The sequence below is a fragment of the Myotis nattereri genome, assembly GCF_964212035.1.
Source record: "Myotis nattereri genome assembly, chromosome: 3".
Taxonomy (NCBI): Eukaryota; Metazoa; Chordata; class Mammalia; order Chiroptera; family Vespertilionidae; genus Myotis; species Myotis nattereri.
Window position 1 is genome coordinate 2,229,268 of NC_138077.1, and position 141,146 is coordinate 2,370,413.

The 141,146-nt window shown below is 53.5% G+C and overlaps 2 protein-coding genes across 3 annotated transcripts; both read left to right on the forward strand.

Annotated features, from left to right (window-relative positions):
* Positions 1-56,923: 56,923 nt before the first annotated feature.
* MRPS6 (mitochondrial ribosomal protein S6) lies at positions 56,924-113,990 on the forward strand. Of its 2 annotated transcripts, none has more exons than XM_081088310.1 (3): positions 56,924-57,520; positions 99,314-99,453; positions 113,441-113,990. In XM_081088310.1, exons 1-3 carry the CDS (start codon positions 57,476-57,478, stop codon positions 113,628-113,630), a joined length of 375 nt encoding a protein of 124 aa, XP_080944436.1. In that variant the 5' UTR covers positions 56,924-57,475; the 3' UTR covers positions 113,631-113,990. The 2 variants fall into 2 exon arrangements, with proteins under 2 accessions (XP_080944436.1, XP_080944437.1); XM_081088311.1 differs by lacking the exon at positions 113,441-113,990 and adding an exon at positions 99,675-99,936.
* On the forward strand, positions 77,867-81,553 carry SLC5A3 (solute carrier family 5 member 3). The gene has a single exon (XM_081088309.1). The coding sequence runs from the start codon at positions 79,183-79,185 to the stop codon at positions 81,337-81,339; it is 2,157 nt and encodes a 718-aa protein (XP_080944435.1). The 5' UTR covers positions 77,867-79,182; the 3' UTR covers positions 81,340-81,553.
* Positions 113,991-141,146: the final 27,156 nt, after the last annotated feature.

Genomic DNA, 141,146 nt, shown 5'->3' on the forward strand with positions numbered 1-141,146 from the left:
CCCCCAGCCATCAGGCTCCGATCACTGGATGGTGAACAGGGAACCTGGATGGGTGGTGGTGGTGGTGGTGGGGGGGGGGGGTGGGACCAGCTGCAGGCAGCTGGGGAAGATGGTCCTGATCGCAGACCCAGCGTAGGGACCATACCGCACATGAATTTCGTGTGCCAGGCCTCTAGTTTTAAAATAAATGCTCAAGGGAGCCCTACAGGCTGAAGGTAACTGATACCAGAGGGAAACTCGGAACTTGAGGAATGAAGGAAGGGCAACAGAAATGGTAAATAACTCAGCAAACCTCACAGACTCTCTTCTTCCTCCTCTTAAGTTTTTAAAATAATGTCTAAAGCAAAGATGGTGACAGTAATAGTGCCCTCAATAGATTTAGGAATAATACAGTTATGACAAAACAGAAACAGGAGGAGAGCAGAAGGATTTATATGGTTGTAAGGCTTCTGTGTTTTACTATAAAGTGGTAAAAGAGTAACTGGACCGTGAAAGCTTAGAAATGTATATTGTAATCTTTAGAACAGCCACTCAAAATATAATACAAAGAAATATAACCAAAAAGCCAACAGATACATTAAGATGAATACTTAAAAAATTCAAGTAACTCAAAGAAGACAGAAAAGAGTGAACACAAACAGAAAACAAATACTAAAACGATAGTCCTAATTCTAACCATACCCAAAATTACATTAAATGTAAATGATCTAAACACACCAATTAAAAAACAGAGATTGTCAGACTGGATAAAAAAAGAAGAGCCAAATATTAGATTTAAAAAAAGGACCCAAGCTGTCTACACATAATAACTAGGTTAAAAAAAGGAAAACAATATAAGGCAAATACAATAAAATGATAAAACCAGGTGGTAGGTACCCATGAGTTAATTATATTTTACTTGTTATTTTACTCAATATGCTTGAAATTGTTATAATAATAGTAATAATTATTATTAATAATAAAAGGAGGTTGGAAAAAGAAATTTTCTCCAAAAACCTCCCATAATTTCCTTTTGCACCTGAGATAAAATCATATAAGATGTTAAGATGCCTGGCCCCTCAAGTCCCCTATATAACTAGACAGTGTAGGAGCCAGGGCCAAGATCAGGAGTCAGGCAGCCAGACTTCAAGTTTCACTGCTTCCCTGTTGAGCATGGTCAAAGAACTTACCCTCTTTAAACATCAGAAGGCTTCAGCTGTCAAACAGACATAACAGTACTTAACCCCAGGGGTTTATTTTGAGAATTAAAGGAGATAATGTGGAAAAAACACTCCTCGCTCGGCACATGCCTCACATTTATTTTATTTTATACTAGAGGCCCGGCGCACAAAATCCGAGCACGGGTGCGATCCTAGGCCTGGCTGGATCGAGGTGCCAGCATCTGGAGTGGAAGGCCAGGTCCCAGCTGGCCTTTGGGTCCTGGGCAGCACCTGGGCCCCCGCACGGCCCTCTCTGCCTGAGTCACAGTGCCCGAGTCCCCACGTGGAGATGCGGTGAGTGCGGCTGGACGCCACGGGCTGGGGTGCAGCGTGGGCCTCTGGGCCACCCCACAGCGCCACATGGAAGCCGGGCAGGCAGTGTGTTCTCTCCCGGCCGGCCAGCCTTGCAGACTGCTCCTGTGTGACCCCGTGGGGAGCCCGACCGGCCCCTGCAGTCCCGGCGGCTGCGGCCTGGCTCACCCGGAAGAAGAGGCCACGCGGGTGCTGGGTGGGTTCCTCATGGGCGCCTGGCACCTGAGCATGGGGGCTTCCCTGGCGCGTGAGCCCTGGCATCCTGGGGGAGGGTAGCAGGGGGAGTAAGCCCCCGTCCCCAGGTAGCCGGTCAGAGGTCACGGCGCATTGCCTACGCCTGCCATGTTCTGCACTGCACCCTGGTGGTCAGCAAGTGGTAGAACTCCCTGTCTCCCGGTCAAACGACCGCCTGAGGGGACAATTTTCATATTGGGCTTCTATTCTATAGGATACTTTTTATTGTTGATAGTATTACAGCTATCTCCCATTTCCACCCCCCTTCCCCCTCCTCCTTACCACCCCCATGCCTCACATTTAAATATATACTGGTATATATATTTGTATTGATTTTAGAGAGGAATGGAGAGGGAGAGAGAGAGAGAGAAACATCAGTGATGAGAGAGAATCATTGATCAGATGCCTCATGCACACCCCCCTACTGGGGATGGAGCCCACAACCCAGGCACGTGCCCTTGACCAGAATCTAACCCTTGACTCTTCAGTCCACAGGCCGACACTCTATCCACTGAGTCAAACCGGCTAGGGCATGCCTCACATTTTATATGCTCAGAATAAACGCTACTGATTTCGGCTGTGGGAGGGGCCTGGTGGGAACCCGGGGCTTGCCTGTAGACGGTCAGGCTTAGCGGCTGCAAGGAAGAGATTGCCAAGTACATGCCTTAGCAAGATGGAAATCGCTCTCTTCCAATCATGTAACAGCCCAGAGGTCACCCCTCCCGGCCTGGCGGGTCAGCTCTCTGTCCTTAATGTGGTTTACATCTCTGGGCTCAGGGTGACGGTCCCGTTCTCATCCTCTCCTTCCAAGTGGAAAGGGGGAAGGAGATTGGGGGTGGGGAGAGGGTTATACCCTAATTCTTTGAGGGGCAAGATCAAGATGTAAGCCCCGCCCTAGCTGGTTTGGCTCAGCAGATAGAGCGTCGGCCTGCGGACTCAAGGGTCCCAGGTTCGATTCTGGTCAAGGGCATGCACCTGGGTTGGGGGCACATCCCCAATAGGGGGCGTGCAAGAGGCAGCTGAATCGATGTTTCTCTCTCATCCATGTTTCTAACTCGCTATTCCTCTCCCTTCCTCGCTATTCCTCTCCCTTCCTCTCTGTAAAAAAAATCAATAAGATATATTTAAAAAAAAAAAAAAAGATGTAAGCCCCATCACTTCTGCTAACATTACCTAGTCACATGACCACACCCCTGCAAGGCAGGCTGGGAAATGTAGTCTTCGCCGGATGGCCATGTCGCCCGCTAAAATGTTGCGCTGTGGAAGAACCGAAGTCGGGGGGCAACCAGCAGCCTCCTGTCACTTCCAAGGACCTCAGAGAAGGGCAGGCGTGAGAGTTGCTTCTCCAAAGGGCCCTTTGCCAGGTTCCCACAGCAGCAAAGCGTTCGCAGAGCCAAGCCCCCCACCGACCGGAGGGGATTTGGGAAATGGTTCAGGCTGCCTGGCTGACGCGGGCGTGGGGCGTCCTGGAGAGAGAAGTGGCCACACAGGCCTCGGGGGCGGGGGGCTTAGTTAATAATCATGATGATGACTTTGGCCCAGAAAGCTTCCTGGGGCTGATGAATGACGGGCGTGGATTAGCAGCCCGGTCGCCGCCCGCGGTCTATCAGCGGGTCTATCAGCGCCTCCCAGCTTCACATCCACCCACAGGAAGTCCCTTCTCACAAAGTGAAAATGAATGGGCGCTTCAGCGGGACTTGGAGAAAATCGCGGTGACCATTGTGTGTGGCCACCGGGCCATCGTGGGTTTTTTCCAGGCACATTTCCTGCGTTTTCTTTGGTTCTCTTTCTGGCTTCCCGCTGCTCATGGCGGTCCGGGCAGCGCAGCTGGCCCTGAAGATTAGCTCCAATCCCCTGGCTATTTATAGCCGCTCTGTCACCATGCCTGTGATTCCCTGTTTAAATGTGTCCTCCCAGCCCGGCCAGTGTGGCCCAGAGGTTGAGCTTCAACCTATGAACCAGGAGGTCATGGTTCCATTCCCGGTCAGGGCACAGGCCTGGGTTGCAGGCTCTGTCCCCAGTGTGGGGCGTGCAGGAGGCAGCTGATTGATGACTCTCTCTCATATTTGATGTTACTCTCTCTCATTCCCTCTCCCTTTCTCTCTCTGAGTTCAATAAAAATATATATTAAAGCCCTAGCCAGTTTGGCTCAGTGGATAGAGCATTGGCCTGCAGACTAAAGGGTCCCGGGTTCGATTCCGCTCAGGGGCACATGCCCGGGTTGCAGGCTCAATCCCCAATAAGGGGCGTGCAGGAGGCAGCCAATCAATGATTCTCTCTCATCATTGATGTTTCTTTCTCTCTCTCCCTCTACCTTCTTTCTGAAGTCAATAAAAAAAAATGTATTTTTTAAAAATTTGATCAGTTTCCCAAGAGAACAGCTGGAAGCAGAAAGGCAGGTGTAGACGTGGTTGTAGAGAGGAGTCTAACAGCGTTGACCTGTGGACGGTGGAGGGGACCCCTTCCCTGCGGGGCCTCCCACTGCTCGTCTGGCCCCAGCCCTGCACCAGTAGATGTAACTGACAAAATCAGCATGTTTTCCTCAGCCACGAGCCCTGCTCCAGGGAACTGGCGTTTATCGATGGCTCCAGATTTGCTGTCCTGCTACTTACAGTCCTCCCTTCTTGTCTGGCTTGTGACTGGCATCTGGGAGGACGTGCCAAGCGAAAGGTACAAGCCCTGCGCCAGGATCTCCCCAGCGCCTCTCGTCCCTGCGGCTTAGTGAGCCGAGGGCGCCATGGCATCGGCAGGACCCTGCCTCGTGGAGGTGGCAGCTGGGCCACCAGAAACCTTCCACCTGATTCTACACGGGCCCCCCAGGTGGGCTTCAGACAGCACCCCGCCCCCGAATTAAAGCAAGTGGAGCTGGACAGCTAGAGAAATGCCCTGGCAACAGGGAGGTGTTGGCGGCTGCTCCACCAGGGGCGGAGGTGGAGATAGAGGAACGGAAGCCTGGCCGGGGAGCAGGTAGGTGGGAGCGGGATTAGGGACTTAGAAATGCTCGCTTCCTCCTGTTGTGCCTATGAGAGCTGATAAGGGCAGTCAGGGTTTTGGGGGGAAACTTGGAAAAGAATGCGGGACTTGAATCACCCAGGGACCTTTCCAGCTTCTGTTTCCCAGAGGTCCCCACACGGCATGTTTGCCTCAGAAGTTCAAGGTGCCAAAGGCAGGGAGGGAGCGCCGGGAATGGAGCCCCGGGAATGACACAGGGCCTTCTGCTTTCCCCTCTTTTCAGCCCAGGGCAGGATGGAGCTGCAATGGCTCAGGCAGACCCACGGCTTCATATCCGAGCAGCATGCTTGACCCAGACATGTATGTGCACGTACGCATAGCGATCATTAAAACTAGGCGAGGGGGTAGGGGATAGCGAAGTTTTCATGCGTGAAAACCGTCGACTGGCTGAGCACACACAGACCTTCCTGCTCAGTGGCTGTCTCGGAAGATGGTGCAGGAAGCCCTGGCCTCTTGGAGCTCTGAGAGCGCGCAGCTTCCCTCCGCCCCGGGGAGCGAGCCGCGCCCTCCCTGAACCTCCCTGGGCCTCGGAGGACCTCAAACTGAAAGAGAAAAGGCCACGTGTGCCGGCGAGCGCGGTCTCGGGTGGGCGACCAGCGTGCGCAGTGCATGGCGCGCCCACCTGGGCCCGCTGGGCTCCCGGGCCTTCGGAACCGGCGCCCTGGGCTGAGTCCGTCCTGCTCCACGGTGACCTGGCGAGATGCTTTCTCCCAAACCTCCTGAGAGTCCGCTGCTTCAGGGGGGCACGTGGGCGCAGCCGGGTGCTTCCGTGGCGACGTGAAGGCCGCGATGTGGCCAGAGAACATGGCGGCCCGGACTGAGCTTGTTGACGTCTCTGAAAATGACGGTCCTGTCACGCTCGGATGCGGCTTCCCAATTTTTCACCGGGTAGTTTGGGGAATGAGTACAATTCAATGACAGTCTCTCCCTCTCCCTCCTCCTGCTAACAACACACACACATGAATACACACACGGACACACACACGTGAACACACCACATGCACACACACACGAACATGGACACATGCATGAACACACGCAGACACACATGTGCACATGCAGAGATACGGATGCGCGTGCACGCACACACACACACACTCACACACACTCACACACACACACTTTACCTAACCTGTTTCCGGGTGACTTCGCCCCTAACTGCGCCCCAAAGAACAGCATGGTCTAAGGCAGTGGTTGGCAAACCATGGCTCGTGAGCCACATGCGGCTCTTTGGCCCCGTGACATGGGCCATGAAGTTTCAATCGCACTGTACGTGTGTGCCGCACGTGGTATTTTGTGGAAGAGCCACACTCAAGGGGCCAGTTTGCCGACCACTGGTCTAAGGGGAGGAGTGGAGGGTGGCAGCCAAGGGCCGCGTGGATTCCAGGTCCTCTGTCCCGCCGGCGGTGAGGCGAGTCGCAGGAAGCTCTGGGCCCTCGTTCGTTCCTTCCCATCGCGGCTCCACTGTCACCAACACTGGCCGGCCCTTGGGCAGCGTGGTTTGCTGGGTGTCACTGTGTTGTATGTTGATGAGGGAACAGCGGGTCCCGGTCAGGCCGTCTGCGTGCAGCTGGTGTTGCCCCTGGTCTCCGGACTCAGAGCTCCACGTGGGGGGAGCTGGTGTGTCCATTCTCCCGCCCGAGTGAGTGTGGGCGTGGGAGAGTGGCCCTGAGATGGGAGGGCAACCTGTGCAGGGGGTCCCCCCTTGCACCCCGAGTCCCTGGGATCTGCTCCTGCCACCTGAGATCCTGCAGTGGAATAAGTGGGTTGAGAATCTTTCTCTTACTTGTTCTAGTTCATCTTTCTTAAATGTCTGTGCGGCTCACGCTTACCGCCCGTGTGACGGCAGGTGGATAAGCTCACACTTACTGCCCATGTGATGGTGGGTGCGTATGTGTGGATCACGCTTACCGCCCGTGTGACTGCGGGTGGGTATGTGCGGCTCACGCTTCATGCCCGTGTGGCGGCGGGCGTGCTCTGGGCCGTTGTTTAGGAGTGTGGTGGCGCTGTGACCAGAGAGACGCCGCAGGAACTTGGCCCTTGTTGACCTCAGGGACCTCTGGTCCAGCTGCGTCTGTGACAGGTCGTTTCACTTACAGTCAGTTTCCAAGGACGATCGAGAGTCACGATGCATCTGTAGCACGAACATCGCCTCCTTGTCCTTGAGCAGAGCTGACGCACCTGGCAGTCCCGACGGCACCGGGAGAGGACAGACAGCCGCTGCCCGCTCCCCAGGAGGCTGCGCGGCCGGTGCCCAGGGCCTTACTCTGCACACACTCCCTCTCCCCAGAACATCTTCTTATCCTGGGAAGTGACCGATCCCGGCTTCCTGGGGGCTGCGGGGGGGGCATGGCCATCCCTCCCTCCAGGGATAGTGCCCATTGCCCGGTGCCCGGGGTTGGGAAGTAAACTGGACCCCACCTCAGAGAGGCGGGGAGGGAGGAGCTCCCGGCTGGTCTCTGAGGGCAGCTCTGGGCGGGAGAAGCCAGGAGACGGCCCGGCCCAGAGAGGGGCTCCCCGAGGAGCACCACCCCCACTTCCAGCCACAGGATGAGGACTTGCCGCCGGGCTTGTTCCTGCTCCGGTGGACGTACCTCGGAGGGCGGTGCAGCCTCCATTTGCTTAACTGCCTGCACCCCTGGGTGCCCTCGGTCGCTGTGAGCGAGAGGCCGGAGGTGGTGATCACACTCGCCCATGTGGCTCTCCTCGCCTTTCCAGCGGCTTCCGGAGACTTCCTCCTCCGTCCTGCTCACCACGGGTTGGGTGAGATGTAACCATGGGCGCCAGGCCCAGAGAGGCCAGTGACGTCTCAGGTCACACAGCACGGCTCTGCTCAGGGCCCGAGAGCAGGACGCGCCTGCCCGGCCCTCTCGGATGGAGGGTCTGTCCTGAAGATAGTGTTTCTCGTCCGCCAGGGCCTCCTGTTGAGGTGCAGTGTGTCAGCCTTCCCAGTGTGCTCAGGACCCCGATTTCCAATTCTAAGACTGGGTATAGCCTGGCCGCGTGGCTCAGGGGTTGAGCGTTGACCTATGAACCAAGAGGTCACAGTTTGATTTCCGGTCAGGGCACATGCCCAGGTTGTGGGCTCCATCCCCAGTGTGGGGCGTGCAGGAGGCAGCCGATCCATGATTCTGTCTCATCATTGATGTTTCTCTCTCTCTCTCTCTCTCTCTCTCTCTCTCTCTCTCTCTCTCTCTCTCCCTCCATCCTCTCTGAAATCAATAAATATATTTAAAAATAATCTATAATAGTAACAGGGTAATATGCTAATTAGACCAAACATCTTCCGGACGTCATTCTGGACGTCTTTCCTGACAAAGCAGGGGCCAGAGGGAGACCAGCCAGTCCCAGGTGCCTGTGGGCATCCAGAGGAGGGAAGCCCGGGTCCCAGGTGCCGGAGGGAAGCCGGTGCCGGGAGCCGGGGGAAGGAAGGCCTACCCTTGCATGAATTTTCGTGCATCGGGCCTCTAGTAAAGAAATAAAAATGACACTGGGCACATGCTGGCCAACTGGGGCAAGCAGGTCACCGTGGGCCCCCACCTGTGCAGAGGGGACGTGGGGAGCGGCCGCGCGGGGCCTGCGTCTCCAGCAGCCGCCGGGCCCTTGTCCACCTGGGAAAACTCAAGCCCTCCAAGCATTAAAACACAATGCAGGGAGCGGGTGGGAGGACTCAGATGCCAAACCATGACAAGCACCCCGAGACGGACAGCGGCAGACACCGTGGCCGCCCCTTGGCCGCAGAGACGAAGGGAGGGGGTAGAGCTGTGGGAGGCAGAGGCCGGGCCCCCAGGAAACTGCAGCCAGGAAAGACCCAGCTTCAGGCGGAGGGGCTGCGCTGGCTCCTCCCTGCCCCTTGCCCTCGGGCTCCCACCAGGACTTTCTCCTCTTTTGGACCCTCTGGGGGTGAGCACTGTAAGCCAGTGCTGGGCTCACCCAGCAGGAGGGCTCCCTCCCTGGTCCGTGCTGGGAGCTCTGGGCTCCCTCACACGGTGGTCTCAGTGCTGACACAGGCGTGGCCTCATCCCCTGACATCAGCTCCCTCGATCAGAGCTCAGCATCATCAGACATGGGAGCCGAATGGGAGCTCCCAGATCATCTGCTCAGAGAGGGACAGAGCCCGGCTGCTGACGGAGGGATGGGGGTGCCGGCGCCAGGACCAGGACAGGGTCTGCCTCTGAGCTCAGGGCCCCTGGGCCGGAGGCTGCGGTCCCCCTGCATTGGTGCTGAGCGGGGACCCGACCCCGCCCTCCCCTCGCGACAGGCGGACAGGAGCCCCAGACACCTGCAGGTGCTTATTGTCGAGAAAGCAACTTCCGCAGGAAAGCGAGTGTGGCTGCCGGGTCTCACCCACCTCTGTGCAGAGCTGTGCCTGGAGGGGACACCAAGAGGTCAAGGCTTCATTTCATGGAATAATGGGATTTAGATGAATTTTTAAATTTCCTATTTTGTTCCTCAGTCACATGATGTTGCTTTAAGAGACTGTATGTATCATCTTATAGAATAAAGAGCTAATATGCTAATTAGACCGACCAGCAGAACGACCTTCTCATGTCCTTCCAGACAACCTTCCGGACGAAGCCGGGGCTGTGAGGGCTGAGCCCCTTGCAGAATTTCGTGCATCGGGCCTCTAGTCTGTATAATAAGTAGGTTTATTCAACCAGTACTTAGCGTGTCCTACCGTTCAGTCCTTCCGCAAGCGTTTACTGGGTGCTTAGCATCCAGCGCGGCCGGTGGGTGGGGAGAGAAGCGGGGCTGGTGTCTCTCCCTCCGTCCTCACCGCCCCTCGCGTCTCCCGCACACGCACCCTGGGAGGCGGCCCTGCGCTGGGAATATGCTGGGTGGCAACCCTCCCACTTTTGCCAGAACCTGCTCTTGCAGAATCTCTGCAAAGCCCACCGCCAAGCACTTGTTTATTCACGTATCACACGAAGTAACTCCATTCTGAGCCGTTCTCCAGGTCATTTCCGGGTTCCCGTGTTTTCCCGGGGGCTGTGTGTACATTCCAGGGGCTTTAACCGCGATAGGATATGTGGGTGCATGGGTTCTGGCCCATGTCCTTGATCCCCAGGCGGTGGGGGTTCCCCGCCCAGAAGCCCTGTGCACAGGCCCCTGTCCCTGCTGCTGCCCCGCGGGGCGGCCAAGGCCCCTCCTCTGCTAGTTTTCCCTGGGGTCTGGGCCCCTTGTTGGGTGCGACCTGGGCAAACAGGCCCAGGACACCCCTGCCGTCAGATTCCCCGGGGGCCGGTCCGGCAGCTGCCTGAGCTGGGGGTGGGCCCTCATATGGGGACCCACCAGCGTCTGAGGCCCACACCTTCCCTTTGATCCTCTTCCTCCTCTCACTCCAGGGGCCCCCTTAGACTGGGGTGCTTGCTCCCTGGGTCTCCCACCCACGGAGGGGCCGTAGGTCCTTTCCAGGCCCTGGGAATCTCAGACGCTGGAAGGCGGTGTGCCACTTCCCCTGGCCGAGGCGGGGCATCAGCCGTCCCCCTGACGGTGGAGGAAGGAGAGAGGGCCCAGGGCACCAGGAGATCGTGGCGAGACCATTGTTCCTCCACTCAGTACCCCTGTCCCGCCACCGGATACAAACGCGTGGGAATAATTAAAACTCCAGACGGCCGCAGCAGCTCATTAGAAAGGAGGACCTCTGCGGATAGATGGTGGGTGATCCTTTCTTCATCATTATCTACGTTGAAAGACTCTGCGCATCATTTTGTTATTTGTCAGATGATCGCATCCGTGTCAGTGTCTGTAGATGCCACATGCGTGCGCCGATACCGCCGCCCGAGCAGCACGGGTGTGAACGGCGCCGGTCCATTTACATGCAGATTATTTTTTCCAATAAAGGCTGTGAGTGCACTTTCTCTCCTTACGATTTTCTTAATAACACTTCCTTTGCCCTCGCGTCCTTCGTGGCAGGGACGCAGTCTGTGGTTCACATCACATACAAAATGTGTTCATCGGCCGTTTATGCTGCTGGCAAGGCTTCTGGCATGACAGGCTGTGAGTGGTGAAGTTTGGGGGGAGTCAAATGTTATATGAGGATTTGTGACTGTGTGTGTGTGTGGGGGGGTGAGTACCCCTAAGCCGTGGGCTGTTCAAAGGTCCGCTCTAGTTTCAATCTTTATGTCTGTGGCCTAAACCCCATCTCCGGGCTCCAATCACAGACGTGGTGTCTCTACGTCTCATCGGTGTCACCAACTGAAAAATCTAAAATGGAAATCTTTAAAAAAAAATTTATTATTTTTATTTATTTTTTATTGATGTCAGAGAGGAAAGGGAGAGGGGGAGATAGATAGAAACATCAATGATGAGAGAGAATCGTTGATCGGCTGCCTCCTCTGGATCGAGCCCACAGACCAGGCATGTGCCCTGACCTGGAATCAAACCGTATCCTCCTGGTTCATAGGTCAATGCTCAGCCACGGAGCCACGCCGGCCGGGCTAAAATGGAAATCTTGAAATTGCATTCTTCCCACTCCTGTTCAAAAATGTTTAAAATGCTCTTTTCTGGCCCTGGCTGGTGCGAAGGGACGAGCCAGGTCACATCGTCCTCGCAGCGTGGGTGAGGAGGAGGCACCCGAGGACGGGTCCCCCCCGCCAAGGGGTTCCCCAGAGGACGGTCCCCTCACTGCCGCCCCCACGGCTGCCGCCGGAAGCCGCGATGCTGTTTCCAGATGAGGCCCACCCCTCACCAGGCCGGGAGCCGCGCCGTTCGTCCCGGGGGGTCAGGTTTCTGTTCAAGAAATCAATGACCGCGGAAGGTTGCCGGATGCCTTCGTCGCCCCCGGTCTGGTAAGATGAACCACAGCATGCGCTTCATCATTGTCACCACTCCACGCGCACAGTTCAGTGGCTGAAGAACCTTCTCGCCCCTGAGCCTTACACCAGCCCGGAGCCTGGACCGCGAGCGCCCCTCCCGTCTCGCCCTCGGACCTGCTGCCGTCGCTGCGGGTTTGCCGATTTGGACATTTCCCATGACGGACCCTACAGGGTGTGGCCTCGTGTCCGGCCCCTTCCCTTGGCGTGTTTCTGGGGTCACCATGTCGCTGCGGACCATTCTTCGTCCTTTTAGGGCCGAACGACACGGCGCTGCGTGGAGGCGCCACGTGCTGCTCACCTGTCGTCTGAGATGGGCCTTTGGGGAGCCCCCCTTCCGGCCGCCGGAAGCAGGGCCACTACGATCAGCCGGTGCACATGTTTAAGATGTGTTTTCATTGATTTCCTTAGAGAGAGGCAGGGAGAGGGAGAGAAGGGGAAGCATCTCAGTGGCTCCTCCTAGGGCCGTGGTCGGCAAACCGTGGCTCGCGAGCCACATGCGGCTCTTCGGCCCCTTGAGTGTGGCTCTTCCACAAAATACCGACGTCTGCGCATGGGCCACAAAGTTTCTATCGCACTGTACGTGTGCGCCCGTACGTTGTATTTTGTGGAAGAGCCACGCTCAAGGGGCCAAAGAGCCGCATGTGGCTCGCGAGCCGCAGTTTGCCAACCACTATCCTAGGGGGTCACAGTGTTGACCCCGGCAGAGAGGTCAAGGGGATGCAGGTGACCAGAACCTGGGGACAGAGGACAGCCCTGGCCAGCGGGGGACAGTCCCGTGGCCCCACGACGCCCAGTGCCTCCTCCTTGCGGCCTCTCGCCGGCACTGGCACTGCCGCTGAGGAGTGAGCCGGGAGGCGTGCTCTCTCCTAGGCCACCTCTCCTGGCAACTCCCCCCTCTCCCCCCGCCCCCCCCACGCTGCAGGGGGACTGCTGGGCTCTTGGGTTTGCTCTCAACAAAGAACAGTCCGTTGTCTCTCTTTTTTTAATCCCCACCCGAGGGTATTTTCCCATTGATCTTTAGAAAGAGTGGGAGAGAGGGAGAGACAGACAGAAACATCGATGTGGAGAGACACACCGATTGGCCGCCTCCTGCACATGCCCTGACCAGGGCCTGGGCCAGGGAGGAGCCTGCAACCAAGGTATGTGCCCTTGACCAGAATCGAACCCGGGACCCTTTGGTCCACAGGCTGATGCTCTATCCATTGAGCCACACCGTCAGGGCAGTCCATTGTCTCGGGGGAGAAGAAGAGGTGCCTCTTTACATTCAGACACAGAACCGTGAACTCATAACAACACACAAAACCCACAGTAGCTCATTCCCATGCGGCCACTGGGCTGAGTTATCTAAGTCAGCGCGCTGCTTACTCTGTTCTGGAGACGGGGCGCGTGTGGGCTCGGCGAGGCCTCAGTCAGCGGTGTGACCGAGGGGGTGACCTTGGGCCCGAGGCTCCGTGTCCTCTCCTAACCCTCTTACGTGAGGGTCATTGAAGGTCAATGGGAACGCATACCTGGGTGCCGCCTCCCGTGGCAGCATTTTACTCCACGGCCGCCTCGGGTGACCACACCGCCCACTGCCCTTCGTGGGGGGTCCGTGGAGGAGCCCCCACTCTGAGGGGGCCCGGCCCCGAGCGCCCGGGTCACGGGGATGGAGGAATGCGGCAGAGGTGCCTGGCGCCCCCACACATTCCATCCTCGCTGTGCGGTTCCTCACGAGCTGTTACAGGAAACGATGTTTCAGAAACAGCTGCCCCTGCCCGGCGGCCCAGGTCAGTCCCCGCGCGTCCCCGAGGCCGGGGAGGCCCCGCGTCTGCGGCCATGAGCGCGGCCCGTGCGGCTGCATAACTTTCCCGGCCCCGCCCGGCGTCCTGCTGGGAGCTGGTCTGTCCGGAGCCGCCTGGGCCCGGCCTCCCCTTGGGCTGCATGCTGGGCTCGGGTTCGCAGCCAGTGCCACTCCGATGCCCGGTGCGCGCCCCCGTTTCCAGGGAAATCTGTTCCCACCAGGGCGCTGTCGGCCTGGTGGGTCCCGGGGTGTTTATTTGTGGGGTGTCGATCTGGGGGGCACGCGTGGTGGAGGGTCCGACACCCCCGGGCTTTCCCTCCGATTGTGTGGGCTGGTCTTGCCAACTGTATTTTGAAGCCAACGAGAAAGACAGGAGTCTGCTTCCTGCTGCGGGGCCCGGGCTGCGCGGCTCGCTGAGCCCATGTCGGCTCCCTCAGTTCTCAAGGCTGCTGCTCCACACTGAGTCCCAGGGGCAGGGGGAGAGGAGGGACGGGAGGCAGGGGGAGAAGAGGGATGGGAGGCAGGGGGAGAGGAGGGATGGGAGGCAGGGGAGAGGAGGGATGGGAGGCAGGGGGAGAGGGGAGATGGGAGGCAGGGGGAGAGGGGAGATGGGAGGCAGGGGGAGAGGAGGGATGGGAGGCAGGGGGAGGGGAGGGATGGGAGGCAGGGGGAGAGGGGAGATGGGAGGCAGGGGGAGAGGGGAGATGGGAGGCAGGGGGAGAGGGGAGATGGGAGGCAGGGGCAGAGGGGAGATGGGAGGCAGGGGGAGAGGAGGGATGGGAGGCAGGGGGAGGGGAGGGATGGGAGGCAGGGGGAGAGGGGAGATGGGAGGCAGGGGGAGAGGGGAGATGGGAGGCAGGGGGAGAGGGGAGATGGGAGGCAGGGGCAGAGGGGAGATGGGAGGCAGGGGCAGAGGGGAGATGGGAGGCAGGGGGAGAGGAGGGATGGGAGGCAGGGGGAGGGGAGGGATGGGAGGCAGGGGCAGAGGGGAGATGGGAGGCAGGGGGAGAGGGGAGATGGGAGGCAGGGGGAGAGGAGGGATGGGAGGCAGGGGGAGAGGGGAGATGGGAGGCAGGGGCAGAGGGGAGATGGGAGGCAGGGGGAGAGGGGAGATGGGAGGCAGGGGCAGAGGGGAGATGGGAGGCAGGGGCAGAGGGGAGATGGGAGGCAGGGGGAGAGGAGGGATGGGAGGCAGGGGGAGAGGGGAGATGGGAGGCAGGGGGAGAGGGGAGATGGGAGGCAGGGGGAGAGGGGAGATGGGAGGCAGGGGCAGAGGGGAGATGGGAGGCAGGGGGAGAGGGGAGATGGGAGGCAGGGGGAGAGGGGAGATGGGAGGCAGGGGGAGAGGAGGGATGGGAGGCAGGGGGAGGGGAGGGATGGGAGGCAGGGGCAGAGGGGAGATGGGAGGCAGGGGGAGAGGGGAGATGGGAGGCAGGGGGAGAGGAGGGATGGGAGGCAGGGGGAGGGGAGGGATGGGAGGCAGGGGCAGAGGGGAGATGGGAGGCAGGGGGAGAGGGGAGATGGGAGGCAGGGGGAGAGGGGAGATGGGAGGCAGGGGGAGAGGAGGGATGGGAGGCAGGGGGAGAGGGGAGATGGGAGGCAGGGGCAGAGGGGGGATGGGAGGCAGGGGGAGAGGGGAGATGGGAGGCAGGGGGAGAGGGGAGATGGGAGGCAGGGGCAGAGGGGAGATGGGAGGCAGGGGCAGAGGGGAGATGGGAGGCAGGGGCAGAGGGGAGATGGGAGGCAGGGGGAGAGGGGAGATGGGAGGCAGGGGGAGAGGGGAGATGGGAGGCAGGGGCAGAGGGGAGATGGGAGGCAGGGGGAGAGGAGGGATGGGAGGCAGGGGGAGGGGAGGGATGGGAGGCAGGGGCAGAGGGGAGATGGGAGGTAGGGGGAGAGGGGAGATGGGAGGCAGGGGGAGAGGGGAGATGGGAGGCAGGGGGAGAGGAGGGATGGGAGGCAGGGGGAGAGGGGAGATGGGAGGCAGGGGGAGAGGGGAGATGGGAGGCAGGGGGAGAGGAGGGATGGGAGGCAGGGGAGAGGAGGGATGGGAGGCAGGGGGAGAGGGGAGATGGGAGGCAGGGGGAGAGGGGAGATGGGAGGCAGGGGGAGAGGAGGGATGGGAGGCAGGGGGAGGGGAGGGATGGGAGGCAGGGGGAGAGGGGAGATGGGAGGCAGGGGGAGAGGGGAGATGGGAGGCAGGGGGAGAGGGGAGATGGGAGGCAGGGGCAGAGGGGAGATGGGAGGCAGGGGGAGAGGAGGGATGGGAGGCAGGGGGAGGGGAGGGATGGGAGGCAGGGGGAGAGGGGAGATGGGAGGCAGGGGGAGAGGGGAGATGGGAGGCAGGGGGAGAGGGGAGATGGGAGGCAGGGGCAGAGGGGAGATGGGAGGCAGGGGCAGAGGGGAGATGGGAGGCAGGGGGAGAGGAGGGATGGGAGGCAGGGGGAGGGGAGGGATGGGAGGCAGGGGCAGAGGGGAGATGGGAGGCAGGGGGAGAGGGGAGATGGGAGGCAGGGGGAGAGGAGGGATGGGAGGCAGGGGGAGAGGGGAGATGGGAGGCAGGGGCAGAGGGGAGATGGGAGGCAGGGGGAGAGGGGAGATGGGAGGCAGGGGCAGAGGGGAGATGGGAGGCAGGGGCAGAGGGGAGATGGGAGGCAGGGGGAGAGGAGGGATGGGAGGCAGGGGGAGAGGGGAGATGGGAGGCAGGGGGAGAGGGGAGATGGGAGGCAGGGGGAGAGGGGAGATGGGAGGCAGGGGCAGAGGGGAGATGGGAGGCAGGGGGAGAGGGGAGATGGGAGGCAGGGGGAGAGGGGAGATGGGAGGCAGGGGGAGAGGAGGGATGGGAGGCAGGGGGAGGGGAGGGATGGGAGGCAGGGGCAGAGGGGAGATGGGAGGCAGGGGGAGAGGGGAGATGGGAGGCAGGGGGAGAGGAGGGATGGGAGGCAGGGGGAGGGGAGGGATGGGAGGCAGGGGCAGAGGGGAGATGGGAGGCAGGGGGAGAGGGGAGATGGGAGGCAGGGGGAGAGGGGAGATGGGAGGCAGGGGGAGAGGAGGGATGGGAGGCAGGGGGAGAGGGGAGATGGGAGGCAGGGGCAGAGGGGGGATGGGAGGCAGGGGGAGAGGGGAGATGGGAGGCAGGGGGAGAGGGGAGATGGGAGGCAGGGGCAGAGGGGAGATGGGAGGCAGGGGCAGAGGGGAGATGGGAGGCAGGGGCAGAGGGGAGATGGGAGGCAGGGGGAGAGGGGAGATGGGAGGCAGGGGGAGAGGGGAGATGGGAGGCAGGGGCAGAGGGGAGATGGGAGGCAGGGGGAGAGGAGGGATGGGAGGCAGGGGGAGGGGAGGGATGGGAGGCAGGGGCAGAGGGGAGATGGGAGGTAGGGGGAGAGGGGAGATGGGAGGCAGGGGGAGAGGGGAGATGGGAGGCAGGGGGAGAGGAGGGATGGGAGGCAGGGGGAGAGGAGGGATGGGAGGCAGGGGGAGAGGGGAGATGGGAGGCAGGGGCAGAGGGGAGATGGGAGGCAGGGGGAGAGGAGGGATGGGAGGCAGGGGGAGAGGGGAGATGGGAGGCAGGGGCAGAGGGGAGATGGGAGGCAGGGGGAGAGGAGGGATGGGAGGCAGGGGGAGAGGGGAGATGGGAGGCAGGGGCAGAGGGGAGATGGGAGGCAGGGGGAGAGGGGAGATGGGAGGCAGGGGGAGAGGGGAGATGGGAGGCAGGGGGAGAGGGGAGATGGGAGGCAGGGGCAGAGGGGAGATGGGAGGCAGGGGGAGAGGGGAGATGGGAGGCAGGGGGAGAGGGGAGATGGGAGGCAGGGGCAGAGGGGAGATGGGAGGCAGGGGGAGAGGGGAGATGGGAGGCAGGGGGAGAGGGGAGATGGGAGGCAGGGGCAGAGGGGAGATGGGAGGCAGGGGGAGAGGGGAGATGGGAGGCAGGGGGAGAGGAGGGATGGGAGGCAGGGGCAGAGGGGAGATGGGAGGCAGGGGGAGAGGGGAGATGGGAGGCAGGGGGAGAGGAGGGATGGGAGGCAGGGGCAGAGGGGAGATGGGAGGCAGGGGCAGAGGAGGGATGGGAGGCAGGGGGAGAGGAGGGATGGGAGGCAGGGGGAGAGGGGAGATGGGAGGCAGGGGCAGAGGGGAGATGGGAGGCAGGGGGAGAGGGGAGATGGGAGGCAGGGGGAGAGGGGAGATGGGAGGCAGGGGCAGAGGGGAGATGGGAGGCAGGGGGAGAGGGGACATGGGAGGCAGGGGCAGAGGAGGGATGGGAGGCAGGGGGAGAGGAGGGATGGTAGGCAGGGGCAGAGGGGGGATGAGAGAGTGCGAGTGCGAGGTGAGCCATGGGGAAGGCTGTTTTTCTGGAAAGCCCTCCGGGCGGGCTGGGCTGCTGGGAAGGGAGGGGGCGTCGGCGGTCAGCACAGGCCGCTTCCGTGTGGAGGAGGCTTCGTGGTGTTGGCGTCACCAGAAGGTCCCAGAGGCGGAGTGATCTGGGCGCGGGCCAGGCGGGCGTCTGGAGCGGGTCTCCCTTTGGATGGAGCTGAACCTCAATGTCATCAAGTCGGAGCCGTGTGCCAGCTCCGTGCCGGGCGCTGTGCTCGGTGCTGGACAGGAGGCTGAGGTCCCTGTCCTCTTGGGCTTGTGGTCAGTGGGCCATGCAAACAAGAGTCATGGCAGCTCGATGACAGGGGAGGGGGGCGGCGGGAGGGAGGCGTGTGTGGGGAGGGGCTGCCTCTTTCTAGCTGGACCTGAGGAGTTGGAGTCTCAAGATCCAGCTCAAGTTCGCAACCCCCAACCTCTAGCCATTGACTTTGGACCAGTTAATATTTTAAAAATATTTTTATTGATTTCAGAGAGGAAGGGAGAGGGGGAGAGAGACAAAAACATCAACATTGAGAGAGAATCATTGATCCGCTGCCTCCTGCATGCCCCACACTGGGGATGGAGCCCACAACCCAGGCATGCACTCTGACCAGGAATCGAACCCTGACCTCCTGGTTCATAGGTTGAAGCTCAACCACTGGGCCACGCCGGCCGGGCTAATATTTTTAAGCCCTGGTTTTCTGAGCTATAAGATGAGGAGAGGACGTCGGCCCTGCCTACGTTGTGGGTGTCGTGAGGGTCTGATGAAAGTCTCTCTGAAAGCCTGTGAGCTCAGAAGGAGGCCTGTGAGTTGCTATTGGAACATGGAGACCTTGGTTTGGAGTTTTCGATGAAAATCTCCTCTGCTTACTGGGTCCCTAGTTATCAACGAGCCGTGAAAATGCGAGAAAGGCTGTAGACACGCCCTGGCCCATAGGGAGGCCATGGCCACGGGCGGCGGGTGAGTGCCCGGAACAGGGTGAGTCTGAACGTCAATTTAGTAGAAAAAAAGCAAACGCGTGCTGCCCCTCACCTGCCATGTTTACGTTGATTAGATGGTAGTATTTCTAACGCCAGGTTCAAAGGACAGTAATCTTGGAAATTTTGGGTTAAACAAAATATGGTGTTAGAATCAGTTGAATTACTTTGTAAGTGTGGCTACTAGAAAGTTCTAGGTTACGTGTGCGGCTCGCATTACATTTGTATCGGAAGGGCCGCTGCAGAGGCTGTCTGTGGAAAGTGGGGTCTGTACACAGTAATTATCCTTGTAATTTCAGGGGTACCGCGGCCCTAAGTCCCAGGCTGAGAACCACAAGTGATGGTTTTAAAGGCTGCGTTCCATTTGCATTCAAAATATGCACGAAGCCCGTTCCCGTGAAAGAGATGACGTTAGGGCAGTGGTCAGCAAACTGGGGCTTGCGAGCCACATGCGGCTCTTTGGCCCCTTGAGTGTGGCTCTTCCACAAAATACCGACTTCTGCGCATGGGCCACGAAGTTTCAATCGCACTGTACATGCGCGCCTGCACGTGGTATTCTGTGGAAGAGCCACACGGAAGGGGTCAAAGAGCCGCATGTGGCTCGTGAGCCGCAGTTTGCCGACCACTGCGTTAGGGGAATGTGGCCGATGGAGGAAATGGCTCATCGTCATCTCGGATGAGACAGGTGGATCTTGGTGGCAGACTCCGGCCCGCCCCCCCAGCTGTGGGCTGGGGGCAGGACGCCCTGCGAAGGCTCCTGCCAGGGATGCTGCGAGGACCAGGTGAGCAATCCCCTCCGCCCTCCCACCCTCCTCCTCGCACGGAGGAAAGACAAACTGAGACGGACTGTCCTCCGGGCCCTGGACATTCCTCATCTCACTGAGTCCCCCCCCCAGCCCCCCAGTCCCTCGGGGTGTCAACGGCTTTTATCCGTTGGGGAGAGAGGAGGCTCAGAGCAGCTCGGACACCTGCCAACCTGCCATCGGCTTGGGGAGCGAGGGAACTGGATGCACAGCTTCCCCGGCGGGTCCGTCTCCCACGCGGGGCTGGGGCTGCCCGAGGCCGAGGGGAGGAGGCGGGGGAGCGAGTGCCCAGGAGGGCAGACCCGCCCGCCGCCTGCCTTCTGCTTCACGAGCAGGAAACTGGGGGTTCGCCGGCGGGAGCACCAGGCCCGGCTGCGGCGCTTCCTGTGGTTCTCAGGGAGCCCTCCCTCCTGCCCGCTGCTCCCAGCAAAGCCACCCCGAAACCAGGCCCGAAACAGACTCCGCCCCAGCCTCTGGACATCGTGCTGTTGGGGAGAAAGGTGGTTCTTGGCCACAGGAGCTGGTGACACGCCCCTTCCCACCCACAGAAGGGGGGCTGCCCACGTCCACCCTCGAGCGCGGCTCTCCGAGGGCTGGGCTCCGTGGACAGGGAGCGGGTGGGACTCGGGCGGGCCGCCGCGGGCCCAGCAGAAGCAGCGGATCTCCCCCAGGCCCGCGAGCAGGACGGCGGGCGGTGGCAGTAGGAGGGCGATCAAGCACCAAGGCCTTCTCCCGGGAGGCCCGTGGCCGCGGGCGGAAAGTGCGCCAGGAGCCATAACGGCCTTTCGCTCGGGAATGAGGTGCCTGTCGCCGGGCCCTCGCGGGCAGCAGGAGCCCTGCGTGGAGATTCGGTTTAATCCCCGCCTCCCGGCCCCTCCGGCTGGACAAGGAGACAGGGGACAGGGGACAGGGGTCCTGGGGGAGGAGCTGCTCAGTAAACATGGGGAAGGTGAAGCGTCCGGAGGCGGTGCCTGCGTTTCCGGGTTTGTCCCCGGTTTAGTGAACATAGACCGACACCCGGGCGTCAGAGCCGTGTTTTTCCATAAACACCCCTCGCCCGGGGAGGGGCTGGACCTTCCTGAGACGGGGTTTGGCAGGTCGCGATCACAGGCACCCACTCCCCGCCGGGCCCCACGGTCCCACCGCGCCTGGCCCCAGCGAGGGGCGCCTCCTCTGGGCAGAGGGCCGCGCGCTGACCCACACCTGCTCTTCTCCCCGGGATTCTGGGCCTGGAAGGCCAGCGACTTGCTCTTCCGATGACCTTCCCTTCCTTCCTCGGGAAAGAGCAGGTGGGGTGAGAGCGGTCGGGGGTGCCAGGGGCCCGAGGAGTTTGACACAAGCCAAGGAGCCTCCACGCCTGGGCCACGTGCGGCGTGCTCTGTCCCAGCCCCGTGCTACCTGCCTCAGGCAGCTCACCCAACCGGGTGCAACCGGTAAAGTAAAAAATGAGGTTGTCTTTAAGGTAAAAATCTACCGCGTTCAACGGCTGTGTCTTCTGAGCAGTGTCTCCTCCTACGCGGTCTGAGAACACCCCACCTGCGTCGGAATCAGGGCACCTGTTTCTCTGTCTTTTTTATTTTTTAAAAATAAATTTTATTGATTTTTTACAGAGAGGAAGGGAGAGAGATAGTTAGAAACATCAATGAGAGAGAAATATTGACTCAGCTGCCTCCTGCATGCCCCCCACTGGGGATGTGCCCGCAACCAAGGTACATGCCCTTGACCGGAATCGAACCTGGGACCCTTCAGTCCTCAGGCCGACGCTCCATCCACTGAGCCACACCGGTTAGGGCTTTTCTTTCTTTTTAAAAAAAATTATATTTTTTATTGATTGCAGAGAGGAAGGGAGAGGGAGAGAGAGATCAAAACATCAATGATGAGAGAGAATCATTGATCGGCTGCCTCTTGCACCCCTCCCCTCCTTCTACTGGGGATCGAGCCCGAAACCTGGGCATGTGCCCTGACTGGGAATCAAACCGTGACCTCCTGGTTCAAAGGTCGACGCTCAACCACTGAGCCACACCAGCCAGGTAAGGGCACCTGTTTCAATTGCAAATGTTTGGGCTCCTAATCACCTCCCACATATGTGGGAGCCAGAGCCAGGAATCTGCATTGCGTCCGTCTCCCGGGCAACCCTGACCCGCCCGAGTCTGTGGGCCACGTGCCGTGAGAACCCCTCCCTGTTTCCAGGCCCTCACACGCCTGTGGAGCGGAGGAGGGAGGCGCCCCTTGCTGTGGATTCCGTTTCCGTGTGAGGTTGTGTAATTGCGAGTCTGTTTCAGGGGAAGTCTGCACCACAGGACCCAGGGCCTCCTCACGCTCTGATGCTGCTGGTGGATCTGTGCGTCTTATCCTTTTGCCCTCCGGCCCCTCATCGGCCCAAGAACAACACGGAATCGGTGCTGTGCGTCTTCTGGGAAGAATTTGGCCTTCAGTCTGTGCGATTACAGCACGCTGATAAAAGCTAAAGAAGAGCAACAAAACGCCCTTGTTGAATTTCTCATTTTTCTGAAGCAAACGGCTTCTAAGTGATAAAGAAGCAGCCCAGCGGGAACTTCCTGTTCAGGTCCTGACACGCGGAATGCGCGTGGACTTGCGTGTTCGTGCGTGGACCCAGCCACCCGCGGTCGCGGAGCCCGAGGGGCCTGGTCCCCGGAGAACGCCGCTCTGGTGTGTGCGCTGTGCCGGGACCCACACTGACACGAGGCCAATGCCGCACGGGGTCCCGTGGAACACGGGTCCATTTCAGAGACGCTGGGGTGGATCTAGATGGCGTATTTTAGGACAAAGTGAGCTTTTTAAACTTTTACATTTTAACCAGCGGTTCTCAACCTGTGGGTCGTGACCCCTTTGGCGGTCGAACGACCCTTTCACAGGGGCCGCCTAAGACCATCCTGCATATCAGATATTTACATGATTCATAACAGTAGCAACATTACATTATGAAGTAGCGATGAAAATAATTTTATGGTTGGATCACCACATGAGGAACTGTATTTAAAGGGCCAGTAGGTTGGGAACCGCTGTTAAAATGATCCGGTTCACTCGGCAAAGTCTGTGCCGTCGGACAGCAGTGACACCCCCGAACACAAATGGCCCGTCAGCCGCACAGCCTCCTCGGGAGCTGGGAGACGCGGGAACTAACTCTCTCGGGTTCGGGTACCCAGGGGCCTCAAGATGGAGCCTTATGTGGAGGTGGTGGTGACGTCTCCTGCATCCCCGAGGGAGGGTGTGGCAGCCCCATTTGGTGTTTTTCCTTTACCGAGAAGCATCTGGAACAGTGATTCTCCAGGTGTGGCCCCTGAGCCGCTGCCGTAGCAGCCCGGAGGCAGGAAACTTCTTAGAAATGCAAATTCTTGGGCCCCATCCCAGACCTTCTGAATCAGACACCCCGAGGCAGGCGGCAGGCCTCCCGCCCGCTGCAGCGCTGTCTCCGGTGAGTCAGAGGCTGGTCAGGTTCCTGACCGTCGCTCACAGGGACAAGGGCGCCCCAAAACTTCCCGCCTGCAGCCTCACCTGCAGGGACTGCGACCTCTGCGCTCCTCAGAGACCGGCTGTCTTGTGTGCGTCGTTAGTTCGGAGCACGTCAGCCGTGTACCGGGTGAGCGCATTAAAGACGTGCGGAAGCATTAAGCTGACATTCAGGACGAGGACAGCACCAACGCTGGCGAGGATGGGAGGATGCGGAGCCGCAGGAGGCCTGGGCCTTCGCTGGCGGGGATGCGGGAGGGAGCCGCCTCTTGGAGTCATGTGGCCGCTCCTTGGAGCAGGAAATGTCCTCTCATCCCCGGGCGGCTGCCGCCCTCCTCGGCAGGTACCCGAAGGCGCTGAGAACGGACGTCCACACAGAAACCTGCACGCGGTCACAGCGCTGTCTTCGTCGCTGCCCAGCACGGGGCAGCGCTGTCCTCCAGCAGGCGAAGGTCCCCCCAGAGCTGGGAAGACTGCTCCGCGGGACAAAGAAATGGGTATCAAGCCCTAAAAGGCCGTGGAGCAATCTTCAGGGCACGTTTCTACGCGACAGAAACCAGCGTGGAAAGGCTGCGGACGGTGTGATGCTGACTGTGTGGCCTCCGGGAAAAGGCAGAACCTATGGAGGCACTGAAAAGACCAGTGGTTGTTAGGGTTTAGGGGCAACGGGAGGCTCTGAGGCCAAGCAGCATGTTTCTCCGGGAGGCCATGGACCCCGCTGACATCCTCTTGTTTAGCTGGAGGTGGTGCCAGGGTGTGGGGCCCGGCTTCCCCGAAAGCTCTTGGAAAGGGGACAGAGAAAGGAAGGTGGAGCGGGAGGAATAAACAGGCACCTTCGTCCCGGTCCTCGGCCTGGAATGCGGGCTCTGTGCTGCAGGCAGAGCTGCCACCTGTGACGGGGAGGGGACCAGGAGTGCGAAGGCCACAGCGTGGGCTCGGGATGCGGAGAGCCTGGGGGAACGCGGTTCTAGAGGGGGTGTGGGGCTGCCATCCGGTCCTGGGCAGCTCGCCGCTGGCCTTTTTATTATTATTATTATTATTATTGTATGTATATTTTTATTGATTTCAGAGAGGAAGGGAGAGGAAGAGGGAGCCAGAAACATCAATGATTAGAGCAGGGGTCCTCAAACTTTTTAAACAGGGGGCCAGTTCACTGTCCCTCAGACCGTTGGAGGGCTGGACTATAGTTTAAAAAAAAAACAACTATGAACAAATTCCTGTGCACACTGCACATATCTTATTTTGAAGTAAAAAACCAAAACGGGAACAAATACAGTATTTGTATTTGCATGTGGCCCGCGGGCCGTAGTTTGAGGACCCCTGGATTAGAGAATCACTGACCGGCTGCCTCCTGCACGCCCCACACTGGGGATGGAGCCTGCAGCCGGGCCTGTGCCCTGACCGGGGATCAAACCGTGACCTCCGGGTTCATAGGTTGACACTCAACCCCTGAGCCCCGCCGGCTGGGCTCCCACTGGTCTTAATGTGGGAACGAACACCCCTCACTGGCCGAAGCTGGTGTGTCGGGAGCTGCTGTTACTTGCCGTCTAACTAAGCCTGATGTGCTTTCAGGCCACCTCAGAGGAGCGAGCCCAGAGGCGCACGGAGCCCGGGATGTGTGGCCGCACGACCTCGGACAGGGCCTCGTGGTCTGGAATTGGAGTGTCCTCTGCACAATGACATCATGCAGTGTGCGTGCCGCCAGCACAGTGCCAGGCATGTGATAAGGACTGAATAGAAGGTGGCACCAACCTGGAGTCGCCCCCCACATTGCCATGCACGAGACCTTTAAAAAGAGAGCAGCGTCTGGCAGCATGGGTCTCAGACACTGACGATGATAGAGTTTCTGGTTCATTGTCATGTGAAAGGCCACGGTCACCTGATGCCAAGTGGGTTTTCCCAGGCCTGGCCTCAGACCGTTACTCACTCATTCGCTCCCTCCCCACCTTCGGGGTGTTGCTGCCTACAGATCATTTCAGGGCAGGGGTGGGGAACATCTGGCCCGCGGGCCCTGTAGACCCTGAAATCATATGGTCTGGCCCTGCCAAGGCATGAGGGGTGAGATAATTCAATGTTGACCAAAGCTAGCAGGCTGATTTTTCAGTTGATAATTTTGCATGGCCCATGAATGATGCTATAAACATCCAAATGGCCTTGGCAGAAAACAGGGTCCCCAGCCCTGATCTAGGGAAACACCGCCCCCCCCCTCCCCCCACCGCAGCATTCAGTTACACAGAGACCGGGCCCTAAGGATGCCCCCTTGGGCTCAGCTGACCGCCGAGTAGACGCCCAACCTGAAGCGACACTCGTGGCTGGTCAGAGGCCGAGCGAGGGGCTCTGTGGAAAGTTCTTCCCACAGGGCAGTGGCCCGAGAAGAGCACAGCCTGCTGGCTGGGCTCCCTCACCAGGGGCCTCAGAGCTGCCCGGCGAGCTGATCCATGTCACTGATCCAGACACCCTCCCCTGCTGACACGGCCGTTCTGAGCATCCTTCTCTCTCTTCAGAATGTCTTCCCCTCCTCCTTCGCGTCTGACGACCCTGCGGCTGCGTTTAATGATGCAGTAGGAACAGTCTGAAGAGCGTCCTGCACGGAGAAAGCCTGCGGCCCGATTCTGAGCATTGTTTCGGCTTCCACCCTGCGGGCACGGATCTGGCCACAGGGCGTCCCGGAGGGGAAGTGACGGGGCGCGATCACGTGATCTCTCTCGCCCACGGGCATGACGGGGCTGTCTGTGGTCTGGCGGGAAGAACTCTGCCTAGTGTGTGTGGGGGGTGGGGGGGAAGAAGTTGAAGAAAAAGAAACTTTCCCTAAAAAAATCAAAAACAAACAAAAAAAAACCACTTTCCCTTATTAAAGGGAAAAAGTCCCTGGGCGATCAAGTTATTTATTTATTTTTATTCTTAATATATATATTTATTGATGTCAGAGAGGAAGGGAGAGGGAGGGAGAGAGAGAAACATCAATGATGAGAGAGAATCATTGATCAGCCACACGCCCCCTACTGGGGATCAACTCCGAAACCCAGGCACGTGCCTGACGGGAATTGAACCTGGGGCTCTTCAGTCCACAGCCAACGCTCCATCCACTGAGCCACACCGGCCAGGGCCTGGGCGATCATTTTATACCACGTGCTCTGCATCTTTATTTTACACTGAAGTATCAGAAAGGGGTCGTCAGTGCCGCTGCCTGAGGTAGCCCCTGGCCCAGGTACAGGAATGATGACTGCGAACACGCCCGGGACGTGTGGTGGCTTGCGGGCCCTGTTCTCGGCCGTCCCACCCACCCGGGAAACTCGGGCTGGGAGGACCGACCCCTTGCCCAGGTCCCGTGGCCTTGGGGGAGGGGAGTCAGGACTGGACCTGGTAGTCCGTCTGGCTCTAGGCTCTGCTCCTTCCTGCCCGACCAGAACGTGTGATAGGCCCTCGGTGGGTAGCCCTGAGCTCCTGGGCTTGACCCTGAATCTCCTGAATCTCCTGACTCGCAGCCCAGCACCTCTGCCTCTGGCCCGCAGCGACCACCCTGATGGTCCAGAGGGGTGTGCGCCGCTTGGCTCGGAGCACAGCTGGCAAGGAGGGAGAGCCCTGGCGTCCGACTGGCTTCCGCAGAAATGACTAGGACGTTTCAGGACTCACTCTCCCTCTGCCTGCAAATGTCTCTCTCTCTCTCTCTCTCTCTCTCTCTCTCTCTCTCTCTCTCTCTCGACACGGACTGTTCCCCTGGGGAAACTGCAGTTCCAATAACGATGCCCCCAATTGTCTGTAGACAAACGAATCGTTTGCAGAGAAATGTCAGGAGAAAACAAAAGCTCTCCTCTCCAGCAGGATGCCCGCCAGCTCGCCGAAGCCCCCTCCTGGCACAGCCCTGCCTTCAGGCTGCACTCATGCACCAAGCACAGTCTCCGGCCGGTGCACAGACTTCGGCTTTCCCGTGTGAAAGTTGCTTTACCTAAAAAACAGGATTTCAACCCAGCCAGCATGGCTCAGTGGTTGAGTGCCCACCTGTGAACCGGGAGGTCACGGTTCAATTCCTGGTCAGGGCACAAGCCTGGGTTGTGGGCTCGGTCCCCAGTGTGGGGTGTACAAGAGGCAGCCAATCAATGATTCTCTCTCACCATTGATGTTTCTGTCTCTCTCTGCCTCCCTCTCTGAAATCAATAACAAAATATTAAAAAACCCACACCCACGGGATTTGATCTATTTGCATGTTTCAAAGCCAGATAGAACCATTATAAGTTGTGGGCACACGTGGCCATTTCCCAGGACCAGGGCAGGGCTAGTGGAGAAAGGAGGTGCTCTGTTTCGGAGGCACATCTTCAATTTTCTGGTTGAGGGAAAGGAAAAAGTGGCATCTCTCCTGCTGCTCTGGGGTCTGGGAAGTCCGAGATCCAGGTGCCGGCATTCCGTTCCTGGGGAGGGCTCTCTTCCTGGCTTGCAGACGGCCGCCTTCTGGCTGTCCTCACGTGGCCTCACACTGACCTTGAACTTGGGGAAAGAGATCTCATTCTCTCGTTCTTGCAAGTCCGCTGATCCTATCAGACTCAGACCCCATCTTTATGACCCCATTTAACCTTAACTACCTCCTGAACGCTCCATCTCCAAATACAACCACTCTGGGGGGTAGGCCTTCCACCTATGGGTTTTGGGAGGACAACATCCAGCCCCAGCACTTTCTCCCCGTCCCTGAGCACTGCGCCGTGCGACCGGACACCAGGAAAGGGTGTGAGATGATTGTGGGTGCGAGATCCTGCTCAAGGGGGTTGTGAGCACTCTAGGCACGCTGCCGGGTGGGGGCCCGCGCGCTGCGGGCGGCGAGTCTGCACACTTGTGTTGCACGGCCGTGAATCATTTTTGCTGACTCTTCCATCTGGTGATGATAATGGCCGCTCCCTTTTAACACGTGCTTAAAGCAGCGGTTCTCAACCTTGGCTGCACATTAGAGTCACCTGGGAATCTTTTTAAAATCCTGATTTCTGGGCCTCATCCTCCGGAAATTCTGTTTCTTTGTCATGGGGTGAGGCCACAACATGAGTAACAAAGAAACAGAATTTCAGAGGATGAGGCCCAGAAATCAGGATTTTAAAAAGAATCCCAGGTGGCTGTAATGTGCAGCTGAGGCTGAGAACCGCTGGCTTAAAGGGTTCCCGCTGCCAAGCGAAGCGTTTTAGTTTATCCTTTAGCCTCCACAGCCCGAGATGGATGAGGCAGGCGTGTTGCCGCGCCCCCTTCACAGAGGAGGACTCTCAGCTTCGAGCGGCTGAGGACCTGCCCAGGGCACCCACGGGGAGTGACCAGTCAGATCTGAACCCGGCGCAGCCCCGAGGCGCCGTCCCGCCACGCACCACGCCTCCCAGTCGGTGAGGCAGGCGGTCCCTCCGTGGCCTCCAGCCCATCATCACGGGGAGCCGGGCTCAGCCTTCGGAGGCAGCGGACAGGGAAGGCGATTCACGTGGGTCCAGTTCTCTCTCCTACGCCTTTGTTCTTGTGGGTCACCACGGGGCGAAGGGGCACCTTCCTGAAAAGCCCCTCCCAGTTTAAAAGCATGTGGCTCTCGTGAGACGTGGGAAAGTTTCGGGGAAGACACGCTGAGAAGCAGCAGCGGGCCCGCGGCCCTCCCCTCCGTGGCTCCTCAGCGGCCCTGTTCTCTCCTCCCCGCGCAGGACACTTCTCCGCCGTTTCTGACGAAAAGCCCCCTCGCTTTCCGAAACCCGAAGGGAAGACGCTCACAGCGAACGCTTCTCTCCGTCCGCTCGGCTGGCAGCCGTGTGTCTTTGTCCTGATGAAGGTGGTCTTTGCAGAGGCGCCCAGCTGGGGGCCCGTCTGAACCCTCGCTGCCGGGAGGACGGGGCAGTGGTGGGGGGAGGACACGCGAGCCGAGCCCTGGCCCCGGTGGCCAGAATGAGGGGGCTGGGCTCCCCCCGAAGCGTTCACACTTAGCGGTTTCCCGCTCCTGAGAAAACCATTTCCCCAGGACAGACCCGTGCCCCTCCTCGCAGCCCTCGCTGACCACGCAGCTCGCTCTGTAGCCTGGGCCTGCTCTTCCCACAGACTGTCTGCTGGAGTGACCCCCCCCCCCCGGCACCCCCGCGAGAATGGGGGGATGGAGGGCATGGCAACACCGCCTCTGGCCCGTTGGCCCGGCTCGAGGTGCCCGTGCCCAGAGGAGCCAGGAAAACAAGGGAACAGTATGTGAACTCCTCACCTCGTCGCCACGTGCCACGGGGCTGTGGGCGGCATCTGCCCGCGTGCAAGTTCCCCCCCCCGTGGGTGTCCGCATGGGGCCAAGTGACAAAGAGCCACAGAGGGCGAGAGCGCGTGAGCGGCGAGTGGAAAACCACCAGGGCGGCCCCTCCCTGACCTGCGGGGGCATCGCTGCGCTTCTCCACCCTGCCACCCGTGACCCTGCCACCCTGCGAGGCTCTCAGGGGCCAGCCCCCTGCCCCGGGTGGAGAGGGTTGCTCAGCAGTGAGTGCTCTGGCCAGCCCCCTTCTCATTCCTCTGGTCCCAGGGGCGGGGGTGGGAGATCAGGGGTGACTGGTGCCCCCCCACCCGCTTTCCCTTGCTGACGGCCCCCTCTCCTCCTGCCGATGTGACCCAGTCTGAATGGGGTGCGTGTGCCTAAGGCCCGCTGCCGCCACACCCAGCCCGCGAGTTCAGCGGCCCAGCCGCACAGATGCTTGTATTTCGCTCAGTGAGTCCGTGGCTCTCCTCACGGGCAGACTCCAGGACCCAGCCCCTTCCACCTGGTGATGCGGCCAGAGCGATTCTGGTAGAAGGTTCTGAGAGGGTGGGCCACCACGGGCTAGGCTCCTCCCTTTGGTCCACTCCCCGCGGCCGGAGCCCAGTCACATGCCCTCAACTAACAGCAAGGCGGGCTGGGACGGGAATTCTTCCTGTGTGCCCAGGTAGAAGGAAGCCTGGTCCGCACCCAGAACACCGCCGCCGTGAGTGACGGCTGGGATGATGGCAGCCGGGGTGCCAGCAGGAGGACAGCGAGTCTGCCTGGGGAGGAGGGACGCGGGGAAGGTGCCGAGCCTGGGCCCTCGCTGCCGGCAGTAAGCAGCCGGCGGAATCAGCCCCGGACTGTGCTTCTTCTAGATTTCTGTTTTTAACGAGAGATAATAAACATTTCAAAGGCTTTTGAATCGGCGAATTGGGGTTTTTTGTGTGACTTCCAGCCCCAAATATCTCCATTCAGAAACCATGAATTTAATCACATCGTGTCAACCAGTGGTTCCTGTTAGGTTATTATATTTCATTTTAGGCAAAGAGGCGACACACACAGCAGAACTCGTTGGCAGCCGCGTTGGGAAGCGGGGCTCAGAACACTTTGTCTCAGAGCTAGAATAGGACAATATTGGCAAGAAATTCACATTCCCTGAGACGCAATCAAGAATGTGGCTACTCCGGGGGCGTCTTCCACAGCCGGCCGGACCGGCCACCCCGGTGCGAGGCCTCACAGACCGCGAGGCTCCTCCCGCCCTCAGCAGACGTTGCGTAGGACCTACTGTGTGTGACTGGCTTCGATCTTCACTTGCTGGATTGTGCACTGACCAGGAATGATATTTCTCTCATTTATTTTTATACCCTTGTTCCCTTGCAAACAGGATTTGATACATAGATGGCACATAGAGATTTTTTGAGCCCTGGCAGGTTGCTCAATGGTTAGAGCGCCAACCCTCAGACCGAAGGGTTGTGGGTTTGATTCTCAGTCAAGGACACATTCCTTGGTTGCAGGTTCCCCAGCCCTGGTAGCAACCAATTGATGTGTCTCTCATGTTGATGTTTCTCTCTCTCTCTCTCTCTCTCTCTCTCTCTCTCTCCTTCCTCCCTCCCTTTCATTTTTCTCTCCTCACTCTATTCTCTCTAGAAATCAATGGGAAAAAATATCCTTGAGTGAGGATTAAAAAAATATATATATCTGTTGAATAAAATGCGATCTGATTTTCCCGTGGAGTTGGCCACATGTGGGCCCAGCCTCAGGCGGGCAGTGGAGTCCGGACTTGGATATGGCCCCTGGGTGGCCTCGGGGAAGCGGATGCAGCGCGCCCTGGTCCCTGACTGTCGGGGTGAGTCCATGGCAGGGTGTAAGTTTATTCCTGGCACAAACGGGCGCAAGCAAACGCTGCTCTCCTCCTCCTCCTTCTAGCACCTTATCAACCAAGCTCCTTTCCATTTCCCGATAGATGAATATTCCAGAAACTCAAGTGATGGTAAACATAATTAAAGGGCGAATCTGCTGCCGGAAAATCATGGAAAGCATTGCAAATTATTTTTAGTTTCTTTCTTTTCTTTCTTTCTTTTTGTTAATCCTCACCTGAGGATATTTTTATCCATTGATTTTTAGAGAGAGTGGGAGGGGAGGAGGGAGGGAGAGAGAGAGGAGCATCGATGTAAGAGAGACACATGGATTGGTGCCTCCCACATGCACCCTGTCCTGGGCCGGGATAGAACCTGCAACCCAGATGAGTAAGTACCTGGGAATGGAATTGTTGGGCCCAGAGTAGGTGTGTAACTTTATAGGACACGTCGTTTACTGGCAGTTGTACCATTTTACACATCTATTCTCTTAATCGCCCTGGCAGCATCACCAGGTGCCCTTGACCGGGAATGGAACCCGAGACCCTCCAGTGCCCAGGCGGGCGCTCTAACCACTGGGCGCACTGGCCAGGGCCGCTTGTTTCTATTTGTCTGCTCCATGTCAGGGCCTCCTGCTGTTCGGATGGGTGACTGAGGACCAACTTCCACTTTAACAGCCATGTGCTCGGAGCTTCTCCCAGATGCACAGCGTTTCCTGGTGACGTGCTGCTCCTCTCGGAGGAATGACGGGGGAGCTCACAGTCTCACGCTGTGCCCGCATCCCAGGCTCCGACCAACCTCCTCTCCTGCCTAAGTCCTCCCCAGGGGACCCAGGAGGCACAGGCCAGGCAGGCGACAGGTCTCCCTGTTGGTGCGGGCCGTGCAGGTGGGCAGAGGGCGCAGCTGGGCTCACGAGTGAGGGACACGCCGCCACTCTGGGCCGGAAGCCCTGGGTTCGAATCTCAACCCTGTGACTCGGCTGCGGTGTGTGCTGGCCTCGCTTTCCTGTCTGTAAGGCGAGGGTTCAATGTTCACCTGATAATCCTGGAGGCCCCGGAGCGCTCAGGGCTGTGCTTGGTGTTTCCCGGCTGCTTCCGGCTCCTCTTCTTGATTTCTTAGTTCAAACTTCTTCCTAAATAATTCAACACAGGAGCAAGGCAGCCGGCGCGCCACTCTCCTTCCACAGGAGAAAAGATGACGCGGCCCACGTGTCCAGTGAGAGGGACAGGCTGAGGGAGTGATGATGAACCCACGCCCGCGGTGCAATGGGACCCCGCGGTCCAGGGGGATGAGCGCGAAGCCTCCTCGCACACAGCGGGGCATGTTCCCTACGCCCTTCCCTGAGCGCGGGGACAAATGGTTCCGGGCCATGGAGACAGCGGCCTCGAAAGTGAGCCGGCCCGTGTGCAATGCTGGGGGGAAGTGAGAACAACTGACACACAAACACATGCTCCTTTCGCACTTCTTGTGAGAGAGGAGACATGTTCGATGGCATTCAGGGTTTTTAAAAGAATATGTTTATTGATTTTTATAGAGAAAGAGAGAGAGGAACATTGACGCGAGAGTGAAACATTAATCGGCTGCCTCCTGCACGCAGGGCCTTGAATGGCCTGTTGCCAAAAGGGCTTTGCAGGTGTGACTGAGCTCACGTCTGGAGGTCTGGAGATGAGATGGGGGAGGAGCCTGGGTATCCAGGTGGGCCTAGAGGCAGGCACAGGTGACGGGGGTTTGGGGGGGGGGATCGGCCCACAGAAGAGGAGGCGGCAGCGTGACCACGGATCAAAGCGGAGCCGGTTGAAAAGCCGCCAGGCGCTGGAGGAGCCGAGGCCACGTTCTCTCCGGGAGCCAGAGGAGGAGCCAGCCCACCCCACCTTGACCTCCCAGCGACACCGAGATCCGACTTCGGACCTCAGAACTGTAAGAGAAGCAATTCCTGTTGTTTCAAGCCCCTGAGTTTGTGGTAATTTGTGCCGGCGGCAGTAGGGAACGAATACAGTTCCGTTGCATGGGTATACCACGGTGTGTGTGTCCGTTTACCTCTCGATGCTTTCCGCTTGTTTGCGGTTTGGGTTATTCTGAATAAAGCTGCCAGGGCCCAGCCGGTGTGGCTCAGTGGTTGAGCGTCGGCCTGGGAACCAGGAGGTCACAGTTCCATCCCCAGTCAGGGCACATGCCCGGGTTGCGGGCTCGATCCCCAGGGGGCGGCCTGTGGGAGGCAGCCCATCGATGATTCTCTCTCATCATTGATGTTTCTCTCTCCCTCTCCCTTCCTCTCTGAAATCAGGCTTGAAATGATTTTGCATGGACATATGCTTTCATTTCTCTGGAGTAAGTGTACCTGGGAATGGAATGGCTGGGCCTAGAGCAGTGGTTGGCAAACCACGGCTCACGAGCCACATGCGGCTCTTTGGCCCCTTGAGTGTGGCTCTTCCACAAAATACCATGTGCGGGCGCGCACATACAGTGCGATTGAAACTTTGTGGCCCATGCGCAGAAGTCGGTTTTCAGCCTGGGCGGGTCTATTTTGAAGAAGTGGCGTTAGAAGAAGTTGGGGTACCTTCGCTGAGGTCGACCCCTAAGATTGAGGACGTTTTTACAAAGGCCAGCTTAGGAGTACCCTAATTAAGTTAATAACAATGTACCTACTTATATAGTTTAAGTTTAAAAAATTTGGCTCTCAAAAGAAATTTCAATTGTTGCACTGTTGATATTTGGCTCTGTTGACTAATGAGTTTGCCGACGACTGGCCTAGAGCAGGTGTGTTTAACTTTATGGGACACTTGGTTCACCTGCAGCTGTACATCGTACACATCTATCCTCTTAAAGACAAACAAGCCAGAAGCCTGGGCCGTTCACCCCGAAGGCTAAGGGGTGGGTGGGAGTCTTTCCGGGATTCTTTCCGGACGGTTCCGGACCCTGATTACTTCCAGAGTCCTCAGCGTGAGCTCGAGGACAGACTTGTGCCGGGATGTTTTTCCTTTCTCTTCTTTTCTTGGAAAAGAAGTGGTTCACCTGCCTCATCGCCCCCTCCTCCTTCTCCCAGCTCCGGCGCTGTGTTCCCCATCAGCACCCACTCTTCCTCCCTGTGGGCGTGAGTCACAGCCCAGAGGCCGGATGCGCAGCCCGGGGCGGACCTCAGGGTCCTGAGAGGGAGGCAGGAGGCAGGAGGTGAGGAGGCAGCGCCTGAATGCCTTTCCGGTGGGGGCAGTCGACCATGTTCTTCACTTAATGGAATCTTCCTGCTCCTCTAATTGGGAAAACACCGGTAGCCCGACTGCCGCCACTGCAGCTGCTGATAAAACCCAAGAAAAGGGACTGGGGGGGTGGGGTGCGGGGTGCGGGGGTGGAAGGACTGTGTGGTTAGTTTTGCTTTGGTTTTTTCACCTAAAAGAAATTTGCCAGGGCCACTCCATCCCGGACCGCTAGCATCCAGAGCCTCTGAGCCTCAGGTCAAGGATAAAGCGGTGGTTACTTTCCAGACGTGATCTTGGGGAGCAGAGTTTATTGTTTTTTAACATATTTTTTAAAATTTATTTCAGAGAGGAAGGGAGAAGGGGGCAGAGAGAGAAACATCAATGATGAGAGAGAACCATGGATCGGCTGCCTCCTGCACGCCCCACACTGGGGATCGAGCCCACAGCCAGGCACGTGCCCCACACTGGGGATCACACCGTGACCTCCTGGTTCCTAGGTTGACCCCAACCATTGAGCCACGCTGGCCAGGCTGGGGAGCGAACTTTTGACCCCGGAAAGCGGATCTGGGATCTGGGATCTGAGATCAGCTGGTTTATCCCCTGATTCTCAAACTTGTTCAGGCCATGGGAGTTTGAGAAATGGGTCACCCTCTTGCTAAAACACTTCCCCACCTCTTTCCCTTCAACTATGGATGAAGGAATGCCTCGCACAGCCGGAAACAGCCAAGCGCACGCCTTCCCTGGGAGCACCGTGGGGAGCGGCTGCGTTTGCACAAGGATGACCCCTGGTGTGTGCTGGGTCTGCGGGCTGTCCTGAGAATGATGGCAACGCAATCCCCGGCTGCCTCGCGTGACCCTGGGGGCCGAGGAGAGTCTGCAGCAACCCCAGCGAGGCTGGCCCAGGCTGGTTCAGTCCCAGAGCTCAGCGTGGTCCCTTGGCAGCGACTGAATGGGGCGCCCCTGCCAGGCCCGGCGGATGTTGGCCCGGGAGCCCCTCTGCACATGGTGTGACAAGTCCCCCCCCCCCGCTGAGCAGTGGGCCCAGGCATCTTCTTTTTTAAAAAGAAATATTTTTATTGACTTTAGAGAAGAAGGGAGAGGGAGAGAGAGAAACATAAATGTTGAGAGAGGATCATTGATCGGCTGCCTCCTGCTCTCCCTCCACTGGGGTTGGAGCCTGCAACCCGAACTCGGGACCCTGCAGTCCGCCGAGCTCTGTCCACTGAGCCACACGGGCTCCAGAGCATCTCCTGTACTGAACACACACCACCAGCCGTTTGTTGTTCCCGCTGTGACAGTGCGGGCGTGACCTGCGTCACCTCTTTGTCTTCTCACACCCCTGGAAGGTCAGGGGGAAACAGGGGTGGCTCCTCCTGGTGCCCCCCTTTCCCATCTCCCCCGGCCTGGGCGCTGGGTGTGGGAGCAGCAAGGGCACCGCCCATCCTGTCTCTCCAGGTGGGAGCCCCGCGCAGGTGCAGCCGGGGGACAGCTCAGGCCGGGGTTTCAGCCACAGTGAGGGTTCATCCATGGAGGAGGGCGTGGGGAGTGAGCAGGACAAGGATGGGGTGCGGAAGGGGATCCTTGCCTTCAATTCTGGGAAGTAAATGGGTGACGTCTCAATACTGAAGAATGAACGCGGGACCACACAAACACGTTGCTCTGAGCTGATTGAAGGGGGTGGATGCCTCAGAGGAGTGAGCACAGCTCTTCCCAACAAGCCCCAGAGCATGTGCCTCTGAGCTTCGGGGCGAGAAGGCGACAGGAGAGCAGGCGAAATTAAAAAAGTTAAACTGTAAGATTTGCATTTATTGGCCGGGAAACAGTTCTATGATTTACTCTTAAGTGAAAAAGCAAATTTCAGAGCAATGTGAGTAATATGCTGCAATATTCATTCTTTTACAATGGCAAGAAGAGAAAAAATCATGAATATGTGCCTACACCTGCGTGTTCATATTAGCTTAGAGGATGGTGTATGTGACCCTGGCCTGGTCGGTCGGTTGGTTACGGCCTCGTCCTGATGCACAAAGGTTGTGGGCTAGCTCCTGGTCAGGACACATACCAGGAGCAATGGATGCATACACAGGCGGAATAACACATCGATGCTTTTTTCTCTCTCTCTCTCAAATAAATCAATAAAGAAATTTAAAAAAAGAATGTGTTCAGATTCACACTAAACCTTAAATAGTACTTGTGTCCGGAGATGAAATAGGAGAAAGGAGAGAGAATTATCATGGCCTTTGTGTCTTTTGCATTTTTGAATTGCTATTAGGACTAGAAATAACTTTTGTAATAAAAATTACAAGTGGCCCCTTCTGCCCTGGCTGGTTTCTCAGTGGTTAGAGCGTTGGCCCTTGGACCAAAGGGTCTCAGGTTTGACTCCCGGCTAAGGGCACACACCTGGGTTGCAGGTTCGACCCCCGGGCACTGTCGGGGGCATGCAGGAGGCAACCAATCAATGTGTCTCTCTCACATTGATGTTTCTCTCCCCCCCCCCTTTCCCTTCCACTCTCTCTAAAAAAATCAGTGGTCTCTTCTTTGCAACTTGACAATGTGGTTCTAAACGCCTTTGGTTTTCTAGACCCATGGGACCATTTAAGAAAATAATTTGAAAAATCGGTGTCAAAATTAAGTACTTTTCCATCAGATATGGAAGTACTTTCTCAATTAAAACAACAACAACAAGAAAACAGGGATCCCAGTCCGAAGACGAGGCCCTGAATGGAGCCCTTGACTCCCGCTGAGCCTCACTTCCTTGTCCGTGGGACGGAGGAGGCTCTCGCTTCCTCCCAGGGCGAGTGAGCCCATGGAGGCCTCCCGCGGCCACACAGACCAGCGATGATTGCTCTTGGTGGGGAGGTGACACTCAGTCTGGCAGACTGAGCCAGCGCTTGTCTTTGGCAGGAAATGACAGCCAGTGCGGAGATGAGCACCCGAGAGGGGGTGGTTCCCGGGGGCGGGGGCGGAGAGGATGATACCCTGAGGGGCCAGAGGGGAGGCTGGACCCAGTGGGACCCTGGAGACACTTGTCACCTGATTTGACCTGGAAAAAGACATCCTGGCAGAGGCCGGTGCGCTGGAGAGAGCCAGCAGGCGCAAGCCTCCGCATTTGAATAAGAGGCAGCAGCCCAGACCGCCAGGGCCGGCCGCGGTGGGGTGCCTGAGAACACCCCCTTGTCCACGTGGTTTTAGGTTTCTGCCCAAGGAACACGAGTTAAAGTTAAAGTCAGCATCGCGGGGATCAGACCGCTCTCCTGTTTCCCTGCCTGGAAATGCCTGCAATTCCTGAAAACAATGTTCAATTCACCCGAGTCCAGCGGCGTTTTCAAGCGTAATAACCCCCTTTCCTGCCTCCCACTCCTGCGATTTGGAGATGGCAGCCACGCGGACTAGCCATCGGGAGGGGGCGGGGGCGGCTCGCCCTGTGCTGTGTGTGCCTCCGCGTTGCCAAGCAAGCGCTGCCCTCACCTGCTGGCGAGTCAGGTCGGACCCTGGGAAGGAGGTGGGCAGCTCACAATGGCTTTGTGATGTGTCTTTTTTTAAAAAAAATTATTCATTGTTGAAAGTATTACCTATGTCTCCTTTCCCCCCACTGACCTCTCCCTGGCTGCCCACCGCCCCCCCCCCCACCCAGAACATGCCCTCCTCCCTCCTGTGTCCATGGGTTACGCTCATAGGCATGCATACAAGTCCTTTGGTTGCTCTCTTACCACCCCTCTCCCCCCGCCCCCCCTTCCTTCTGAGGTTTGACAGTCTGATCGATGCTTCCATGTCTCTGGATCTATTTTTGTTCATCAGTTTACGTTGTTCATTAGATTCCACAAATGCGTGCGGTCATGTGCTGCGCATCCTTCTCGGACTGGCTCACTTTGCTCAGCATCACGCTCTCCAGGCCCCTCCATGCTGTTGTGAATGGTAAGAGTTCTTTGTCCAGCAGCGCAGTGTTCCAGCGTGTGGGTGTGCCACAGCTTTCTAATTGTGATGTGTCGTCATACCCGCCTGACATGTCCTTGAGTTCGAGGGACCATGAGGCCAGTTGGATGTGGCGCCATCCCGTTGGCCCGCATGCACCTGCGCTTGCCCCTGTGGTCAGGGCCTGGATCTGGCAGGTGCATCTGTCTGTTAAACACTGAGCCACTGTCACGCTGGTTCCCAGATCGCCATTGTCTGGCTGCTTCCGAACCTCGCCGCGGGCCCGTGTCCGTTCTTGCTGCTTGACACCCGTTACTACACTGATAGTGAAATGATTGTCAGCCTCGCTTATGGGGCAGTTGGAACGATCCCCACCCGCATGGGTGTGGAGGGTGCCATGAGTCTCCGTGGTTCTCCTCAGGGAGAGGGGACCCGAACAACATCTTGGTTTAAGTGATGGAGGACACTGAGTTTGGACCAGACACTCCACTGACAAGGGCCAGGGTGAGTGTCTGCTGGCTGGCTGGCTTGTGGTCCTGGGAAAGCCCCTGACCATTCACCGGATGAAATCAGCAGACACACGGCCTTAAGAAAGATGGCGCTTGCCCGGCAGGTGTGGTTCCGTGGCCAAGCGTCAACCCATGAACCAAGAGGTCACCAGACCAATTCCCAGTCAGGGCACAGGCCGGGGTTATGGGCTCAATCCCCAGTAGGGGCCGTGTAGGAGGCAGCCGACCCATGATGTTTCTCTCTCATCGATGTTTCTCTATTCCTCTCCCGTCCTCTCTCTCTAAAGTCAATAAAAAAAATATTTAAACAAACAAACAAAAAAAGGTGACGTTTGTGCAGCGAGGCCGACGGCGTCCGGTCGGCAGGAACCCTGTGCGGGTGGGAGGGCTCTCTCTGGCGTCACAGCCACCGGGCTGGCGTCTGTCTGTGGAGTCGGGCAATGGAGGCAACATTCCGAAAGCGGTTCCCGTTCGGAGCTTCGATCCTGAGCCGCAGTTGCTCCCCGAACAGCACGCTCATGCTGCCAATCTCGCGTCAATGTCGGTAGCGTGTTCCCCGCCCTGCCAGCATATGTGATCGCTGTAAAAAAATGACGCTGCCTGACAGTGCACGTCCCCCACCCAGCCCTGCCCTCCCTTCCCCTCGCCCTCCCTGAAGAGTTGCCATGAGCGATTTGATGTGTATCTTGACTCACCTTCCTGGTGCCTGTATATAAGCTCAGGTTTTCATGCTTGACGTGAGCCACCCTGCACAGCAAACAGCCTCTCTAGTGCACGGGCGGGTACCCCAGGCCCCACTCCCAACTCGCATTCCTCTTCCCGCTGCCAGGACGCTGGCTGGTGACTTCTCAGCTAAGCCTGTCCCCAGAACTGCTCTGGCCAAAGTGACCCCACCCCCCAGGGACAGCTGTGTCCAGGGGCCAGTCAGCGTAGGGCCTAACGGCTCAGCCTTGACCCTGAAGAGCCCTCCAGGTCCCGAGTCTCTCACTTGCTGAGGACCCTCCCGGTGAAGCCCCCTGAGGCCTCCCCTGGGACTCTGCTCCCAGGAGCCAGCCCAGGCCACGCCCACGTCCTCGGCACCTGCGGAGCAGCCTCCCGTCACCCAGAATCCGACACACACGGGCGCTGCCTTTCATCGGGCTTTACATTTTCTATTTGCTATTCGTTCTTGCTGTTTCCTTCTAATTTTTAATGGATTCTATTTGATCTTTCCAGACTAACAGTTTTCATTCTACTTTCTTCCTTCTAGACAAACACTGTCCAGTAGAAATATAAAGAGAGCCGTGTGTGTAATGTAAAATCTCCTGCCCTAGCTGGAGTGAGTAGAGTGTCGGCCTGCAGACTGAAGGGTCCCGGGTTCGAGTCCAGTCAAGGGCACATGGTTGTGGGCTCCATCCCCAGTAGGGGGCGTGCAGGAGGCAGCCGATCAATGATTCTCATCATTGATGTTTCTATTTCTCTCTCCCTCTCCCTTTCTCTCTCTCTCTCTCTAAAAAAAAAGATCCAAATCTTCTAGCAGTCACAACAGCAGGACTCATTGGGATCATCGTAGATTCTGATTAGCACACACATGAAAAAAGTTCAAAAAGGTGAAATTAATTTTAATATTCTTATTTAATCCAATATGGTCAAAATATGATCGTTACAACATGTATTTGAAGTAAAAGCTGTTACAACGTTTCGACTCTCTTTTCGTTGTATTCTTTGAACGCCAGTGCGTGTGTTACATTCACAGCTGAATCCGCAGGAGCCACGTCTCAAGGACGTGACCGCCACCCGTGGCGGGTGGACACGGCACTGACAGGGCACTCCCAGAGGTTGAGCGTCTCCATCAGAACTGTATTCTCAGACGTCAGCCCTCCCAGCCTCCAAGCCTCCAAAATGTCCTCTTTCATACCGGCCCTGGGAACCCTGGCCAAAAAAGGTCAGAATCAACGTTTTCGGAATCTGGAGATTACCGGGAGGCTGGCAGTCTGGGAACATCGCTCCCAGAAAAGCAGCTGAGGGTGGGTAAGAACAATGAGCCTTGTGTCCTGTTAACTGCCAGGTCCGCATCCCCTCCTCCAGCAGCACAGAGGCCTTGAAATTCAGCAGTCGCTCCTGGGGGAGGCGGGGGGGGGGGGGGGGGCGGGGGGCAGAGCGGGCGGGAGCTCAGAGCCTGTTCCCAGGGAACTGCCTCACTCCATCTGCCTCCAGAGCGACTCGGAGCTCACCTAGTGTGCGAGCGTTCCCCGGGTGCGCGTGGAAAGTCATCGTCATCAGAGGCAATCCAATTACGGAGCATCACGGCTGCCCGCAGTGGTGCGGACCCGCTGGGACAAACCATAGGCTAATCGACCTTTAAAAGGAAAAGCTGGGGCTAGTTGTCCATCTGTCCATCGAGGCTTTGAAAGTCTCTGACGCGTTCCTGGGAATTTGGAAGGCCACGCACACAGGCAGGGCTGTGTGCCGCCCGGGCTATGTGTGTGTTTAGGGAAGACCTGATGAGGCTCTAGCTCTCACATCCGGATGAGATGAAGTTGTCACGTGACAACTGAATGTGAGGGTGTCTGTCAAAACAGAAATTCTCGGCAAAGACTGGGAGCCTGATTGCTTCCAATGATCTAAGGAAGCGTCTGTCGCATCACTGACTTGACCACCACGCTAACGGGGCAGAGACTTTCGTGCCCTCATGCAGCCAAGAATATACGCTTTGCAGAATGAGCTCAGAAAAGCCAATATACAGACCAACAAACATAGCAACAGCGAACGACAACAGGCCGGGGCTGGGCTCGGTTTCCAGCGTTGCCGCATTCTTTTATTTTAAATGTCGGGTCTTCAACAGACAATTGTGAGACATGCAAAGAGAAACAAGAAAGCATGCCCCACAGCGGGGACAGCAGCCAGCAGGAGCGGTCTCTGAGGAAGCAGCCGCTGAGTCCACCAGACAAATCTGTCGGGAAAACAGCTACAAGGAAACCAGGGCTCAAGGACCAAAGGGGGAAGAAAGCCTCGCATATAGAAAATCCCGAGGAAGCCACACATATGCAAGGTCAACATATAAAAATTAGCAACGAGCAATCCAAAAACGAAATTAAGAATACAATTCCATTTATAATAACATACGTAAAATACCGAGGAATAGATTTAATAAGAAAGTACAAGACTTGTGCATTGAAAACTAGGAGACATTGGAGCAAGAAACCAACGAAGACCTCCTTAAGTGGAAAGACATCCGGGGTTCATGGTTTGGAAGGTGGCCACGCTTCCCAAATTGATTTTCAGGTTGTACACAATCCTTATCAAAATCCCAGCTGCTGCTCTTCCCCAGAAACTGGCAAACTGATCCTAAAATTCAAATGGAAATGCAAGAGAGCCAAAACAGCTAAAACAATTTTGAAAAGAAAGAAGTTGGAGGACTCACATTTCCCAATTTCAAAACTCGAGCTGCAGTAATCAACATTGGATGACACTGACCTAAGGTAGACTATGGACAATGGAATAGAATTGAGAATCCAGATTTGTGGCCGATTGATTTTTCAGTAAGATTCTAAAAAAAAAATTCAATGGGAAAAATAATTTCCACAGATGGTGCTGGGACAACCGGATATCCACATGTAAAAGAATGAAGTTGGATCCCTACCTCACACCATATTCAAAATGTAACTCAAAACAGATCAAAGACCTAAATGTAAGTGCTAAATCTATAAGTCTCTTAGAAGAAAACATAGGTGTAGATCTTTATAACCTTGGGTCAGGCAACAGTTTCTTAGACATGACAACAAAACCACAAGCAACTAAAGAAAAAAAAAATGATAAATTGGATTTCATTAAAATTTTAAGACTTTGTGCTACAAGTGCATTATTACAAAAGTAGGAAGACAAGCCACAGAATGGGAGAAGATATTTGGAAATCAGATATCTGATAAAAGTCTAGTATCCAGAACATATAAAGAACTATTACAATTCAACAATAAAAGACAAGTAACCCAACTTAAAAATGGACTAAGAATTGAATAGACGTTTTTTCAATGAAGATATATAATTAGCTAATAAGCACATGGAAAAATGCTTAATATTATTAGTCATTAGGGAAAGGCAAATGGAAACCACAGTGAGACACTACTTCACACCCAACAGGATGGCTAGAATCGCCGACAGCCAACATGTGCTGACAGGCATGTGGAGAAATGGAATCCCGCATACGTTCCCAGTAGAAATATAAAAGTGTGCAGTTGCTTTGAAAAAGTTCAACAGTTCCTCATAAAGTAAATATGGAGTTTCCATATGATCCAGAAACCCTACTCCCAGGTACACACTCAAGAGAAATGGTCCCAGAGGACTTGTACAGAAAGCCCACGGCAGCAGTATTCATAGTATCCAGAAACTGAAAACACCCACAGGCCCGTAAACTGATAAAGGGATAGACAAAATGTGGTCTGTCCATACAGATTATTATTCAGCTGTTAGAAGGAATGGAGTACTTATTCATGCTGTGTGATGACCCACGTCCTGCGTGGTTCAGGGTTCAGGTTCTGGAGAAGGGCCGTGCGCAAATGACAGAAACGAGACAAGAAATGATAATTTGGAAGTTGGGGGGCCAGGCGGGAGCCCAACACAACAAGAAGGACTCTACTTGTGCTCAGGCCTTGCCATCCTTTTTATTCAGTTTGAGATCCACCTACAGCCCTTAGGCGGGCAAGTTCCAGTAACAGGCAGACTATCTTATCAGCGAGGATTTACATGACGATCTGGTGCGGAAGTTACTTCAGCTACCATTGTCTTGACTAAACAGTGGGTGCCTAGCCCCGACCTTTGCCAGGGCTCAAGGGTCACCAGCCTTCCGGGTTCCTTGTCCACACCTCTCTGCTAGTGAAGACAATGGGCGGCTTCCCACAATGCTACAATATGGATGAGCCTTAAAAACAGGCTAAGAGAAAGAAGTCAGGTATTGAAGACCACAAATCGTATGATCCCAATACTATGAAACATCTGGAATAGGCACATCCATAGAGACAAAAAGCAGATCAGTGGTTGCCAGGGCCTGCGGAGGAGGAAAAGGTGGGGCGTGGTTATTAATGGGTATGGGATTTCCTTGTGTGGTGATTAAAGAAGATAGTGGTAATGGTTGCGCAACTGTGACTATGCTAAAACACACTACACTGTACACTCTGCTTAATCCTCACCCGAGGATATTTCCCATTGATTTTAGAGAGAGTGGAAGAGAGAGAGAGAGAGAGAGAGAGAGAGAGAGAGAGAGAGAGAAACATCCATGTGAGAGAAACACATCGATTGGTTGCCTCCTGCACAAGCCCTGACCAGGGCCTGGGCCAGGGAGGAGCCTGCAACCCAGGTACGTGCCCTGGACCAGAATCAAACCCGGGAACCTTTGGTCCACAGGTGATGCTCTATCCACTGAGCCAAACCGGCTAGGGCTAAACTGTACAGTTTTAAAAGATGAATTCAATGGTATGTGAATTATACCTCAATTTAAAAAATAAAAATAATTTTTAAAAACATGGGAAATAAGTTTTATTCTATGCTCTTCAGTTTTCCTCTATTTTTGCTCAATTCCCCCCACAACCCAGCCCCTACCCTCCCCCCCACACACACACAGCTGTCAGCCTGCTCTCTATGAGTCTGTCTCTATTTTGATTTTTAGTTTATTTTGTTCATTAGATTCCACACATGAATGAAATCATATGGCTTATTTTACTTAGCATAATGCTCTCCAGGTCCCTCCAGGCTATTGCAAAAGGTAAGATTTTCTTCCTTTTTATGGCCGAGTAATATTCCATGGTGTAAAATGTACCACAGCTTTTTTATCCACTCATCTGCTGATGGGCACTTGGGCTGCTTCCAAATCTTGGCTATTGTAAATGATGCTGCAATGAACATAGGAGTGCATATGTTCTTTCAAATTTCTTCAGATAAATTCTCAGGAGTAGAATCGCTGGGTCATAAGGCAGTTCCATTTCTAATTTTTGAGTTAACTCCCTACTGCTTTCCACAGCGGCTGCACCACTCTGCATTCCCACCAACAGTGCACGGGGTTTCTTTTTTTCCAAATGCTCGCATATATTCTTAACATTTTATCAAACCTTCTTTAGCCCACACTTACCTCTCAACATCAAGAATGAAATAGCAACCTGAAAGCCTCCTCCTTCCGGGATCATGTTTGACCCCTAGTAATCGCTCGATGGATGTTACCTATTATATTAGGATACACAAAACCTTTCCCTTCCTTCTTATCCTTGTTCTGATCCATTTTGATTGGATTACAGAACGTCACGTGACTTCTTCAGAAAGAATATGGGGTGGTATGTAATCTGCATCTTTGCGTGTCCAAACCTGTCTTCCTCTTATGATCACCCATGATTCATCCTTTGGCTGAGAGCAGAGTTCTAGGTTCCCTCAGAATCCGGTCAGTCGAGCGTTTGGGAACTGCAAAGGAGAGCCTTTATGTTAGTCCTCGAGGCACAGTCTTTTGATTTTGTTTGAAAGTGTGTGGGATTTTCCTTCATCTTTGTGACAAATTGGAGGGAAGGGACCGGAAGGACATCGTGCTAAGTGCAATAAGCCAGACACAGAAAGACACCCACTGTGTGGCCTCACTTACATGTGGAAGTTTAAAAAGTTGAACTCACAGAATGAGAGAGCAGAATGGTGGTTGGCAGGGGCTGGCAGGTGAGGGGAAGGGGAGGTACTGGCCACAGGGAACTAGCTCTCAGGTAGAAGGTGAATGAGCTCGGGGCATCTGGTGTAGTTAGTAACGCGGCATTGTTCTCACCAAAAACAAGTAAGAGAAGGTGAGGCGATGGCTATGTCAATCAGTAGATTGCGGCGCTATTTCGCCATACACACAGCTATCACACCATCACACTAAATACCTTGGATATATACACTTTTCATTTGTTAATTATACCTCAATAAAGCTGGGGAAAAGAAAACAAATTTCACCAGGGCCGGTTTAGTTGACTATCTTCTTTATAAGTATCCCTGCCCAATATTTGGAGGGTCATTTTGATGTAAAGATTCGAGTCTTTCTTTAGCAAAGGAACATTTTCTTTTATTATTTATTGGATTATGGGTTCTCGCCCAAGTGAATTATTGTCTCCTGGGACTCATTTAAGTGTCTGACTCTCGTAGGTCTCTCCTCATGTTGTATATCTTATGAAAGTTGGAGACACGCATGCATTGTGACCCTACCATCCCACTCCCATTTCTATGCCCAATAGAAATGCATGCGCAAGAATGCCCAAGGAAAGTTCCCAACAATCTCAAACCTTAAACAGCCCAGATGCCCATCCAACACTAGCGTGGATAAATACATGGTGGCATATTCATGACATAAAATAAGGCAACAGTGAAAATGAATGAACTTCAGCGGCATGGACCAAGATGGGTTAATGCCGGAAGTGTAACGGTGAAGAAATGAACCGAATGCAGAAGAATGCAGATGGCAAGACTCCATCAAGAGTCCATGGAATTCAGAAAGCACGGAAAACCAAACTGTAGTCTTTAGGGATACAAGCTTTGGTGGTAAAACTAAAAAAAAAAAAAATAATAAGGGAAGTGACTTGCATAAAAATCAGGAAGTGGCTGCTTTTATCAAAGAGGGATGGTGACTGAGATATACAGGAGGCCTCTGGGGCACTGGTAACATTCCATGTCTTGAACTGGGTATATGGGTGTGCACGTTGGCATAAACCGTTGAGCTGCACATTTTTTGTTTTTTCCCTGTCTGTAGTGGGCTCTCTCCTCTCTCTCCTCTCTTCCTCTCTCTCTGCCCCTCTCCCCACCCGCTCTCTCTCCTCTCTCTCCTCTCTCTTCTCTCTCTGTCTCTCACACACACACAGTTATGAAATAAAAAGGGGGGGATGATTAAATGCACTGCCATGCATTTAACTGTGGCATGTGAGATGCAAGGAGCCGTGTTTAAGAAAGAAGTGGGTTTACGGGTAGTGACAGGAGAGTTTGTGAAGACATTGTTACCACTGAGTGGCCAGCATTTGAAGGCAGTACGGAAATCCCACCCTAAGAACATTCAGAAACCTCACCAATAACAGGTAGAGCATGATTATAAGAATGTGTCCATCCCTAGCCAGTTTGGCTCGGTGGATAGAGCATCAGCCTGGGGACTGAAGGGTCCCGGGTTCAATTCCGGTCAAGGGCATGTACCTCGGTTGCGGGCTTGTGCAGGAGGCAACCAATCGATGTGTTTCTCTCACATCGTTATTTCTCTCTGTCCCTCCCTATCTCTTCCACTCTCTCTAAAAACCAATGGAGAAATATCCTCGGGTGAGGAGTAAAGGAAAAAAAGGACTGTGTCCATTCCTGAGTGTTTCGTTACCTGATCTAAGAATTGTATGGGTTCTTATTTATTTGGTGCATCAAATCTTTAAGACTTAAAAGCACGGCAGTGGCCGAGCAGCTGCTAGGAGCGCTGGGAAGCGGCAGGAGACATGCTGATGAGACCGTGAGGAGTGAAATAGATGGAGCGAAGGGAAGGAAACCCCGAAAGACAGCGAGGACCCACAATAAGGGAGAGGCACAGTCACCCGGAGCCAGATGTGAGCGACGGCCAGGCGTGCCGGTCCCGGGAGCACTGGACGCGCGAGGCACAGGCATGTCCTCACGCATCCCAGCGGCTCCACGTGCGTCCTGCCCAGGAAGCTTGCCTTCCACGTGGGTGTCGCTAAGTCACGGGACACGGGCCGGAGCTACAGGAAGTCAGCTCCATCGTTCCATCGCGACGCGTCCTGACCATCCACCCCACCCGCAGGAATGAGGTCCCCCTTGCCCTGGCTTCAAACCCGCAATAGGACAATTTTGATGAAACGTCCCCGCTCCGTCCACATCTTCTCATGTAACCCTCCAAGGGTCCCGATGCTGGGGCTGCTCTCGGGGCTCCCAGCTCACAGGTGAGGAAGGCGAGATGCGGACAGGCCTTCCCCTGCCACCCCGCCCCCCACCCCCCCACCTCCTAACGTGGAGGGCCCTTCCCTTCTCGGCCTCCCCACGGCTCTCTCCCAGGTGTCTGTCTGTGTGTTTATCCGATTTGCCTTTGTGTTTATGGTCACCTTCCCCCTAGAACAGTGATGGCGAACCTATGACACGCAACTCATTTTTTTGGTTGATTTTTCTTTGTTAAATGGCATTTAAATATATAAAATAAATATCAAAAATATAAGTCTTTGTTTTACTATGGTTGCAAATATCAAAAAATTTCTGTAGGTGACACGGCACCAGAGTTAGGTTAGGGTTTTTCAAAATGCTGACACGCGAGCTCAAAAGGTTTGCCATCACTGGCCTAGACACAAGCTCCGTGAGCAGAGGGACTTGAACTGCTCACTGTCACAGCCCCAGTGCCAAACCCATGCCTGGCACACAGTAGGACTCAACAAAAATGTGTGCAGTAGCACCGAAAAGACGAACTTAATGCTACTTTCTCGCAAGTTTATTTAATGTTAATAATACCCAAAGTGGCCAACGTACTTACTTGCATTTATAATGAATTATATAAATAAAGAAATTAAATATGATATTAACACCAAGAATGATGTATGCTATCTTTATATAGTTTATATGTACCATGCATTGCTGGGCACAAGTGATAAAAATTACTCTTATCTTTGTGTGTGTGTGTGTGTGTGTGTGTGTGTGTGTGTGTGTGTAAGAGAATACAGGCAAGTGCACAGTGTCACCAACTGTGTAATAAATAGAGTGGTAGAGGTCACACAGGTGCTGGTGGCCTGGAGGAGGGCAGGTAATCTGAGGGGGGTGGGGTGGGGGGCTGGGGAAAGCTTTCAAGAGGAACGGAGAGCATGGCTGAGTTAGGAAGAACATAACTACAAAGAGAAGGGGAAGAACGCATCAAAGGCAGGGAAGGGGGGTGATGTGGGGACGGCTGTATGGTGCAGGCAGGGGGCACTGAGAGATTAAGCGGGATGTGTATGGGAAAGAGCCATTCTCGGATGGCCTTGAATTTCACTGAGTGTCCTATCCCTGTGCCTGCTCCGGCCCCCGTGTGTACTCCGGCACAGTGCCGCCGACGGCAGGGCCTCCTTAAGCATTGGCTGAGTGAGTGAGTGAGTGGACGGACGGACGGACGGGTGGATGGATGGATGGATGGATGGATGGGTGTCAGTCACCCTGCAACAGTCCTTGCTCCGGGAGCCAGTGAGAGTTTTCCGTAGGGAAAGAGCTGGTGGGGTTGACGTGGGAGGAGGCCCACGCTGGGAGCCACGTCAGTGAGGGGAGTTGTGGGAGTCACGGAAGGACCCTGTAGTGAGGTGGCTCAGAAGGAGGGGTGGGCTTGAGATCTGCCTGGTGCCTGACTGCATGGGAGCTGAGAAGTGAGATCGGGCCCAGGAGGGCTGCCAATTCCTGGCGTAAAGCCTGGGCGTCTGCTGGGTGGCTCACAGGCCCGGGGCTGGGCGAGGCGTGACCCACACGGAGAGCCTGGGCTCGGCTGTGTGCCGGGCCCTGAGCTGCGTTTGGGACATCCTGGGAGAGAGGCCTGACGGTTGGCTGAGATGTGGGCCTGGAGCCGGGAGAGGCCTGGCTGCAGATACGGATGCAGCAGGGCCTGGGGCGTGCACGGACCCCCCGGGGACCTGGCAGCTCAAGGCGGGAGCCTCCAGGCTGGACCTGGAGGCGGTGAGAGGAAGCAGCAGAGGCGACCCACCGGCGGGCGATGGCGGTGGGGCCAGAGTGAATGGTACGAGGCCCGAGAAATCGTGCAGCCTGGCCCTGCCAGGGCATCAGAGATGAGTTAAATGTTGGACCAAACACATCAGGCTCATTTTTAAATTGATAATTTTGCATGGCCCGCGAATGATGTTATAAATATCCAAATGGCCCCGGCCGGAAACACGTCCCCACCCCTGGTTCCGGGAACCCATGCCACACGCAAGAGGACCTGGCCATTGAGCGTGACGGCAGCGTGAAGGGCTGCCCACGGGACTGAGATGGGGAGGGTGAACCGGGACGGGTGGAGGCCGGTCTGTGCTGAGGCAGCGGCGGGAGCGGCAGGGGTGGTGCTGGGCTCCCTTTCCATGGGCGCCCTCGCGGGGTGAGACGCGGGAGGGGCAGTTCCCGTCTTTCAGTAACTTCCCGCACCGCCTGCCATGAACCGGAGGCCCGGAGGCCAGCTTCACCTGCACCTCTGCTGTCACACTCCCCTCCCGCCCTGCCTGCCAACGGGCACTTCGCCATCAGCTGTGCGGGGCGGCGGCAGGAGGGGGCGGCACCGCCACCTGGCCGTGGGCGGTCACCTGTCTAGACACAGCGCACACTGTTTGGCACAGGTTCCCACAGATCGGCCTTCCCGTCACTCCCGTCCCTCTTCCTAGAGCCTCTGACCTCTCGCCCCGGCCCTGGAAGATCCACTCACATCTGGGCCCTGAGAACACAGGGTCCCTGCTGCCAGGGTCTCAGTTTCCCTGGTTCTGATTCTACTCCGAGGCCTGCTCGGCACGGAGGGTGCCCCCTGGGAAAAACTGTGCCGAGACCTAAGAGCCAGAAATGATTCGGACGTTTGTTAGGCATCGGGCGAGCGGAGGGTGAGTTCCTAAGTGCAGGGCAAGGCAATGTGCACACGCTCCTCTGGGCTTTGACCCTTTGAGTGCCAACCAATATCCTAGGAACTATGCTAAACTTGCCAAGGCATTTTTGCTGATTTTACAGCAGTTTAGGAAAAAAAAATTATGAATCGCAAGTAAATGAAGTTACATATTCAATATCTTGCACAAAATCGTCATCTTCACAGCAAGAATTGACATATTTAGCAATGTCATCATCACTAATAAAAGCAGACGTAGAACTGGACGCTGCAGGAGGAGCGCCATCGCGCTCCCAGCACTTCTGGCGAAAGACAGGAGGAGCGCGATCGTGTCCCCGGCATCCTAGGGGTTAAGGAAGAAGAGTGAGAAGTTGTGAACCGAACCGTCCAGGATGAGAAGCCAGCAGCCCTTCCTGGGGTGGACAGAGCACAGACAGTTCTGAGACTCGGGAAGCACAGGAAGTGCTGCTGGTTCGATTTTAAGGGAGAAGGTAGGACATGGAATGCCACGCAGTGATCACAACCGTGCCAGTGAGCACACGAGGAGGTCTAGAGCGAGGCCCGAGGTGTCGCCATGGGCCCAGCGGCCGCCCAGGCCCACAGCTCTGCTCTCCACGCAGGAGCTGGTCTTCTCAGCCGCAGGCAAACCGGCTGCCGCGGCACCGGCTCATTCCCAACCGCGGAATCATCGGTACCAAGAGGAATTCTCCCGGCGGGTTGTCTCCAACGTCACCGGGCACACTGCTGACGACCGAGGAGAGGGGGTCCTGCTGGGCCCAAGGCCCGTCTCTCAGAGCCTCTGAACAGTTTGGAGCGGAGGGGAGAAACAACAAAAAGCTTCGTAATGACCGATCACTGCCAACGCCAGCCCTCTGCAGGCGGCCGGTAACGGCACACGGTGCGCAGTGACGCGCTGTCCCAGCCAGAGGGGCCTCGGTCCGCTGCCCAGTAACGTTTCCTTAGGTTTAACATTAAGGTCGGGGGCTAAACTCCCAAGTATTCCCGCAGTCTCCTCAGGTCTCGGGAAACCCAGGCTGGAAAAGTGCAAGGTTTATTGTGGGAGGTCTCACCTAATAGTCCCAATTATCTTGTAATTTTAATTGCATGTAAGAAATCTTTTTATTTTTTTAAAAAAAGACATTTTTATTGATTTCAGAGAGGAAGAGAGAGGGAGAGAGAGGTAGAAATATCAATGATGAGAGAGAATCATTGATCAGCTGCCTCCTGCAGGACCCTCACTGGGGATGGAGCCAGCAACCTGGGCATGGGCCCTGACCCCGTATGAACTGGGGACCCTTCAGTCGGCAGGCTGACACTCTACCCACTGAGCTAACCCAGCTAGGGCAGGAATCTTTTTTTATTTTTTGCAGCATAAGCATAGATAGATGCTGCTATTGTTGCCATTATGTTTATTTTAAAAAACGATGGGCCATTTGAAAAAAAAATAGACACCCAATGACATAATATGACATCCTGATTGAATACGCCCTCACCGCCTCCACTGCTGAAGGTCACACACTTCCTGAGTGTTCTTGGCTGGAATCCCCTCGGCCTCCTGCAGGCAATACCTTCCTGCCACCTTCTTCCTCAGCGAAGGGACAGCCCGGCCAAGTTCAGGTCCATAGAGGCCACAGCTCCGTCTGCGGGAGGCGGACTTGCCCAGAGCTGATGGAGGCTGCATGGCTCTTGGGCGTAATCCACGCCTATGGGCTTCGTTCCTTTCTCTAAATGTCTATTCAGCCCGTCTGGTTGTCAGGAGGGCATGTCCCCTGTGAGAATCGACAGCCCGGCCACGTGGGTGGGACAGCCGCACAGAGGCGGGGCTTTGACATGATGCTTGTATGTTGACCTTCCCGGGAAGTGCTGACTGGGGGTGTCGTGACACTCACCCCTCGACATTCCTTCCTTAGGTGGCAGGTCACCTGGGTGGTGGATGCCACACAGGACTTCCGCCTTTCACCTGTTGGTTCAAGTCCCGAATAGGGAGGCTATTTAGAGCAACCTTCCTCAGAAGATGATCATCTTGCGATGAAAACGTATGAAGAAAAAACATCTGGAGAAAAAAACAACGAATGCATTGGACGGTCCTGCAGCTTGATGAATCAGCAGCTGAGGAAAGGCCAGCGAGGGTGTGACCAGAACAAAAGAAATGTTGTTTCTGGAGAAGACACCAGGAGCCACCTCTGACATTTGCCCCCAGCTCCCTCCACCATCCAGTCACCAGATCCTGCAGACTGGTCTCCTGACCCTGGTCCGTCAGTCTCACGAGCCCCGCCCTCTGTGGCCTTTGCGATGGCCCGGGGCTGGTCCCCGCCTGCAAGGGGCCCCTTGGAATCTGCTGGGGCTGGCGGTGCACCCTGTAGGCGCCCCCCCCCCCCCCCCGCAGGGAAGGCTTCCTGGTTTGTTTGGCCGCCTGCTCCCACCGCCTGGTTTAGCCCTGGGGAGCCTGGCCCCCAGCAGCCCCCTGCAGATGCCGTTTCCTCCTCCTGACGCCCCGCCAGCCCCTGGCCTGTGGTCCCTTGTGGAGAAAACACATGAAGCTGTTAAATGCCTCCAACATAATTGACATTGAACATTAAGAACTCCTGTGAGGCCACAACAGGCTGCTGGGGACACTTCATAATAACGCTAAAAGGAAAACAAACCAACCCCTCCAACAGAGGAGGCGCAGGAAGTATTTTGTCTTTTTAAAGTTCCAAAATATATTAGGCATTCCTTTCCTTAAAGCGGTACAGTGGTAAGGAGAACATCTCCTACAGACATCCCATAATTTTTTTTGCAAGGGAGGGTAGACAAGGGTGAAGGCCCGGAATATCCTATTTAGGCAAGGTCTGCGCTACCTTTGTTTTTCTTCTGAGCCCAGGTTGGAGCCCCTCACCTCCCCCCCCCCCCCAAAAAAAAACATTTAATTGATCAAAATTAGATTTCTGGGTAATCAAATCTTAAACATAACCATGTTAAGTGTTTTGGAGACCCTAAGTTACACAGTAATTTTTTTCATGTATAACTGAAACTTTATACTCTTTGATGAATACCTCCCACTTCTTTCCCCCAGCTCCTGCCAACCACCATTCTACCTTTTGCTTCTATGAGTTGCACTATTCTAGGTGCCTCCTGTAAGTGGGCAGATATACACACACATACATGCATCATATATAAGCATTATGTGTATGCTATGTGCAGGCATCCTCTGTGTCTGGCTCATTTCACTTCCACAGTGTCCTCCAGGTTTGTCCATGTTGTCACACATGGCAAGATTTCCTTCTTTTCAAAGGTTGAATAATACTCCATTGCACCACATTTTAAAACTAGATTTTCTTTATTTGCCCATGAACATTGCTTGCTTCATGTCCTGGCTATCATGAATAATGCTTCAATGAACATGGGAGTGCAGATACCACTTCGAGATCTTGATTTCAATTCTTTTAGATCTACAGCCAGAAGGGGAATTGCTGGATCATGAGGTAGTTGGATTTTTAAATTTTTCAGAAGCCTCCACACTGTTTTGCATGGCGGCTGCACCAATTCGCATTCCCAGCAACAATGCACGAGGGTTCCTTTTCTCCGTATCTTCACCAATACGTAGTATTCCTTGACTTTTTGATAATGACGATCTTAACAGGTGTGAGATGACATATTATTGTGGTTTTGATCTGCATTTTCCAGATGATTGGTGACGTTGAACATCTTTGCCTTCTTGGGAGAAATTCCGTTCCTTTGCCCATTTTAAAATCAGGCTATTTATTTATTTAGCTAGAAAATTTTCTGAGTTGCTTATATATTTTGGAAATTATCCCTTCTCAGACACATGGTTTGAAAATATTTTCTCCCATCCTGTAGGTTGCCTTTTCAATGTGTTGGTCTTTTCCATTGCAAAGCAGCTTTTTAGTTTGATACAATCCCACTTTTTTGTTTTTGCTTTGGCTGCCTATGCTCCTGGTGTTAGATAAAGAAAATTGCTATCAAGGCCAATGTGAAGAAGCATTTCCCTTTTTTTCTTTTTCTTTTTCTGGGAGTTTTATGGTTTCAGGTCTTATGTGTACGTCTTTAATCCATCTTGAGTTGGCTTTTGTCTGTGGTCTATGATAAAGTTTCATTCTTTTGCATGTGGATATCCCGTTCTCCCAACACCATGTATCGTTTCCTCATTGTGTATTGTCAGCAACCTTGTCAAAGAACAGTTGACTGTCTATGCTCGAGTTCGTTTCTGGGCTCTCTATTCTGTTCCACCGGTCTATAGCCCTGCTTTTATGGCAGTGCTATCTATACTCTTTTGATTACTATAGCTTTGTAATATATTTTGAAATCAGGACGTGTGATGCCTCCAGCCTTGTTCTTCTCATTCAAAATTGGTTTGGCTATTCCGGGTCTTTTGTGATCCCATATGAATTTTATGACTTTTTCCCCATTTGTCATAAAATATACCATTGGGATTTGGATAGGAATTGCATTGGATCTGTAGATTGCTTTAAGTACTATGGGCATTTTAACAATATTAATTCTTCCTATCCATGAACATGGGGCATCTTTCCATTTATTTGTGTCTGCTTTAATTTATTTCATCAATGCTTTATAGTTTTCAGTGTATAGATCTTTCACTGCCTTGGTTAACTTATTCCTAAGTATCAGAATTATTTTTTAAATTAATACATTAAATATAGCAGTAATGTCTTATATTTCTAAGTGCTGACTATAAATAGTATAAAATTTAAAAATCTTTTTGGCGATGTTTGTGGTTCCAGTAGGAAGATACTAAATTTGCAGCAGCATTGCTTGTGATCTGATTACTGATTTTTAATGGCTCCACCAGCATTCTGGGGGCTGTGCTTTAAAAAGAAATGTCGAAGGGAGCAAATCAGCGTAGCTGCCCTCTCTCCCTTTCTGGAGAAATGGAACGAGCCAGTGGGTACATACCGGGCTGGGAGGGTTAGCGGTGCCGAGGTGTTATGCAATCAGGCGGATTTCCTTATGCCACCTGTCAGGTTCCAGGGGGTAGAGGGAGGTCAGATCCTCACTCATGGATGGGAGTTAGGGACCAGGCTTGGCAGGCATATTATGTCTGGGTCCGTATTTTCTCATTCCCAAACTGGGATGTGGTTGATAACACGAGGGACAGCTGCAGTGGGGACCACCCTGGGAAACTTGAAACTCACTTTTCCAGGTCCAGGACTGCCTTGCTTCCCTCTGTGACTGATTTATAGTATGTATTCCACTCTTAACTGAGGGTAAACGTAGTTCAGACTAACAGGTAACTCGCATTAGTACCTGTATTGTTTCTCTTTGGAAGAATGGGTTATGGAGAAGTCCAAGAATGGAACACATTAGAAGCCAGATATCACAGAAAAGGTTACCGCCTTACCTTCTGTGGGGGATGGAAAGTAGAGGAGAAATGGTGAGTACCGGATAAGGTGACAAAGGGGACTCTATTCTTGTTTTATTTGGAAGGCCACAGAATAATATCAACACCTTTAAACTGTGTGGTAGGAGAAGTGGAGGCTGGACTAAGCTTTCGGATAGTCCGGGTCCATATTTTGTTTCGATTAATGTTTGACCTGGGGCAGTTGCATAACCTTTGCCTACACTTCGGGGTCCCTAAAGTGGGGTTACTAACAGTTACTTGGAGCATCGTCAGGTACTCCAACAGGCTGCGGGTTCAATGACCGGTCAGGGCACACACCCAAGGTTGTGGGTTCGATCCCTGGTCCAGGTGCATACGGGGAGGCAACGGATTGATGTTTCTCACTCGCATCAATGTTTCTCTCTCTCCCTATCTGGCTTCCTCCCTTTTAAAATCAATAAAACCATATGCTTGGGTAAGGGCTAAAAAAAAAAAAAAAATAGGAATAGGTACTTGCTTCATGCCGCTGTTGAGAATTTTATGACACGGAAAAGCCTTAGCGTGGTGCCTGATCCACAGTGAGCGCTGAGTAAGCTGCACCTCTTGTCAGGACTGCACTTGCAAGGTGACAGTCCACTTAGAGACCCTCCGCATGGGAGGCCCGGGCGGGGCGGCAGCGGCAGGGGCCTCCTCCGTGGAGCGGCGCCGGAGAAGGTGCACGTGGTGCAGCGGCAGGGGCCTCCTCCGTGGGGCAGCGCCGGAGAAGGTGCACGTGGTGCAGCGGCAGGGGCCTCCTCCGTGGGGCAGCGCCGGAGAAGGTGCACGTGGTGCAGCGGCAGGGGCCTCCTCCGTGGGGCAGCGCCGGAGAAGGTGCACGTGGTGCAGCCACAGGCCCAGCGTCCCCGCGGCCGGCGGGAGCGGCGAGCCCGCTGCAGGAGGGCGGGCAGGGGGAGGGCGCGCGCTGACCCAGGACCGTCAGGCTCGCGGCGCTCGGCGGCCCCCAGGTGCACGCCCGGCACGAAGCACGCGGGTTGGAGGCAAAGCGTTCGCCTGCCCTTGACAACACGCGGGTCACGCCGCCCGCGGGTGCGGGCGCGGCTCTCAGCGGCGGACGTGCCCGGCTCCCTCAAAGGCATCGCTGCCCCGGGAAGGAGGTGCCCTCCCTGTCCCCTTTCCGCAGGGCCCTGGCAAGGTCAGGCGGCCGGCGAGGGCGGGCCCGACCTGCCCCCGCGCCCCTGCGCCAGGGGAGGACCCGGGAGGCCGCGTGCAGCCCCGCGAGGCCGCGGGTGTGGTGGTGGGGCGCCCAGCGGGGGGCGCGCGGCCCCAGCGGGAACGTTCCGGAACCTCCGTGCGCTTCCGGGGGCGGGGACAGCCCGGATCCCGCCACCGCCCCGCCCGGAGGAGGGGAGCGTGGCGGCGGAGACGGTTCCTTCGGGCGGGAGTCGTGGGCGAGGGGCGCGCGCGCGGGGAGAGCCCGCAGCGCACGCGCACTCGGGGCGCATGCCCGCCCGCCCGCCACCCAGGATGAGACAGAGGGCATGGAAAGTTCCAGCGGCTTCCAGAGCCGGAGGGAGCAGGCGCGGCGGTGGCGGCGGCGGCGACAAGACCTGAGGGGCGTGGGGCCTCCGTGGGCCGCGCCGGCCGAGCCCACTGTGCTGTCCCAGCGCCACGGCGTCGGACCCGCGGGCCCTGTGGGACCGCTCGCCGCGGGGAGCGCGGCTTCCGAGGGGCGGCGGCCGCTTTAAGAGGGGGCGTGGCGTGCGTGGGGGCGTGGCCTGCGCCGTCAGGGGCGCGCGGTGTGCGCAGGCGCCGAGCCTTTAAACCCGGGCTCGCGCGGCCGGAGCGTGCGTTGCCGCTGCCGCCTCCCGCCCGCCGCTCGCCGCCCCGCGCCGCCCGCCCTCTCCAGCGCCGGGAGCCGGCGGTCCAGCCGCGCGCCGCGCGTCGGCCATGCCCCGCTACGAGCTGGCCCTGATCCTCAAAGTCATGCAGCGGGTAAGTGACCTTCCCCTCAGCACCCGCCTTCCCGTGCGTGCGCCTCGCGGCCGCCGGGCCGCCGCCCCTAGCCCTTCCCGCGGGGCCGGGAGGAGGCCGGGGCCGGGGCCGGGGCCGGGGCCGGGGCGCGGGCGGGGGGCGGGCGTCCGCAGGGAGGGCTCGTGGGCCGGCCGGCTCGGCGAGGCCGCGTGCGCGCGGGAGGCGGGGGTGTGCCCGCGGGCGCGCGGCGCGGGAGGGTGTGCCCGCTCACGGCTGGCCGGCTGGCGGGAGGCGGGAGGCGGCGGCGGGCGGCCGGGGCAGGGGCTGGGCGGGCCGCGGGGTCCAGTGGAAGGTCCGCGGGAGGACACGCGCGAGTGCTCGGCCCCGCTCCCGTTGTCGATCGCGAAGCCGCCTTGTGCCCGCCGCCGCCTCCGCTCCGCCTCCGCTGGCTGGAACCGTCCGCGCCCGTAGAATGGTCTCCAGCGTGTGGTGCCGCCCGGACCTTGGCCGCCCGCCGCCCGCCGCCGCGCTCCCGCTCCCGACTTCTCTTTCCGACTCAGCGACGGCGGTCCCGGCGCCTTGAGCCCCGGTTCAGGCGGCCGCTGCGCCTCCCGGGGGACGGGGCTGGAGGTAGGGCTTGCAGGTTCGCCGGCGAGGACCGACCTGCCGCCGCCCCGCAGGAGGCAGCTCCGCGTCCCCGTGCCGGGCAGGGACTCCGCCGGCGCCGAAACCCTCCTGCGAGACGCGGGTAACGTGGCGCGGTGCGCGGTGCGCGGCTTGTGTGTGCTCTCTTCCAGGGACAATAAAAATAAAAACAAAACCAGAAATACTACCGCTACGTCTGAACGGCCGGAGCCTGGCGCCCCCGCGCCGGGGACCTGGCGCCGTCAGGCCTGGGTCCTGCCCTGCGTCACTTGTGAGAAGTAGCCCTTTGGAAGTTTGGGGTGAAATGGAGCCCGGAGCCCGGTCCCGGCGCCAGGAACCGGACCGAGCCCCGAGCCCGGGGCGGCTGCACCCGGTCAGGGAGGACAGGAAGGGCCCGCTGCCTCCTGGTCGGGGCTGGCGTCCCCAAGCTGGCTGTCCCTGAATGTGGGGAAGACACGATGGTGGCGAGGAGCCCCCCTTTCATTCCCCCCCTCTCCCCCCAAGAGCTACGGCATAGAACAGGGGCAGTGAAAAGGAAACATTTCTGAACGCATGGAAATTGTTTAAGCCCTCTCGTGTTTTCCCTGTGCTTTTTAGGAGACACCGTAGAACCTGGGAAACGCAGTTACTGGAGTTTCCTTCGTTTACCTTGTTTTGGGGGGAAGGTCGTCGCTGAAGAGTCCGGGTGTAGGCACACGTGTCCCATCCACCTCGGAAGTGCGGGCTCGGACTCTGCCTTGAGCGGGGCTGACTGTTCATTGCAGGGCCCCTTACCGCACTCCCTGTGGGGGTGTAAGCGCCTGTGGAGCGGGCACTGTTGCTCTGCTCCAGGTCAGCCACACAGCACAGTTGGTTTACAGTAGCGATTCCTGCTTTCCTGGACGCCCTCACGGGGGGGGGGGGGGGGTGCAGGGGTGAAAAGCCTTGATGCACAACATGGGGAGCTCCTCCCGGGCGGAGGAGGCCGGGACTACAGATAGGACACTGTAACAGGGCGAGCTCGTGGCGAAGAGTTCCTTGGCCTAAATAAAGATTAAACAACAAAACTCATTTTTCCTTCACAGAACTTCTTTTTAAGTTGGTGGTAAATGTTTGACACACACAAAGACTCGCTGCTTTTGAACAATTTTGCTTTTCAATTTAGGAAAATAGGATTCTGAAATTGGATCAATACTGGGAGGAGAGTGGATGGAAAAGTTAGCCCTGCGGTGCGTTCACTGCAGGGTGCCGCTGTGAGCGGGCGCCTGAGGAGGCCGGAGTCTCGGCTCACTCAGCGGTCCCCCTGGGAAGCCTGGGGTAGCTCCTCCATTCGAAGCTGGTATGTTTCATAATTTTAGATTCTGAAATCTATACCTCTTCACAGTATCACCCTTCAAGGTGATGGCTTATGCCCACCACCTTCCCCAGACCGTTTCTGTCTTGGAATCGAGGAAACCTGCGATGTGGAAGTTGGGAGACTGGAGTGTTTCTGGTCCTTCTCTGGTGCTCTGCCTGAAGAGCATCCCCGGTCCCTGGAGTGCAGACTCCTCCCTGCCCATTTTTCATTTTCCTGGACCGGACTCCTCCACAGCGCGCACCTGCTAGCGGTTTACGTGCAAGCTGGTTGCGGTGTGAGGCGCTCGCACAGCCCGTGGATTGGAGACTCGCCGTGTGCAGGCACTGGGGTCCCGTGGCCTGGCCAGGCGGAGCACAGACGATCCTTGTGGCTGCAGCGGTGCCGGCCACTGAGAAGCCCAGGGCAGTCTTTCCTCGGCCTCTGCTGCTGCCCTTCCTCCTCCTGCGTGTGGATGTAGAGGCCAGTCCCCCCAAGGAGAGCTGTACTTGCAGGTGCCATTGAGCTTAACCTTCATCGTAACGTGTGGATGTAAACATGTCCTTTCTATTTCCCCCAACTTTTAATTCAGCATGAAGCGTAAGTAAAGTGGGGTTAAATTCTGAAATTGAACGCAGTGAAGTAGTAGGTGCTGGGAGGGCGGCCTTTCGAGGGAAAGACTGCAGCCATTTGGAAAGATGGTTGCTTAGGCCATATTTATGGAGTCTCCAGGAAAAAACACTTTGAAAGTGGTGTTCTAGCTGTACCAGCGTCACAGAGCGTCACTTACTCCTGGGAGCCTTCCCCTGTGGGAGGACACAGCTGAGGACAGGCACAGGCTGCAGCTCCCAGGGAGTCCCAGGCCAGCGGTGGGGACCCTTCTAACCGCAGAAAGGGGAGGCCCGTGGGAGGCGCGTTCCCTCTCCGCCTGTCCTGTCGTGGGGGCCTCAGCAGGCAGGGAGGGTCACGCATTGGTGGGCTGCTGAGGGCTGAGGAAAGGACTGACGTCCATAGACGTCACTTTGAAAGTAGCTTTAAAGGTTGGTATTTAATTTGCGTAACAGATGAATTGCCCCTACTGTGTAGAGAACTTAGGAAAAGCTTTGTAAACTGGAGGCAGTTCTCGGGCTTGGGAGGTGCAGACGCGTCCCTGCAGAGCACTTCGTCTCCGGCTGCCGGAGGACGCTTTAATGATCCTGTCTTGTGACGTTTGCCCAGAGCTGGCGTTTGTAGGGTCGTGAAAGCCCTGGGAACATGCTCTCTCCTGGCTACTAAGGCATTTTTACAGGAAGAATTACAAGTTAATGGTTTAAGGAATAACTAGCTTAGTGGCCAAATGAATGCATGTGTATACAGTGAAACAGCTTTATATATGCTCTGGTACATGTTTTCCTAGTAGGAAAACAAGAGCAGCTACCTACTTTGGCAATCTTAAGTTCTTTTTTCTTTAAAACATTTCACAAGTTAGGGTTAATACCCCTCATTTTTAATTTTACTGAAAAGCAGGTTATATTTTAAATTTTAAGATAACTCATTGAAATAGTTCTTCGTAGGCAAAGAATTTTATGATATAATCTGAGTTTAACTTACCACCTGGGTTTTATGTGTTTAAAAATTAAAGTGTAGTGATAGTCCAGGTTCCAAAATGTGGCAAGCAGTACGCTTTCCGATTGTGGGCAAGAGTCCCTTCTATTTCTCTTCACTCAAGCCTTTTTGATTAGAAAAGCTGGCAGAAGTTTTGTATTTGTTCTAGAGTTATATCCAGGCCAGGGTCTTCTGAAGGTAACGACTACAAAATGTTGGCATTTTAGACACCTTTTAGACACCTGCCGAGGGTGCTAATGAGCTCAGATGTGGGGCTGACCAGCCCCACTCATTGGAGCCCTCGCTCATTGGAGCTTGGCTGCTTGGCAACATTTGATGACTAGGGCATGGACACATTTCTGCTCCGGGTGGTGGCAGACAAACATTCAAATGGAAACACCTTTGTTCTATCTGTCAGACGGCTGAGTTGGTCCTTTTTTTCCCTCTTATGGGCCCCCCTCAAATAGCTTAGCTTGTCTCTTTACTAATTACCCTTTGTGTTTTGTCTGCTTGAAACTGGACAACTTAAATGCTTGCCCAGTAATGAGAGACGAGCCTGGCGCATTGAGTGTCCTTGGGATTAAAGTGTTCTTGGGTTACAGCTCATTGCCGGCCAGTGATTGAAGAAGGCGCCCTTCCTGCCCCTGAGCTCGCTAAGGTCCACGGAGTGGCGGGGGGTAAGGAGTCCTTCCTCGCCAGACACGGTTTGTGTTTCTGAAGAAAGCCTGTCAGAAGGGACATTCCACCCTGTGTTTTCTTCTTGTTCATGCCTCACATTCAACACACATTTATAGGTGTTTAAGTCTAGTATTGACATGCAGACGATTATAAAATCACTTTCGAGAAAACAGTTTGGAAGAAATGAGGGACAAATTCTAAAGTATTTTCCATCTAGTGCAGGGGTGGGCAAACTTTTTGACTCGAGGGCCACAATGGGTTCTTAAACTGGACCGGAGGGCCGGAACAAAAGCATGGATGGAGTGCTTGTGTGAACTAAGATAAATTCAAAGTAAACATTATTACATAAAAGGGTACAGTCTTTTTTTTTTTTAGTTTTATTCATTTCAAACGGGCCGGATCCGGCCCGCGGGCCGTAGTTTGCCCACGGCTGATCTAGTGCCTGCACTGTAATTGTGCAGGTGTGATTTTCTTGTTCAAGATAAATACCTCTTTTTAGTGGAAGCAGTATTCTTAAGCACCAGGGATTATTATCAACACATAATTATCTCTTAGGGGAATAAAAATGAAGAAATTAGTAAAAAAAATTTTTTAAGTCCTCATTCGAAGATATATTTTATACAGATTTTAGAGCGGGGGTTGGGGGAGAAACATCGATGTGAGAAGCATCCATGTGAGCCCTGACTGGAAGGGAACCTGCAGCCTTTTGGTGTAAGGGACAGTGCTCCAGCCGCCTGAGCCACCTGGCCAGGGCAGGAATTAGTCAAATATAAGAAAATCATGCAAATGTAATGAATGTCTGGTAAGTTGTTAATTTGCCTAAAGGAAAAATGCCTCAGGAACTTGGGAAGGGATAATTCCTCCAGTTCTTATCCTCGCTGCTCTAACTTAGAGCGGGAGTTGGCAAACTGGGGCTCACACCCCGGATCTCACTGGCTGCCTGTAGTTGTACAGCCTGTGAGCTGAGAAAGGATTTTACATTTTCAAGTAGTTGGGGTGGGGGGAGAGGAGGAATAAAAAAAAGCATTTTATGACATGAAAATGATGTGAAATTCGAATGTCAGAGTTCATGAACACAGGTGTCTTGGAACATCACCCTGTTCATTTGTTTGTATTTACTCTCTGGTCCTTTATGGAAATTTGCTGACCCTAGTTCAGAGTGTAAGACAATTTCCCAGGTTCAGCATGTCTCTTAGCTTTTAGGGTCCTGTTTCTGACATTTCTGCCTTCATTCCTTCCTTTTCCTCCTCTGTATGTACTATGCCTTTGACCTCCATATGGATGACTTACCTTTGTTGGTAACAAGCTAAGAATTCTGGCATTTTGTGCTTGAACTGTGCTGGTCAGAGCCTCCTGGATGTCCTGTTGGCACTGCAAACTCAGTGTGGTTCAGATTTAATGAGTTGTCTACCCTAAGCTTGTCTTCTGTTCTTGGGTTCTCTGGCTCTGTCCCCTGGAGCTGAACAGCTTTGGTGTCCTCCACCTCAGTCCCATCTCGTCTCCCTTCTGCCCTAGATGGCCACTCCTAGTTCCTGCTTGAGTCCTGCAGTTTCTTACTCAGCTGGTCTCTAACCTGCTCAGGGGTTCCTTGTAAATATGCTCTGAGTGCAAGAAGATAGTTGTTGAGCTACTTGAAAAGAATCCAATGGAAATGCATTTTTAACAAGGAGATAATGCAGAGCATTGTATGGATTATGTCATTGCTTTTGCACATCCATTGATAGTGTCCCTAACACTAAGTCACAGCACCTCTCTTTTCAAAAAAGACATTCAGGTCAATCCCGGCGTCCAAGGCTGTCTGAGAGGACTCCAGCCTTATTTTTTTTTTTAAACTCCCGCTCCCCTTCTAAAGTTCTGCCATCTCTACACCAAGTAAACCAGGCTGCCCAGAGCCCGTCACCTCCCTTCGCTCTCATTTTCTCGGGTGCTCGTGTCTCTGATTTTCTTGGAATGCCCTCCCTTTCCACGTTGCCCCGTCATCCGCGAAGGCCTGCCTCAGTTCATTTTAAACAGCTGTCCAGGGAAGACCTGCGCTGCGAGGACACTGATCTTCCTTTGGGTTTGCATGGGGCTTTCTGTTGTCACCTGGATCGCCTCTTTGTATCACTTAATTGGTGAGTGTTCTTCCCTCCTTGGTTAGATGACAAATTCCTGAGGGTCAGATCTGTTTCCTTTCTGTCCTCTGCTCGCTCAGCTGCCTCACCAGGGTGCCCACACTGCTCTGTGTGAGGTGGTTCTTGGGTCTGAGAGGGCATCTGACCTCTGCTAGGCAGTTGCTTTCCAGCCGGAGCACTGGGCTTGCACTGGGTGAGCTGAATGCTTGCCAGACATTACGTTGGCTTCTAATACTATTTCCTGGCAGGTAACCTTGTTTCCACAATAATAATTTAATTATGTCAATTGTTAAAATGAGAGCAAATTACCCTCCCCCCATCCGCCTCCCCTGAAAACCGAGTTGGATTCATTGGAAAGATTTGATAAAGGTGAGTCACTAAAATAATGGCTGTAGAATTTAGATGTGGCTGCAAATAAGTAAAAGTTGGAGAGGAAAAATAAAAATAGTCCAAGACTCTATGTAGATTGCTTTACAAGGATTTCTTACTAAAAATGGAAGTTGGCCATGATGCATTTATAGATGTGTAGACCAAGCAGAAGGAATGTTACTCTGCAAGGAACTTCATCATCGCTCCTATTCACCAAGTGCTTCGGCTCATAGTAAGATGGGCAGATGAATGCACATTTATGTGTTAAACTTGCGTAAAATGTTTAAGGTACGTATGCACGGTTTTTTATTTTGCACTTGAGCTTTACTCTGTTCCCTGTGACTTTGGATAGGATTGTTTTGGGTATGAAAGCTGCTCCAGTGAGTGCTCCGAATTGCGTTATCTAAATGATCGGAGGAACACGAGGTCCCGAGGGCTGATGCCGGGTATAAACAGCGCTGGCCATTCTAGAAAGAGCTTCCGAGATGGATCTCACCTGCTTGTGGGTCCTGGCGCCCGCCCCCTAGGGATGTTGTTGGTCACGTGGCATTGGAGGGGGTAGGTGTTCAGTATGTCGTTAAAGTTCGCTTTGGGATCTCAGGCACGTTTTTGAACTTTATTGCTTAGTTTCCCATTTACACTTGATTGACGAAGAGACTCCTGAAGATAAATTTCTTTTATGTAAGTTATTTTACCAGAATCTGAGACTGAGTCAAACCCAGAATATAGTACTTCCTCAATACATATTTGAATTAGAGTCTTAAGCCACTCTACATAAGAGCTTGCATGCTAAGTAAGCAAGGGCGAGCTTTGCATATTTGATATAGAGTGTGAGGGAGCCTATGAACTCTACCAACTTCGAACAACTTTGTCAGACAGAGATGAGTCATTTACTCAGCAGCCACTGGCCTTTGCGACACTGTGCCTGGGCCTCCTCTTCCAGGCTTTTGTTCATCTCCTGCCCCGCTTTATTTTTTTAAAATATATTTTTATTGACTTCAGAGAGGGAGAGAGAGAGAGAGAAACATCAGTGATGAGAGAATCAAATTGATCAGTTGCCTCCTGCACACCCCCTACTGGCGACTGAGCCCACAACCCAATCATGTGCCCTTGACCGGAATCAAACCTGGGACCCTTCAGTCCGCAGGCCAGTGCTCTATCCACTGAGCCAAGCCAGCGAGGGCACCTGCCCCACTTTCTATAACCAGTACTTACAAGACTTCAATGTGTTTTTTAGGTGAGGAGGTTGGGGACAGTGAAGGATAGAGAAAATCTAAAGAACTGAGTTATGTACTTTAGATAGGCTAAGTAAATGCTAAGGTGATCAGAGGCAGGTATGGGAGACAATCAGTATTTTAAACAGTATTCGGTAAATGTTTGATCCCAGTTGTCGTCCTACTAACACTATAAGGACGACCGCTTTTCAGTAGCATCAACAGATGGAGCAGCTGATAGAACCTGGCTGATTTCTGTTGCTACGTGGTATTTTCAGTTAATATTTTACTTTTCATTTTTGATACAGTATTATAAAACTACATTTTTCCTTTTAATTGGTGATTTTAAGAGATTTGTTTCATTCCTATTGATTCAGATTTTATTTTTATAAAGGATTTAAAACAGTATTTTACATTATAACACATTGCTGGAATGTATATATTTCATTAACATACTTAATTGATTTTTTAAGTAATTATAAGCCAGGAGTACCTGTGATCCAACAAGTTTCAAATAAGACCTTTTCCAAGAGAATATGCATTTTTGATATATATACTTCACTGTCATTTTTTAAAATCCAATTTTATTCCCAATTCGTGACTTTTTTTGCACCTGATTATTTTACTCTGCAGCTGTATAATGGGATGTTGGGTGGCAGAGGGTACTGGGACCGTGTGAAGCAGACTGAGAAATGTGTGTGTGAGTGTGTAAAAGATGAAGACACAAGCGTGTAGCCAAGAGGAATAGTCATGCTTTTAACTTTTAAACCATTTCATTCTCCTTGGGAGCTGGCATGGTGCAGTGTAAATGTGTTCATGAGTTAATAAAAGCTGTTTAACAAAGCTGCCTGAGGAATAGGTTGTGTTCTTTTTAACTATCATGTTTTAAACGGGGTAAGTATGGAAGGTTGTCCTCAGCCTTAGATCACTTGGTCATGGTTTGCGATGTGTTAATTCAAGGTGGGAAGTGTCGGGTGGGCCAGTGGCTGGGGCAAACGGGTGTGTGGGCGCTGGTGCTTACCACTCCAGTCTGTCACTTCCATGGGAACGTGGTCCTGGTTTTGCCAGCTCCTCCTTTTCTATCCTATTCCTAACCATAACTCCAGGTTTTACAGGAAATTGATTTTTAAGATGTTGGCAACTAATTAAAAGACATTTAAACACCATGGACCAAATGTAATGTATTTGTTTAGATAGAGCTAAGTTCTAATTTAGATAATAGGTTTTGGTTCTTTAAAGATGCCCTTAACTGTCTTCGACCTCTGGCAGTGTGACTTGGTGTCACACAGTTTTCCCAAAGTGGGTGGGAAGTAGGGACCCGTAACCTCAGAAAAGTGGTAGGGGGACTAGGTGACTGATTGTCCCTGGCCTTGAAGGTGGGTGAGCTGCCACTTTTTCTCTGTGTGTCCGGGTGATTCTGGGCAAAGACGGCTTTGGCTGGATAGTGGCGTTTTATTTTGCTCGGGTGTATCTGTGAAGTTCACATCAGAGTGTATGACCCATGGTCTTGGGGGAAAGTATGACCATGGAAAAAGCTAGTTGCTCTTCTTTACAGGCTATGGTACAAAGGGATGACCAAATGCTTTTGTTTTTTTAAAATACATTTTTATTGATTTCAGAGAGGGAGGGAGAGAGAGAGAGAAACATCAATGATGAGAATCATTGATTGGCTGCCTCCTGCACACCCCATACTGGGGATTGAGCCCACAACCCCCAGCGTGTGCCCTGACCGGAATAGAACCCAGGACCTTACAGTCCGCAGGCTGATGCTCTATCCACTGAGCCAAACACGCCAGGGCAAATGCTTTTTTTTTTTTTTTTTGACCAGGCTTCACGTTTTCATAGAATGGAAGCCAAGTTTTCCATTTTGTTTTTTTCACTTTTCCACTCACTCTAGATACGTAACGGCAGATCACAGATAAACACAGATCCACTTGTTCACCCACCTTCAAGGCCAGGGACAGCCAGTCACCTAGTCCCCCTACCACTTTTCTGAGGTTCCAGGTCCCTAGTTCCTACCCACTTTGGGAAAACTTTGTAGAGGTTGGTGTGGATGAGAGCTTCCAAATGAAATTGCAAGAGAAAGCGTGGCCCCAACAACATCTTGACCTGGAACCCTCAGTGCTCATCAACTGGCGCTTGTCTGCGTCTACCCCAGAATGAATCTCTGGTTTTGTCTTTGTTTGGAGTTAAGTTTTTAAAGCACTCTTCTCGACCCTCCCCTGGCTGCTAAAACACTTTAAGTTTGTCAGGTGAGGAATTCCAGGCACAGCTGTAAGGGGGGTGGGGGGAGGGTAGGCCAGACATCTGCCTGCTTTCAGTTTGTGTTCAGGTCCCCTATGTGCAAATTATGAATATAAAACATCATTCAGTACTGGTTTAGGTTCATGTTCAAAGGTGAGTTTCTGTTGAGTGGAAAGCTAAATCTGGGGATAGGATCTTTGCCAGGCAAATGGTACAGGAAAGATGTCGTTCAGTGCCCTTCTAAAAAACTACTTGAACCCGTTAAGGAAATACATGACCCAGTAGTAGACGGTTTTGTTTTTCTTTCGCTCGTGCACTATTACCTTCTGTTCTGTTAGCATTTTCATGAGAAAGCGGTGTCAGTATGCTGCCTGGCTAGCCTTTGGTACCAAGTTTCCGTCAGGGACCGTCCTAAGTCTGCAGACGCTGGTGGCGCTGTGGGTCTCAGGAATGTGTTCTCACCTGTGAACGGACAGCCAGGAGCTTTTGCAAATTCAGGTTAAGAAGATTAACATGAAGAAAAGAAATTTCTCTTAATACCATTTCTTTATTAAATGTTTTATCTGATTAGGATGGAATAATTCGAAGCTGTAATTTCAAGGTCTTCTACATTTGACATCCAATGGAAGTGGTTCTGATCCTTGGGAAAATTAGAAAGTTTAAAAATATTCCAACCGAAAGTGTTTGCCTGAGGAAATATCCCAATTCTAGGATCTTTTATTATGACTTGGCCTCCTTGGAGAGTTAGAGTTGGTCCACCAGGAAAACTCTTGTGTTTACATTTTCTGGCCTCAGTCACATGGAAAAGTCAAAATTGGTATCTGGTTTAGGAATGGTTTTTCTAGGACCGTGAAGTTGGCAGCCAGTAGGATGAGGGTGAACCACAAATGGGCCTGGTGGGATGTTCTCCCTGTCACCTTACGGTCTGAACCTGGCTCTCGGGGGCTGTGTGTTCTGCCGGCTGAATCAGGGTTAGAGAGAGTGGGCTCCTTTTATAGAAGAAAAAACAACAGGGTCACAGCAGCCCAGGAGCGCTCAGCAAGGCTCCGCGGGCCGCCGCCACCTGGCAGCTGCCCGCTGGTGACAGCATCTGCAGAGGCGCCACTGTGATGGAGGAGGTCTCACAGGACTGAGTGCCTACCAGGGCCAGCTCGAGCGTGTGTTAGGGAATGCGGGGTGACCAGACAGCCCCAGTTTGCGGGCAGGCTACATTCTAGGAAGGAGACAAACCAAATGCTACGAAGAGAAACAGCCCGCGGAAGGGGCAGAAAGGGCGGATTTCCTTTTCATTGGCGTGTTCTCGCGAGGGAGGGCGCAGGGTGCTGTTCGCTGGGCCTGGGCTGGGAGCCGCACCCACCATGCTGTTCAGCAGGCGCGGCTCTAAGCCTTCCGGAAGGGTTCAGTGCAGTTTGCCCCTCGGCCTTTTCTTTTGGTTAAGCCTCACCTGAGGCTGTTGTTTCCATTGCCTTTCAGAGTGGAAGGGAGGGAGGAATGGGGAGAGAGAGCTGTCGATGTGAGAGAACACATCCTCTGGTTGCCTCCTGCACACCCTAACCCGGGGCGGGGAGCAAACCTGAAACCCAGGTAAGTGCCCTTGGCCAGGAATTGATCCCGAGACCCTTCACCCAGTGTAAACAGTTAATCAACTTTACCAATCTTTCTTCACCTCCACTCCCCTCCCCATTTTTTGCTGGATTATTTTATACATTTTTAACTTTACCTATTACTTACTTATTTCTAGTGTCCAATCTCTTTTAGAACAGAAAGGGTGCAGTGAAAACGAATCCATGTGCCCAGGCCCTTGGGGGGGCTCGGAGCAGTCAGTCCCTCCGCAAGCTCTTGAGCCCTTCCTCTGGGTGGAGGCTGCGCCTCTGCTCCCCCCCCCCCCCCCTGGCAGCCACACTGGGGGAGCCTCCAGTGGGGAGGGTGGGCACTCACCTGGCAGGCTCTGTCCCAGCGCATCTAGGGCCTGGGACACAACAGTACTACTCCCTCTTCATCCTCCTCAACGTTGCTTTTTATTTATTATTTTTTAAAATATATTGATTTTTTTACAGAGAGGAAGGGAGAGGAGAGGGATAGAGAGTTAGAAACATCAATGAGAGAGAAACATCAATTAGATGCCTCCTGCACACTCCCTACTGGGGATGTGCCCGCAACCAAGGTACATGCTCTTGTCTGGAATCGAACCTGGGACCCTTCAGTCTGCAGGCCGACGCTCTACCCACTGAGCCAAACCTGTTAGGGCTCAACCTTGTTTTTTAAATGTAAACCTTTGGAGGATTTGCAAGAGTGGTTCAGTGAACGCCTGTAAACTTTTTGCCTGGATCACTATTTGTTAGAATTATCCATATTTTAGCTGCACCATTTGAAAAGTGTAGGCATGTCGACATGCCGTTCTTAGGAATAAGGGCTTTCTTAACCAAAACAACCATTGCACAGAAATTGGACATTGATTCAGTATTATTTTTAAATGTTCACTGTACGGTCAAGTTGATCGTTATTTCAGTAATACCCTGTAGTTTTAAAAGCCAGTTTTCATGGAAGGCTTGTGCATCTAGTTGTTTGGCCTCTTTGGTCTAGAACAGTCTCAGGCCTTTGTCATTCATGACAGTGGCCCTCTGAAGAGGACACCCACGGGCTGCAGAGCCCCTCAGTTTGGGTTTGACTGGTTGCTCTCATCGGTGGAACATCGGGCAGGAGCACTTCCTAGCGGGTCAGTTTGTCCCGCTGTTGATGTGAGGCAGTCATTTCATTTAGGTTTTACCCGTCAGATTGTTCCATGTAAATGCACTTTTTCCTTTTGTAATGAGTAGGTGGTTTATGGAGTGGTAAGTTTGAGACAAGATTCTTTCTTCCAACTGTCTTCCACTGGCTTTAGCATCTGTTGAGGATTCTGAAGCAGTTACCAGTGCATTACTGTAAAGCAAATGCAGATATAAAATTTCACCTGTAAATATTTCATATGTGTCTAAAAGATAAGGCCTTTTGAAAAAGACAGCCATAGTGCCTTTATGCAACCCTTAACGTCTAGTCCAAGTTCAGATTCCCTGATTGTCTCCATTGTTTCTCCATGGTTTAATGGAATCTGAGCCCAAACAAGGTCAAGACCAGTGGTCGGCAAACTGCGGCTCACGAGCCACATGCGGCTCTTTGGCCCCTTGAGTGTGGCTCTTCCTAAGCTTTACGAGTACCCTAATTAAGTTAATAACAATGTACCTACCTATATAGTTTAAGTTTAAAAAATTTGGCTCTCAAAAGAAATTTCAATCGTTGTACTGTTGATATTTGGCTCTGTTGATTAATGAGTTTGCCGACCACTGGTCTAGACCAATGGCTTCTTAAGTGTTTTACTCTGGCAGTCATGTGCCAGGTAAGGATGTCTCGGTCGATGACAGACTGTATACATGGCAGTGGTACACTAGACAGTCCAGGTGTGTAGTGGGCAGTGCCAGCTAGGAGTGTCTCTGTGGTGATTGCACAAAGACACAGTGCCTTTCTCAGAATCTCTCCTGCCTTTAAGCGGCATATGACTGGAATGGCGCCCCCTCCCTTCTCATTTTCTGAGTTTGGTTAGTCGTTTGCTGGTGATTTACTCTTCTGGGTATTTCTTGTAATAGTAGGTAGAAGAAGTTGATTAGATTCAGGTTGCTTTGTTTTGCAAGAGTTCATGAGTGTTCCTGGGTACAGCCTCCCATCAGGGCGCGGATGTCCACCTTTAAGAGAGAAGGTTCGTTCTCGGTGGTGGGGGCACTTCACCCATCCCTGCTGAAGCCCCCCCTCAGCCTTTCACGGAAGGGCTCGGCACCTGTTGTAATCATTGCCTGGGTTCAGCATCTGGTAGGGTGCAAAGGGTGATTTTCTAATTGCAGCATTCCTTCTGTATTGATTGGCCAGTTTTTCTGATTTGTGTTTATTTCAACTTTTTAATGTGTATCTTTCTGGAAAGTGTTGAAAGGATGTTCCTCATCTTTATTTCACAGAGCATGTTTCTGGATTCCCTTAGTGACCCTGTAATATGTCCTCAATTTTATCATCTGTAAATTGGTATTAGTTACCATGCCTACGTCCTGGGTGTTTGTGAGGCCGAGATGAGCTGATTGATACATGTAGTGTAAAAATGGTGCCTGGCACTAATGTTGGTAAATACAGTTATTAAAGTCACTTTCTGTCTCGTGGGGAACATTTCACTTCACTCTCGTGGGGAGGTGGAGAAGGGGGGGTTCTTCCTAGGCGATGCCAGCAGAGCACTGGGACTGTCTGGAGGGAGCACCGACCTGTCCTGACCGTGGAAATGACCATGGACAGAACGCACTGCGCGAGGAGGCCTGCGCTGTCCCTGCACTGGGGTGGACGTGACACTCGCAGTGGTGACATTGGAGCACGCTCGGAAGTGGAGTTAGGACACCAAAGGGAAGTGGGCCCGCCTGACGGGGTGGTCGGGATGGATGATGGCGTCAGGTCGGACTTGACTGCATCTCGGCCCAGGAGACGTTTATCTGAACCAGGGCCGTGACCTGCCTCGTAGGCTCCACACGCCCTTCCCAGGACTGGTGGACGTGCTGAGCCCTCGGTGGGGGGAGATGCCCTCTTCCTGGGCCTGCGGCCTGCCCCCTCTTACTGTTGACTGAGAAGCCCACTGTGCGTGGTAGTGGAGGGTGTTGGAAGTTCAACACTGTCCTGTCAGGTACTTCGTCGTTAGCATTTGATTCACCTATTGAACAAGCATTTGAGCACCGGCGGTGTGCACGAGTGTTCCTGACGCAGCCACGTCGGTGAACAACACAGACAAGAACCTGCCCTCGAGGAGTTCGCATTCTGGTAGTGAGGAGACAGCACAGTGAGTTTTCCAGTCAGTTAGGTGGTGTTGAGTGCTATGGAAAAACAAAGCAGGAGGAGGAGGAATTGGGACGGTTAGGGGAGGTACTTTTGAGCAAAGATTTAAATGAGAGGAGCAAGTCTGGTAAATCTGGGAGTGGACTTTGCATAGGAAACAAACAGCCTGTGTCAAGGCCCTGAGGTGTGTTTGGTACTGTGTCCACGGTGACAGAGGTGACAGCTCGCAGTGTCAATTAATGCCTGTAGTGGGCCAGGGCCAAGCCTTTGGGTGCAGGTTAAGAGGCTGGGCAGTTAGAACTGGATGAGGTGGGATGTGATTGGACCAGCGTGCTAGCAATTGAGCTGATAAGTGGTCTGATTCTGGATATTTTGGGGGGTAGAATCAACAGGCTAAGTAAGGATTGATGTGTGTGGGTGAGAGAAGGTGAGCAAGCTGTTCAAGGACAATTGATACTTTGGCTGGAGCAACAGTGAGGATGGAGTTGCCATTCTCTGAGATGAGGCGGACTGAGAGTAGAACAGGTTTAAGGGGTGGAGGCGAAATTATTTCTACTCCCAAATGAAAGGATAGGTGGTCGCAAATACTTCATGCAGTAAGAACAGTGGTCCGTAGGTTTTACTATGAGAACTCTTAGATCTGTGGACCACACGCGCCAGTTCTTCAACCTCATGTCTTAAGGACGTGGGAGTGGGCAGTGAAGGAGGACTGGCTTGGGTGGGTTCACAGAGCTCATGGAAACAGCCAGGAGTTGAAGAGACTTTGGGACTTGTTTTTTCACTGAGAGAATGAAGGCCGAAGTCTGGGGCTTGAATAGTGAGAACCTGGAGACGCCTGGTCGTAGAGCTGACTCATCAAGGTTCTCCGGTCTTTGGATTTACTTACCTAGGAAGCCTGGACCGGGACTTCTTTTTATTTTGAGTCTCTTTACTTTCCTGCATTCACACATCCATCTACGCATGATCACACACAAACGCCCTCGTTCAGTTTTGCCCTGTGTGCTGTTGGTAGTCTATTTAGTTAACTGCTTTTCATTGAAGGTAGGCTTGTGTGGTGACGGCGGGCAGAAGCTATTTAGACAGACGCAGTGCCACTGATGTCGTGAACGCAGACACCTGCACCCTGGCTTCATGGGTTCAGTCTTCTCATCTGTAAAATGATCAGCATAACATACTATGCCCTGATGTTATGAGGACTAAGGTGATGCTCACAGCACTAGGCCCAGTGCCTGCAAGGTGTCAGCTTAGGTCAGGAAGTCTCGGGTTTTAATTTTTCATGTCCATTATTTATAACATCTTTGATAACCGCTTTTTCATGAGGGAATAGTGCTGATCCTCTTGAATTCTTCCCATTAAGAGTTAACATAGCTGTTCAGACGTTGGATCATGTGATATGCTGTCAGTGTGCTGTTGCTCTGATATTTCATCTCTCAAAAAAATAGGTTATTGGAGTTTGCTCCACATTCGTGATCCATTATCATCCACAAGGAGCTTCAAAGTTGGCCCCATATACGGCCCTCTGGCCTTCTTTCTCTGAGACTTCTTTAAAAAACAACAACAAGCCAGCACTGTAAGCCGGGCTTCTAGTCAGTAGAAGCAGGTTGAATGAGATGTCTTGGAGAGAATGTGTATATGTGTATGAAATGATAAATGTGGTGGTTTATGAACTTTTGTAGGTGAATATTTTGTTTGAAGAAATGGTTTACTTGGGATGTGGGGACTAGAAATCCTCAGGATTTAGTTTGACTTTCCCTGAGTTCCCGAAGGGTTTCTTAGATTTCTTGGGTTCTCTTTAACAACTGGAAGAGCTGAGGTTGTAGGTGTAATAAAAATGTTTTTTCAAAGAGATGTAAGGGCAGACTCTTCAATTGTTTTCGGGACTTACATCATACGGTTTCATATTGTCCTCAGCTGCATTTGTGATTTGAAATGGGCTGGACTGATACCAGTTGCATTAGGGGCGCTCATTTTGCTTTGGTGTCACTCATGACCCACGCCATGTCACAGTGAGCCGAGGGTGAGGAGAGCCTCGTTGAGCATGTACATGCGCGTTCCACGCACCATTAATCTGCTTCACCAGCAGAACTTGCTTTTCTGCGGCCTCAAATCAAGATGACAAAAGGGAAGCAAAGGATCTGTAAGTAGAATTCTGTATCAGTTTAATTTTTTTTGGTGTTTTACTTGAATAAGTTGACTTAAATGGGAACTAATAGTTGATGAGTGGCTGGGAGCCTCTTCAAAATATTTGTGAGAGAACTGTATATTTCATATATTATTTTACCTAGTTCTTTTTTTTATCTATAATGAGGATCCTAGCATGCCTGGTGTGCGGTTGACAGTTTAATTTGAAAGAAGCCGATGATCATCACTAATAGTTTTTACAAGTGGAAGGTAAAGTGACATTCATTGAGCACCTGCCTGTGGCACTGGGCAGTATTCTGTGCTGTTTACATGTGATTCCTTATTAAACCATCAGGAGCGAGGTAGTGGTTTTATTTCACAGGTGAGACGGTTGAGACTCATAAAGTCAGGAAATGACAGAGCGCGGACCCCTGCCCAGGGCTCACCTGCTCCCTCGCCCAGGCCGCTACTCATGTCAGCTTTCGGAGGTGCTCACAGCCCTTCAAGGAGTCGCTGGTGAAGTGGGTATTGTCATTGGATCAGAAGATGAACAGGACTCGGCAAGCCTGTTTTCCATGGCGCTGGGCTGGACCTGCTCACATTGTCTCTGGGTGTGTGCTTTTTAAACTCACCTCCAAACTAAAAGCGTTGCTTGGTCACTTTTAGGGTCACTGGACTCTAGCCTTAGCCAAACCCATGTGCCTCAGTGAATTTTTTATGACTTGGAGCCTGATGGCTCTTGTTCTCTGTTTGGTTTTAAGACAGTGGCTTTCTCTGTAGAGGGTGGACATCCGGCCTGGATTTTACAGATTGTCCTAGAATAGTACCCTAGTTCGGAGGAGAAATTAAATGGTTGACCTGGATATTAGAAGGAAGATGTTGGATTTGGTCGTTATTACTAATTATAAGTTGAAGGAATTCAATAGCTGATTTAAATTTGGTCTTACCTATTTGTCTCTTTCTAGCTGTTCAAACATAGCAAATATGTGTATTTCTTTGGATTCCTCTCTGGGAAGGAGGCCCCTGGGGGTGAGGAGGAGTCTGCTGGTTCAGAACACCCCTGTGTTCAAGATTTGGCTCAGTTTGTTCTGTCCATTGCCGCTAGGGGACCATTTCTTTATACTTTCTACAAATACCACTCTCGCTAGAGAAATAATTGTTTTCTTAAAAATGTACTACCAATGAGCCAACCCACATACTTAGTACGGTACCTACTGTCCCACATTTCTCACTTGAGGTTTACTTGAACTGTGAACCAGCTTAGTCCAGGAAATTCAAAACAAAACAAATATAAAAGCTTCATTTTTAGCTGAAGAAAACATTTTCCATGTGCATTCTTCTTAAAAATAAAGGGATGCTGATAGTGTTCATTGTAGAGGTGGCCCTCTGTAGCCACAGGTTTTGCATTTGCAGATTGAACCAAAAGCAAATCAAAAATATTTTGGGGAGAAAAACATGCCAGAAAGTTCCAAAAGCAAAACTTGGGCCAGCCACACTAGGCTGAACCCACGAGGAAGAAGTGACATGGAGGCGCTCCCTGCCGGAGCCACATGCAAATGTGGGTCATATGCAAACAGGTTTGGGTATCCTGGGAGCCTGGAACCAATCCCCCTCCAACCCCACACCCAGGGGCAGCTGTTCTGTTGTAGAAATAAATGTTTGCCGTTTTAAAGGGCGAGAAAAAACGTGTAGAACTGATACTGTATGTTTTATTTGGAGTCACTTTTAAGGATTGCACAATTTTCTCCTAAAGTTCTGAAGTTCAGAATGTGAAATATTAAGGATTCTCTATTTTTCAACTAAATTGACGTATTTTTGGTTTTGTTTTGTTTTTCCTTTTTCAGTCTTTACCAGGCGCTGGTCTCTGGATGGTTTTTGCTTAAATTGGAAAAACCTTAAACCTGCCCCAGACCTGCATGGCTCCCGCGGGGACTGGCGGCAGTGGCGTGGGAAGCGCTTGAGGAAGCCTAGGCGGGAAGTAGACTCGGGGTCAGCGCTGTCCCCCACCCCTCCGCCTGTGGGCTGAGCTGGCCTCCCGCTCACCGTTGTTCTAGAGCAGTCAGAGGGGAGACCGCGCGTGGCGTGGAGTCCGCACTCAGCAGGGAGCAGCACAGCTCAGGCATGCGACTGGACGAGTGGGACCTGCGCTGAAGACAGTGTTGACAGCAGTGCCGCATGGCGACGGGGAAGGGCGCGCTTGTGGCATTTCTAAGAAAAAGCCGCTGCCACAACACACATCCCCCCCCCCCCCAAAAAAAACCCATTCTGGGTGTTTGTCCCTTCCCGGAAACACAGGGTCTACTGCTGCCACTGAGAAGAGTGACACCCGAAAGGCCCTCTGACCAGTGAGCTGGGCTCCTCTATGTTGAAACAAGAGGCCAAGGGCACGGCCTGCATGTCGGGGCAGGGAGAGCTCTGGAAGGCAGGTCTCACCTGCCACAGTTCCCATTCTACGTGAGGACCTGACCCTGTTAAATAACTCCTGTTTATTGGTCATCTGATTAGACTCATTAAAAATTAGATGGTTCTTCTAAAAACTATCCAAATATTTTTTAAAAACCAGAGAGTTTTTTGTTGAGGGGAAAGTGGACACGGAAATCTGACTGCCTTCAGGATTTGGCAAGTATGACACGATGGAAACCCCACTTCTGCTGTACCCTAGGCTGTGGGCTGTGGCAGCGGCTCCATGCCCGTCATTATTGACACTGGCTTCTAGGAGGAAGGGTTTGACCACTTTCCTTGTACAGTTATTGCCGTGCTTTATCTTAAAAAGGCATCAAGGTAGCATCTTCATGTCTGGGCAGCTGTACGAATGAGGCCCTTTCCCAGCGGTGCGAGGTGTGGGCTGCAGTGCTGAGTACTGTGGTCCATGGTGAATAGTTTGGAAAGAGGTAGCTTTAGTGTCATTTCTAGGACTTGAGTTTGCTACTTATTTTAAAAGAAAAATGCCTAGATTCATACAGAACGTGCTTTGCCAAGCATAGAAGAACATTTCACTCTGAGGTTGCTGCTGCATGTGGAAGGCAGGCTTGTTTATTTTATTTTACTTATTTTTTTGAAGGCAGGGTTTGAATAACAATGTTCTTCATGTTGATCTGTGGGCTACAATCATAGTTAACTTTGAAGATTCAGAATTTATCTCTTTTCCAGGAGAAAAACCATCAATGCATAAACTTGATTTTAAGTACTTCTAAATATGTTTTGCAGAGTGATTTTCTTAATCCAGATTGGAAAATACCTGTCTCACTGACTGAAGATGATTGACAGATGTCTGTTTTGTTGAGATTTGGAAATATAATAAAAATTGAATTATTTTTCAGTCTTCCAGGAAACTTTCTCCTCTTCCTTTTCTCCTTGCTTTCTATACCTTTCAACAGGAAAGCATTAAAAGAAAAAAAATACTCAACAAAATCAAGCCTTTGTCGGTGCTTTTATCTGCTCAGAGATTCTCTTGGAAATAATTGTCTGATGAAGAGGAAGGAAAGGAAACGAGCTTCTTGAACTTTTTAAATCATTCAGTGTCTGCTATCGGAAGAGTGAAATTTGGGGTTATTTTTTGAGTTGTATATTCCTACTTTTTGTGTGTGTGTGTCGAGTGCCTTTTTTTCCTTTAGGGCAGGAGTCGCCTCACAGCTTCTAGGTTCCTGTGTGATCGTTAGTACAGATGTACATTTGTAGTAGGAATCCAGGAACATTTTAGAGCATTAGATTTGCACAGACTAAGCAGTACTTCTTTTCTGTTTGGGGTAGATGACAGCACCTGGGAAGAACCACCTGTCTGTTCTCTCCAGGGACTTGCCTGGCTGTCACATTTCTCCTGGGATTTATAGTATTTGAAGATTCATTTTGATGCTCTTTATGAATAATTAGTGTTTTGCCCCTTTTTAAGGTGCTTTAAGATCGGCGCCTGTTCCAGTCTGAGACACCATAGTAAGAACGAAAGGGCAATGTCACGGCCAACAGTTCTTAGTTGCTAGAGAAGTTAGGCCATTTAATTGTGAGGTCAATTAATTTTTATTCTTAGTTCAAAATGATACATTTTTTCGCTGACTTTTAAGTATCAGCTGTGATAGTATAGATTGCTCTTTCCTGTGGAAATGAAATATATTTTCAGAGTTTTTTTTTCTTTTTATAAAGAATGTCTTGTTGCGCCGTTTTGCTAGACTGAACATTTCCTCGTCGCGTGGTGAGCGCTTCCTCTAATTCAACCTTTGTCTTTTGTCTTTGCTGCCTTGCAGGGCTGGTACAGTAGGCTTCACTAGACTTAGCTGCAACTCAGAATTCTCCTCCCGCACCTGGGCAAATGCTGACGGTCTGTGAGAGTGGATTAAGAGTACGAGCTAAGTTCTCAATCCCAATTAAGAAGCGGAGGAAAATTTAAACTGTCTCCTTCCGAGTTTATCACACCACCACCATCAAGACAGCAAACCAAAGGACAAAGCCTGCCTGCTCTGTGGCCCTGTAGTCCAGCTCCCGTGCGGCTGGCAGCCCTGGCTGGGTTACTAATGCGTAAATAACAAGTCGGACACTTCTGTTGTTGGACACCGTTATCACAAAGTGACCAACATGCGGGCTGTGCTGGAGACGGCAGACATTGCCGTGGTGGCCCTCTACTTTGTCCTGGTCCTGGGCATTGGCTTCTTTGCCATGTGGAAGTCTAACAGGAGCACCGTGAGCGGATACTTCCTGGCCGGGCGCTCGATGACCTGGGTAGCGATTGGGGCCTCTCTGTTTGTGAGCAACATTGGGAGTGAGCACTTCATTGGGCTGGCGGGATCTGGAGCGGCCAGTGGATTTGCAGTCGGTGCGTGGGAGTTCAATGCCTTACTGCTGCTGCAGCTTCTGGGATGGGTTTTCGTCCCGATTTACATCCGGTCGGGGGTGTACACCATGCCTGAGTACTTGTCCAAGCGCTTTGGTGGCCATAGGATTCAGGTCTATTTTGCAGCCTTGTCTCTGATTCTCTATATCTTCACCAAGCTTTCAGTGGATCTGTATTCAGGCGCCCTCTTTATTCAAGAGTCTTTGGGTTGGAACCTGTATGTGTCTGTCATCCTGCTCATTGGCATGACTGCCTTGCTGACTGTCACCGGAGGCCTTGTTGCGGTGATCTACACAGACACTCTCCAGGCGCTGCTCATGATCGTTGGGGCCCTCACGCTTATGGTTTTTAGCATGATGGAGGTTGGCGGGTTTGAGGAAGTTAAGAGAAGGTACATGTTGGCCTCACCCAATGTCACTTCCATCTTGTTGACATACAACCTTTCCAACACCAATTCTTGTAAAGTCCACCCTAAGAAAAATGCACTGAAAATGTTGCGGAGTGCGACAGATGAAGATGTGCCTTGGCCGGGATTCCTTCTCGGGCAGACCCCAGCCTCCGTGTGGTACTGGTGCGCCGACCAGGTCATCGTGCAGAGGGTACTGGCAGCTAAAAACATTTCGCACGCCAAAGGCTCCACTCTGATGGCTGGCTTCTTGAAGCTTCTGCCCATGTTCATCATTGTGGTCCCAGGCATGATCTCCAGGATACTGTTTGCGGATGACATAGCTTGCATCAACCCGGAGCACTGCATGCAGGTGTGTGGCAGCAGAGCCGGGTGCTCTAACATCGCGTACCCGCGCCTGGTCATGAAGCTGGTCCCCGTGGGCCTCCGGGGCCTGATGATGGCGGTGATGATCGCGGCTCTGATGAGTGACTTGGACTCGATCTTTAACAGCGCCAGCACCATATTCACCCTGGATGTGTACAAACTCATCCGCAAGAATGCCAGCTCCCGGGAACTCATGATCGTGGGGAGGGTATTTGTGGCTTTCATGGTGGTGATCAGCATCGCGTGGGTGCCAATCATCGTGGAGATGCAAGGAGGCCAGATGTACCTTTACATTCAGGAGGTGGCAGATTACCTGACTCCCCCCGTGGCGGCCCTGTTCCTTCTGGCAATTTTCTGGAAGCGCTGCAATGAGCAAGGGGCTTTCTATGGTGGAGTGGCTGGCTTTGTTCTCGGAGCAGTGCGCTTAATACTAGCCTTCACCTACCGGGCCCCGGAATGTGACCAGCCCGATAACAGGCCTGGCTTCATCAAAGACATTCATTACATGTACGTGGCCACCGCGTTGTTTTGGGTCACTGGACTCATTACTGTAATTGTTAGCCTCCTCACCGCACCCCCCACGAAGGAGCAAATCCGTACCACCACCTTTTGGTCTAAGAAGAGTGTGGTGGTGGAGGAGAGCTGCTCCCCGAAAGACGAACCATACAAAATGCAGGAGAAGAGCATCCTGAGATGCAGTGAGAACAGTGAGCCCATCAACCACATTATTCCCAATGGGAAGTCTGAAGACAGCATTAAGGGCCTTCAGCCTGAAGATGTTAACCTCTTGGGGACCTGCAGGGAGGAGGGCAACCCTGCGGCTTCCTTAGGTCATTCAGAGGCAGAAACACCAGTAGACGCTTATTCCAATGGGCAAGCAGCACTCATGGGTGAAAAAGAGAGAAAGAAAGAAGCAGAGGATGGAGGCCGCTGCTGCAAGTTAATAGATTGGTTCTGTGGCTTTAAAAGTAAGAGCCTCAGCAAGAGGAGTCTCAGAGACCTGATGGAGGAGGAGGCGGTCTGTTTACAGATGCTGGAAGAGCCTCCACATATTAAACTAATACTAGATATTGGACTTTTTGCGGTGTGTTCACTTGGAATTTTCATGTTTGTTTATTTTTCCTTATGAACTTTTAAGGATATGGTGAGACAGTAACTTAAGAAAATACTGGTCTTTGGAAAAAAAAACTTACATAACTGTTGCATCTTTCAGGCATTGTTTACGCTGTAGGTTTTAGCCAAATTTTACTCAGCAGAACATCATCTATTTGCAAGACTTTATTTTCCCAGAGACGGCTGAAAGTAAACTTTCAATGTAAATGAAGCAAAGCTTGTTTAATAGACTGAATTGTGCAAATATGGTTTAAAATTTTTCATACCAAAGTAAGACCAATTATTCTCACAGAACACGTAGAGCAGATATAAGCTGTCACGAGAAAGTGAACTGGTAGATTTTAGCCTGAAGTAGAAGACTTGCTCATGTCAGAGTTTTTTCCTGTCTCTGTAACCCCTCCTACCATTTAAAAAAAAAAATTTGCACTTGTAGAGATTGTATAATCAATTCTGTACTGAAAATCTAACTCTTGTGCTAGTGAGGTACTTGTTCCAGGACAAGTTAGTTAGTTGCCGGGTTCATTTGGTTAGCATGAGCCTGTGGATTCTGATTGCCAAAAGAAAGGAAGACCATCTTTCTGTAGCTATTCTTGCACCACCCGTATATGCAGTGTTGGGGGAAAGTTTGTTCAGTTCCTTTTCCCCAAATGACCACCAGGTCTGTCTTTATAAAGTTATACGCCATGGCTGTATTTGTAAGTGGTTATGGGGGGAAGATGAGGCACCATTGCTGATGACCTCCACATTCATTGGCCAAATCAAGGTTGTTCATATTGTTTGGGAGTTTTGCAGCCCCTAAGCAGTGTCGGACCAGCTTCCGCTGAGCAGGCGATTGCTTGTACTCCGCTAACTCCCTAGGCACGTGCTTGGCATTTGGCGACGCTCTTGCGTAGCCAGATGGCTTCCCAAGTAGATCCAGTTGGAAGCTATGTTCAGAAATTGAAGAAAAATTGACACTGCCTTAGTGCTGGGTTGCCCTGCTTGATCAGATCACGCTATATGGAGGTTGTTTAGGCTTTAGAAGGAAAATTTAATTCTGAGAGTATATTTATTCTTCATCAGTGTTTTTCTTGCTACACCTTTTCAAAAGACTTACCATCCGAACCCGGCCTATACATTTTTGCTTAAAAAGTCAAGTGACTTAGAGCATGAAGATGTTTGAATGCAAACTGGCCGTGAGTAAGGGGCACTCGGTGCATGTTTGGCCGTGGGGAGATTGTCAGTATCGTCCTTACAGAATGGACAGCATGTGTGAGAGGTGCTGTGAGCAGGAGCTCCTGGTTCAGTAGCGTGCCTCCCGGAGGGTTACAGGACCTGTGTGATCATAGGAACCTTTATCTTGACATGGCTTGGTTCACAGTTGCAACCTCCATAGATGGGATTCGGCGTTCACGGGCTGATGCCCCCTCACGAGGGCAAGGTGCACAGAAGGTGGTAGAGGGAAGCTCCGCAGATTCTGGAGTTTGGTGTCTGTGCAGCACCAGCCCCTCCCAAACTCCATGACAGATGAAGGACACTGCCTGTGTATCTACTTTCTTTGACTTTTCTGTACTCTGATACTTTTTAAATCGCATGATTTTATTAAGCTTATATTCAGGCAAAATTATTACTTTTTTAGGTACTTTTGTAGGTTTTGAATCAAAACTCAGTCCTAATGACATTAACTATTTTGTATTCTATAAATCAGTTTCATTAATGATGGACTTGATTAGTCCAAAGTTGATTTAGAAATGATCGGGGAGCTTAATGTCTTCCCACCAGCAGGAGGCGTTCTGATGGACTGAGGCTGTAGCCGAGAAAACACTTCTTATGTGAATAGCATGGTTGTTGAGAGCTTACAGTGCCTTGTAGAATTTTTTCTCAATTTCACTCTTAAGGTTTATAAGTTGGGGGCCAAATAAATAGGGACCATCCTTTTCTTGTCTGGAGGCTGAGGCTGTGACACGTCCAAGGTTATTACAAACTCCACTGGGAAGAACAGACAACCAGGTGTCCACTCTGGACTCATGGTTTGTTCATGGCTCGTCCTTTTCTCAAAGAATGTTCCTCCTCTGAGATAACCTTCCGCATTTGGGAAATAGCAGGCTCTCCGATTTTTCAAAATGCCATTCAGCTGGAGGAACTAGCATTTTCTTTGATGACATTGCTGGTTGGTCACAGTAGTGAGGATCGCCCTACTGGCCGGGCATCCTTCTTACCCTTTGTACTTACAGCACAAGTGAGGAGGTGGTGTTTATGTAGACTCCCCCTTTATTTTATGTTGTGTCCTCACTTTTGGAGTATTAGGGTCCCCCTGCCTTCTCTGCTGTTGTCTTAGTATAATAGTGAAATGCATCATCTTGTGTCTGTTCGTGTGTATATAGCAATAGGTCAAGTTTAGAGTACTAAAGCCTGTAAATAAGGAATGACTATTAGCATATCCATTAGGCTGTTTATTCTTTGCCGTGTAAACATCACTTTGTTTAGACTGAAGTCCCTGAAGCTTGTCCTTGTTGCTTCCCAGCAGTAGATAACGTGCTTGAAAGGATGTGGATTGCTGAGGGCAGCTTCATTTCAGGGGTTCATTTTTCAGTCTAAGGTCATTAGAATGATTGTTCATGGAATGATACGTGGTCTGTCTTAAGCTAGCAAAAATGTTCATTCTTCACGCTAATGAAATGAGTCCTAAATGGTATTGATCTCTCTATATAGACGTGTATATATTTTTATATTGGTTCATGCTAAGGTTCAGAATTGACCAAGAGGAATAGTGACTAAAATAGCTGAGAGTCAAAATGAGGTGAGGACACTGGTCTTCACAGGGGAGAAGATCCAGTCTGACCTGCGGTGAATGGTAGCCCCAGTCCTTAGATTTGTCCTTTGGGCCTCTTCGTCTCAAGGTCTGATGAGAGAGCGTATTACTCTGGTTGGCAGAATAATTTGTGGCTCTGTTGTGGGACCTCTGATTCCTCTGTTCATCTAAGAGCGTTTTGTCCTGCCACCCAAGGGAGCCAGCAGCTTTTGAAACACCTGAGCCCATTTCCGGCTCTTCTTTCCTGTGAGGTTGTCCCGCCGTCTTTAAGTTAGAGAGGCACCCAGTGGAGCAGCGGGCTGTGTCCTGGGCCAGATCCCACAGACCCGACCTCCCAGCACTTCCTGTTCACTGGCTGTGAGAGGGTCACAGTAGCCATAGCTTTTAGAGATGGCACCTCCCGTAATGAGCAGGGACCCACCACTTTGTGAAATCCACATTTTGAGGACTGAGTGGAAAGGTTAACGGCGCTCTAACCTGAGGCTGAGTGTGTTCTGGGCTGTGGGTGTCAAGTCTGCGCTGTTCTCAGGCACTCCAGTGCCCTCTCCCTATTCTGGGCGTGGGGATCCCCCCCCTCCCCCCGAATAACATTTAATGTAGGCGATGGGGTAGTGGCATTCTTTACCACCCTATAGAGTGGCCATATTACCAGCCACTGGAAGATCAGGCCATCAGTGTTCCCACTGGGCGTGTCCGCTCACTGCTTTCCTTGTCCTTCACTCCTCTGTGCGTTTCCATCTGAGATGCTGTGATGGGAAAGGACCACCTGGGCGCCAGGCAGCGGCATCTCCCCGTGCCCAGGCTTGGGTTGAGGGATGTATACAGACCCTTCCGGTTCCGTCATGTGGCTGCAGAGACTTGCAGACAGGCTTCCTAGGAGCAGGAACACTGTTTAGTGCGATGCGGAGACGCTCCTGGGAGACGCAGCGTTAACAAGTCGGGAAAGGACAGACATGAGCTTAAAAGTGTGTAGAATCACATTCCTGGAATTCTCAGCATCTTGACTCTCAGCTGGTTTAACCCCCCCCCCCCCCCATATAGGTTAGGGCATCAGTGAATAAGATGCAGCCTGTTAAACCCTGGTTTGATGTTTGATATTGTAAAGTAGGAGTTTATGAACATATTTGAGGTTAAAATGACTAATATTTGAATGGTTTTAGGCTTCAGTATTCATAAGGTTTCTTATTAGCCGAATGTTAAATGCTTCATTTCAATGTTGAAGACTTGACTAGTGAGGGTGTGTGTGTCCGTGAGAATAGCCACCTGTCATCCAGAGAGACTGTCTTCTCCCTGAGTCTCTCCCTTCAGACTGCTTTCATTCTTCCCCTGGGCTCGGCCTTTTGTCCCCTTAGCTCATTTCCAGGCTAATTGCTAGGGTGTGCAGAAGCGCTGCTCTCGCACCAGTGTGAGCACTTGTATCCAAATAATGATCCATTAACTATAGATGTGTCTAAAAAATACCACATTTCTATTAGCTTAAACTGTTAATTCTCAAGAATGATTTTCTCAGAGTGTGTGTTCACTAATAAGAAAAGCCCTAATTCAGTATTTTATTCTCAAAACTTTTAAAAATTAGGGAGACAGCAGTAATTAATTTATGAGACCTTTTGAAAAGACTGTGCCACAGTGCCGAGAGGAATGGTGTTTTGATGTCAAAAAACCTTGTTACACTAATTAAGGTAAAAAGTTGGAGTAGTCAGTTGGCATCTAGAGAAACCCCTTTGTACTAGTTAGGTATGAAGTTGGACTACACGAGAAGTAATCTTGGCTCCTACACTTGGTTAGACTTTTGACTCAACCCCTTTTCCTCCATTAAAGTCCCGTCTCTTCATCGGCGTGCTGTTGGCCTGACTCGGCTACCTTTCCTCCTAGAACAGCATTTAGCTAAGGCCCCAAATAACTCACAGGCGTGGCCGGTGCTGTGCCCACACTCTGTTCACCTACTCCTCGTATACATGTTTTTATTTAAGCTTCTCCCTCCACAGCTGGGAACAAGGCTTTCAGCTGCTCATTGACTTCGAAAGGCATGTTGTGTCATCTGTGTTTTTGTTTCCATCTCAAATCCTTTATGAAGGATAGATTGAGTTTTCTGTTTGGGGTTAGACATTCCATTTATGTGGTAACTGACAGCCTTAACCATTGGCATGTAGTCTGATTCGGAAGTAAACAGCGTGGTGTATCTGTATCATTACTCATGTCACGCACATGACTTTCTAAGAAGCTGTTGACTTACGCATGAGCCTCACTCTGTACGGACTTTTGCAGTTTGTTGTGGTTACCGGGATGTACAGTGTGTTTGAGGGAAGATGCTGGAGTAAAAAACGCAACTGAAGAGCAAGTCAAGGCAGAGCGCCATGGCCTCAGCTTCGTCTAGTGGCGTGGCGGTGGCTCTGCTCTCCTCAGAAAAGCGTGGTAACTGTTGCCATGACCGCCCCCCCCCCCTCGCCCCCAGTTCAAGACATTTCGCAGTCAGAGAACTCTGTAAATAAGGGAAATACATATTTCAGTGACTTTGGCAATAAGCACAAGTTGACAGTAGATAACCACAGCCTTATTGGAGACTGACTTATCTCGGTGAATTCACCTTGTTGCCCTCGTGCTGTGGAGAAAGGAATGTTTCCTTTTTGTGAATGGCCTCTGGGCTAACTAGTCTGGATAATTCTTCAGTATCAGTGTAGCCTAGACTTCTTTAAGTGGGATGTTTTTAATAACTCACTTTTTTGTTATAATAGTGGGAAACAAATTAAACTCATTGCTGTTACTGAAATCCCAAGTTGTCAAAGGCCAGTCTATAGTGCGTCTGGAATCGAATCTGCTTCTGAGCTTTGTGTTGTGACTAGTGCCTGTGCTTGCCAGTGCTGACTGCCAGTTTACACCTTTCCTTTTCCTGATTGAAATGGGTTAGTTTCTCTTTTTAAATTTTGTTACAGCTTTCGTGAGGGAAGTAAAAAAAAGTACATTTATATTTACGTACCTTATATGCAGCCTTTATTTAGGTTCAAGGAAACCAGGTAGCTCCAATTGGTGTTGCAGCTTAAATGTTATTTATTGCACATGTTTATTTCCTTAATTAAAAAGTAAGGTTCTTATATTAATTTTGTGAGTATATCTTAACTTTATCATTATCCAGTATAGGTTTGATAGATGTATCTGAGAACCTGTATGTGACAGCAGTTCACATTCCATGATAGGGAAAAGGGCAGAGACCCATAGAAAGCACAAAATCCTGTCCACACGTGTGTCTCCACATGTAGAAAGCACAAGAGTAACGGTACTCGGTATCCCACAAGTGCCAGCCATAGAACCCGCCAGGGTGTGGGGTTAGGATGGGACCACAGTATTGAAAGCCCTCGGCAATGACGTGTGGCTTCCAAAGGATAAGCAGTCCGGTGTGATCACCTGCGGAAGTTTGTATTTTGGTGGAGGGAGAGCATACAGATGTCATAATGCTACAGTTTTATTTGAGGATCACCAGCTACAGTGGGATCTGTGGGCTCTTTCCCACAATCTGGAAGCAAAGAAGCAAGGACAGACTCGGTTTTGGTGGGTGGAACGGCTTGACAAACTTGTGCTGTAGAGCTATTGGAGGTTGGATGGTTTATTTGTTTTGATCTTAAAGCTTAAGGATATTTAATCTCCCATGAACACTGCCCTGAAAATGTGGAGAAATTCCCTATTTTAACAGGGCAACTCCCACTTGCCTTTCATCTTTCTGTAGGTTTGTGTGGAAGGGGTGACGTTACCTTGACTTTCGCTCTGCTTGATGGCACTTCATGTTAATAGCAGAATTTCACCCAGATGTTCTAGCACCAAACTAATTCTGAGAGCTCCCAGATGAGCTCCTTGCTTTTCACGGTGGCTGTGAGGATCTGCAGGGTTCTTTTGCCTGTCCCATTCCCTGCTTCAAGACCAGATCAATGCAGTCAGTGAATGAGTGAGCAAAGGAAGAAAACGGTGTGTTTGGTTCTGCTTGGCATTGTCCTTACCTTACCCTGACTTTCTCTACCTGAATAGTTCCTGTTTATCAAGAATGAATAAGGAGCCCGGCTGGCATGGCTCAGTGGTTGAGGGTCGTCCTATGAAACAGGAGGTCACAGTTCGATTCCCGGGGAAGGGCACATGCCTGGGTTGTGGGCTCCAGCCCCAGTGTAGGGTGTGCAGGAGGCAGCCAGTCCATGATTCTCTCATCGTTTCTCTCTCTCTCTTTCTTTCTCTTTCGCCCTCTCTCCCTCTCTATCTCTGAAGTCAATAAAAATACTTTTTGTAAAAAGAATCAACAAGGATATCTTTGTCTTTGGTTTTGCCTACATGTCAAAAGATAAAACTCAGAATGGGGAGAAGTAACTACCATTGCTCCCACTCTGTTTTGTGTGTTTGTCTTCTTAGAGAAAGACTTGGTGAACTCTGATACCCTGGAATGGGATTGAAGCTGGGTACACTAATGTGACAGGTGCTAGGAGGGTTCACCTGACACCTGGAGGGAGAGATTCTCCTCCCGCAGGAAGTAGCGGGCGTCCCTCCACTTTATCTAGAACAGGGGTCCTCAAACTACGGCCCGCGGGCCACATGCAAATACAAATATTGTATTTGTTCCCGTTTTGTTTTTTTACTTCAAAATAAGATATGTGCAGTGTGCATAGGAATTTGTGCATAGTTTTTTTTTAAAACTGTAGTCCGGCCCTCCAACGGTCTGAGGGACAGTGAACTGGCCCCCTGTTTAAAAAGTTTGAGGACCCCTGGTCTAGAAGGTAAAGCCTCAGGCTTCGGGCTGAGAGAGGGGAGCGCCAGAAAGGCAGGACAGAGGACAGGTCTGAGGAGCACCTTGGCCGGCAGCCGGTGGTCAGGCAAGGCAGCTAGGCCCTGGTCGTCTCCTGTAGTATGTGCTCTGCACATTACATGTTGCTTCTAAATGCAGGTGTGTGTGAGAACTTAATGCTGTGCAAGATTCCTTTGTCAGAATATCTTTTGTTTATAATTCCATGAAGATTGCTTTAATTAGTCTAGGTGAAGGAGGCCTCGCTGTGTAAATATGTATAATAGAAACTCCTGATTTCACTGTGAGATCTCTAACTTTTGAGTGGCAAACAGATCAACAAGTCTTTTGCTCATGGATTTTTCTGTGGGGTTATTACAATACAAAAGCTTTATTTTTTTTAATAATGACATGTTACGTTAGGTGATGGTATGGAATCGTTCCCTGCTTCCCCACCAGTACTGCTTCCGTGTGTGGATTGCCAACAGAGTTCAGAAACAGAGCGGGATTTGCCATTCTTTGCCTGGACATCCTGTTTTCTGTTGCCCAGACACAGGTTGGCAATCACGTGAACCGTGGTGGCTTCTCAGTGCTTTTTGTTTGTTTGACGAGGTGGATTTCAAACACAGTTGCTGTGCAAAGGTCAGTAGTCTTCTTCAAGAAGAAACCAACTCCTGTTTAGTGTCCAGTGAGATGCTTCCTCCATTTCTTCACTCTCAAGCCAGTGTCAGCGGAGCACTGCGGCTTTGTCTGATGACTTGGATATGTAAGTATTTACACGTTTTTAGAAGACGTCCACATTGAAAATGTCTTCCCAGTGTCCTGCCTTTATGCTTCCTTCAGACTCCTGTTGAGAGACCCGCCTGCGCACTGAGGTGTGTAGTGTGTATTGTGTACATGTATCAACTCATCACTTATTCATTGTAGACCAAATGGAATCATAAATGAATGTGCTGAATTATTGGTGAGTTTTTTGAATTGTAAATAGATTTCCAGTGTACCCTTCATTGTCCACAGCTTTTGTTTTTTAAAGGTTTATAACTAGTTGGGTCCTTCTCATACAATGTTTTAGTTACAAGCAGAAAGTAGAATTTGATTAAACCAGGTTATTTACATATTGAAAGGAATACAATTGAGATTGTAGATTTAGGATTGTTAACCATACATGACAGTTCTAGCTTGACTATTTTAGCCTACTGTATACAATCTGATTTATAAAATTGTAGACATGTATGATCTTGGTTTCATGTGTTTTTAAAAGTGTTATTGTTTTAAAAAAGAAAAAAAAAGCAGATCTGCTAAAGAGCTGTCAGTTCTCATCCCTGACTGTAGAATACACTGTTCTCTGTGTACTGTGTGTCATTTTGCCAGCTGCTGCGTTCGCCTTCAAAAGTATTTGGAAACTTAAGATGAACTACATTTCTTGCAAAGTATATTCCTTTCTGTGGTATTTTTGTCCTGTAACTGAAGTATAGTAATTATTTTATGGAAATGTAGCACTTATGTACCAACTTTGAATAAAATGAAAAATTGACATTTCTGTGGCTGAGTGTTTTCAGTGTGAACATGTGTCAGTTCGCAGTGTGTGGTCTCAGAGTGGGGTTTGTACACTGTTCCTCTCCTGGGCCCTGCCTGGCTCCAGTGAGGGCCCGCTGCCGCTGAGCTGTGTGAACGCGGGCTCACAGGCCCTGACTGACAATTGAGGTACATGTAGCTCAGTGAGGAAATAAAAATATCCATCGTGTTCTTGACTTCTAGTTTTGAAATGATTTCAAGGTGTAGGAAAGTTGTAAGAATGGTGTGAAGAAGCCAGGAATCGTCATCGAGGTTCGCCAGTAGCTGATTTAATGTTTGACCACATTAGCTCTGGCATTTTCTCTCATCACACATGTTTCTGAACGGTGTGAGCCCAAGGTGCAAACATCATTCCCCTCCCCCGACTCAGTACATGGGGGCGTATTTCCTAAGATAAGGACAGTCACTCATCTAAATGCTATACAATTACCCAAATCTGGAGAGTAATAGTGGTACACTTTTAAAATGTATTCAAACGTTGCTTTTTCAATTGTGTCCTTTTATAGCAAAGTTTTGTTGTTGTTTCAGAGGCCAGTCCGCTGCGTTTAGTGTTTGCACCTGTCCCCTTTAGCCTGGGTCCGTTTCTTGACCTTTCAGGGAGGGAGGTGTTTGACGTTTGGAGGACAGTCATTCTTCGACTGCCCCCCTCAGGTGGGATCTGTTCGCTTCCTCACGATTATAGTCACTGGATTTGGGCAGGAAGACAACAGAAGCACTACATCCTCGCTGCTTCCCGTCGGGGGACGGTTGACAGCAGGTTGGATACGTGGTTTAGATCAGCATCGCCAACCTTTCCGACCTCATGGGCCACCAGTGTTTCACGGACCCCCGGGTGGCAACCGCTGGTTTAGATGGTGTCTGCCCGGTTGTCTGCTGTCAACCTACTCTTGCCTTTTGGTAATAAGTAATTTGTGGGGAGATCATTGGAGACTGTAAGTGACTTGTTCCTCATTAAACTTGAATCCCTGCCTTCAGCATCCATTGGTAATTCTTGCTTAAGTTATTACTATGGTGCAAAACTGATTTTTTAAGTTTTTTTTGGATAATTTTGAGGCAGTTGATATCCCCTTTTGCATGTGGCCTCCAAGTTGAATGTAGACTCCAGGTGATGCTGTTGCTCTTAGAGACTGTGGGGAGGAGAAACAGATCGGGCAGAAGGAGGCGGCCACACCCTGACTTTCCTCCCAGTTCTGCTTTGAGGGCTCATTGTCATAGCCAGTGGCGGATTCTCCGTGAAGGCCTCGTGTCTCTGCGTGGCGCTTGCTGACTCCGGTTCCAGAAGTTGTCATCGATTCCACAGTCCGGGTTTATTGTTGTGATATTCCCTGCACACTCTAGAAGGTGAACGTCCACTGTTTTATTTTTATTTTTTTATTCTGGCCCAAGAGTCTTGATTTAGATGTTTGGAGGCACCTTTATGAGTCTCCACCATGTCTTTTTTTTTTTCTGTTTCTGTCTTTCATCTGTTTACTCCTGGTTCCTTAGCTTGCAGCTGGTTTTGATGAAAAGGCTGTGCTTTAGCTGCTACATGCATCTCTGCCTCTCCCCCCCCCCCCCCAACCCCCCCAGATGTTGCTGTTTTCCTCTGCAACGGTTCTTGTTTGTCCTCAGACCTCATGGCTTGGCCTCATCCTGTCTTCCGTGCTGGTTGAGTGAATACAGTTAGAGGTCTCACCTCTCCCTTCTCCCTTTCCTCGTCGGCCTATGTCTCCATCAGGCCTTTATGGTGCTTGTCTGCCTTTGCGTCTCAGCCGTGGTGAGGTGAGGTGCATGCAGCCTGGAGGGGCCTGGTGGGGGAAGGAGGTGTGCTCTAAGCAGTCACACTGCAGGACGTGCGGAATGGAAGGGATCCATTGGGGTTGCAGAGGAGGGGACACTAGGAAGGGGCTGCATCTGGAAGGGTGGTGGGCCCCTGTAACCTCTGCTTTTATACCTCCTCCTCCCTGCTCTTCAGAGCAGCGCAGCACCTTCCGTGCCTCCTCCACCACTGAATGAAGATTTGGCCCAGCCGGTGGACACGCCTTTGGTCTGTTGTGCAGCTCGCATGCCAGTCCGACTCCTCAAAGCCCACGTTTCTGATTCTGTCGGTGCCTTTTTAGATGAGTCAGCTAACTGATATTTTCGCCAATCCCGTCCACAGGCATTTAGAAGCCTCCCCAGATCTGAGTAGAATTTTCTCATAACCCTTTGGTCATCAGAGAGTCAGATCCTTCCCTGGTCTCCCTGTCACTCTCTCCGTGTGTCCTCTTCCCTCTCCGAGGAGGTTGAAACATCAGGCGAAGGCAGGGGACTGAATTGTGCACGAAGGAGAGCTGTCAGCAAGACAGGTGGCTAGGATGGCCACCTGATTCCTGCTCTCCCTATCAGTTTCATGAGCTTTGGCATTTCATTTACTCGCTGCCATAGTAACAGGCCTCCTGCCAATCTTTCTGTTCCCATCTCCTTGTATTCATCTGTATGCGCATCTGGAGTGGGTGGGGAGGGTAGGAATGGAAATCTCCCAGGAACAGATTGTGGGTTTTGGAATGTCTTCCGAGGAGGCAGCACGGGCAGACCCTGCTCTGGAAGTGGTATCAGCAAGCAGTCACCTGTTGGGGTTGTCATTTCACTTACACATTCAAGGAGGGGCTCTTCGTTCTGTGAGCAAAGGGGAGCTTTATGACCTTAAATTAGAGCCGGCGGAGATTGTTGCTGAAAATCCTTTATACTCATTACCTTTGGGGTGATGCGAAGCCAAGCACCTTCCTTCTGGGATGTGGTTCTCACCTTTGTGTGCACCTGGACACTTGAAACAATCCTGTTTCCCAAGATTTTTTAAATCCAGGCCAACTGAGTAGGAATCTCTGAGGTTGAGACGCAGACACCTGATTTTTGCAGCTTCGATGATTCGGTGTGTGCTGGAGGAAGGCCTTGGCGATGCCACCTTTGTCCTCGGACTTGCCAAGTCATGAGAGGAACCGGCCCCCAGATGTGACCGAAATGACCTCCAATGACATTCCTAAGCTGGAGCCCTCGGACACAGGTGGATTAAGTATGATCGCCCTACAGAGAGGGCTGGTAATCTAGATGCATAGTAACTGGCCGCTGGTGGCTTCATACAAACGCAGCTAGGACTTCCTTCCTGCTCAGGGCTAGTTCTGGAAGTCTCTTTGCTGCTAGCCTTTGGTGTAGTGCAAGCGTCACTGTCTGAGCTCGTGGGGCCATGGCCCTCGGGTGCCCCTGCACTGGAGAGTCGGCAAGCCCGCTCGTGCTCTTCAGGCGTCGCCTGCCTTGCAGCGGGAGCCATGGCCGGCCGTCTGCTGCCTTTGGCCTGCACCCTCAGCCGGCGGGCATGGGCTGTGCCGCGGTCATGGCGTTGATCTGTGCTCACAACCATGGGCTCCTGCCCCTTGGGACTCTCCTCCCATTCTGCTCTGGGCTCCTGATTTCCATCACTGCCCTCGAAGAGCACATTTTAAGGTCAGGTGTCTGAGGCCTCCAGACGTTCGGTCTTGGCCACGTGGCCTTTGAATGAGCAAGTCCCTCTCACTTCCTCCTCACCCTGTTCCGCTGGCCTGCCTGACTCCAGGGCAGGGGCGTCCAGCCCTGACTCACAGACGCCCGTTTCCCCAATTCCTGAGAGATGGGGCCGCCGCGGGGCAGCTCCTGATGCCAGAAGCTCGGCCGTGAGGCTCAGTGGGCACAGCCAGCAAGGGGGTGCGCCACGCCGAGCGGAGATCCGGGCCCTAACACAGTTCACGTTACGGCATCTGTTGTAAGAGCAGTTGGCATAGAGGGGGGTGGGGGGTGGCGGGGGGGGGGGGCGGCAGTCCTCCTTAAAGCAAGACTCAATCTGCCCTATAGCAAGGGTGTTTCTAAAGCGCCTTCTCATTGCTCGTTGCAAAACAAATCAGGTAAAGTGTTAAAAAAGAATACTTACCTTATTTCCTAGAGAAAGCTGATAACGTTTTGCTGTATATTCATCTAGACTTTGTTTTGGTGTGTGCACGTAATTAACTTTTTCCTTTGGAAAAGAGATGTAGGTTGACTCCACATGCTGATTTCTTTATTATTGAAGTATTTTCATGTCAGTATTCAAGGCTCAACGCCCTGTGTTTTAGTGGCTGCATAGGACTTGTCCAGTCAGTGAAAATGCGTGGAACCGTCTTCTGCTAATGAGCAACTCACTGTGTTTCCATTTATTCACTGTCCTAGTAACATTGCGGTGAATGTTTCCATAGTTAAATCCTGTGCCGGGGAGGTGACTGCATTCAGAGTACATTCCGAGGAGTGACTGGGATTGAAAGTGCATTTTAAACTAATCTTTACTGGTAAATTGCCCTCTAGAAAGTGTACATTTTTACCAGTGTAGGTGAGTGAAGAACCTGAAATTGTAATGTTCTAGTCAAAATATTGCCTTGAGCAGAAAAACCCATGGCTTCTCCTTATACAGGGCACAGCGAGCGCCCCTGCTGACTCCACCCCAAACAACTTCCATCCGATCTCCTTCCCGTCCTTAGTCGAGGAGTTAGCCCGGCCCTAGCAGACCCCTGCACCTCCCTGAGCGGGGGGTGCCCACCATCAGGGTCTCGGGTCGGGCTGGTCCGTGGTCCCTCACCCCCGTCGGGACAGGGCTCCCGGGAGTCCCGGGAGCAGGGCTGCCTCGGGCTCCAGCGGCGCCTGCTCAGCCGCCTTTTCCTGCTAACTGACTGCTCTGCTCTCATGGCAGCGTCACACGTTCTTAACAGCAGGGACTGGGTTCGTGGCCCCACGGCTACCCTGTGGCGGTGGATCCCACAGTGAGCAGCTGGGAAGGCCTTGTCCCGAGGAAGTACGTTGAGAGGCGTGTTTCCGGGTGAACCTTCTGTGGAGCCTGAAGAAAGGATTCCTCCCGGTGATGGTTTCAGGCCCGCCCTGGCCTCATGCCGCAGCCTTGGCTCTGCTCTTGAGAGACATCCGTCGTCACTCGCACTCCCATTGGCCGTGTCAGGAGGGGCAGCCTCCTCTCCTATAGCATCTCTCTTCCCCCCCCCCCCCCCGCCCCCCAAACTTGTGGTCATGCGCTCCTCACTGCCGTGCAGTTTGTAGTTAAAAAGCCAGTTTCATTTCAAAACGACTTCGGGAGGGTGAGTATGGCAGGGCAGTCCTGCAAGTTAGTCTTGGCAGGGGCTTCAGGTAGAAGCCAGCAGGGCCCACCTCCTGCCCAATGAAGAGATGGCCTAGTGGTCTCGTTATAGGAAGGCTCGTGTCTCTGTGGTTCGACCCTTTGATTCCCCTTTAACCCTTGGGAGCCAACACGATACTTTTCTGCATAGTAACCCTGCAGGTAGTTGAAGTTAGCTACTGGGTTTCCTCCAGTCTTCTTTTGTAGACTGAATACCAGTAGTTTCAGTAATGAGTAAGATCAAAAATTGGTTTTAATTTTGTCTAGGATGAATTTTCTTTTTTTGTTAATCCTCCCCTGAGGCTATTCGTTTTAACATTGATTTTTAGGGAGAGTGGGAGGGGGAGAGACACAGAGAGAAACATCGATATGAGTGAGTGTGAGAGACACATTGATTGGTTGCCTCCCGCACGTGTCCTGACAGGGGTTGGGGATTGAGCCTGCAACCGAGGTACGCGCCCTTGATGGGAATCAAACCGGGACCCTTCAATCCATGTGCCGATGCTCTATCCACTGAGCCAGACTGGCTAGGGCTAAAGATTTACTTCAGTGAGGAAAGTGCAGATGGCGGCCTGGATTGGTTGGATCACGAGCTTGTTGGGCGGACTGGTGAGCTTGTAGACCCCCTTCCGAATGCTGTGGAGATGTGAACAGTCAGCTGGAGTTCGCTAGGTTGGTGCCCTGCGTTTTGCCAGGGGACCCATCCCGTGGGGAGTTGACTGTCTGTGACTCAGTGGCCCAGGCCATGGTGTTACTCGGGTATATTTAGATGGCGTGGACAGAGGTCTGGCCAGCTCCCCTCCAGCCATTGCAGTGCAGAGCAGAAGCTGGCCAGGTGGTAGACAGGAGAAGCTCTGTTGGCCACGTGGTCTCCGGACTTGTAAGTGGGCTCATGGCCGTGGGGCTGCCTGCACGGAGCTCCCCTCCCGTAAGGCTCTATCTGCAGACAGGTGTGAGCTGCACTTGGCCGCGGCTCTGGCTTGCTGACCCCACCTTTACAGTGACGAGGTCAGGTACATGGAAGAAGCTGAGTCCCTAATGGCAAGAGGTCTTCTTACCCCACCTTCATCTTCCTTTTTAAACTTTCGGGTCATTTGAAGCGACAGTGAAATGAGTGTGTCTATTCAAGTAGTTTACAGTTTGACCTTGACATACCAAAGTCAAACAAAACGTGCCTTGATATTTTCCTAAGTTACATTCTTATTGGGTAGCTTTCCCCTTTTTTAGACAGAAAATATTTTATCTCACAAGCTCTTCCTTATTTTATGCTATAAATAGTTGAGTTGGAATTTGAAAAGACAAGAGGTAATGAGATACATTCCTTTTTAATAGCGCAAACTAAAACCAAAATGTGTGATTCGGGTAGCTAATCAGAAGACTAATAGTAATAAACCAGTTTGTTTTGTTCTTGTAACTCTTATTTTCTATTTGGATAGAGTGTTCGCCCACCTCATCACAAGATAATCGACGTGCTTCCAGGTCAAGAAATAGCATTTTTAGTGAAATGAAACATTGCACTGCTGTTAGCAGCGAGGCCCCTGCAACACTGAGCATGTCTGCGTGGCGAGATGTGAGGGAGTTACACCACAGGGAAGTGTGTGCGCAGGCGCAGGAGTAGCCACAGACCTTCCACAGTCAGTGTCCGTGTGAAGAGAGTGTTTTTACTGTTTTTAGGAAATTTGTTTTCGCATAAGTTTGGTTCAGTATGGACACAGCTTCCTGTAGGCGTGTGAAAGTCCCGGGCCTGCAGTGTGAGCGGAGTAAACACTGTCCGACCCACACCAGCACCGGGTGCGCACACGTTAGCGGTGCTCGGAGAGGAGGGCTGTGGCCGTGTGCGTTTCCTTGGCTTCCTGGACGCGCTCACATGGCCCGCAGTTGTCGTTCGATGCCGACTGAGCCGACTGAGCACGGGAGGTGTGTTTTCCGAGGTTCCTCTCTGCACCCCTCGGTGTGCCTGGGAGGGGTGTCCCTTCCCTCCCCGGGGTCCTCGGGCCTCCTCCCGACTTTGCTCGGCACTGTGCTCCCGCCCTCCATCAGGCCCTCCTGTAGCCCGCTGCCCTGACCCCAAGCAGGCATCGCTCAGAGCCCCCCCCCCCCCCGTGTGTGTGTGTGTGTGTGTGTGTGTGTGTGTGTGTGTGTGTGGATTAAATATGTAACAATAGAACGCCGGGCCGGTTGGGGCATGTGGCAGGGACAGTAAACACAGCTGACACATGGTTGTCGTCGTTGAAAGCCCTTCCGCCTTCCATTTCATCCGCTCACTGCTGACTTGCCCAGGACTCCTCTCTCGTAACACTCGGCTCACGTTCAGCTGCCCCTCAGGTCTGCGCTTCCATGCTGTGAGCCCTCTGCCACGGGACCGCTCAGCCGACCGCTGGCCCCATCTTCCCAAGTGACCGCCCGTCAGCCACCGTGCTGCGACTTCTCCCTCGTCGCCACCGCTGCCTGTCTTGCTGCGACGAGGCCTGTCTTCCTTTAGCCCTTCGGGCCTTTTCCACTTGCCTCTCTGACTCTGAGTCCTCTAGCCCCCCACGTCTGTGCTCCGAGCTTCTGTGTTGAGCTTTTCTCCTCCTCCCGCCCCCTCCTCAGGGACCCCCTGCTCCTGGGCGTCGGAGGCCTAGCCACAGCGGGGTTCCTGGGGTGTAACTGACCCACCTGTTCACAGCCTAGGCTACACCCCGAGGTCGCCCCGAGGAGCTGCGGCATCGCAGGCTCGGTGTTTCCTGACTCACTCAGCTGCTGTCCTCGCAGCTCCCTCGGGCTCCCTGTGGCTGTGACAGCAACACCCTCTCCGCCTCCGTCCTCTGGTGCCCTCTTTGCCACCCCTGTCCTCCTCGACCCATTTTCCATGAGCTGGGGCTACCTGTACAGCATCTGCCAGACATTCCTGTGTGCACCTGTGCAGAGAGAGACCTGGAAGGGATTCATCCCAGACAGAAAGTCTTTGATCCCTGGACGATGGGATTATGGCGTGGGAAGGTTTTTGGTGACGGGCATTTATTATTTATATACTTGTACCTACTGTAATCTTGCTCTCAACCCTCCGTCCGTGGAACGCCTGGCTCCTTCCTCGTGCGCCTCGCCCTCTGCCACTCACCTGCGTGCCAGCCTGGTCACTCACCCTCTGCATCTCCCGCTGTCAGGAGTGACCCGCCTCCCAGCCGCCGTGCTCTCCCGCCAGCGCTGCCCGTGTCGCTGCCCTGCCGCTGGCCCTGCCGGGTGTGTGCCCACCCCTCTCTTAGAGGTGCGCTCCGGGGGGCAGAGGTGGGTCTCCATCTTCCCCCTTGGGTTGCGGTCTCCAGCGTTCCTTCCCGCGGCTGTGGTTTCGGTGGATGGGCTGTGTCCTGCCAAGAGGATGTGCTTCCCTGGAGCTGGAGTTTGGAGCCTTGGGACCCAGGCCCAGCCGTGACCGGCGCTGCTCCATCCCGGCCACGGCGCTCGGAAGAGCCCCCGTGAGCTCCTGCCTCCTGACCCGGAGCTGCTCTGGTCCCTGGACTCCGAGGCGGCCGCTGCAGATTCCCCTTCGCATCTGTGAGCTCTCGCTTTCTTCACAGTGAATGTCAGTCTGTCTCTCTGTCTCAGCCAGCGTTTCTGTTGCTTCGACCTAAAGGTTTCTCCCAGCAGAGCTGTTCTGATTAGAGCTGACTAGACTTGGTCATTCCAGTTCTTACATTGAGTCTGATGTGTTTTTTCCTTCTTTTTAAAAACAAAACGAAACAAAACAGCCCGAGACTGCTGCTGCGCTGAAGCGGACGATAGAAGCCCTGATGGACCGGGGGGCGATCGTGAGGAACTTGGAGAACCTGGGGGAGCGGATGCTTCCTTATCGGATCTCTGCCCACAGCCAACGGCACAACAGAGGCGGGTGAGTTCCTCCCTGGGCCCGCCCCAGAAGGGGCTGCTCAGTTCCCCTTAGAAATGACTAGTCCCGCGCCCGGCGGTGTGGGCGCTGCAGGTGGGTGGGGTGCTGCCGCCCATCACTGTGATCTGTACAAACAGGTGGTGCTGGGGCAACGGGTTTACAAGCTTTCGACTGTGGGAGATGTTTCATTGTCACCCTAAGTCTCTCACTTTGGCCTTGAAAAGACCTCATGAGCAGCGTGTCCTGCACATGCTCAGTGCGTCCTTCGTGAACGTGCGGGCTGCAGACAACAAGCCAGAGGTGCTGCTGACGGCGCTGCCCCCGCGCCTAACCCACGGCATCTGCTCAGCCACGAATCGCAGCTTCTTGTAATGGACTGTTTCTGTCACATAGTACAGGGCGTCCCCAGAATGCAGGCACAGTTGAACAGCGGAGAGCTCCAGTTTGGAAATGAGATGTATGTTAATAAACACGGCCTTTTTAATTACGCAGAGTGTGTGTAGACTTTTTTTGGGACACCCTATATATAACCACTTCCTCAAATGTGCCAAGGATTTGAGTCTGTGGTAAAATAACGGTCCTGTGTAGAAATTCTGAGCCCAGTTGGTTGAGTTGGTACGAAGCTTCTCTAAGCCCTGACGGTGTCTTCTTTACGCCCCGGTTTCTGGTGGAGGGAGGCCATCTCGAGTCGCTGGGTTCCCTGGAGTAGGGGTGGAGAAGGTAGAGGCAGTCGTTCATGCGATGGAGGGTCCTGGAGAAGGCTGTGTCTCCCTCCACTCGACTGCGCAGTCCAGGGGTAGGCGGGCAGGGCTGCTCATGGGGCTGCAGTTAACTCTGCTGAGCCAGGGGCCCGGCACGCTCCCCGGTGGCTGCACCTGTGTGTGCTGCGCTCTGCTTCTCGAGGCATCTCTGCAGAGTGCCTGAGGCGTTGCTAGGCAACGTGAGTGCACAGTGGCTATTCCTCTTGCACCGTCATAGTAACAGTGAGGATGGAGGTTGTGCGTGTAGCATTAAAAAAACCTTAACTGGCCAAAACCGGTTTGGCTCAGTGGATAGAGCGTCGGCTTGCGGACTGAAAGGTCCCAGGTTCGATTCCGGTCAAGGGCATGTACCTGGGTTGCGGGCACCTCCCCAGTAGGAGATGTGCAGGAGGCAGCTGATCGATGTTTCTCTCTCATCGATGTTTCTAACTCTCTATTTCTCTCCCTTCCTCTCTGTAAAAAATCAATAAAATATATTTTTAAAAAAAACACACACAAAAAAACCGTAACTGTAAAGGGGTTTGGTTTAGTGGCAAGGCTGTGTGTGGGTCCTTTGGCCTTTTTGTTGAAGAGGAGCACATAAATGTGGCGGAGAATGGTGAGCTGGGTGCCTGGGGTTGGGGGGGGAGGGGGAGGGGCCCTGACCGGGGGAGTCGGTCCCTCATGTGCTTTCAGGGGGCGCAGCGGCGCTCTCCTCTGCCCTTTTCTGGGGGAGGACGGGGAGGATTTCGCGGGGAGGGGCGGTGTGACCCTCTGGAGCGGCGCCTCTCCCGGGTGGGTGGCGCGGCTGCCCTCCGAGCACCGCACCTTGGGCAGCCTGTGTCCACGCGGCGCTGGCGGGCTGGTGCTGCCTCCCTCGTGGGTGGAACAGATTCTGATCCTGGAAAACCCCTGGGCCTGAGCCAGAACCGAGAAGACAGCATCGCTGCCCCTGGTCCTGCGCGGCCACGAGCTCCTGCTGCAGCCCCTCGCTCGTTTCACTTGAGGATTTACCCCGTTCTCCTTCCGCTCCGCCCACAGCAGAGGAGCGGCAGCATTCTCAGCGTGTGCGCTGTACACAGACACGGGGGGATGGGGGGCAGAGGAGCCTCTGTTGACGCTTGTTTTCTGGGGTACATCGGTGTCTGGTATTTTTGTTGAACGTGTGGCCTGTGAAGTGCTGGTTACACAGGCCGGCGAGGTGCGGTGTCTGCGTCAGGGAGGGTGGGAGCTCGCACGGTCTCACCTTCCCGGAGCCGCTGCGCAGTCAGCAGCTCTTCCTGAGCTGTCCTGGTGGCCGCGTCCCTGTCGTTCTGGCGGGGCCTGACTCAGCCCTGAGGCTGCTGTGTTGGCGCCGGTGTTTCGTGGCTAATGCATGAGCCCAGATGCCCCCCGAGACTCGAGACTCACGCTGTGCTGCGGAGCTGCTGGTGTTGCGTTTGTCACTTTTACATGTTGCGGAAGAAGGGGTGTGTCCTTGCGGAGTCCTGGGCCTCAGGATGGCTCCCGTGATGGTCGTGGTTGCCGATCTCCAGTCTTCAGTTGCGTTGGGCGCTTACCTACACGCGGCCAACCTGGGCACCGCCGGCTGTGAGGCAGGACCCGCACAGCAGGTTCACCTGCCGGCTCACAGCCAGGTACCTGCAGGGACGTCCCGTCATGTGGGGTGACTGCCTCTGCCATTCCCCACCCTCCCCTCCAGCCCGCATCACACCGCTGCCGCACACGTGCCACGTGGGCCTGAAAGGAAAGCAGGTGGAAAGGGCTTAGGAGGAGAGATCCCACAGTTAGGCTCAGCCACGGAGGGCGACAGCGGCCACTTGCTTGTTATTGCATCAGGTCCACGCATGCAGTTTATGCCAAAAAATAAACATGCAATCGTTATAGTCCAGATATTAACTTGGTCAGCCCAGCGTTAGGAACAGGCAGCGTTCCAGAAAACGTGTCTGTAAGTCTGTTGTTTGTCCTGGGAACCTGTTTCCCATTGGAACAACCTGCTGGCCAACTTCTCAGGAGGATCCACAGAAACGTGTGTCACTCGTCTCGGGGTGACAGCACACATTTTAAATGTCGCCGAGGGAGCCTGGCCCAGGCCTCCTCTATCAGGGTCGGTGGCATCTCGGGCATCATCTTAATAAAAACTGATGAGACTGCTTTCCAGGGAAGTCACTTCCCACCTCAGTTGTCCCCCTGGCTGTGTGCGTTTAGGAACAGGGAGCAGTTGATGATTGGGCCAGGCTGGGGTGCGGGAGGAGGGTGGGCCAGGCTGGGATGTAGTGGGGAGGGTTGAGTCTTCTGCCCCTGCTGTCCAGGTGGAGGCCGGAGGCCGTGTCTGGAGACCACGGAGCAGGCCTCGGAGCGGGTTCTTCGAAGGCCGGGGTTCACTCCCACTCTGCATTTGCTTCAGCCTCATGGGGGCCCCTAGATGTTCTCTCCTGTGAACCTTTGCGTGCTCCCTGCACCTCATGCCCCCAGGCAAAGGGGTGCGGAGTGAGACAGGCCGGCGCCACGGGCAGGAGGGGCGGAGGGGCAGAGGGAGCGGGTGCTCATCAGTCCTGCAGGGTCTTAGCAGCAGAAGCACCACTGTAGTGCCTCCCCGCTGCGTGTGCTGGTTCAGCTCTCCCTCCACGGGATGGGGCTGGGAGGGAACAGACACGCCGTGGCCAGCCCCGGGCCGGCCTGCGTTTTGTCTGTAAGGTGCCCGCTTGGCCTTGCCTACGGCTGCAGCGAAACGCTGACTCAGAACACAAGCCCCCAGGAGGCTTTCTTCCCTGTCTGTCCCTCTCTCTCATCTGCTTTAAGACGTGAATAGGTGTGAATAGCAGAGACTTGCACACGCATAGAGCTGCCTTTCTGTTTACGGTGCGCAGCGATAAAAATAACTGGCTGTGGGGAATCAGTGGAATTTTACTGACTCGCTCCCCACATGTGTCTGCAGCCCGCTCCCGGAGAGCTGGCACCAGCCCCGCGGAGATGGGCGCCCTGCTGTGGTCTTCCCAGCGGCCAGCGTTCCCATGTTCTTGTGCAATCCCATGTGTTCCCATGTCCCCGTGCATTTGCATGTTCTGCATTCCCATGTGTTCCCATGTTCCCGTGCATTCCCATGTTATTCTGCATTCCCATGTGTTCCCATGCATTCCGTTGTGTTCCCATGTCTTGTGTGTTCCCATGTCCCATGCCTGCCGGCAGCGTAGTCCACCCGCAGCCCGCTCGGCCTGTGTGCAGCTCTCCGTGGCTGGCAGGGAGGCTGCAGCGGCCTGGGCTGCCTTAGTGGTGGGTCCAGGTGTGTCCGAGCCTCAGGGGGTTGGGGCTTTCTGTGTGAGCGGCGGGTGGGAAAGGAGCGGCTTTTCCAAGCAGAGGCCTGGGTTGGGGGCGGGGGGGGGGGGGACGACAGGGGGGGCTCACCGCCCCGGGGAGCTGGCTTCAGCGGGTCCGACCACACAGCCCAGGACTGGCATCCAGACAGTCTGTGTTCTGTCTCCAAAAGGCTCCAAGACGCTTTGGCTCCAAACCCCTCCCCTCCCCCTGCCGTCCCCCTCCCACCGCGAGCCACGGAGAGTTCAGTGGAAATTTCCACTTGTCGGCTGGGGGCAGGGAGACTGAGTGAGTGTGTGACTGTTTGACAGACAAAGAACCCAGCTCCCCTTCAGGCAGGCGCTGGCTCGGGAAACCGTGAACGCAGCGCTGAGACAGTGACATGAAAAAGCCACCACAGCCGATGGCGGAGCCTTGCGGGCAGACGCCCTCCCTCAGCTCGGGGCGGGGGCAGGAGGGCTGGTGTCCGGCCGGGGCGGGTGGGGCCCAGGGCAGGGGCAGAAGCCGCCCAGGGCGAGCTCTCGGTGGCCCTTTCCACTCCGGCGCATCGGTCCCGGGGAAGCCGTTTCTCGGGTCGGGGGGATCGGTAGTGAGTCTTGAGAAATACGAAGGTGGGTAGGTTGTCATGGTGACTCGAGGGGCAGGGCCTGCCTGTGAAACAGGGCCGTCCTGCCCGCGGTGGGCACGGGCATCTGGGGTGAGAAACGCACTGGTGTCCGGAGCCCCCGTCCTCCCCCCAGGACAGCCTCCGTCCTTCCGCCTATGCCGAGGTGCTGCGGCCCGAGCTCAGTGCCTCTCCGCAGCGGCGGGCCCGCGGGAGCCGCACATGGACAGCGCCCTTCAGTGCGCCGCCGGCGCGGCCAGGGCTGTATGGGCCCTGCTACCCCGCGCCATGCCCTGCCGGCGCCTCTCCGGTGCCGCCGAGCAGTGGTGAGGGGCTGGGGATGGACAGCAGGAGGTCTTAGGTGCCACGCTGGCCAAGTGGAGAAGGGACGCGAGCCGTTGGGAGGACGTTATTTATCACCTTGTTTCTCCTGGAGCACCAGCTTCAGGGGTGTGGGCAGTGCAGTTCTGTCATAATTGTAGACTGTTTTCCCTGGAGTGAGGGCTTGTGCGAGGACGGAGGTAGGAACGGGTCCACGTGGGCTGTGACTGTGGGTTCTGTGTTGCGATCTGCCTCTCGGTGAGGCGGTGAGCACGTGGTGTTTCATGTGGTTGCTGAACCCGGGATCCTCCCCTTCCAGCGGGAGGAAGCGGGGCAAAGGGCTCTCCGCAGCCTCTGGAAACACCAGGCCCCTTTGGGGCCCCTTGAGCAGCACCTCCTCTGCATTTCAGAGTGGCTTCTCCATGGCAACCCTCAGCAGCGCCCGGGAGCAGGTGTCAGGGGAGTTTCAAGGTCATTGCTTCACCCTGACTCCTACGGACCTGGATCTGTGCTGCCCTGGGAAGGCAGCAGAAGCTGCTGGACCCCCACCCGCAAGGAGTCCTTTCCAGGCCTCACTCTCCTGTGTGAGAAGGGAAATGCAGGCTGCGCTCGGCCCCCCTCAGGCCGGCTGCAGTGGGAGGCCAGGAGGGTGCCTCGGTGTCCGCCAGCCCAGCACCGGGGCTCCTCTCCGAGCGTCTCAGGTTCCAGGAGGTCGGGGCCCCCTGCACGTGCCTCCATCTTAGCGCCGTCTGAGGTTTGCTCATAGGAGGTGCGAGCTGACCAGGTCCGTTTGTCCCAGATAAACATGTGACAACAGAGCATGCCCGCCGGCGGCAGCAGGGACAGGCCGCCTCTCCTGCATGGGAAAGCCCTGTGGGCCACTGAGGCAGGCGGAGACGACCCGGCTGACGGGTTGTCCTGGACCGTTTGTCCTGGGCGTCTGCCTGCTTCTCTCCTGGTGGGGGGTGGGGGGGGCGCCCGTGTGGGTGGGACTGGACCTCCTCCCGGCTCTGTCGGCGGCGGCTCCTGGCTGTGGAAATTTCCATGGTGTGATAAGGCCATGGCAGTTCCTGCATTTGCCCATTGAGCCCCGGGCACCGAGGAGCGGTGACCGCGGGCAATGACTGCCCGGCTGTGGTGCGGGCACAGGCTCCTGTGCGTGCGGCCCTTGCCCTGTTTGGTTTGGCTGCTCGCGGAGGGCCATGCCTGGTGGGGAGGCAGGGAGGTTCAGAAAGAGAAGGCTGCAGGGCTGTGTAGTAACAGGAGCTCCCGAAGCCAAGCCTAGGATCCCAGCCCTTTTTCTGGGGCTTTTCTTTATTCCTGAGAAACCTCCAGAAGGCGGCTGCTAGGCACGAGCCGGGTTGGCAGTGGGCCTGCCTCTCACTCTGTGGCCGGGGGCAGACAGTCCTTAAGCAGCATGAGGGTCGCACGGCAGTGTCTGCAGGGTCCTGTCGAGCCTTTACTTCCTGTGATGCTGTGACCCACGGGCCCAAGGCTGCCTGCAGTTTCCTGTGTCCCTGAGCCAAAGCCCGGCTCGGCGGGCACCCTGGCCATGGCCACTTACAGCCGAGTGACAGCTGAAGGGGGCAGCGGCAGGGACGACGTGGGAACTGCTGGAGACGCAGCGTGGGGGGGAAAAGGGCGCGGGACCCAACCAGCCCTCAGCACTCCGCCTTCCCCTCCCTCAGCCCCTCCCTGGGGCTGATGAGGAGGTACAGGCACTGTGGACACGGAAGCCCTGTGTGCGCTGCCCTTTCAGTCCCTCGCTCAGAGTTCGGGCTCCTTGGCTTCTGGCTTCCCTCCTTGGCCTCCTCCTGCTTCTCACGCGGGTGTGAGGCGCTGGGTGAGGTCCTCAGCGTGGTGAGGCCGCGTGTGGGAGCGCGGTTCCAGGGGGGCTGGCCGAGGACGGACTTGTGGGCTGAGTTGGTTGTTGGCAACTGTGGACACACTTTCTCTTAGAAACCTGTACCCTCCGAAGCTCGCCCGCCAGCAGTGCCTCCGGTGGAGCTGGTGGGGGAAGGGCTGCCGCCTCCGCTGGCATTCGGACAACTTGAATACTTGACCGAACAGAAGGGGGGCTGACCGCAGGGAGCAGCAAGCCTGTGGGCTTCCTGGAGGGAGAGGCTTGGAGCACGGCGGGCTGGCCGTGGGCACAGCCTGCCTGCATTGGGCCCTTGCTGAGCACTCCCTCCAGGCGGCCTGTGTCCTGTGGTGTTCACCAGTGCACTGCCTCAGACGTGTGCCTCCGACGATCCACACAAAGGAGGGAGTCTCTTCTAGAAACAGACACCAGGGAAGGCAGGAGCGCGGGGAGGAAGCGTGCGCGCCCAGAGAAAGCTGCCTGCTATGAGTAAGTGCACGGCAGCGTGGCAGCAGGGAGGCCACAGCTGTCCTGGTGGTTGGAAAGGACATGTGCATGAGACCGAGTGTGGGAATATGTGGCTAAAACGGGGCAGGGGGCCTGGGCTGTGAGCGAGGGAGTTCCCTGACCTGCCACCAGGCGCCGTCATTATTTGGCGACGGGGAGTGGGGCAGTGGCTGGGGTTGACAAGGAGAAGAGAGTTCAAGGTTGATCCCACTTTTTATCTCAGTGCCTTCCTCAGGGCAGGTGTCAATAATTAAATGTTGGCGATTGGGACCCCGCTGCCTGCCATTGAAGTAGAAATAGCCAGGTGGAAGGGAGCCGTGGAAGTCGGGCGGGCGGTGTCTGATGTTCAGAGCAAGCTCCGGTGGCCGGCTCGCCAGTGAGCCTTGTGCAAGGCGCTGCTTCAGGACGCGCAGGCCAGGGGGGAGTTCACACCAAGAAACTCGGAGTCTTCATCAGCTTGATTGCTCCCTTGTCACCGCCGTCACCACCGCGCCCTGTCCAGTCCTTCACCACAGCCTGCCCGTGCAGCTTCTGCGTACCACCTCCCAGTAGTTATGAAAATATAACTACAGTTTAAAAGGTGAAATATGCCTGTACCATGAAGTCAGTCCGGTCCAGGGTAGGCGGGTCGGTCGCCCTGTAGCTTCCTCCTGCCTCTGGTGACTCTCCTGCCACTTCTCACGAGTCCCTAGCAACCACCAGGCTGCTTTGTCCAGCAGCTTGGTTCCTGTTTTCTAGAATCTGACGCGTTTCCTTTACTCAGTAGAATTACTATGGGATTTCTCAGGAGTACGTATCAGTAGGTCCTGTTTACTCCTGAGGAGCAGGCCGTTTATGGACACACCCGTTGCTTGTTGGTTTCCATGTGGATGGACGCTTATGTGGTTTCCAGTTACGGGTGGTTAGAAGTGAAGCTGCTATGAACATTCACGCCCAAGTTGTGTGGACACGCACTTGAACCTTTCCTGGGTCAGTACCTAGGAATGGAGTGGCTCAGTCCTAATGGCGGGGCTCTGTTTAACGTTTCAAGAAAGTGCCAAACTGTTTCCCAAAGTGGTTGTATCATCTTGCGTTCCCACTTGCAGGTGTGAGAGTGCGTGCAGTTCCTCTGTTCCCACAGACACTGGGTGAGGTCAGTCCTGTTCGTTGCAGCCACTCTGAAGGGTGTGTCGGACTTCAGCTTGTGCCTCTGCAGTGGCTGATGGTAGTATCATCTTTCCGTGTGCTTCTTCACCCGTGTATATCTTGGGTGAAATGTCACTTCATATCTTATACCCATTACAGTTTTTTTTAATTAAAAATTTTAAGGTCTTTATATTCTAGAAACAAGTCCTTTATTAAACATACGATTTACAGATCGCAGTCTGTGGCTTATCTTTTTGTTAATCAGCATCTCTCAGAGAGCAGTTAAAAGAAAAAAGGCCGAGAGCATTAACATTGCTGAAGTCTCACTGATCACTTGTCTCTTGTGTGGGCTGTGCACCTGGTGTGGCGTCTAAGGAATCTTTGCCTACAGCAAGGCCACTGAGGGCTTTTCCTGGGCCCCTTTTACTTTCCTCGCTTCATGTTGTCTGTGTAGCTCCTGTTCCATTTCGAGTGACCTGTGGCCCCTCCTCCTCAGCGGTGAAGGCTGATTGTTCTGCATGCGGACAGTGGATTGTTGTGGCCACGCTTGTCGGAAGGACTGTCCTTCCGCTGCGCTGCCTTCCCACCTCTTGTCTGAAACCAGTTGCACGTACCTGTATGGGTCCGCCGTGGACTCTTCATTCTGTCCTGGTGGTGCGTGTACCTGTATATGAACACGTGCTGCCGCGGTTACCAGCGCTTTAGAATAAGTCTTGAAATCAGGTAGTGTTAGGTCTTGCACTAATTCTTTATTAAAGTTAGTTTGGCTGTTTTAGGTTCTTTAAATTTCCATATGAACTTTAGAATCAGTTTGTCAATTTCTAACAAAAGAATCTGCTATGGTTTTGATTGGGATTCTTTTGAATCTGTAGATGAATTTGGGAGAATTGGCATCTAAATAAATTGGAATTTCCCTACCCATGGACAAGGCGCACTTCTCCATTATGTAGGTTCCCTTTCGTTTCTTTTCACAGCTGCTTGTAGTTTCTAGTGTATAGGTCTTGCTCATCTTTTGTCAGATTAATGCCTAAGTGTTTTATATGTAATTTCAAGGTCTGATTATTTGTTGCTAGTACATAGAAATACCATTGATTTTATTTGTGGTATATTAATATCATGTCTTATAAGCTTACTGAGCTCAGTTATTAGTTCATGATTGGGTTTATAAAAAATCTGAAGAAATTTACAAAAAAATTTACATCTTCAGATTTTTTATAAACCCAATCGTGACATGTGCAAATGAAGACCATCTTGCTTCTTGTTTACCAGGCTGGATGCCTTTTACTTCCTCTTTTCTTGCCTTATCGCGCGGGCAAGACCTTCAGTACAATGTTGAAGTGGTGAGAGCAGACTTCCGGGTTTAATCTCCTTCTGAGGAGGAAGCATTCAGATGGGCACCAGTTGGTGTGTTGTTTGTTTTTCAATGATGCTCTTCATGAGGTTGCAGAAGGTCCCTTCTGTAGTTGGCTGAGTCCTTATCAGGAGTGGGTGAGGGGTTTTGTTAAATGCCCATCAATAGGACAGAATTCAGCGTGGTCTTGCGGCAGCCAGCACAGGGGCGTGCGCCCTCGAAAGCAGGGGCCCTGCCACACTGTGAACTGTGTCTGAGCATCTGTGCTGTCCCTTGACTTACCGCTGGTGTTGCGTATCCATAAGCAAGAAGGGCCCTGAGGCACCAGGAAGGCCCGAGAGAGCTCATGTGGGAGTCACAGTCAGCATAACACTGGGTGTAGTGAAGAGTCTGACTGTGGGAATGAAATGAACACATTGTATGTGCATTACATTTGGGGTCTGGGTCTGGGAATGCTAAATTTTTTTTCCTATAAATTGATAATTGCGCCTTCACTTGGCTCCATTTCGGCTTCCAAAAGATTTCCTAGGCCTGGTCTACAGTGGGAAAGCGAGGAAAACCTGTATTTTCATTTCCGTTATCTCAAGGGATCTTTAAATTTCATTTTCTCTTTTAATTTCTTCTTTGACCCATTGGTTCTTCAGTGAAATGTTGTTTAATCTCCACATATTTATGAATTGTCCAGATATCCTTGTGTAATTTCTAGTTTCATACCATTGTAGTCAGAAAAGATGCTTGACATTATTTTAATCTTTTAAAATTTATTAAGACTTGTTTTGTGCCGTAGCCGGTTTGGCTCAGTGGATAAAGCGTCGGCCTGCGGACTGAAGGGTCCTGGGTTCAGTTCCGGTCAAGGACACATGCCTGGGTTGCAGGCTTGATCCCCAGTAGGGGGCGTGCAGGAGGCAGCTGATCAGTGATTGATCTCTCTTCATTGATGTTCCAATCTCTCTCTCCCTCTCCCTTCCTCTCTGAAATTAAAAATTTTTAAAAAAAGACTTGTTTTGTGCCTTAACATATGATGTATCCTGAAAAATATTCCACGTATACTTAACTACAATGTGTGTTTTGTTGCTTTTGGATGTTATGTCCTTTGTATATGTTAAGTCCATTTGGAATTATGTGTCGTTTAAGGCAGATGTTTCCTTATTGGTTTTTTTGGTCTGAATGTTCAATACATTGATGTAAATGGGGTATTAAAATCCCTTACTATTGTATTGCTGTCTATTTCTACCTTTAGGCCTTTGAATGTTTACTTTATATATTTAGGTGCTCCTATGTTGGGTGCATAAATGTTCACAAGTGTTATATCCTCTTGGTGGATTAACCCCCTTATGTAACTAGAGGCCCCGTGCACGAAATTCGTGCACTCAGGGTGGGGGGGGGGGTCCCTCAGCCTGGCCTGTGCCTTCTCACAGTCTGGGAGCCCTCAGGGGATGTCCAGCTGATGGCTTAGGCCCGCTTCCCATGAGCCTAAGCCAGTGTTCGGCAAACTGCGGCTCGGCAAACCATGGCTCGCGAGCCACATGAGGCTCTTTGGCCCTTTGAGTGTGGCTCTTCCACAAAATACCAACTTCTGTGCACGGGCCACGAAGTTTCAATCGCACTGTATGTGCGCGCCCACATGTGGTATTTTGTGGAAGAGCCACACTCAAGGGGCCAAAGAGCCGCAGTTTGCTGACCACTGGCCTAAGTCATCCTTAGCGCTGCCACGGAGGCAGGAGAGGCTCCCGCCACCGCCACTGCGCTCAGCAGCCACGAGCCTGGCTTCTGCGTGAGCAGTGCTCCCCCTGTGGGAGCACACTGACCACCAGGGGGCAGCTCCTGCCTTGAGCATCTGCCCCCTGGTGGTCAGTACGCATCATAGCGACTGGTCGTTCTGCTGTTTGGTCGATTTGCATATTAGCCTTTTATTATATAGGGTGCCCTTCTCTGTCTCTTATTACTCTCTTCATTTTAAAGTCTACTTTGTCTAGCCGAAACCGGTTTGGCTCAGTGGATAGAGCGTCGGCCTGCGGACTGAAGGGTCCCAGGTTCGATTCCGGTCAGGGGCATGTACCTGGGTTGCGGGCATATCCCCAGTGGGGGATGTGCAGGGGGCAGCTGATCGATGTTTCTCTCTCATCGATGTTTCTAACTCTCTATCTCTCTCCCTTCCTCTCTGTAAAAAATCAATAAAATATATTAAAAAAAAATAAAAATAAAGTCTACTTTGTCTAATATAAGTATAGCTGTCTTCGCTTTTTTGTTTCCATTTGCATGGAATACCTTTTCCCTTCCATCACTTCCAGTCTGTGTGTCCCTACATCAAAAGGGAGTTTCATGTAGGCAGCATATAAATGGGTTTTATTTTTTTATCCACTCAGCTACTCTGTCTTTGACTGAAGAACTTAGTCCATTGACATTTAAAGTAATTATTGATGGGTATGCACTGATGGTCCTTTTGGTAATTGTTTGCAGGCTGTTTTGTAGTTTCCCTGTTCCTTCTTCTCTTGCGCTCTTCCTTTGTAGTTGCTGACTCCTTAGTGGTTTACTGACATTCCTCCTCTCTTCTGCGTACTGCCTGTAGGTTTTGCTTGGTGGTTACAGTGAGGCTTGCATGTTACAGCTTACATCCATTACCATCTATTTTAGGTTGATAACAGCTTGTTGGAGCCCATTCTACAGCTCAGCATTTTTACTCTCTCCCACATTTTATGTCACATTTTCCATCTTTTACCTTGTATATCCCGTAGCTAGTTATCATAATCATAGTTATTTTTACTGTTTCTGTCTTTAACCTTCTTTAGCTCTAGAAGTGATAAATCTACCACCTTTATTATATACCCACCTTTCCAGTGAGATTTATTATTTCATGTGTTTTCTTGTTATTAATCAGCACTCTTACTTTTCACCCGAAAGAAGTACCTTTCTTGTAAGGCTGGTTTAGTAATGATGAACTCCTTTCGTTTTTCCTTATCTGGAAAACTATTTCTCCTACAGTTCTGAATGGCAACTTTGCCATAAAGTATTCTTTTTCTTTTGTTTTTTAAAAATCCTCAACTGAGGATGTTTTGCTGATTTATTTGTTGTTTTTTATTTTTTATTTTGAGAGAGAGAGAGATGAGAGAAACATCAACCGGTTGCCTCCTGTACATGCCCTAGCCAGGGATCAAACCCACAACCTAGGTATGTCCGCTGACCAGGAGTCAAACCAGCAACCTTTCGGTGCATGGGATGACTCCCCAACCAGCTGAGCCACACTGGCCAGTGATGCCGTGGAGTATTCTTGGTTGGAAGTTTTTCTGCATTTTGCCTATATTGTGGCACTCAATTCTGGCTGCAGAATTTCTGCTGAAAAATCTGCTGGTGGTCTTATGAAAGTTCCCTTGTATGTAGTTGTTTTTCCCTTGCTGCTTTAATATTCTCCCCTTGCCTTTAACTCTTGTCATTTTAATTATAACGTGTCTTGGTGTGGGTCTCTGTGGGTTCTTACTTGGAACTCGCTGGGCTTCCTGGATCTGGTGTTTGTTTCCTTCCCCACGATGGGGAAGTCATTTTTCAAGTAATTCTTTTGTTCTTGGCCAGTTTGTGAATGTGCACTTGTCTTAGACAAGCCCCAGGCCTGTCTTGTGAAGTGTAGCTGATGGTCTCACTGTGACTCTGGTGCATTAAGTTACTTGTAAAATCCTTTGGAAAATTAGAAGACTACCTCATAGATGTTTTCACAAAATACACCAACTAATGGTTTGTTGAGAAGTTCCGTCTTGTTGAACAGCATGTTCTGTTTGCACCCCTAACGTAACCATACTCTCTAGTATTTCCCACTCCGTGTAACGTCACCAGGCTTTGCATCCCTGTGCGGCAGCCAGCAGAGGCGTGCGCACTCCAACGCGGGGCGGCCCTGCCACGCTGTGACTGTGAGCGTCTGTGCTCAAGTTTGTTTGGATTCAAATTTTCACAGCAGGGTAATGGGAAAGGACACGGGGAGGGAGGCCGGGCATGCTAGCACTGGGGTAGCTGGTCAGCTGAAGGATGCATGTGTGTAGCTGATGCCTGGCGAGCTGGCCGTATGCGTCTGTGTGCAGGTGATGTCTTTGTCTGGGTGGGGCAGAATGAAGGCATCAACCGGAGTGGGAGGGTTGGAGTTCAGAGGCAGGAGTTCACGCATTTCTCTCTTATTGCAGGTATTTCTTGGTGGATTTTTATGCACCAACAACAATTGTGGAAAGCATGCTGGACCACTTGTCTCGAGACATTGATGTCATCAGACCTAATATTGTGAAACACCCTCTGACCCAGGAAGTAAAGGCGTGTGAGGGGATTGTCCCGGTCCCACTTGAAGAAAAGCTGTACTCCACCAAGAGGAGGAAGTGAGGTGCTCCCGAGTTCAGCCTTCTGTTCAGTCCTCTCACTTCTGGGCATCGCGGATGAGTCATTCACAGCCTGACCTTTACATAAGTGTGCGGGTGCCATGGGAGGGTCTGGGGGTTGTTGGCTCTCGGTCCCCTTTGCGGGGAGACGTGGGGGATGCCTGGCTGGGAGCCGCTATGTATCTGCTCGTCCCACTGTCCCAGTCAAATACATCGTTCTTGATTTTGTTAAAGTAAATGTAATTTTTTTGCCCTATAACACTTAACACCATTTTGGAGAACAAAACTTATAAAACTATATTGGATTGTGAGGTAATCATTCATACTGTATAACCGAGCAAAATAAAATATTCAGATGGTAAAATCCTGCGGTGTTGTGTGAATAACTTTTGATCAGAGTAATAAACAGGGTCACGTGGTGGGTGTGGGTGAGGCTTTTTCTCTGCCTCCTGTTAACTGTGGGGACACTGAAGGGCAGGGAGCCAGCGCCAGCCGGGCACCCGCCTCCTGTTAACCCTGGGGACACCGGGGCCAGCGCCAGCCCGGGCGCCCACTCCCTGCTGCTGCAGGCGGCCTGGATCACCTGTCGCTTTGCTCACTCTTTAGGGCAGTGACGGCGAACCTTCTGAGCTCGGCGTGTCAGCATTTTGAAAAACCCTAACTTAACTCTGGTGCTGTGTCACATAGAGAAATTTTTTGATAGTTGCAACCATAGTAAAACACTTATATTTTTGATACTTATTTTATATATTTAAATGCCATTTAACAAAGAAAAATCAACCAAAAAAATGAGTTCGCGTGTCACCTCTGACACACGTGTCATAGGTTCGCCATCACTGCTCTAGGGCCCGGATCAGCTTCACTCCTGCAGAGGCAGACGCTGCAGCTCTGGAGAGCAGGCGGGGAGAGGGTCTTAGCACTGCGGGCAGAAGCAGGGGGGAGAGGGAGGTCATCTGGGAGATAGCGCTTCCTGTTTCCTGAGGAGTTTCCTGGCCACCATGGTTTGGTCCTGCACGCGTTCACCCAGTGCTGCCTCCTCTGTGAGAGGAGCAGGCAGACAGGACGTGGGTGCGAAAGAGGGGGGGGGGTTGCTGATGGGCCAGGAGGATGTGGATGTGGGGGTTGCTGATGGGCCAGGAGGATGTGGGTGGGAGGGTTGCTGATGGGCCAGGGGGACGTAGGTGGGGGGGGGGAGGGTTGCTGATGGGGCAGGAGGATGTGGGTGGGAGGGTTGCTGATGGGCCAGGGGGACGTAGGTGGGAGGGTTTGCTGATGGGGCAGGAGGATGTGGGTAGGATGGTTGCTGATGGGGCAGGAGTATGTGGGTAGGATGATTGCTGATGGGCCAGGAGGACGTGAGTAGGATGGTTGCTGATGGGCCAGGAGGATGTGGGTGGGATGGTTGCTGATGGGCCAGGGGGATGTGGGTGGGATGGTTGCTGATGGGGCAGGAGGATGTGGGTGGGATGGTTGCTGATGGGGCAGGAGGATGTGGGTGGGATGGTTGCTGATGGAGCAGGGGGACGTAGGTGGGATGGTTGCTGATGGGGCAGGAGGATGTGGGTGGGATGGTTGCTGATGGGGCAGGGGGACGTAGGTGGGATGGTTGCTGATGGGGCAGGAGGATGTGGGTGGGATGGTTGCTGATGGGGCAGGAGGATGTGGGTGGGATGGTTGCTGATGGGGCAGGAGGATGTGGGTGGGATGGTTGCTGATGGGCCAGGGGGACGTGGGTGGGATGGTTGCTGATGGGCCAGGAGGACGTAGGTGGGGGGGTTTGCTGATGGGGCAGGGGGACGTAGGTGGGGGGGTTTGCTGATGGGGCAGGGGGACGTAGGTGGGGGGGTTTGCTGATGGGGCAGGGGGACGTAGGTGGGGGGGTTTGCTGATGGGGCAGGGGGAGCAGGCAGCAGGAGCTGGGCATGGCGCCCACTGACCTCACCATCCGCCTCACTGTTGGGCTCTGGCCTCGGGAGCACGCGGGCTGGGGGCTTGGTTACGGCCGAGGAACCGATAATTCGGTGAGTATACAGCAACCCCCTCTCACAGCTGCTTGGTATCGCAGGGGTTTCACAACACTCTCCACGTCAATACAGTTTCATTGCCCTTGAGATGTCAGCAGAGGGGTCTTCACAGTGCACAGCCACAGGCAACTGTCAAAGGCCCGACTCCAGCAGGTTAGCAGTCATGACCGACCAGAAATGGTTTGCCTCTTCCATTTCCTCTTAGCAGATAGATCTAAGTAACGAGAAGAAGTAAGTTATTAAACGTGGACAACAGGATGCGAAGGACATCTCCGTCCGCTCGCGCTCCCTTGTCCCTCCTCGTTGCGAGGCGCTGGTGGTTCCGGCCGTTCTGGGGGGGCGGACACGGTAACAGGGACGTCCTCCCTGCCCATGGTCCCGCTCCGCCTGTCCTGAACCTGCTCGTCGGTTGATAAACTAGAAACATTCGACTTTTCAAAAAATCCAAGCATACATGGAAGTACAGAAGATACTAGAACAAAGTTGAAGGACTTACCCCTGGATTGAGCAGACATGGTACTTTTTGCTGTTTTCTTTCAGATAAAAAAATCCTCACCTGAGGATATGTTTTTATTGGTTTTCAGAGAGAGGAAGGAAAGAGAAACATCGACGTGAGAAACGTTCACCGGCTGCCTCCCGTTCGCACGCCGACCAGGGATCGAACCCGCACCCAGGTCTGTGCCTCGTTGGAATCCAACAGCCCAAAATTGTGGAGTCACCCCGGACTCCTCGCTTTCACCTCTATCCCCCATCCAGGCCCCTCTGCGAATCTTGTTTCCTGAGAAGTGTCCTGCTGGGTGTGTTTTATTTCTTTTTTTGTTAACTATCATTGCTGGTTTTTTAAAACAATGACCATGTGTGAGCAAAACAACAAAAGAAACAACCTGAAGGGTCGTCAGTCACGTGCCTGTGTCCCCTGCGGTGGGAAGGAGAGAGTGGGCGCCCTGAGGGGGTGGCCTGGCAGGTGACGTCAGCGCTGGCGGCGGGGAGGGGGGTCTTACGCTCTTCCTGGCCCAGGGGAGGCCCCGGGGGCTCAGCGAAGCAGAGCCAGTAGAATTAAGGAGCCGATGAAGGAAGGAAGGCGGCAGCACTTTGAATCACTCAGCCTAAGAGAAATCGCGGCTTAAAAACGCCTTAAGTGAGTGAAGAGGCTTTCCGGTGAAGACACTGATCGATTGTGAACCCTTTTCACAGAAAAGGAGGAGAAACAGCCTTGAACTGATGAAGAGCTTCCGGAAGCGATCCTTGCCGGCCGACCTGGGCTGGCTCAGTCCTGGGAGCGCTACACACAGGACACACCATCTGGCCTAGGAAGTCCAGGGAGACTTTCCGGAAGGTTCCGTGACGTGCCCATCCCAGGAGGTCTTGATGAAGGTGCAAACTCACCGACTTCACTCCTGACCAGCCTCTCCCGGAGCTGAGTGTCTGGATCTGGGCCGGACCGGCCTGGGAGCGGCGGCCATCTGGCGGGAGGCCTGCCCGGCCCCTCGCCGCCCTGCGAGCACTGCCTGGCCGCCAGAGCCTAATGGAGTGTGAGTGATGCCCTTCTGGCCTCTCTCCTTTGCTTAAGTGCGAGGAGTGAGCGTGCAGATTCTGAGATAACCAGTTTAGAATTTCTCTCTTCAGGGGTTGTCCAGAAAAACGATCCAAATGTGAAAATAAGGCGGGGGGGGGGGGGGGGGAGGCGGGGGGCAGGGGGCGTGTCCCCAGGGTGGACCATTGGCCGGTCGCTAAACCCAGGCCCAGGAGAGCGACAGCTGCCTGTGGATTTCTGTTCCTTAGGAAAAACCACCACGAAGGCTGGGCTCTCGGTCCCAGGCAGGCCATTGGCCGCGCTCACATTTTTAAATGCCAGCGAAGTCCGCATGCGCTCTTGGAACCACCTTCCCTACCTGCCGGCGGGCTCAGTGTGAGCTACATGCATGTTGGACACGTGCTCACTGCATTCTGTGTGAGAGACGCGGGTTTGGCTTTGGGAGCGAACGCTGACGGGGAGGAGGACGGGCCAGCGCCACGATCCACTGAAGTCCTTTTCTCCTGCGATCGGGGCTCTCCGTGGGCTGCCGTCCTGCCACGGAACGGGGTGGCGGGGCTTCTGAGGACAGTTGGACACGCTGTCCACTCCGCTCTTCGGTGTTGCTGGTCAGACCAGCTGAAGACATTCCGCAGGCCGGGGTGTTGTGGGCGCCCTGGTCACAGCCACTGGTCTTTGCTCTCTGAGGCCTGGAAAGAGGACAAGGAAAACCTCTCCTTGGAACCGAGAAGGTTCCTTCATCCCTCGAGCAGGTGGAGCTTGGGACATATTCTAAATTCTTGACTTTAAATCACCTTTCTTACCGTTTTCTCACCCTAAACCCAGCCCTAGCCCTAACCCTAACCCTTATATAGACAGAGGTCCCTGCCCCTGTCCCCTGATTCGTCAGTCCATATGCAAATGTGGACTCTAAATCCTCACAGTTTGATTGGTCCAAAAGGACTGTCTTGATTGGTCAGAATGGAGCTGCTCTGATTGGTCGATGAAGATGTTGATGAGGCTATAGCTCTGCAGCTCTGATTGGATGGGGAAGCCTCAGTTCCATTTGCAACACAGAAGAGCAAAGTCCACCTGTTTTCAGAAGCCCAGCTCCTCTAGAAGGGCTGCTCAGATGGCCAGCAGGCAGCCAGTCTCCTCCCCGGCAGTCCTGGTGGCCAGTGTCTGGCTCTGCCCGCCTGGTGGACGAACCCCTGTGACAAATGTAAAACTCAGGATTTGTTTGCTGGACTTTGATTTTGAATCCTAAAGCTGAGGGTGCTCAGACCAGAAAGTAGTCAACTCACAGAATTCACTGTGGCCCGTTTAAAGCTCTCGAAGACCAGTTTCGAGAATAGCCCCCCCCCCCCCCCCCCCCCCCCCGCTGAGAAGGCTGGCCCTTCCTGCTGGGGCCTCCGGGTGCTCCCTGCAAGGCAGTCCCAGCCGGAGCTTAGATGCCATTTTCCTTCCTGGTCTACCAGCTACTGATTTTGTTTCGTTTTCAGGTGAAACAAACGCAAGTTTAAAAGCCACCTTAGAAGTAGCTCAGAGGAGCAACCGGACTAATTAATGCTCCTCAAGATTCCTGGTGTGCAGTGTCTTTTTTTAATATATTTTATTAATTTTTTACAGAGAGGAAGGGAGAGAGATAGAGAGTTAGAAACATCGATGAGAGAGAAACGTCGATCAGGTGCCTCCTGCACACCTACACACCTCCTACTGGGGATGTGCCTGCTACCAAGGTCCATGCCCTTGACCGGAATCCAACCTGGGACCTTTCAGTCTGCAGGCTCTATCCACTGAGCCACACCGGTCAGGGCAGTGGTGTGTAGTGTCTTTACTGAGATCTGCCCACACCTGTATTGCCAGAGTTGCCACTTGCTGTTCAAAGGCCCCCTTTGCAGCCGGGCAGGACTGGGTCCCAGGGAGTCAGAACCTTCAGAGTGATCTGTTTAGCTCTTCTCTCTGCATTAACACATCTGAGATGGCCGACCCTGAACTGGACGGAGAGCATGTCAAATCTGGCCCCGCCTCGAACGTGTTCAATGTGCTCACTGCCTCTTGAGTCTGAAGACCTGCAGATCTGGGACGTCAGCTCTCCGTTGCCCAGTTTCCCCAGATCTTGGGCAGCGTGATCTGTCAGTTTCAAGGAGGCTGTTGACGTGTCCTACGGTGACTGTGGGCTCATTCGTCTCTTTGTTTTTGAAAAGTTTTGCCCTATGGATTTGGGAACAATGCCATTCAGGACTGCATGATTCATGACTCGTGTTCTCGACGGAGTGTACCGATTATCATTATGAAATACTCCTTTCTGTGCTATTTAAAGTGATTGCTCTTCAGTTCTGCTCTTAGTAGCGCTTCCGCCCCCGGGGTGTTTACTCTTGCCTGACGTTTTCCCACCTCTTCTTCTCAGGTTTTATTTGTAATTTTGTTAGGCTGTTTCACATAAAGAGCACACAGCCAACAGTGCTTTCAAACCGTTTCAGAATATATGTCATTCGTTGGAGGAATTTGGTCACATTTATTGAGATGCCTCATATCTTTGGTCTTATATTTCCATTTGAGTCTTTTTTTTTTTTTTTTTTTTTTTACTATTTATTACAGTTTCTCCTTGCCTCCTAGTTTTTACTATCCTTACTTTTCTCTGTTGGTCAAGTTGTTTTTTGTTTTTGTTTTTTTAAATTCTCTCTATCCATCTTGTCCCCATCCTTTGGTAATGGGCAGTTCACCTGTGTATCTTGTTTTCTGATTTGATTTTCCTTAATTCAGAGCACCCCTGTGTCTTTCCTCAAGAATGGAATGGGGTAGTATGCGTATTTAAATCCTTACAAGTCCCACAGTCTCCTTCCCTGGCCTCCCACAGGCATGGTTTGGCCAAGCCGAGGAATCTCGGACCAGAGCCTTCTCTTGCCAAAGCCCTAAGCCAGCTCCAGCGCCTCAGCATTCCAGCTGTTCCCCGGGAGGAGTCTGGCGCCACTGGAATTCTCTCCCCTGTTTCAATAACTTGTTCTCATTCCTTGCTAGCTAGAGTTGGGAATTTCACTAGCTGTGTCCAGGTGTGATTCTTGTTTTGCCTTTAAATTATTATTAGTAATTTTGCTGGGTACTTAGAGTCCGCCTTCTGGTCCACAGATTGGTCTTTATTCATTAAGGAGCATTTTCTTCTATTTGTTTTTCAAGCTTGTTTTTCTCTTCTCCTGGAACTCTCCTATTCAATGGCAGCATTCTCCAGTATGCACTCTTCTTGAGTCTGTGCTCCCTCGCTCTTAGGTTTTTATTCATGATTTTCATTCCATTGCATTTTTGCTCTGTGCTCTGATCATTGATCACTCGGATCCGTTTATTTACTGGTACCGTGCGAAAAGTTCAGGGCTGAGGGGTGGATATGAACCGTTAGCCATTGCATTTTTATGCTAATGGTTGGGGATGGTGTACACCTGGAAGCAGTGGGATCCCAGACCTTTGCGGGGAGACCACCCTGGCAAGGGGGCAGACGCTGTGACAATCCCAGATGCTGTTCAGTCTGACCGACCCCAGGAATGAAGCCAGTTTCTAGAGCAGCAGTTTTCAACCTGTGGGTCGCGACCCCTTTGTGGGTCGAACGACCCTTTCACAGGGGTCGCCTAAGACCATCCTGCGTATCAGATATTTACATGATGATTCATCACAGTAGCAACATGACAGTTATGAAGTAGCAATGAGAATAACTTTATGGTTGGGCCACAACATGAGGAACTGTATTTAAAGGGCCAGGAGGTTGAGAACCTTTGTTCTAGAGGAAGTAGCAGGGCGGGCAGTTTGGAAGTGGCTTCTGTGACCCTCTAGCTTACTCTGTGGAGTCACTTCCGTCCCCTGTGCGCTCCGTTGACTGTCCTGCGTGCTGGCCGTGGCCCGCCCTTGTTCTGGGCGGTGTTACCCTTGGTCCCCGGGCGAGCTTCTGCCTGCGCTCAGGAGCGCGTTCCCCTTCCCACCTGCGTGAGTCCCCGCGGGGCTGTCATGGGCACCCAGGCCGGCGGCTTCCACGGGAGACATTTATGCCACAGCCAGGGGCTGCGAGTCCAAGATGAGGGTGTCGGCAGGTTTGCTTTCTCCCGAGGCCTCTCTCCTGGGCTCTGTGCTCCGGGCCTCCCCGCTGTGCGCACATTCCTGGTGTCTCTGTGCCGCGGTTTCCTCTCCTTTTAAGGACACCGTCGGGTTGGATTAGGGGCCACGCCAGTGACCTTGTTTCACCTTCACTCCTCTTGAAAGGCCACATCTCCACACACAGTCCCGTCCCTCAGGCACCGACAGGTAGTGCGTCATCATTGAATTCGGGGGACACAGCTCAGTCCGTGACACGCGTCTGGCGCTCAGTGCGGCGTGGCCTGCAGTAGGTGCTCAGTGAAGGTCAGGTGCTGCCTGAGTGATGCCCACGCTTCACTCTCTTCTGCCGTTTCACGTAGAAGCCAGTTGTGTTGCATGGGACGCACCAAACGCTTTCTTAAGAGAAATTAAATGTCAACTATTTCTTCTTAAGTGTATATTTTATCCTTAGCCAGTCATACTTTGTGTATAAAACCCCTCTGTTTTGGTGTGAATACATGGTCTTTTCTTTCTTCCTCCCCCGCCCCCAAGCCCTTCTGCTGCACGGGAAGGACATGACCCCAGGCCGGAGTCAGGTTCAGCCCGTAGTCTCGGTGGCGAACCCTCTGGATTTCTCACAACAGCTTATGTGCGTCTGTCTACAGGGGTTTGAATCCGTGTTATTTCGTGCAGGATTTACCTGCCTTGGGACTCTAATTCCTCTCTTTATTTCTTAGCACACTTCCTGTTTCATCATATGTATTTCCGTGCCCCACCCCAAGTTCTGATAAATTTGAGTTTTTCAAAAAGCACAGAGAGATGCACTGGACTGGTATTGCCAGTTATTTGCGGGGGCGCTTCTAACTCATGATAATGAAAAGAGGGAACTGAGTTTTTCCCTTGGCTGTTGTATTCTTCCGCATCCATCATCTTTGCATGTTGCTTTCGGTCCCCGCATTGAGTTTTTGATTTCTGCAGCAGCAGTGGCTAGCTGTCCAGTGGTGTGCGCGTCCACAGCGAGTGTGTGGTCGAGTGTACGGAATGAAGGCGTCCCTTATTCAAATGCTAAATGCCCGCCTAGCGAAGTCCGCGCGTGGAACGGAGGGGAGATCTGGAGCTGGACGCTGAGATGCGCGTCAGCCAGATGGCAGCTTCCTGTGACCTGGAGTGTCACTGCATTTCAGAGCCCACAATGCCGCCTCGTCAGGCAGTGTGATTCTCTTCTGGGCATGGTCTCCGGAGCCAAGAGAAGGTCACGTGCTGGCCGTTCTGAGCCGCTCGCTGTGACCTGCACTGTCCATACTCTGGCTCTCTCCTGGCTCGTGAGCGTGGCCCTCACTGAGCCACTCTTCCTCGCCTGCTCTCTGAGCCCGAACCACCAGGGGCTCCCCGAGGGCGCAGATGTGAGCTGCTCCTCCTCGGCCTGCATGATGTGATCAACACGTGGCTAATGGCATGTCTGCCCCCCCTTGGCTCTGGGTCTTCGGAGGCTGATGAGGCCGGTGGCTCTTATCTTGGAATCAAGTTTCAGGGCATGAAATGAACACACTGGGTTCTGTGCAGGGCACAATGAACTAGGCTAATGGAGAAGTCTAGGAAACCCCAAGCAGGACAAACCCGAAGAAACCCACGTCCAGACGCATCATTATCAAACATGTGAAAGCTAAAGAAAACAATGTAAGTAGGCAGAGGAAAGCAACGTGTTACTTACGGGGACATAATCTGATCAGCCACAGTACCTCCGGAAAGAAACAGAACATTTCCAATGAACTTTCAACCCATGATACTATATCCAGTAAAAGTATCCTGCACGAATGAAGATGAAAGAAAGACATTTCATGTTAAAGAAAACTAGGAGACTTCATTGTCACCAGCTCTAGTGCGAGAGGAAATTCTTCAGGCAGATGGGAAGTGACACCGGAAGGGAAGTTGGAACTCACAAATGAAGAGCAACAGAAAGGATAAGTACTGGGTAAATAGACTATTTTTCTCTCCCTGAGTTCTTTAAAATATGCTCGATGGTTAAAAACAGTAATGATAACACTGACTAGTGCGGTTTTCCATGTGTGTTGATGTAACAAATATAACAACTACAGCATAAAGGAGAGAGGGTAATGGAACTTACATGGTGGTAATATATCACTTGAAGTGGCAAATATGGAATTTACATAGACTATGAAAAGTTAAGTATGTATATTTTAATCCCTAGAACACTTAAAAATTCCACAAAGATATATATAATAAAAATGCACTAGATAAGTTAAAATGGAAAACTAAAACAATGTTTAAATAACTTAAAGCAGGAAAAGGGATAATCCAATAACTAAAAGTAGAAAGACAAATAGAAAAACACTTTCCCAAATAATAAAATGGTAGACCTAAATCCTAAATAGTAGTAATTACATTAAATGTAAATGGACTAAACACACTATTTAAAAGACAGGTTGTCAGAACAGATTTTTTTAAAAACTCAATTATATATTGTTTATAAGAAACTCCTTTTCAAATATAATGACGTAGGTAGGCGCAAAGTAAAAGACGGAAAATCTGATCCACTCATCAGAAGAAAGCTGGAGTAGCTGGAGTAACCTTCAAAGCACAGGAAGTTATTAGGAATAAAAATGAACAATCAGAGTGATAAAAGGGTCAATTCATTGCCGGGAGCTGGTCCATGCTTGCTGTTTCAAGGGACCTGGCATATATGGCATACTGTTCTTAATATGTTTGCTCACCTTCTAGGCACTATGTGTTTTAACCAAGGTCTCTGAGAAAGGTTGTTTCACCAGGTAGGGATTTTCCCCTGAAGTTAGGGAGGGAATAAAACCTCTTAAGTGCCAGGTGGGTAATGAATCACTTTAATTACGAACAATCATGCTTAAGCTACATAATCTTTACTCCCTGGAATGGAGATAAGAAACGCCCTAACCTTTGAAATAGAGATTGATAGGATTGGAATCAACTGGTATAAATACAGATGTGAGAAGACAGAACGATGAGAGACAGAACCTAGGCACAGAACCTACACAGAATGTTCTCTAGAGACAGAAGAACTTCGCTGGAGAGAACATGCCAAAAGATCCTGGACAGAAACTGGCCTCAGAACCTAGAGACAGAACCTAGCGAGAGAACATGGCAAAAGATCCTGGACTGAACCTGACTACAGAAATTGGCAAGAGAACCTGACTAGAACCTGGTGACTGAACCTGGCTGGAGAACCTGGACAGAACCTGGCTGGAGAACCTAGCGAGGGAACATGGCTACAGAACCTGACTGGAGAACCTGGAGAACCTAGCAAGAGACCATGGACACAGAACCTGGCTGGAGATCCTGAACAGAACCTCTCTGGAGATCCAGACCAGAACTTGGCTGGAGATCCTGGCTGGAGATCCTGGCTAGGCTGCTGATCAACTGAGCGCTGTCTCCGTGTCATTCCTTCTTCGCCGACTCCGTCTACACCTTTGGGAACCCCTGGACCTGCTGGGGCAGGACCCCGGCAATTCATCAAGAAGATATACAACCCCAAATGGGAATACGCCAAATAAAAGAGCTTGAAAATGCATCAAGTAAAAACTAACAGAAGTAAAATAAGAAATAGACAAATCTACAATAATAGTTGGAGACTTTGACATTCCTCTCTCAGAACTGATAGAACTAGCAGTCAGGAAACCAGCAATGGCAGAGTATAGAAAACTGAAAAACGGCAAACAACTCTAATCGACATTTATAGAACAATCCACCCCAGAACAACAGAATGCACATTCTCAAGTGTATATGGAACCTTCACCAAGATAAACCAGATCCTGGGTCCTAATACAAACTTTTAATATCTTTGAAGAGTTTAAATCACACGAAATAGGTTCTTTCACTATAATGAAGGTAGAGTAGAATAATAACAAGATGAATGGAAAAATTCAATCCCTTGGACGTTAAATAACACACTTCTAAATAATCCATGAGTCAAGGAGGAAGTCTCAGGGAAGTTAACAAATATTTTGAACTGAATGAATATCAAAATATAAAATTTGTAGGCTGCAGGTACAGTAGTACTCAGAGGGAAATTTATAATATTAAAATGCTCATATAGAAAAGAAAAAGTAAGTCAATTGTCTGAGCTGCTACCTTAAGAAATTAGAAAAAGAAGAGCAAAATAATCCTAAAACAAGCAAAAAAAAAAAAAAGGGTGTGTGTGTAATACTAGAAAATATAAATCAATGACATTGAAAATTTCAAAGACAATAGGGAAACATCAATGAAACCAAACCCTGGTTCTTTGAGAAGTTCAATGAAATTGATAATTATCTAGGGAGACAGACAGAGAAAGAGAGAGAACATGAATTACCAGCATTGGGAATGAAGATGGATTATTGCTACAGACTGCTCATGAACTCGGTAATTCAGATACAACGGACAAATTCTGCAAAAAACAAACAAACAAAACCCACAAACTACCCAAACTCACTCCAGATGAAATATAGGTAGGTTGAGTAGCCCCGTGACTACTTTAGAAATTAAATTTGAAATTACAAATCTTTTGTAAAAGAAATCTCCAGGCTCAGATGGTTTCACTGGCTACTTCTACCAAATATTTGAAGAAGGAACACAGTGAATCCTACACAGTCTCTTCTAGAAAACAGAATCGGAGGGAACACTTCCCAAATCATTTTCTGCTGCCAGCATTACCCTGATGCCCAAACCGAAGATGGTACAATGAAAGTACAGAACAATCGCCCTCATGAGCACAGATGCGAACATCCTCAATAAAATACCAGCAAACATCCAGCAAGACACAAGCTGGTGAAGAGATGTTCAACATCCGTGACTATTAGAGAAATTCAAGTGGAGTCCTGGTGAGATATAACTAAGGACCTAGAATGCTGTAACGAACAAATACTGACAACACCGTGCACCCACGGCAATGCAAAGCGATCGGAACTCCCGTGCACAGCCAGTTGGGGATGCCGTGGAGACCCCGTGGCAGTTCCTTACAGCATCTGACCCGGCCACCCCACTCCTAGGTATTTACCCAAGAGGATGGAAAGCTTATGTTCACACTAAAGCCTGTACCTGAATGTTTACAGCAGTTCTAGTCATAATCTTCAGGAACTCAAAACAATCTGTGTCCTTCAGCGGGTGAATGGGCACCTCGCTGTGGAATACCACTCAACTGAGCAATAAAAAGGGATAAACTATTGTCCGGCCGGCGTGGCTCAGTGGTTGAGCTTTGACCTCTGAACCAGGAATTCACAGTTTGATTCCCGGTCAGGGCACATGTCCAGGTTACAGGCTCAATCCCCAGTGTAGGGCGTTCAGGAGGCAGCTGATCAAAGATTCTCTCTCATCATTGATGTTTCTATCTCTCTCTCCCTCTCCCTCTCCCTCTCTGAAATCAATAAAAAAATATTGTTTAAAAGAAGGGATGGACTATTGACACACACACGTTGGATGAATCTTGAAGGCTTTGAGCAAACTCAAAGAAGCCCATCTTGGAAGTTCTATGTACTGTATGCTCCCATCCTGTCTAATAAAGAGGGAATATGCTAATTGACCCTCATACCATCACAAAGATGGTGGCGCCCACAGCCAATAAGGAAGAAATATGCTAATTGACTGCCTCGCCCTCAAAGATGGCGGCGCCCAGTCCCCTCAGCCCGCCTTGCTGCATGCCTGCCTCTGGAGTCCCCCAGTCCTCTCAGCCTCCCGGCCACCCAGGGCCCGTCCGAGGTGCAGGCAAGCCTTGAATGGCGGCTGCCCAGCTGCCCAGGGCCACCTAAGACTCAGGTAACCAGGGCCGGCTGAGGCTTGCGCTGCCAGCAGTGGCAGCAGCAGAGGTGTGATGGGGTGTCGCCTCCCGCCCGAGGGCTCCTGGACTGTGAGAGGGGGCAGGCCGGGCTGAGGGACCCCCCCTCCAGTGCATGAATTTTCATGCCCCAGCCTCTAGTTTATAAAGAATAAAAACAAAACTAGTGACAGAGGCAAGTCAGAGGTTTCCAGGGGTGAGAGGATCATGAAGACAGTGTTGTAATTTCCTCACTCAAGTTCATGGACCACTTGGGAGAAGGTCTGTGGGCCCCAGGTTAGATCCCTATCCTGCGTTAGCAACTGTGTAGAAATTGCGTCTTTTTTGTTTATCCTTCAGCCTCATAGGGTGGACTGGCATGTAACAGGCACTCAATGATCTGGCGAATCAAAGAATGAATGAAAGAACAAACCGGAACATATAACAATGCACTGGGAGACTCTAAAGACTTTAAGAAAAATGGACGCATTTTGTTTAATCCAATATACGGTCACTGTTGATCATGACGAACTGGACTCTTGCTAATGACCCTCTAACGGTGCCTCTGTGGTTGGACCACTGACCAAGTTCTGTCTCGTGCTGTGGTGCCTGCTGTTTCTGAGCATCTCCTGCCTTCATCCCGTAGCGCGGAGGCAATGGAATACGCAGACCCATTCTCTGGAAGCATCCGCTGTCGTCACTGGAGATGGTACATGACTGACTGCCCAAAGAGTCCACATTGGAACCCGTGTTTGAGGCTTTCAGGCCCCGGGAGACAGGACTCGGGGGGTGCCGTGCTGGGATAGCAATGAGATTCTGCAGTGGGCTCACCCCTGGGGTGAGGGGCGGAGCAGGGCACGCACAGGGAGGTACTCTGGGAAATTCACAGAGACCTGGAAACTGAAGTTGGCATTGGAACCAGAGAGCCCTCCTGAAGCCGGCCGCTAACTCAGCCAGCAGAGGGCCCGGAGGTTGTGTTGACCTGAGGAGATGCTCCACCAGAGGTCCTCAGACTTTTTAAACAGGGAACCAGTTCCCTGTCCCTCAGACATTCCACACATGCGCACTGCAGGCCGGGACGAGTCGGCTGCTAAGCAGGACAGGCAGTGGCGGCAAAAACACCCGCGGGCCGGATACATGTTTTCGGCGGGCTGCAGTTTGAGGACCCTGGTGCTACACTGACTGACCCCGTGTACCAGCAAAGTCCTTGGTGGTCCCGAGAGCTTAGACCCGAATAAAGGATAGGAAAAGGCTAACGCTGGATTTCATGACGGGAAGTCCAACAGGCCCTGGATTGCAAGAGCCACCGTGATTGGACAATAAGGAAGGAAGACCGCGGCCAACAGGCTGCGAGCGGTGCCTTTGGCGGCGGCCGGCGGCCCTCCTCCCCCCGAGGGGTATCGGGGAGGCGGTCTCCCCGCGGGGGAGGCCCCGCCCGGCCTGACTGTGTGGGCATCTTCTTGCTGAGCTTCCTCAGGCCCGTGGCGGTTCCTCTGCAAGGAAGTGAGGACTGGCGGTCACTCCTGTGACATGTTCCCCTCACATCACTGCGCGCCCCACTGCGGGCCCTGCCTTTCTGAGTACAGAACAGCGTGTCACTCCCGTGCAGAGTCGCAGGGAAGCTTCTGAGGACATTTCTAACTGGCAGTTCAGCTGGCAGGGGAGATGGCCGGCGTGGCTCAGGGGTTGTGTGTGGACCTGTGACCCGGGAGGTCACGGTTCGATTCCCGGTCAGGGCACAGGCCTGGGTTGCGGGCTCCATCCCCGGTGTGGGGCCTACAGGAGGCAGCCAATTAGTGATTCTCTCGTCATTGATGTTTCTATCTGTCCCCTCCCTTCCTCTCTCTGAAATCAATTATACACCTATGGGCTTGCAGGTTAAACTCACGGATGTGTATACCTCCCCGCAGTGAGGACAGCATGGACAGCCACGACCAAACTGGCGGTGGGCCCAGGCGACAGCAGCGATGTCATGACGGCCACTTGGCGACTGGCTCCTAAAGGGAAGGTGCCATTGACTGACACATCCGGACGGAGCCGCTGAGCTGTGAGAGCTGCCCCCGGGCCGGTAGCTGTGGCACTGCCGTCCGAGGCGGGTGGCGTGAGAGCGGGTTCTGCTCTGAGGCATGTTCTCGGACGTCCTGTCCACCAGGGAATGTTCCAGGGCTTCACTGGGCGCCGGCTCGATGACCCCCCGACCACACAGAGCTCACACTGAGCACAGAGAACGAGGTGAGTGGGCACCCGGAAGGAAGCCGCCCTGTGTGAGGAGCGGGGGCGGGGGGCTGGCAGGCGGCCTCACGGGGCGGGCACAGGTGCATCGTGGTCTGAGCGGAGCCCTCTCAGGCCTGCCAGTTTCTAACGAAGTCAACATTGGCACTGTGGTCGCTGAGCGTCATCGCTAGGTCGCCAGTCCGCCCGGGGCCGAGGGGCCTCCCCGGTGCGGGACTTTCAGCCTGAGACCGAGTCCCAGCCCCCGGCCAGGCGGTCGCCGACAGCAGCTTCTCACAGCGCCCTTTGACTTTAACATGTATAACGCCGTTTCCACGCCTCGTGAGTGATCCTAAGCCTGCACCTGTGACTCACATGTTCTCTCACTTAATCTCTCCTACTGTCACAAGAGCAGGCCATGGGCACGCATGACTCGGTCTCACGCTCACTGCAGCTTCCTGCTCAGCAGAGCTGGCTCGGCTCCCGCCTGCATTGCTGCGGGGCTGCGATGGCGGGTCAGGTGGCTGCGCGGGAGGAGGCCGCTCCTGAACAGCCAGAGGACAGGGTGACAGGGAGGGGGGAGGGGGGGGCTGTCCACAGACCCTTGGGCTCTCAGGGAAGGTGGTGACTCCTAACAGAGGCGAGATGGCAGGGAAGCGCCTTCCTTCCTTCCTTCCTTCCTTCCTCCCTCCCTCCCTCCCTCCCTCCCTCCCTCCCTCCCTCCCTCTCTCCTTCCTTCCTCCCTCCCTCCCTCCCTCCCTCCCTCCCTCCCTCCCTTCCTCCCTCCCTCCCTCCCTCCCTTCCTTCCTCCCTCCCTCCCTCTCTCCCTCCCTTCCTTCCTCCCTCCCTCCCTCCCTTTCTCCTTCCCTCCTCCCTCCCTCCCTCCCTCCCTTCCTTCCTCCCTCCCTCCCTCCCTCTCTCCTTCCCTCCTCCCTCCCTCCCTCCCTCCCTTCCTTCCTTCCGTCCTTCCTCCCTCCCTCCCTCCCTCCCTCCCTTCCTTCCTTCCTTCTGTCCTCCCTCCCTCCCTCCCTCCCTCCCTTCCTCCCTCTCTCCTTCCCTCTCTCCTTCCCTCCTCCCTCTTCCCTCCCTCCCTCCCTTCCTTCCTCCTTCCTTCCTTCTTTCCTTCCCTCCTCCCTCCCTCCCTTCCTCCTTCCCTCCTTTCTCCCTCCCTTCCTTCCTCCTTCCTTCCTCCCTCCCTCCCTCCCTCCCTCCCTCCCTCCCTCCCTCTCTCCTTCCCTCCTCCCTCCTCCCTCCCTCCCTCCCTTCCTTCCTCCTCCCTCCCTTCCTTCCTCCCTCCCTCCCTCCCTCCCTCCCTCTCTCCTTCCCTCCTCCCTCCTCCCTCCCTCCCTCCCTTCCTTCCTCCTCCCTCCCTCCCTTCCTTCCCCTTCCTCCCTCCCTCCCTCCTTCCCTCCTCCCTCCCTCCCTTCCTTCCCCCTTCCTCCCTCCCTCCCTCCTTCCCTCCTCCCTCCCTCCCTCCCTTCCTTCCTTCCTTCCTTCCTTCCTTCCTTCCTTCCTTCCTTCCTTCCTTTTAAAGAGATTTTTATTGATTCCAGAGAGGAAGGGAGAGGGAGATAGAAACATCAATGATGAGAGAGAATCACTGACCGGCTGCCTCCTGCACACCCGCACTGGGGATGGAGCCCACTACCCGGGCCTGTGCCCTGACCGGGAATTGAACTGTGACCTGGTTCAGAGGTCCACGCTCAGCCACGGAGCCACCGGCCGGGCGGAAGCTGTTTTCTTTTTCAACGTGATTTTTCTCGGATAAACAATACGCACCCGAGGCGCGGAGGAGGAGCGGTTTTCTTTGTCCTTGGAAAGCGTTGCGTGAAGACAGCACAGCGCCGTCCTTCGTGCCCGGAGCCACGGAGCCACGGAGCCACGCGCTGGGCCTTCTCTGCTGGCCCGAGGGCGCACTGCGCTCAGCTGCGCAGGCTTTCCTGGCGTTAGAAACAAACCGTTTCTCTCTAAGAAACAGGACTGTTCTTGGCTTTCCCTCCAGGCCCGGGGCCCCCACGTGGGGAAGTCGTTCTCGTGGGCGCCTGCGAACGTGGTGATTAGCTGTCCGTGGCCTTACGGTTTCGTTTGTTTTCAGGAGCCCGCGGTGAACGCATGTCTGACCTCTGCCTTCGGGAGGGGACGCCGGGCACGGCTCACACAACCCATCACCCTCCAGAGCGCGGTGTGCCTTTCCTGCCCTCCTACTCCGTCCCAGCCCCTTCCCCACCCCCTCCGGGCTTGGCTCCGTCTCCAATGACTGACTGTACTGAGCGCCATGGCCGGTCTCAGACGCGCTGGGACCTGAACGAAGCCATCAGACTCTCCACTGATCACTCCATTAACTCCTCAACCTATTGCAAAACTTTAGCTCAAATGGGCCAAGGAAATAGAGTGCGCGCGCACATATGTGTGTGTGTGTGTGAGTGTGTGTGTGTGTGTGTGTATGCGCATGTGTGTGTGTGTGTGTGAGCAGAAGAGGAAGAGACCCCAAAAGCCTTAAAATGGAGTGAAAGTTGGAGTCGGCATCTAAACGAGGTTTGCTTCCCGAGCGATGCTGTTTGAAAGCTCAATAGCTGGTGTCAAAAATAGATTTCTCTCCCTTTCCAAGTGTGGCAAACAGAGCCACACGCCTCGCCCAGACTCCTGCCTCTCACCCCAGAGGGTTTCTTGTGGAGGAACCAACAATCCCTTGGACGGGAACCCTGGACGGGCCAGCATCATTTTGGGATTTGGGCGGTTGCCGGTGCCTGGCAGCCCCGGGAGAGTGATAGTCAGCGGTTGGATGGAACACGAGAAAGCTGATCCCGTCGCTGGCTCAGGCTCTTCGTGGACAAGAGACAAGGTGAGTTGCTGCCTGCACTGCCCCTTTGTTTCTGAGAAAGGTCATGGCAGCTGCCATCAGATGGGGTGTGCCCCCTGGGACACAGCAGGTCCCTTCCCCTCACCTCTGGGTGCATCCACTTGAGGAAGAACTGAGCCATGTCTGCCTGTGCCCCGGGCCCCTTGAGGGCGAGATTTGGAGGATGGCTGTGGGGAGGGCGATATTGGGGGATGGCTGTGGGGGGGTGAGATTGGGGGACGGCTGTGGGGGGGGGGTGAGATTGGGGGACGGCTGTGGGGGGGTGAGATTGGGGGACGGCTGTGGGGGGTGAGATTGGGGGACGGCGGTGGGGGGTGAGATTGGGGGACGGCTGTGGGGGGTGAGATTGGGGGACGGCGGTGAGATTGGGGGACGGCTGTGGGGGGTGAGATTGGGGGACGGCGGTGGGAGGGTGAGATGGGGGGACTGCTGTGGGGAGGGCGATATTGGGGGATGGCGGTGGGGGGTGAGATTGGGGGACGGCGGTGGGGGGTGAGATGGGGGACTGCTGTGGGGGTGAGATTGGGGGACGGCGGTGGGAGGGTGAGATGGGGGGACTGACTGCTGTGGGGAGAGAACAATCGCTCCGTTGTCAGGTTTCCTGCACTTTTCGCCCAGATGCTGGCTGCCCCGAGCGCAGGGGGAGCTGAGCGGAGCCTCTGCTCCAGCAGCGTTTCCTCAGCTCCCGGCTGCTCCTTCATGGAAAATTCCATCCCTGGACGCCGGGCTGGGATGTCACCACCGCTGAAACCCTAGCCGGGCCCCTGCCTGAGCTGCGATGGGAGCGAGCCATGGAGACGGGGACGCGCACCCACATAAAGGGAGGACTGAGCGAGGGCAGTGACCCGAGAGCAGCCGGCCACCAGCCCCAGGGGGTCGGAAAAGCTCCCTGTTTCCCGTCTGTAGGAGCAGAAGGGAAGTCCGTTTACAATGTTAAAAATGATCAAACATGTTTAACCTTCACCTTGGTAACTGAACTGGGTGAGGCATTGGAGGCTCATCATTCCAGCGTCTGCTTCTGCATCTTGTGGGAAGTTGTAATGACACAAAGCTTTTTAGAATGTGTTTCCTTCTGTCTTTCAGAACATTCCCCACCCCCCGAGGGGATCAGCACGCAGGCGCGGCGGGGGGCTGCTCTGCAGAGCAGGGGCTGCTCCACTGGGCATGCGCGTGGGTGGGCCTCCGTGACCGCAGCCGAGCTGCAGCCCCACTGCGTGTCAGAGCCGTGCAGCCCCGCGTGGCCTTTATTCTCAGCCTCGTGTCTTCAGCCCGCATCCCGGATGGACCATCTGTTCAGACGCCGGGATTCACGTGCACAATGCAGTCAATTGCCCGGTGACATCTTCATTTTATCTTATAAAAATAAATATGTAATATAAATATGAGGCTTGAAAGATAGGGTCTTTTGTCCTTAAAATCTGTCCCCCCGAGATGCCCCGGGGCCTCAGAAGCTTAGCGGCACAGAAAGAAAAGGGAGCGACAACTGTGTCCAGTTTGGTTTTCATTTATAAAGAACAAACGATGGCACCGATTCTTCCTTCAATGGGACGCTGGGCTGTGTCTGTCCCCTCTCTGAGGCCACGCTCTCCGGGAGGTGGGTGGAGCGCGCTGAGCCCAGTGGCGGGAGTGGGGAGGGGAGTGGGAGAGGCGGGAACCGGGGACTGCGGTTCGGTTTCGGTCACACCAGCATCAGCGGGGACAGAGTTAAGGTGGGCTGTGAGCGGGGAGAGGTGGATGGGCAGGGAGGGGTCAGGACTCCCCCGTGATGAGGGAGGGGGTGGACGGCAGGCAGAACTGGCCCCGGGTTCGGGAGCTGCTGTTCCGGCCCCTCCCTCACCCCTCGCATTGGGTCGCCCTTAGACTCGGCCCGGTGACAGACACACGTCCTGTCGCCTTTTCCTTTCTCTGGCCCCAGGTGGGCAGCTGACCAGAGGCCTTAGGGTGACCATGGGGATGGAGTAGAAGGTGAGCTGGACCCACCTGACATGGCCCTTTAAGGAACCCCTGTGTGCTCGTGAGGCCCGTGTGGGGGGAGGCCCTGCTGGGTGTGACCGCTCACATGTCCTCAGACCTAATGCTGGCAGCCAGCTTCCTGGGGGGCTCAGCACTTCCTTCGGGGGCTGCTGTGCATTTACTCACGTCTCCTCTTGTGCCACACGGATGGTTGTCGCTGTGTCGAGCGGCTGGCTGTGGAGGAAGGCGGTAGCCCTGGTGGAAGGAGGTGATGGACGATGGCCTGACGAATAGCTCCGTAGACCAAAGAGGGCTTGAGGCGTAATTGCCGCTGCCAGTTACCTCTGATTGCACCCGGACAATCAGGGACTTGTTCTCATTAATGGTGGGTCACCTTCCAAAAGGAAGGAAAGAGGCCAAGATATCAGGAAGGGGGTAAAAACCCAGTGTCTTCGCTCCCCACCTCATTACCCTGATAATCACACAGGCTCTGTCCCGCAGTGACCTCAGCGGAGGCTCCGCCGGGGAGAGGCTGGGAGGAAGCCGGCCACAAGGGGGATCGGGCCCCAGCCATGCGGGGGTGACCATAGTTCTCAAGGCCGATTCTAGGCTGGGGCTGGCGCTGGCCTGCTAGGCGAAGGCTCAGGTGACAGCCCAGGGGCCTCCAACTCCCGGGAAGATTGGCGCCTGATGAGCCCGGGAACAGGTGAAAGGGCCTGACTCCATCTGCCACAGTAAGTGCTGGGGTCGGGCTCCATCGGGAGCTGGAAACAGCGAATGCGCTGCAGCCGGGATACAGCTAATCCTGGGCTCAGCTGGGACTGCGTATAAAACAGACCGACTCTCCAGGAACACAAACAAGGAGGGATCGGAGGTGGGGGTGCCGCTGCCCTGCGTGGGGAGGCGGGGCAGTGAGCCTACCGCGGGGCGTACCTCCGTCCCTGTGGCCCGCTGTCCCTGCGGCCCGCTGTCCCTGCAAAGGTAGTAACAGTGCCTCCCTTCACTCTCAAAACAAGTCGCAGTTCGGGCCGTAAGTGACGTGGTTGCTGTAGTTCAGTGCCGATTTTAAGGTGCCTTTTAAGAACGTACTGCTGGACGGCAGTCGAGGCTAGTCCTGCCCCCGGGAGCTGGGATGTGGCCTTGTTTGGAAGGAGCAGCCTTGCAGACGATGGAGTTAATTTGAGGTCATCACGGTGGCCCCAGCCAGTGTGACTGTTGTCCTTAAAAGCCGGGGACACTCAGACCCAGACGTGCACACGGGGACCACGTTGCGCGATGATGGAGGCGGAGGCTGGGGTGACGCTGCTGCGAGTCAAGTGGCCGAAGATCGCTCAGTGAGGAGCCGGGAGCAGAGCCTTCCAGATCCTTCTGGATCCTTCCTCCCAGCCTCAGGAGGAACCAGCCCATGGACACCGTGACCTCGGACCTCCAGCCTCCGGACCGTGAGCGATACGTTTCTATGGTTTGAAGCCTTGTCCGCGGTGGGGTTCTGCTATGGCAGCTCCAGCCAACGACGTCATGTGGGTGCTGGTCCCCGAGCGTTTGCACGGTCCCGGGTTCCCAGGAAGGAGCCTTTGGGCGCAGGGGGTCGGGGGTGGGTCCATGACGGGGCCCCCTTCTCAGTTCCGGGAGAAGCGGGGGAGTCAGAGGTGGTTCCTGGGCGCCAGGGGCCAGCAGTTTGGTGGGGAGGGAGGCCGTGCCCTGGCCTTGCGCCTGACGGGTGACCTGTGAATCTGTATCGCGTGGGGAGGATGAGGCCCCGAAGAGCAAGGGCTACGTGGATAATAGGAGGGGGGGCGGGGTGCACTGGGAGGAGCCAGGAGTGCCCAGGCTTCCACACCAGGGAAACCCCAGCAGGAGCCCTTTCTCATCGCCTCCTTCATCCCGGGGGGTGGGGGAGAGGGGACGGGGGGAGATCGCCCTGACTGTAGGCCAGGCCCCAGCTGGGGGACGGATTCCAGCAGCCCGGCACTGGGAGGCAAATGCCAATCAAGCAGCTGAGGGCCAGGGCTGGGGAAGGGGGTGTGAACAACGGAGAGCAAGGCCCCACTTCCTTCCCGAGAAGCCGCCTGGGGAACCCGCGGGGGGATGGGAGGCACGGAAAGTTCATCCCCGGTGGGAAGAGGGCCGTTCGGTCCGGTCTCTGGCCAGGGTTTCCAGGGCCCGGCCGTGGGGAGGCCACACGGTGCGGAAGCCCAGCCTTCCTGCCGTGCACTGGCTGCTGTGGCCCCGGGCAGGCGGGCGGGCCTGGCTGCTGTCCAGGGACATGCAGACATTCCAGAACCTTCTGCTCAGCACCTCTGTGACGACCGCTCCCTCGAGGCCCATGTCCCACACCCTCGGACCCGGTTCCAGGGCCAGCCCTGGGTGCCATCTTGAATTTGGGCTTCGTCCCCTAGACAGGGATCTGAGGAAATAATAAAATCAATAACCAATAGACTCAATCCAGCCTGGCTGGTGTGGCTCAGTGGTTGAGCACCGACCTATGAACCGGGAGGTCCCGGTTCCATTCCCAGGCAGAGCACAGGCCCGGGTTGCGGGCTGGATCCCCAGTGAGGGGCGTGCAGGAGGCAGCCGATCCATGATTCTCATCAGTGATGTTTCTCTCTCTCTCCCTCCCCCTTCCTCTCCAAAATCAATAGCAATAATAACAAAAACCCAACCCCTCCTGCACACACATCTCTGGACACCAGCTCTGCGGCTCCTCGGTGCCGCCCAGTCCGAGGGGCGGCTGGCGGGGGTTTCCCAGCCGGGGTCCAGGTGGATGGTCAGGTCGCTGCTGGTCTTCTTGGGGTGACCTCAGCTCTCGGGCTCTGCGGGGTCCGGGGCAGGCAGCGCTGGGCTCGGCTGCGTGGGCCTGGCATTCATTATGTAAGCGGACAGGTCCGTGTTTCAAAATGAAAAATAATCATCATTAAAGTTCCTCTCGGCTCCTTGGGTCCAAACCACTCTTGCAAAACCACCTTCAGATGAGCTGTAAGTGTCAGCAAATCAGAAACATGTGGGTTTAATTTCCCTTGAAATTCGCCAGGGGAGCAAGGAGGCAGCGGGCCTTGGCAGCGGCCTCTTCGGGTCTGCCAAACCCCAAGTATGTCACACTGTGTGCGAGGCCCGGGGCCGGCCCGGCGCTGACATCCCCGCTGGGCCATCTGGTTCCCTCTGACCGGAGGCCGTCCTCGGTCCCTTCTATCGCCAGAGGGATGCTCTGACCACCGCCCTCCGCTTCCCAGGACGGGGAGAGGGACCAAGACTGCGGGGAGATGTCGGGAGCTCCGGCCCACCGGGGCGAACGGGCCCTCTGTCAGCCTCACTGTGCCCTTCACACCCAGCCCAACTGTGCGAGGCGTCTCCCCAGCATGACTGCCAGATGGGAAAATATGTTGCTTTACGGTGGGTGAGTCAGGTTCTGAAGGCGTGAGGTTTCGTGGTCAGGCTATAGCTCAGGCTATAATGTGAAACATGTCCCTCTGCAGACCACAGCCCCTCCCCCTTCGGGCTCCGCGGTAGGTGAGGCCCCCAGACCCGCTGGGGAATAAAGGGCAATGTCACTAAAGCAGAGAAGCCTCCCAGGCTAGGAGCTGGGACACGGCCCCCGGCCCCCGGGTCCCGGCCACCAGTTTTGGAGTAAAGGACATGCCAAGAAGGTCGGGCCAGCAATGGACCTTCTGGTTTGTTATTTTTCTTTCGTGATATTAATGCCTCTTTTTCCTCCTATATTTTCTATGTCCAACAGCCTCTTTTGCCTAAAACAAATAATGCATATTAAATGCAAAGGGCAAAGTGAACCTTGAAAAGTCGTCTTTGCATTCAGAATAACGCCTGCCCTGTGGCTGAGCGTGTCGCGTACAGACACATGCTATCCCTGGTTACCCTCATCTGACCGCGGAGGCGACGGAGGCAGCCCCGGAGAGGCAGGGACACCAACGATCACACAGCCAGCAGCGTGGCCTCGGCTGCTGGGCTCCAGAAACCGCGTTCCGTTCCTCCCGAAGCTCAGTGCTGCCTCTGACCACCGTGGTGGTTCCTGTCACGTGTGAGCTGGACTGGCCCACCGAGGTGTTTCGGGGTGTAGTGGCCGCCGGGGTGATCAGATCCATGTCGGGGCTGCACAGGGTTTGTGTTCGAGTGACTCGTTTGACTGAAACGGCCGGAAAGAGCGAGAGCGGGGACAGACACTCAGACGGGCCGGAGCGGCCAGCAGGTGCTTCCGGAAGGAAACGCGCAGGACGTCAGCCCGAGGGAAAGGCGCAGCGGCCGGGTCCGTGCTGGCGTGGTTTCAGGCGGCCGCTCGGCCGTGGGCGCACCCCGTGGGTGGGGCGGGCGGCTCCCCAGGAGTGGGGTCCTCGGTGCGTAAGTGGCCGCGTGGGCTTCGCCGAGGGCACAGAGCCGTCCTCATCCTCACGGAGAACCTGTCTCCCGCAAACCCTGGTCCTGGGACGCGCCGTTTTCGCAGGGTCTGGTCGGGCTGTGCTGTGAAGGGGCGCTGCGCGGGGCCGACAGGGAAAGGGCTTCCCACCCAACGCCGCCCCGGGCTCCCGCTTCCCGCCCCCAGCGTGTCTGTTCTCACACTCTGACCTGCGCGGCTCTTTCTCGAGGCCCCTGCAGGCGGGGGGACAGGCCCCTGCAGGCGAGGGACAGGCCCCTGCAGACAGTGGGGACAGGCCCCTGCAGGCGGGGGGACAGGCCCCTGCAGGCGAGGGACAGGCCCCTGCAGGCGGGGGACAGGCCCCTGCAGACAGTGGGGACAGGCCCCTGCAGGCGGGGGGACAGGCCCCTGCAGGCGGGGGGACAGGCCCCTGCAGACAGTGGGGACAGGCCCCTGCAGGCGGGGGGACAGGCCCCTGCAGGCGGGGGGACAGGCCCCTGCAGGCGGGGGACAGGCCCCTGCAGGTGGGGGGACAGGCCCCTGCAGGCGGGGGACAGGCCCCTGCAGACAGTGGGGACAGGCCCCTGCAGGCGGGGGGACAGGCCCCTGCAGACAGTGGGGACAGGCCCCTGCAGGCGGGGGACAGGCCCCTGCAGGCAAGGGACAGGCCCCTGCAGACAGTGGGGACAGGCCCCTGCAGGCGAGGGACAGGCCCCTGCAGGCTGGGGGACAGGCCCCTGCAGGCGAGGGACAGGCCCCTGCAGACAGTGGGGACAGGCCCCTGCAGGCGAGGGACAGGCCCCTGCAGACAGTGGGGACAGGCCCCTGCAGGCGAGGGACAGGCCCCTGCAGACAGTGGGGACAGGCCCCTGCAGGCGGGGGGACAGGCCCCTGCAGGCGGGGGACGGGCCAGGCGGCTCTCATGGAAGCGGGTTCGTCTCCAGGAGCCACATCAGGCTGTTCCCCGAGCGGCTCAGATGCGCTGGGCAGAGGGCTCTGGAGCGAGGAGGGACAGGGAGGAACCACGCGGGTCCCTTCAGGCGCCTTGACCTCGGAGAGAGGGCGCGAGTCCTGCCCGGTTCCGGCTGATTATTTGCTGGGGAGCGAGCCGGGCCCCGTCCTGGTCTTGGTAGCCGTGACCCCTCCCCAGGGCACCCCAGGGTCGGTGCCGCCCCCGAGCCTCCCGGGCCTGGCCACTCCCGTCCCTGCAGAGCTGTCCTGGCCGCCGGCCCCGGTGTCGGCGACATCACAGAGCAGCACACGCCTGCCTGTAAAGCTGGTCCCTTTGTTCCAGCTGCAAAGGGGGCTGATTGCACTAGAGCAGCGGTTCTCAATCTCCTGGCCCTTTAAATCCAGCTCCTCATGTGGTGGTGACCCCCAACCATAGAATTATTTACGTGGCTACTTCATCACTGTCATGTTGCTACTGTGATGAATCGTCATGTAAATATCTGACATGCAGGATGGTCTTAGGCGACCCCTGTGAAAGGGTCGTTCGACCGCCAAAGGGGTCGCGACCCACAGGTTGAGAACCACTGCACTAGATGTACTTAGGCCACCTTTAAAAATATGAATTCAAATTGGAATCACCTAAAAAAATATACAGATGCCTAGCCCTACGCCAGATCAATGAAATAGAATCCCCCTGGGGACGGGGCCTGGGCACTGGCATTTTAACTATCTTCTCAGGCCTGGCCGGCGTGGCTTTGTGGTTGACGTCAACCTATGAACCAGGAGGTCAGGGTTCGATTCCCATCAGGGCACATGCCCAGGTTGCAGGCTCAATCCCCAGTGTGGGGTGTGCAGGAGGCAGCCGATCCATGATTCTCTCTCATCACTGATGTTTCTATCTCCCTCTCCCTCTCCCTCTCCCTTCCTCTCTCTGAAATCAATAAAAATGTATTTAAAATATCTATACTAATAAAAGGGTAATATGCTAATTAGCCCAGATAGACTGGACGTCTTCTGGATGTCCTTCTGGACAAAGCCATGGTGGCGGGGGCCAAGGCAGAGGCGGTTAGGGGTGATCAGGCAGGCAGGGGAGAGCAGTTAGGGGTGATCAGGCTGGTAGGGGAGAGCGGTTAGGGGTGATCAGGCAGGCAGCCAGTTGAGCTATTAGGAGCCAGTGGTCCTAGATTGAGAGAGGGATGTCCAACTGCCAGTTTAGGCCCAATCCCTGTGGCATCCCGGAGTGGAGAGGGTGCAGGCCAGGCTGAGGGACCCCCCCTCTCCCTGCATGCACTGGGCCTCTAGTGTATGTATATATACTAATCTTCTCAGGTGGGTGCCTCCAAGGTGCAGCCAGGGCTGCGGGCTATGGGCTGCTGAACGGAGAACCGGATCTGTGTCCTGGAGGTTCTGGGACTAGGAAGTGCTGGGTGCTGCCTGGCTCTGCAGGCGGGGCGGCGGCATTCCTGGGGTAGCAGGTATTCCTGGGGGAGGGGTTGCTGCTGCAGGCCCACCTGTCAGGACCCGGCCCCTCCGGCTCTCTGTCTGGCTTCGTTTCTGTCACCTGCAGAGGACCGTCCCCGCCCGGCCCCTGCTAATTTCTGCAGAGAATGAGGACGAGGACCAGGGGCTTGGGCCAGGGGGGACCGGAGGCCGGGCCAGCGTCCATGCTGTCCTCGTTTCTCCAGCCCTGCCTGACCCAGGCCTCCATGCACCTGACCTCAAAGCTCTCTTCACCCCAGACGAGCTCCTGGGTGCCCCGTTCATCAGTCTCAGCTGCTCCCCACGTACCCTGTGCACACAGGCACAT

Excerpts from the sequence above, each read along its gene's own strand:
- MRPS6 (XM_081088310.1), top strand. The coding sequence starts at position 57,476 with ATGCCCCGCTACGAGCTGGCCCTGATCCTCAAAGTCATGCAGCGG. Across the intron at positions 57,521-99,313 it reads TCCTCAAAGTCATGCAGCGG|CCCGAGACTGCTGCTGCGCT; the intron begins GTAAGTGACCTT and ends GAAACAAAACAG. Across the intron at positions 99,454-113,440 it reads CAACGGCACAACAGAGGCGG|GTATTTCTTGGTGGATTTTT; the intron begins GTGAGTTCCTCC and ends CTCTTATTGCAG.
- SLC5A3 (XM_081088309.1), top strand. The coding sequence starts at position 79,183 with ATGCGGGCTGTGCTGGAGACGGCAGACATTGCCGTGGTGGCCCTCTAC.